At 40.0% G+C, this 144,179-nt stretch overlaps 1 protein-coding gene and 1 pseudogene across 4 annotated transcripts; both read right to left on the reverse strand.

Moving 5' to 3' along the window:
• Positions 1 to 6,089: 6,089 nt before the first annotated feature.
• Positions 6,090 to 83,323, reverse strand: ACSL4 (acyl-CoA synthetase long chain family member 4). 4 transcript variants are annotated; one of them, XM_026014830.2, is made up of 16 exons: positions 82,941 to 83,323; positions 55,622 to 55,672; positions 45,038 to 45,277; positions 44,612 to 44,789; positions 43,328 to 43,437; positions 43,069 to 43,207; positions 37,590 to 37,740; positions 37,312 to 37,435; positions 33,230 to 33,301; positions 30,472 to 30,611; positions 28,825 to 28,997; positions 26,489 to 26,563; positions 23,565 to 23,756; positions 22,217 to 22,331; positions 18,072 to 18,229; positions 6,090 to 9,021 (listed from the first exon to the last, which is right to left on the reverse strand). In XM_026014830.2, the coding sequence occupies exons 3-16, from the start codon at positions 45,263 to 45,265 to the stop codon at positions 8,864 to 8,866; spliced, it is 2,013 nt and encodes a 670-aa protein (XP_025870615.1). In that variant the 5' UTR covers positions 45,266 to 45,277; positions 55,622 to 55,672; positions 82,941 to 83,323; the 3' UTR covers positions 6,090 to 8,863. The 4 variants fall into 4 exon arrangements, with proteins under 4 accessions (XP_025870615.1, XP_025870611.1, XP_025870616.1 ...); XM_026014826.2 differs by having other exon boundaries at positions 45,038 to 45,568; positions 82,941 to 83,270; XM_026014831.2 differs by having other exon boundaries at positions 45,038 to 45,274; positions 82,941 to 83,133.
• Positions 83,324 to 125,664: 42,341 nt separating this feature from the next.
• LOC112932028 (thioredoxin pseudogene) lies at positions 125,665 to 126,104 on the reverse strand (annotated as a pseudogene).
• Between the last annotated feature and the right edge of the window lie 18,075 nt (positions 126,105 to 144,179).

Genomic DNA, 144,179 nt, shown 5'->3' on the forward strand with positions numbered 1-144,179 from the left:
TGGACACAGAAGGGACACTGCTACAGGTGAATACACATTCTTTGTTACTAGCTAAAAGCTGGTAAGAGTCACTCCTGTCTCTTCAGCATTAGGCTCAGACTGGAGGCTCCAAGGAAGCCTTCCTCCCAGAGACAGGTTGCTGAATCCCTACAGCTCTGGGCTAGTTCGGAGTTTTTCTTCTCTGAGCAAAACCAAAGGCCAACCAAAATATCTCACAACCTTGGGAGATGGGGTTGGGAGAGCTCTTGTTTATATCATAAGTACAAGGGAAGAATTAATAAGCAAAGAGAGCCCAAGGGACCTCTTGCTGACAAAGCAGTCTCCTACTGAAATGAAACAGAAGACCCCATGTCCTCTCATTTCCTCGGAGCCCCTGAGGGAGGTTGATTCTCTCACCATCTTGAATCCCAAAGGCTAATGAAATGTAGATGTGGATTAGAAATGATGTGGACCCCCCAGGAAGGCTGGGGATCAAACCAGACCGATTCTAACTCATCTCTTAGTCCCTCAAGTCCTTCATGCCTCCAACAGTTGCTATCTGGGCAGGAAGACTTCCCGGATTTCCCTCTCTGGCGCTTCCCTTCACCCCTCCTGGGGAACTACCTTACTATTCTCCTGTGCTCACATATGCTGTTTGCCATCCCAAATTGAATGTGGGCATTGGAGTGTCCTATCTTAAGGAATGTTGAAGTTACAGCTAAGGTAGGGGATGTTGGCCATGAAGAAGAAATTGTCTTTGGACATGTCTTTAATAGACATGTGTGTATATGTATACCCCATTCTGAGCTTCCTATAACTCCGAGGGCTGACAAAGAGCAAGGGCATGAGAAGAAATACTGGACTTCGAAAGAACTGTTTTCAGATTCCTGCTGCAAAAGTCATTCTGGGGATATACAAGATTTGGGAGTCTCTTGACTTTTTTCTTTGATCTATTTCTTAAGACCCCAAGGCCAAAATATAAACTGGGTAAAGTCAATGTTTAGCACTTCCACGTGGCCTTGCCATAAAGAGCCTGTTTCTGGTTCTTGATACCCTTAGCAATGCCTCCCAAGAAACACCCTGGTTTTAGATCTCATTCTCTCAGAACCTCTTGGGTTTTCAAGCATCAAGATAAGTAAGCTGCCACAGGGAAAGAAAAATCAATCTCATACAAATAAGAGAGGGTTGGGGCACCTGGGTGGCTCAGTGGTTGAGTGTCTGCCTTTGGCTCAGGGCGTAGTGATCCCAGGGTCCTCGGATGAAGTCCCACATCGGGCTCCCTGCAGGGAGCCTGCTTCTCCCTCTGCCTGTGTCTCCGCCTCTCTCTGCCTCTCATGAATAAATAAATAAAATATTTTTTTTAAAAAAGAGAGAGGGTTATGGGAGCCAACAGGTAACCAGCCGGGAACCCCCTTCCTTGATGACCCAGGAAGACCATCCTCTCCTCTATGAATTATTCTGTGCTTTGCTTCTAAAAAGTGGTGCTTTTTGTGTGTTTGGGGTTTTGTTGTCATGTTAATCTTCCAATGTGATCCTTAGGTGCAGCCAGGGTGAAGAAGCCCTTGAAGGGGGATGAGCTTGACATATGGGAGAACACAGAAGTAATAGAGAACGGGAGACTCCTGCTGGAGTAATCCAGTAAGACAGGCAAAGAGAGATCCCTGGGATCCAGGAACTCAATACCCAGCTGACGTTTTGATTTGAATAAGAGTAATATCAACAAGGTGGCATTTTAGCAAGGTTAAGTTTGGCGGGTTTCTCTACCAGCAGTGATGGAAGGAATAGGCTTGGCAAGAAGCTGGTTAGGAGGTCGGTGTGGTAGTTCTAGGTGAAAAGGCCTGAGGGTTCAATCAGTGTGGTACGAGTTGGGAGTGAATAAGACATGAACTATAGGTACACGCAGATGCCACGTCTCTCACAAACAAAGCTCTGCTGAAACTACAAGTGCATGTACACATTGAAATATACTAATCTGCATTTGGGTGGGGTTTTTTTTAAAGATTTTATTTATTTATGGGAGACACAGAAAGAAGGTAGAGACATAGGCAGGGAGAGACGCTGGCTTCCCATGGGGAGCCGGATGTGAAACTTGATCCCAGGACCCCAGGATCACCACCTGAGCCAAAGGCAGACACTCAACCACTGAGCCACCCAGGTGCCCCACTGCCAAACATTTTTAATAAGCTCCAACCATACTCTTGTACTTTCCAATCAGCTTTCTAGTACTTTCTTCTTAAACGAGCCTGCAAAGATGACCAAGCCTTTAAAGAATAGAGACAAAGGCAAGCAGGGAAAAAAAGCCAAATGGAGTAAATTGGCTCTGCGGGGTAAAGAAAGCTTAAAAGAAAAACTTAGAAACAACTGCTCAACCACAGAAAGCTTCAAAAAAGGAACATATAGGAAACAAACAAAACTGCCACCTCTTCAAAACATGATAGCAGGAATAAAACATTCAGGAGTTGAACTAGCCAGTAGAGGAAGTCTCCCAGAAGGTAGAATTTTTTAAACTATGAAAAATAGGAAGAAAAAGACTATTAAAGGATAAGCCCAAGTGATTCATCATTGGGACAACAGAAGAGAGAGAGAGAGAGAGAGAGAGAGAGAGAGAGAGAGAACACAAAGGAAACAGAAAGAAATCAATTAGATAATTCAAAATAATTCCCCAGAAGAGATGTACATGGGTTTCTGGGTTGAAATGGCCTAGTACAACAGATGAAAACATACCCACATGAAAGCACATCGTCATGAGATTTCAGAGAACAGATTTTTATGAGCTTTGGAGAGGAAAATCGAGTCTTATAGAAGGGGTGGGAGAAATCAGAATGGCTTTGAACTGGGGTGCCTGGGTGTCTCAGTGGTCGAGCATCTGCCTTTGGCTCTGGTCATGATCCTGGGGTCCTGGAATCGTGTCCCACATCAGGCTTCCCGCAGGGAGCCTGCTTCTCCCTCTGCCTGTGTCTCTGACTCTCTCCGTGTGTCTCTCATGAATGAATGAATGAATGAATGAATAAATAAATAAATAAATAAATAAATAAATAAAATCTTGAAAAGAATGGCTTTGAACTGCTCAAGCTAACACTGGATGCTTACTAATGTCAATGGAATAATGCTTTCACTGTGGAGGGGGAATTTTCCATCTTAAATGCTACAACTGAGCAAATGACCAATTCAAGATCTCACATGTACCTCCCATATCTCCCTTCTCAGTAAGCTACTGTAGGATGTGTTTCTTCAAAGAGGGAATAATTCAAGCAGCAGAAAGACGTGGGTTAAGGAAACAGGTGGAGGGAACTCTAAGGATGAGAGTGGAGTTAGAGTCTAAGATACTGAAGGGATAATCCTATAGTTAAGGAAGGTGGATGATCTAGCTTGAAATTGTTCAGAAGGTTCTAGAAGACATTTATTCCAGAGATGAAGAACTGCTCAAATTCAAATTCTTACTATCTGCAAATCTCAGGAGGGACGACTAGTGGTGGAGGGTCTGGGGTTAAATCCTTTGACAAGTACACAGAAAAAATCCCAAGCCAATGTGAGAGAGGCTTATTATTGCCATCAGGGGGTTAAAAGTGCAGGAAAGGAGAATTAATCATGGTTTTCCTATACGCCTTCTAGCTTTGAATAGCACAGCTATTATCATTTAAACTTATCAATTTAATTACATGCCTACATTGACAGGATGGGGAGTGTGCCTCTGCAAAGTGAGAGGTCAATAATGACAAGGCTGAAAGGTAGCAACATACCCACACTATTTAGATACAAGAGAGTAAATACCAAAACAAACCACCAAAAGTTGAAAGCGGTTGTCTATGAGGTAGAAAAACTGGGAGGGGTGAGGGCCAGGGGTCGCTCTCTTGCCCAGGCTTCGCAGGGCAGTGGGCTTTAAAACTGTGCTTTCAAGACTGTGGCCTGCAGAGGCTGTGGAGGTGTGCTGTCTAGCAGGAGAACGAAATTACAGATTGGGTTCCTCAATGGCACTGCCTTTCAAATGCTCAACAGCCACGTGGGGCCAGTGGCTCCTAGAAGGGATAGGAGATTCAGGACATTTCCAACTTAACAGAAAGCTCTAGCAGATGGAGCTCTTCGGAGGGGTCCTGAAATCAACTGGGGGAGGGTCACGATCAGCATTTCAATGAATGAACTAGAATAGAAAGTTGGTAAGCATCTCATCTTGTTGGGTCTGGTTTTGTTTTAAAACAGGGTCACAGAATATTATTTTGCATCCATGTCAGCATGTGGACACAGTATTGAGAATCGCAGTTAAAAAAAAAAAAAAGTGGGCACCTGGGTGGTTCAGTGGTTGAGCATCTGCCTTTTGCTCAGGTCGTGATCTCCAGATCTTGGGATCAAGTCCCGCATTGGGCTCCCCACAAGAAGCCTACTTCTCCCGCTGCCTGTGTCTCTGCCTCTCTCTCAGTGTCTCTCATGAATAAATAAATCTTTTTTTTTTAAAGTTGTAAAATGCTTTTTTTAAATTATAGGGGCAGAACTCTATTTTTTTTTAAGAGAGAGCACAAGAGAGTGGCAGACTCCTTATACCCAGAAGAATCCTCACTTCTTGTGATGGTGTCATCCACAGCCTCATATCCTTCTTAGAAACTTTGGGATCTAGGGCATCATTAAAAACCCACCTCAGGAGGCACCTGGGTGGCTCCTGGGTTACGCGTCTGCCTTTGACTCGGGTCATGATCACGGGATCCTGGGATGGAGTCCCACGTTGGGCTCCTTGCTTCGCAGGGAGCCTGCTTCTCCCTCTCTGTCATTCCCTCCCCTACGCTTGTGCTGTCAAATAAACAAATAAAATCTTTAAAAAAAAAAAAGCAAACCTGAGACAGCACAATCACAACTGAAAGCTAGATGTGATGAGCCCCAGGAAACATTACACTCCCTCTTTTGTCTGTCATTCACTTTTCCCTATTTGCAAAGGGTATCTTCCTTTGAAGTTATGTCTTTTTTCTTTAATATAGGAAGAAGAAACTGAGGCTAAGAGGGCATCATGAGATTTGTGCAGGGTTACAAGGCCAGTGATACAATGAGCCAGGCCTCCTCACCTCTGTATCCAGAACTCTCCAGTCTTCAGGGACTGGCAAGCCTTGAAGTCTTAAAGCCCTGAGTGTGCTAATAAGCAAGTATGTGAGACCACCTCACCCGTGAAGGTCATCTGGCTACAATAACGATGATGTCGGCTAACATAAGGTGATCCAAACACTTTACGGGGACTAACGTGTTTTAACCCTCTCGACCACCTGATGGGGTAGAACCTATGATCAACAAACCCCATTTGCTCATATGGAAAAAAGTAGTGGACCAGTGTTCCTGACACTTGCTCAGTCACACTGCTAGAGAGGAGGGGCAAAGCCCGAAAATAGCCTGAGGCCATCCAGTTCCTGGACTCTAACACTGTTTCATATGCACCCTCATAGGTCTCAAATAGATTAAGGAGCCTACAGGTAACAATTACCATTTAGTAGCACTTCCTAATGATCCACACACCAGGACTGTGCTTTGTTTCACAATATCGGTAGTGCAAAGGAGTTCTACTTTATTAACTGTAGCAACGTAAAGGTTTTGGGTTCAGATTCTCCAAACCAATGGATAGGATGTATACAGGCCAGGTTAACTGCTTAATGCAACTCCATAAACCTACAGATGAATGCTTTGCAAATATGTGTTTCAAAGTCTGGGTAAGGGGTGCCTGGATGGCTCAGTCAGTTAAGTGTCTGCCTTCAGTTCAGGTCATAATCCTAGGGTCCTGGGACTGAGCCCCACATCGAGCCCACATCATCATGCCCGCATCATTGGGCTCCCTGCTCAGCAGGGAGTCTGCTTCTCCCTCTCCCCCTGCTCTTGTGTGCCCTCTCTCTCAAATAAATAAAATCTTTTAAAAAGTAAAAAAAATAAGTCTGGCTAATAGGGGTGCCTGGCTGGCTCTGTCGGAGGAGCATGTGCCTCTTGATCACTGGGTCATGAGTTTGAGCCCCATATCGGGTAGAGAGCTTACTTAAATAATCTTTTTTAAAAAATCACCTAATCTAAAATAAATAAAGTCTGGCTAATAGTATTCAAACCTGCAGGTTATGTCTTGGCGCATCATTAGGCACAAATCGCCCTGATAACATGAGTAGATTTATTTCTTAAGATTCGAGTGCAAACTTAAAAACAAGAACAAACCAAGCTTTTCATTAGGAATAAACACAAAAATCGAAGTAACAATCTTGCAATCATGCATTTTAACAGAAAGTACAAAATATGAATACGTTCTAATTTGTAACTACATTTGAAAATTAAAATATTTCTCTGAGTTCCAAATACCACACAATCATTAACCTGCTCTCTCATCTTGTCACCTAAAAGGCATTTGTCATGTGCTATCAGGAAAACACAGGCAAGGATTTTTATTAATCAGTCTTTATGCCAGAAAGAAATATTATTCTCCTCAACTTTTGACTCTTTGAATCATTCACCTGTATCTCAGTTCTGAAAAGCCATACAATTATAACCTCTGTTCTAGGGTAAAAAAAAAAACAGCAGCAGCAGTAATACAAATATCAAGGAGGCAAGATAGTTTCATGTCATTAAAGCAAAAGTCACAAGTGTTCGACTTAGAAATGTACAGAATTGTAGTAAATTTTTAAAGTACAATTTCATTTGATGGCTGACATGTCATAACAACAGTGAACAATTTCAACAGGTATAAAAATGTAGGATTAAAATCTTTAGGCTCAAATACTTGAAAAGTCACTATGAATATGGAGAGATTGGTTTACATAATACCATGTTTTTTTTTTTCAATGAAAAATCAGGGGGTAGAGTAGTGGCATCTCCCTGGTCCCGTAACAATATTTGGAGTTTCACAAAGAATTAGCAGCACCCAACTTTAAGTGTTAGTTCCATGTTTCTAAAGGACCTGTACAACAGATTAGTTGGCAGTGTTCTAGCTTTCAGGAGATGGGAATGGGCGGGGGTGCAAATATTGGAGTATGCATGCAATTCATATAGTTAAAATCACCATTCCGAAAGGGAAAACTATTCACATATTAAAAAAAAAATCTAAGGAAATCATCCTTAAAGGATCAGCAGTGGAGGGCCTGAATAAGAGGAGCTGAATAGTAGTCTACTTGATGACAATGGTTCTTCACCCTTCAAAGGCAAGTTGGAAAGAATAAGAATACTCACACACCTGTCACTTCAGAGAGAGCTTGCCTTGAATTTAACATTGCAGAACACTGAACAGAAATCTTTACAAAAACCTTCATTCTTGCTTATAATAACACCGGATCATTTTTTTTCCTTTTCACCACCATATACATAACATTTAAATATTTTCATTATAAATATCTTAGAGCAAAAAGAATGTATTTTGTTGCACTGGTGGCCCACATCTGTACAAAGCAATGTAAGCAACATATATATGTATATATATATATATGTATATATATATAAAATGATTAAGAAAAAAGTGCAAAGAATAACAGTATTAAGAATTTTTGCTTTTTACAGTAACTATGGTTCAAGTGTGATAATCTGTCAAATACAGAATCCCGGATTTGAATGAAAGATTTAAAAAAAAAGCCCACATGCCAAATTACTGCCCAAGAATCAGTCCCTTATTGAGGACCCTCCCTTGGCCCAAATCGAGCATTTCCAGTTTCTAAACTCCTCCCACAGTCAGGAAAATAGTGGTAATGGTGTGTTCTTCCCCCCTCACTTCCTCAATTTCATCCAAGTGAAGTCATCATTCAGGGATTTGAACAAGAGATGGGGGAAGTCATTCCTCATAACCCGCTTTGCTCAAATTAAAGCTAAATGAAAGGCTTTCTGAAATCAACTATGGATCAAGGATGAAATCAGCAACAGCAAACAGACCTTAAGCTACAAGAGTCACTGAATAAGAGGATATTTTAAAATCAATCCCTGTTACCAAAGGTAAATTCAGAACTAAAATTCATTCCCAGGTTCAGTGCTGTGCAAGGGTTGGAATTCTAAAGACTTAGGATGCCATCACCTTTTTGCATGAAGAAAAGGCTTCCTGTTAACATGGGATTCACTTTTGATCACCTCACTCTTGGTCTCAGCCCTTTGTTTCTTTTGAACAAACATGGCCAATTTCCAATAGTCTTGAAAATGTACTTTGCCCTTAAGTCACTCAAATAATGACAGCCGCTGATTTTAAAACCTCCAAGTTTCAGAAAAGCAGTTCAATTTCCCTTTAAATATATTACTAAGTATTTTTGGTGTGTTTAATGGTTGTTGTATTCAGACTTTGGGCACTGTAATTATTCACAATAGAATGGTTCTTCATCTAACCTACGCCAACAATTATGAATCCTAAAATGGTTTCCAAGGTACTACTAGTTGATTCTGTCTATCATATTACAACTGAATTTTGCCTTCAAGATACATGGTTGGAAAGAGACTTTTAAAGTCCTGCAGCACTTCTGCATTGAGTAGTGTTAAAACATATTTTTTTTTTGTCATGCTTACTATTTTAAGCTTCTTCTGAACTAGGAAGACAACAGACATCAGAAAATGCAAATTGCCGCAAACTACGTTCAACTCTGACTCCAATTTATTTTGTTCCACATTAAATATGTTCCTTGAAGAAAACAGATCTATTTTAGGCTAATTTTCAAAAAAACAGGATTTTTGTTCTAAAATTAATAACACAGCTCAAGGGAAATGACTCTTCACGAGAACTAGGCAAAACTAAGTTAAAGTAGACTCAACGACTATTTTAATCACTTTTGGTTTTGTTTTTTTAATTACCATGTCTTTAGAATGATATACACCTTATATTCTGACAGCTCAACAAGGCTGAAAATTCTAGAGCTGAAAAAAGAAAAACACCAGGCCACCTCCTGTATGGCTGTAAGTGAGCAGCAGCATTCTATTTGCCCCCATACATTCGCTCGATGTCTTTGAGGTAATGGTTCTTCAGCTCCTTCCTCTTGAGTTTGAAAGCATCAGTGACCAAACCAGTTTCCGGCGTCCATGGCTCTGGACTTAAGCGAACCTTGATTGGAATTTCAAATCGCTCCAGTTTCACTGAAATGAGAAATGAGGGGAAGACAGGAGGAGAGGGAGAGACAGGGGAGAAGGGAGAGGCGAGAGGCCAGTTAATTAGTAAGGATCCCAGTACCTTACAATGTCATTGTAGAGTTCTCGAAGTGTACATGAATTGTTTCAGTTGAATGTACTTTTAGCCTGCAGTTTCTCATTTTATTCTGCTATATATGCAAACCCCCTCCTTTCAGAGTCTTCCTATTTGTTGTGTTCTCTGCCTGGGATGCTCTTCCCTGTTGGCAGCTGCGTGGCTCACTTCCTGACTTCACCCAGGTGTCTGCTCAAATGCCACGCCCCGGAAGCGGCTTCCTTGGCCCTTTGGCCCTTGTGTCCTCTTTGCCTCCCTGTCCTCGGGCACTACATCTCCTTCCAGATACTTCTCACCACCCAACAGATTACATGTATCTGCCTCACCCACTAAAACGCAAGGTCCATGAAACAGAGGTTTTGCTTTGTTCACTGCCTTGCACAGGGCCACCGTACGAACCCTCAATAAACACATACCTACGTATTCATTTGTTCTGCAGAAAACTACGCCTCTGGACAACTGTTCTGCATGAGCTTTATTAGACAGTCAAATAAGAATCAAAAGGGGGAATGGGGAGTTTCATACTTTGATGGGATAAGAATTTGAGGCCGCACATACTGTGTCTGCGTTAACCAATTCAGCGCATGTGGAGAAAGATGCAAGAAAATAAGGCCACAGAATCAATCAATAGAGCACTTCGATAATTTAAAATTCAATTATAGTCCCTCAACTACTTATTATTAATACAAGCTCACCCCTAGCATCCTGAAAGCCTTTTAACAGCAGTGTAAATCTGCAGAGGAGCTTTATTTTACATGCAGTTATGTAAAACAGCAATTATGAAGGAATATGCATCTGTGTGTATAAAATCTGCTAAACAACCTAGCGACCTGGTGACTTGAGAGACCACTTGGCATGGCTGACAAGCCAAAACCTCAAATTCATGGAAGGTTTTGACCTAATATTGGTCCTGAGTTTCAGGAAAGCTTGATTCGATTTACTGAATTTCTCATTAAAAAGAGAGAAAAATATAAAGCTGAGTGGGGAAAAATAATCTTTCAAACTATGGAGAACCAAATTCCTAAAAATAATACCTGAACCAGCAGTAAAAGAACATGAAACTTGTTTGAATTCTCCACATCTACTCTGTTGACACATTACGGCTCAGTTATGGGGAGGTGTCTGAAAGCTCATCTGCTGAGATCACACTAGGATCTCAAGGAAACCTATACATTCTCAAGTACAGATCTGGCTCCAGAACCTTTTTATTTCATGACTTTCCTTATTTACATAGGCCCTATTCATAAAAGTCACTGTATTTAATTTTTATTAACTAAATTCTGGTTCAAATCCGGGGAAAAGGCTACATGAGAGGTTTCATTTTGGGAACTCCTAAATATCTAGTGCCACAAGATTTAGAGAACAATGGGCAATTACCCAGTTTCTGATAAACAGGATATGCTGCCAGCAAGTACGAAAGAACACGGGGAAGGAAAAATAAACAGAATTTTACATGTGGCATTTTATCAGAATCACCTACATTATGAAATATAGCCTGCAGGTGGCAGCAAATGTTGGTTTTTCAAGCCACTGGTAGTTATCAATTGATTATAATAATTGATTATCAATTATCAACCAATTTACAATTGGTTGTAAAACTACTACTTTGTATTTTTTTAAATGAGACTTTATTATTATTATTTTATAAAAGAGAGAGCACACTCATGAGTGGGTAAGGGGGAGTGGAGGGGCAAAAAAGGAGAGAGAATCTTAAGCAGGCTCCACGCCCAGCACAGAGCCCAACCAGGGGCTCCATTCATCCCACAACCCTGAGATTAAGACCCTTAAGCCAAAATCAAGAGTCCAATGCTTAAGTGACTGAGCTATCCATGCACCCCTATTACTTTGCATTCTTATGATAGATACTACCTATAACCCATGTCCATAGGGTTAATGAGGTTAAAACAGAAAATTTAAAGCTTATTTTTCAGCCACCTGCTTCTCCCTAATCAGCTACTGTTTCTTTCCAGACCCCCCCACTAATAAATCCACTAGCCCCCTCTGCAGAGGCACACACTGAAGGTCATGGGTAAGGCTCCAGTCTATGAAAAAAATGAGGCTCTGCATTCCTTCCCCGGAGGTAAAGAGCCAAAGGAAGGCCCCATCTAGTTTATACTGGTTCATGGAGCTTACACCTAGCCCCTCACCTTGTCTTTAGGTGACCTCCTGAAAGCAGGGGCCAAATTCTGTCTCATTTTTGTGTTAAGTTTCTACCCCAAAGTGAATATGGGATGTATATTACATATAGGTTTGCTCAATGTGCATGCTCCATCTTAAGAATCATAAGTTTCTGGTGCCTGGGTGGTTGAGTCAGTTAACTGTCCAACTGTTGACTGACCACACAAATTTTTTTTCAAAGATTTCCCTTCATAAACTCTCTATAATTTTTTACATTATGATTTGTTCCTCAGTTTTTTCAAATAACCAGTTTCATTTTAAGACTAAATAATTATCTTGCAACAAAAACAAATTACCACAAATTACCATTCTTCATACCTGTTTTTCTCATTTCCTTGTTTTTATTTTTCAGTTTTATTTTAGTCCCAGGATAGTTAAGCTACAGGATATTAGTTTTATTTTATTTTTTAATATTAGTTTTAATATTAAAAGTACAATGGAATAAGATTGGAATTTGGTTTTTCTCCCTGTTAAGATGACAAAAACCTGTTCTCCTTGTGATAACACTGGAAACACTGACTATATCACTAAGGCTTAGATCAAAATGTCCTATTTGAGGGCAATGTACATCATCAACCCAAATGTGACCAGATAGCTTTCAGGAACGAAGGTCAACTTTAAGGATCCAGTAGAGCCCCTTGGAGATACCAGCCTGATACCCTGCTTCCAGAGTACCCAGAAGCCATTCCAGGTGAGTAAAGGAGGTCACTTCCTGGCAGGTGCAGGAACCTCAGGATATCTCAGGGACCTCAAGAAGGGAGGAATTCACCCAGATCTATAAATATTGCAGGAGAGTCTGATAGCAAATATTTGGCCTGGCTTCTGAGTCTCAAGAGGCTATTAAAAGTTCAGTTCTAAAATTCCTTATGAAAAGTTCCAGCAATAGAGATTTAAAAGAACGTACATGGCCAATCACTACTCTTGCTGCACTCAAGTAAAAAATTAGGCTAAAACTGAATTCATTTTACAAATAAATTAGTTTTAAAGTGGTAATCTTTGTGCATGTTAGATGCTAGTTCTAATGAATTATTTCTAGGTGTTTGTCGTTTCCTATAAAATGAGGCTGAGTACTGAATTCTCCTGGCTTCCCTTGACTTGAAATCATTTAAAGTTAAAACTGCTACAATGACCGATGTTTAGACAATACAATCTTCTTGCATGTTGCCATGTGGGCCACTCGGAGAGAACACCAGGGACTAAACTACAAACCAGGAGATCTGTCAGATGGCCACTGCCTGCCATCACTCTAGCTAAAGATGCTTCAAGCCTGACATCTAGAAATCTTCTCACTGGCAGCTCTCAGGACTTAGACACTGGCTTCATAATTGGCTCCAACCATTAACATGTGTTTTTCTTCTGTTTCCATAGAAATGTCACTTATTAATCACTTGATTGCTTACATAACATAGGCCTAAATTTGAGAGCCCACCTGCAAGACCACCTCCTGAAATGAAATAGCTGCTTAACTGAACTGACCTCAAGACTCAGACTGTGCATGAGATATGTGGTACACTTCTTCCCCAAGGTACAGAACAGAACAGGTCAACTCCAGCTACAATGGAACAACGTTGATCTGTGTGCTGTTTTTCTAAGAAAAGTCTTGGCCAAAAGGGAGATCTCCCCATTACTCCTAACCAGCCCTGAGGGAGCCAGGTCTTGGCAGTTGGAAAATAAGAGAAATCTACTGATTTAAAGATCTGGTTCCCCCCCGCCCTTCTCTACCCCAAGGAAATCATTAAGAAACCAGTCACTGCACTAACCCTCTTAAACCTTTTTATGCTATATGTTGACAAATTGAACTCTAATACTAATATTAAAAAAAAAACCTTATTATCAAACAAAACGGGAATCATCGGAGTTAACGTGCCTGGTTACCAGGAGGACAGAATCTGACGCTTGTTTGAGAGAACATTTTTATCCTGGTAGAGAATCCAGGCTCACGAACATATGATTGAGAATCTTACTATCACCTTAGGTGCGTTCACTGACAAAACTGTTCTTGTCACTGTTGCCCAACAGAAAGAAAATAGATTTGTTAGCCAAGGTAGTGTTTGATAACTGCATTGTTCTGGACTATATTATCCTTGCAAAACAGGCTAGGATATGTGCCATTTCTACACAACTTGCAGTGTATATATAATCCCTCTAAAGTAAGAACTCATTTAGATAAAAATCAGAGAGCATGACACTTGGCTACAGTGAATTTGCCCAGAGGTGTGTTGAGAAATCAATTTTTACTGGACTCTTTCCCTGGATCCTAGAAGAGATGAGGTCAATTCTCCAGGGACTACTAAGATTTGGGTTATCTTTACATTATTGTACTTTACATTAGTTAGATATGTAAAACTCAAATTTGCGTTCCAATATTATTATAAAACAATCAAAAAAGGAACTAATATTCTGGTCACTCCAATGTCCATATTAAGCCAAGTACAAGGAATTTTTCCAACAAAGTACAAAGTTGCTTCATTCCTCCAATCACTAAACTGTGCTCTTTTCCAGCAGGAAGTAGCCAGAGTGGTCACTGTCCCAATTCCTTCAAGATTGAGGGCAGAAGAACTCAAGGGAAAGTGAAACCATGCCCAAGATGTCAGTGAGTTTGAAACTAGCAGGAAATTTAAAACTTGTTTTTCAGGGACCTGTTTCTCCCTAATGAGCTACTGTTTCTTTCCAGACCCCACTAATGAATCCACTGGCCCCCTGTGCAGAGACATACACTGAAGGTCATAGGTAAGCTTCCAGCCTATGAACAAGCAAGGCTCTGCATTCTTTTCCCAGAGATAAGGAACCCCAGACCCCATTCAGTTTATACTGGTTCACAGAGCTTGCACCTAGCTCCTAACTTTGTCCTTAGGTGACCTCCTGAAGGCAGGAGGTCATTTTCGTGTTAAGTTCCCACCCTGAAGTGAATATGGGATGTACATTACATATATGTTTGTTCAATGTGTGTGCTCCATCCTTCCTAAGTCTCATGTTTTCCTGCCATTTTCATCAATATGTGTGTATTCCCAACCACTATGATATTTTTAAAAACCCCAAAACAAAAAGAAAAAAAGAGAGAACCCTGTCCTCTCCCCCTTCGGGGAGTTGGATTTGAGACTTGCCCTCCTGCCTCTTGGCAGCCTTGTTTGGCTGCCTCTAAAATCAACCCTTTCCTTCCTGCATTCTCAATGTCTCAGTGATTGGCTTTGCTGTGTGATGGTACACAAAGTTGGGTCTGGTTAGGTAGCTCATACTTCCTAAAACATGAAGAGGCCCTCTATTAAAAATGTATGCTTACAGGCAGATTTAGCTGAACACAATCAAGACTATTTTATTCTTTTTGCATTAGGTCTCTGAAATAATCATTGGAAGCAAAAGACTGGCAAGGTAAGTGTTTTGTGGCACAGGGCAACTAGGACTTATACGTTGAAGCCCATAATTATTGTATATTATCCAAATCATTGTTTGATTTCGTACCTCAGTCTAAGAAAGTTATGAGGATCCCACAGGTCCTAGAATTTTACTCCAATTTTCACCTGATTGTGATCCAGGTTGACTTTCCCCATTATTGCTTTTACAGTGAAACATACAAGGACAAATTACTCAAGTTGCATTTTACCCATTAGTACATTCGGAGAGTGACTCAGAATAACAGCCTATTGGCTAAAATACTTTTTGGAATAAATACCACATTAAAAAATTAGGATCTCTATCAAAGAATATTCTGGTAGCCTGGTGACAGTAATATAAAAAGTATGGTTTTTCAACGGTACTATAACTGATAAAGCCATATTTAAGAAAAAAAAACATTAAGCCCTTGTCTTTATGGTCATAAAGTAACTTAATTTTGAATCTGGTTATGTTAATAGGCATCTGTTATTTGAACCTTATAGTGTCCAAAGTTAACTATAAGAATGTTCTGTTTTGGGGGGTGCCTGGGTGGCTCAGTCAGTGAAGCATCTACCTTGGGCTCAGGTCATGATCTCAGGATCCTGGGATTGAGCTCTACTTTGGTCTCCCTGCTCAGCGGGGAGTCAGCTTCTCCTTCTCCCTCTGCCTCTGTCCCTGCTCAGACTTGCATGTGCTCTTTCTCTCTCTCTCTCTCTCTCTCTCTCAAATAAATAGAATCTTAAAAAATATTTCTTCTTGGGGAAAAACAGTTTTTTTAACTTCAACCCAGTAACTAATATTAAAAACTAATAAGTGGAACCTAAATAGTTAATTTAAAAGAATAAATTCTAGTAGCCTAGTTAGGGAAATAGGGGTAGGCTTGTGTATCTCTGATAAAAGTATAAACTAGCTTTTCTGGGGGACAAGAAAGTTATGTGTCAACAGAGCAGGGAAAAAAGCCTTTAAAATATACATTTTCCTTGCCTCAAAAATTCCCTTACTAGGGATTCATACTAAAAAAATAAATAAGTAAATAAGTGAATATGCAAGATATGTGTTATATTTGTTTACAGTGGGGCCCAGAGAAAGGAACTCACCTTAAAAGTCCAACAAAGACTCAAGTGGCTACTCCTATACCAGAAAACTATTAAAAATGACAATGCAATTCTGTATCTACAGACTTAGAAACATGTCACTGATGCTGATAGGTTGGGAATGGATACTGGAAAGAGTGTAACATTAACACCCAAAGACTAGTACTATAAAGTGATTTTTTTTACTTCCTCCTTTATTGATTTTCTGCACTGTCTAGTATTTTATGATGAATGTAACATAACATCTCATCAGAAAAGCGAGGTTTTCATTTTTTTAGGAGGGGAAGCAACAAGGTTAAAACTAGGTCGCTAGGGATCCCTGGGTGGCACAGCGGTTTGACGCCTGCGTTTGGCCCAGGGCGCGATCCTGGAGACCCGGGATCGAATCCCACATCAGGCTCCCGGTGCATGGAGCCTGCTTCTCCCTCGGCCTGTGCCTCTGCCTCTCTCTCTCTCTCTCTCTGTGACTATCATAAATAAATAAAAATTAAAAAAAAATTTAAAACTAGGTCGCTAGCTTCCTCTTAAACATGAAGAGCTCACCGTTTCTCTCTGTTCCCTTAGAAAATAATTTACACAGTTTAAGATAACTTTTAAAATTAAAAGAAGGTATTAACAGCAAGGAAATAGCTGAAATGAGAGAGAGGGGACACTGGATGAGAGTTCACAGAAAATTTTGGAATATCCAAAGCAAAGAGAATAGCAGTAACTGATGGAGGGTCGAGGGAGCTAAAAGCTAGCTGCCGATAGACAGACAGACATATAGGCAGGCAGGCAGGTTTAGTTTTTGGGAAGGCTGACCTCGAGAGAGACTCTGGACTCTGACAATACCAGACTCTGAGAATACCAAAAAACAAGGTGGCTGTGGGGTAAGAGCCACCCACCCCACACCCAGTGTCTTTCCAGTCCTCTTTTTGGCTCCTGGAAGGGGCAGGTCAGGCTAAGAGCCTCCAGGCAGGAGACTCAAGAAGTCTTCTTGGCAGAAATGGGTTAAGACACTGAATCACCTGTCAGTGAAGCCCAGTAAGCTTTCCAAACAGGGTTCTAATGGTTCGTTCTGAAGCATGAGTGGCCAGACAAGGGGGCACAGGTATAGGAGAGGCTGTGGCCAAGCACGCAGGAAACAGGACTTGGGGGAACAGACAACAGGGGAAGAATGCTTCAGAACAGGAGCCCCTTGAACACCCTCAGGGGAGTCAGAGACAACACACCGACCGCACTCATGATAGCAACAGGATGTGATCAGAAGAGCACAGAGAAGAAACACCTGGGTGGCTCAATGTTTGAGTATCTGCCTTTGGCTCAGGGCGTGATCCCGGGGTCCTAAGATCCAGTCCCACATTGGGCTCCCCATGGGGGAGCCTGCTTCTCCCTCTGCCTATGTCTCTGCCTCTCTCTCTGTGTCTCTCATAAATAAATAACTAAAATCTTTTTTAAAAAAATTTTTAAAAAGAATATGGAGAAGGTAGGGAAGAGCTTTCAAAATTCTAGAAGTTGGAACTTCAACAAACAGAAGAGATGAGAAACTGGAGGGCCTCTGCCAGAATGTAAACCAAAAAGGATGAAAGAGAAAACAAAAGAAGATAAAAGGTAATAAAACTAGAGCATGAAGGCAGGAGGCTCCCACAGTCAGGTGAAAGGAGTCCCAGATAAAGACACAAACACAAAACCTGGGGGAGAAAAACTATAAAAAGAAGAGCAAGCAAACAAAGATAAATGGATATTTCCCAGAACTGAAGGACAGAGATCTATGGATAGAAAGAGCCCATATCAAGTTGGTATACATAATGACAAGCCATTAGGGCTCTGCACCAGGGCACCTCATTATCAACTAGCAGGACAAAGATAGCCCATTCCAAACACAGGCTGGGTGACCAGTTAGCAGGGATGTTGTAAAATGCAATGAAGAACTGGATAGGCTATTCTACTATACAACATTTAAAGATCTTTCCAACATACAAATATAGAATATAATATATCCTATATATAGAATATAATACATAGAATACATACATAATATATATACATTATATATACATAATATATAGTATATAATATATATGTATATAATATATACATAATATATATACATAATATATAGAATACATAGAATGTGTATATATATAATTTTATACAAGATCATTTTCTACATATATAATTTTTTTTCAAGATGCAGGTTTTAAAAACCCTGTATTTTATTATTAAAATAATTAAATAGATACCTCAAAGAGCCTAATGCACAAAACATCATTAAAAAATGACTTCTAGGGACTTCAACAGACAAGCAATTTCTTACTTACTGGCACTGGCAGCTTCTCTAATTTCTTTCAGTATTTCAGCTTCCATGGCAGGGTTATTGCAGATATCAACCCAAGATCCTTCCACACCTTTCTGCTGTGCCAAAAGTGTCAGTCTTTTCTGATTAGGAACCACAAAACTAATCACATAGGACTGATCGCTAAAAAATAAGAGAAAAACCACAAAATTGAAATTAAAATGTTGAGAACAATTATTTATAAGTTATTGACTGGAACAGTACACATAATTCCAAATACATATTTCTCTTGTGTGTTACAGTTTCATTAAGATGTAATAAAACCCACTGTACTAGCATAAAGACATTTAACCAATGGATAGAACAGAAAGCCCAGAAATAAACCCCTGTATATATGGTCGAATGATCTTCAATAACAGTGCCATCACAACTCAATGGGGGAAAGGACAGTCTCTTCAACAAATGGTGTTCAGAGAATCAGATATCCATATACAAAGGAGTGAAGGGAGACTCAGCCATACCATACACAAAAATTAACTCTAAATGGATCAAGAACCTAAATATGTAAAATTATAAAATGTCTACAAGACAATACAGGGGAAAAGATCCATGACACTGGGTTTGACAGTGCTTCCTTGGATAGGACACCAAAAGCATAGGCAACAAACGAAAAAAACTGATAAATGCGGGTACAACAAAAATGTAAATTTTCAACATATCAAAGTATACAGTCAATAGTGTGAAAAGTCAATCTGTGGAACTGAAGAAAATAGTGGTGAACCACTTCTCTGATAAGAAGTTATTATCTAGAATATATAAAGGATTTCTGTAACTCAATAACAAAAAAGAAACCCCAAGTAACCCAACTAAAATAAACACTTGAAACTGTAAAACTCCTAAAAGAGTATGGGGTAAGCACTTGACATCAATCTTGACAATGTGTACTGTTGGATTTGGCACCAAAAAACAAAAGCAATGAAAGCAAAAATAGACAAGTGGGACTATTTCAAACTAAAATGCTCTGCACAGCAAGGGAAAGCATCAATGAAATGAAAGGGCAACCTGCCCAGGTGCCTGGGTGGCTCTGTCAGCTAAGCATACGACTCTGGATTTTGGCCCAAGTCATGATCCTAGGGTCGTAGACTGAGCTCTGTGTTGGGCCCACACTCAGTCCAGAGTCAGCTTGAGGGTCTCTCTTTCCCTCTCTCTTGCCCCTTCCCACCCTCTCTCACTCAAATAAATAAATAAATCTTTAAAAAAATGAAAAGGCAACCTACAGAATGGGAGAGAAATATTTGAAAATCATTTATCTAATAAGGGGTTGATATCCAACATATATGAAAAAGTCCCACAACTCAAGAGAAAAAAATCCAATTAAAAAATGGGCAGAGAAACTGAGTAGACATTTTTCCAAAGAAGACATATAAATGGCCAGCAGGCCTATGAAAAGGTCCTCAATATCACTCATCATCAGGGAAATAAGTGCAGCTCAAAACCACAATAAGATATCATCTCACATGTGTTAGAATGGCTATCATCAAAACAACAAGAGCTAACAAGTCCTGGCATGGATGTGGAGAAAAGGGAACCCTCGTGCACTGCTGGGTGGAGATGGAAATTGGCTCAGCCATTATAAAAAACAGTGTGGATGTTCCTCAAATATTAAAAACAGAATTAATGTATGATGTAGCAATCCAATTGTTTGGACAAAGAAATATAAATCCACAGGATATGAAAAGACATTGAAGAGATATCTGCATTCCCACTTCACTGCAGCAAGTGTCACAAAAGCCAAGATATATAAACAACCTGTGTTCATCAATGGATGAACGAATAAAGGACATGTGCTATATATACACACACAAAGAAGGATCATTCAGCTATGAGAAAGAAGAAAATCCTGCCATTTGTGACAACATAGATGAATCTTGAGGGTGTTATACTAAGTGAAATAAATCAGAGAAAGATAAATACTGCATCGTATCATTTATATGTGGAATCTTACCGAAAAAAAATAGTGAAACTCAGAGACAGAGTAGAAAAGTGGTTGCCAGGGGCTGGGGGAAATAGGGACAGGTTGATAAAAGGGTACAAACTTTCAGCCAGAAGATAAATAGGGTCTGAAGGTCTAATGTAAAACATGGTGACTACAGTGGATAACACTATATTGTATAACTGGAAAGAAGGGAGAAAAAATCTTTAATGGGCAAAGGACTTGACATTTCTCCAGAGAGGATACAGAAATGGCCAACAAGCATATGAAAAAATATGACAAGCATATGAAAAAAATCATTAAGTGGGGAGATATCCCCTCACGCCCATTATGGTGACTCCTATCAAAAAAATAGGAACAAGTGTTGGTGAGGATGTGGAGAAAATGAATGCTTGTGCAGTACTAGCAGGAATGTAAAAAATAGTGCTGCTGCTGTGGAAAATAGTATGGCGGTTCCTTAAAAAAATAAAAGTAGAACTGCTGTATCCTCTGGCAATCCCATATCTGGCAATCTCCATGTTCAGTGCCCAGGAGACACCACCCATCTGCTCTTCCGGACTTCAAGTGCCTCCCGTTGCCACTTGCCCACGACAAAGCCAACAGTCCATGACCTCCACACTCCAGAAAGTGGGCCTCATCCCCTTCCAGCTCCCAGCAGGCCCTGTTCATCCTCAGTCTCCCACTGCTCCACCAACTGGTCTTAGCCCCCAAAAAGGGCCTTCTCTCTCCCAGAAAGGCTGGTCCTCCTGCCTTCTCCGCCCCCTGAATCCCCAGGGAGCTAAGGCAACATCAAGACCTATGGGCTCCTGTAACACTGTGAGGGGCTCAGAGCAGCCCCAATAAAGTTCTTGAATAGTTAAAAAAAATCCCAAAAGAACTGAAAGTATAACCTTAAAGAATTATTTGTATATCCATGTTCTGAGCTGTAATATTCACAATAGTCAAGAGGTGGAAGCCACCAAAGTTGTCCATCATTGGATGAATGGATATACAAAATATGGTCTATACATGCAATGGAACATTATTCAGCTCAAAAAAGGAAGGGAGGTTCTGACACCTGGTACAATACAGATGAACCCTAAGGACATTATACTGAGTGAAAGAAGCCAGTCACAAAAAGACAAAAACTGTAGGATTCTATTTAGATGAGGCATGTAGACTAGTCAAATTCACAGAAACAGGAAGGAATTGGTGGGAGCCAGGGACTGGGTCCAGGGAAAATGGGGATTTGTTTAGTGGCTAGAGTTTCAGTTTTGCAAGATAACAAGTTCCAGATACTAACTGCACAATTATGTGAACATACATAACACTAGTCAACTGTATACTTAGAAATGGCTGAGATGATGACTTTTAGGGATGCCTGGTAGCTCAGTGGTTGAACGTCTGTCTTTGGCTCAGGTTGTGATCCTAGAGCCCTGGGATCAAGTCCCACATCCGGCTTCCTGCATGGAGCCTGCTTCTCCCTCTGCCTATGTCTCTGCCTCTCTCTCTCTCTCTCTCTCTCTCTCTCTCTCTCTGTGTGTCTCATGAATACATAAATAAAACCTTTTTTTAAAAAAGATGACTTTTATGTTCTGTGGGATTTTTTTACAATTATAGTTTTTTTAAAGGGTGTGATAAAGCCCATAAATATGAATTCTATTAACATATCAAGAAAATGGCCCAATCTCTTAGGTATCTGATTTAGAAAACTTGTACCAGCTATGTTCTTAGGAAAATTACTTATCTCAGTCGTTAAGGATGTTAAGTGAAGTAAGTTTTCTGGCATGGCTAAGTATTTATGGCAAAACACAGTTGGTGTCAAAAAATTAGTGAAGGGCAGCATGCGTGGCTCAGCAGTTTAGCACCTGCCTTCAGCCCAGGGTGTGATCCTAGAGACCCGGGATCGAGTCCCACATCAGGCTCCCTGCATGGAGCCTGCTTCTCCCTCTGCCTGTATATCTGCCTCTCTCTCTGTCTCTCATGAATAAATAAATAAAATCTTAAAAAGAAAAGAATTAGTGAAAATGTCTGAATCATCTCCAATGATCTTCAAGCTGTTGAACTTTCAGAAACATGTTACATTCCCCAACGCTGATTAAATGTTATTTATCTTATGATTATGAGTGATCAAAATGTTTTCCAGTTGTCCTTTTACTCTAAGTATAAGGAAGCACAAATGCAACTTTTAAAATTACCTTTTGGCAAAAGCACAGATGTTGTCTATGAGTGGACAGTTCTTCAGTGCAGCTTCCACCTTCCCGAGAGATACATATTCTCCTGCTTGTAACTTCACCAGATCTTTCTTACGATCTAGACGTCAGTTGTGAAGAATGTTATCCACAGTCTGTTTTCTTAAGGTGTGCACAATTCTGATTTTCTTTCAGTCTCACTGCCTTAATATTTATTCACAAAGATACTTCTCCTAAAATCTTGTTATATATAATGCTTGTCCATACACATCAATTAAAAAGAAAATACCTAGCTGAAGAAGTACTGGCTCAAATGTTCTACCCCATACAGAATGCTTCAATATCTTCTTATAATCTTAAATACCATAATAAACTTAATAGAAGGAACAGGATCTTGGAGCATAAGATTTGGATAACAGCTCTGCCCATTACAAGCTATGTGAGCCTGGGCAGGTCAGCTGACCTCCCCAACCCTCAGTTTTATCAGAGATACTGATACCTACCTCATACAAGCATGTAGCACCATGTCTGGCATACAGAACATGGTAATAAATGTTCATTCTCCATTTTCCATATATGACATGATCTTGTTAAAATGACAGTGCTCCTGGCACAGGATGGCACAGCCTGAATAATCATTGGTTGCCTTACAAGTTTGAGTTGAGGGCCAACTTGCCTATCCGTAGCCTGGGAACCCATTCTACGTGCCAACAGAAACTGCCTTTGATTCCAGTGCAAATAAGGACCCATAAAAAAGGGGGCAGGGGTGGGGGAAGGAAAGGGACTGGTCCTATGGGGATTTCCCCAGCAGATCTAATTTCTAGATGAAGAACCACTTTTCCCAGGAACTAACTATATTCAGGTCAGATATGGGTCCAGAGATAGATTTAAATGGACCACTAGGATAGGACTGAGGAAATTTAATGGCTTAAGAAGGACCTGACTGGCACCTTACAGAATGGTCCTTTCCAGCTAACTAGTCACATTTTTATTTTAGGTTCTGCCTGCTTGAAGTGAATAAACATAGGGCTATCTTGGAGTTAAAAGTCTATTTCCGTAGGCTCAATAAGGGCAGTGCCAAACCAACTGACATTCTCAGAAGAATGAATCGCTGTTAAGGATTTATAATTTTCCAAGGCTCAAGGATCGCTGGAGCCATAAAAATAGCCTCTAGGGAAAGTAACATGTCCACACTGCTTCTTGAGTGGGGAGGTAAATGGTGAGGAATTCTATTCTATGATATACTAGGTAGGGTATGTTAACAGTAGATGGTTATATAGTACACCATGTGTAGCTGACCAAAAAATACCACCTCTGAACACTCTTTGTTTTCTCACAAAAAGAACATACTGACCTATAATCTGTAAACATCCATCAGGATGAAATTCTCCAATATCACCAGTGCAAAACCACCTTTGGCCATTTTCATCCACAGAATAATCCTCTGCTGTCTTCTCTTCATTTTTAAAATATCCCATGGAGATATTTTGTCCACCAATCACGATTTCACCTCTGGGGTTTGGTTTGTCATGAATTGTATAACCGCCTGGAAGCCATGAAATGAAATTAGTTACTGTTGTGACACAAAAAGTACTTGCATTAATTCTCAAAACTCCTATGCTAATAGATTTCTGCGTATCAAATTTTATGTCACTTTATGGGAGAATATTAGTTTATATTTATTCACATTGACATGAGGATCATGGGTAACTGTACTTTCAGAAGTACCAAGGAAGGCTCAATGATGATCACCAACCACCACCTATGCAAACATTCCCAACAACCAAAAAATTTCACACTTAGAATATCATTAGAAGTTGGGCTTCACAGAACTCTGTTAAGACAAAAGTACCCCCAAGAAGGTTAACACTTGAAGCTGTTATAATTACTAATATGCTGATATTAATGCATTTCAGATTTTTTTCCTAAGGAGATTTTATTATTTTTGTTATTAAATTTTATTTAAATTTTTATTGGGGCACGTAGGTGGCTCAGGGGTTGAGCCTCTGCCTTTGGCTCAGGTCATGATCCTGGGGTCCTGGGATCGAGTCCCGTATCAGGCTCCCCACAGGAAGCCTGCTTCTCCCTCTACCTATGTCTCTGCCTCTCTCTGTGTCTCTCATGAATAAAATCTTTTTAAAAATAAGAGAACACTGAAATAATTGACAATAACTCTAAAGTATTTTACCACTATTTGTTTCCTATTCATTACTGAATAAAGCTTACTTTAAGGGAAATATACAAAAAACCTGAATCCACAACCTGAAATGTTGGATTTTATGTCCTAAAAGGATTAAAGCAGAGTTCCTTTCAGCTATTAGCTGCTTTTAAATTTTTACACTAGACAACACTGCAATTGGACAAAACTCACTGTATGTAAAACATTAAGCTCATTCCTATTATAGAAAGCACAGGTTCTGATTGATGGCAAGTGATGTGGAGCATTTTTTCATGTGCTTGATGGCCATGTAGGTCTTCTTTGGAGAAATGTCTGTTCATGTCTTCTGCCCATTTCATGACTAGATTGTTTCACTCATATGTGGAATATAAGAAAGAGTGCAAGGGACCATAAGGGAAGGAGGAGAAACTGAATGGAAAAAAATCAGAGAGGAAGACAAAACATGAAAGACACCCAACTCTGGGAAACAAATGAAGGGTTGCAGAAGGGGAGGAGATATGATGAGAGGAGCACCGAGTATTATACTATATGTTAACAATTGAATTTAAGTAAAATATTACCAAAAAAGGAAGCAAAGTTTCCTTCTTAGCAAGGAAATTTCCAAATACATTTCCAAAAATGGACCCACTCCCCAAAACGGACATTAAAGCACAATTCCATAAAATCAGAAAATGAAGATTAGAGGCAAAATTTGTCTTACCAAGTTGTAATGATATACTGTATTTTCTCTGATTTCACGGCCTCACAAATAACCCATCTAATAAAACAACTGTGATGCTGAGGCTCAATACAGCCACGCCCATAGTGCCTATGTTCTCTGCGGATTTCTATCCTAGAACTGGAACAGCAATGACCATAGGAGGAATCAGGAGGGCTTACGCCCAAGATGTAAAACTCTTGGGAATGCAACTGGATTTCAAATGCCATTTTTAAAAAGAAGTGGCTGTCTGCTCATGGAGCGCTGACAATAACACACATCATAAGAAAGTCACAGAGGAGAAACAATTTTAGGGACTTCGAGTTCATGTCAGATAGAGCCCATTCATTTTCTTGGGTTTGAACAACTTAAGGGAATTGTCCCTAGAAGGTCAATTAAATTTTCTGTCTATGGCTCCATCCCAAGGTAAGTAATTCCCTTTTGAAATGATTAGCTTTTTAATTGCTTTTGCTTTATCTGGCAAGGCCAGGCTGTTAAATTATTTTGTGGTCAATGCACACATTTCGTGTTTTTCACAATTTTCATCAGGAAGACTGATGTATTTTTGTCTTCAGCTGATTTTTAAAAATTTTTTGTACATTTTTTATTGGAGTCAATTTGCCAACATATAGCATAATGACAGATCTTCTAAGCACTATATCTCCAAAGAAACAAGAGCTTTAAATGTCTTTAGCTGATTTGTCAAAAGGTGTATTACCCATGTATATAAAGTGCATGCTTCCCTTTGCAATTACATATACAAATAAAATTATCCAAACAGCAGAATTGAGTCCAAACTGTGAAAATGTTTGCTGGGATCAAGAGCTAAGGGGTTGGGGTGTGTGTGTGTGTGATCAGTCTATCCCCTAAAAACCTGGGGTTTCCAGGCACTTGGGTGGCTTAGTGTTTGAGCGTCTGCCTTTAGCTCAGGGCATGAGCCTGTGGTCCTGCGATCGAGTCCTGCATCAGGCTATCCGCAGGGAGTGCCTGCATCTCCCTCTACCTATGTCTCTGCCTCTCTCCATGTGTCTCTCATAAATAAATAAAATCTTAAAAAAAACACATGGGATTTCATTTCCTGGCCCAACTAGCAAAGTTGAGCTTCAAATGTTAGGATATATCTCCTTCTCCAAACCCAGGGAATGCCCCACTAAGAAAGTTTTTCTTCTTTACCATCAAGTATTCTCAAGTTCACAATTATTGTGCCTAGATTCTAGAGATTTTCTTTTCATCTTCAGAACCTGAAGATGTTACTGAGGAGAAAGAAAGGACAAGGAATAAGCAGAAGGAGAGGCTCACTTGCTACCACAGACAACCTAACACTTTAAAGCCTGGGTATGTTGAGGCTCACAGTGGTTTTCAGCATTTGTCAAAGCAGTAGAGCTTGTCATAAAATTCTTACCTTCCTGCCAGTCTTTCAGCTTAATTTCACAGCAAATAAGAGGAGCTCCAACTCTGCCAGTAGTATAGTCAGTAACTATGAGGGAAAATGTAACAAAGATATTAGCATACCACATTTCAGACTTGTGCCCAAGGGAGACCAGGAATACTGGAGTCAGAGCCGGAGTCTCACAGATGACAAGAAAGAGGCCATTGTGAGTGCAAAGTGTAGTCAACATTTCAATATTTCAACTTCATTTCAACAGTGCAGTCAATTGCAGTGTTACATCATTTTTGCTTCCCAACAGGCTGTCTCTCAGATAATTAAGTACAAAATCCTCTGTTAAAGGAGGGGAGCTGGCTCCACCATTATCCACCTAGGATTCCAGTAAGACAGATTTGGATTGCAATTCCTTCTCTACCACTCACTGATGGACTATATTACTTGGACCAATTACTTAACCCCACACAAAGCCTCCATTTCCTCATCTAATAAATGGAGAAAGTAAGGAAAGTAAGGAAACCTACTTCTTGTAGGGATATGTCATAGGGATTAAATGAGAAGATGCTTGGAAGGTACTTAACACTTGTTGGTTGGCACAAAATAATTTTTTCCATAAACATTAGCTGTTATTACCAAACATGATGATGGTGATGATGATGATGATGATGATGATGATGATGATGATGATACTCTCCTTTTGAAATTTGGATGCCCTGTTATGCATCATCAATTATTATAGATCATCAATATTGTACCTAGCATGAAACTAAGCACTGAAAAGAGAAAACATCTAAAGAAGGAGACTGTGCCCTCAGTGAGCTTACAACCTGGGCCAAAATGCACATGAAACAACTTAGAACACATTTAAATCGTCACTTGCACGGTACTGGCAGTGAGCACAACAGCACCCCAGAGACTAGAAAGATCAATGTAAAATGAAATCATGCCTGGTTGGCTCAGCCAGTTGAGCATTTATTTTCGGCTGGGGTCATGATCCCAGGGTCCTGGGATTGAACCCCACATCAGGCTCCCTGCTCAGCAGAGAGCCTGTCTTTCCCTCTCCCTCTGCTGTTCCCCTGCTTGTGTGGCGCTCTCTCTCGCTCTCTCGCTCTCTCTCTGTCAAATAAATAAAATCTTTGTTTAAAAAAACCATTGGGAAAGACTTAATTGAAGAGTTGGGCATGAAAAGGCAGCTGTGACCAGTTAGCCAAAAGGGCATTCTATGAGAAGGGAAGAGAAAATATAGATAGGTGAGAGCAAGAATGCCCACATGAGAAAGAATGAGGAGACTGGCTTGTCTGGAGAGCAGAGCCATGTATGTGGAGATGTGGGAAATAATGGATGGGGATGATGATGCCAGATCAAAGATGTCTGGAAAGCTAGGTTTGCCAGGGATGAAGCAGGCTTTGAGGTGGAGGTGTATAACACAAGTACACGGGATCAATCAGAAGTGATATCATAAAGGCAGGCACAGCAGTCCAAAGGCTGTTACCTCAGAGCAGTGTGAAGTAATAAAAGGCTCAATGCCAAAGTCAGCATGCAGAGGGGAGGAACAATCCAATGGAGAAGTGGGAGGACCCAACAGAAGTTAAAGACACTGAAAAATAAACAGTTAGATGACTTCAAAGCTAATGCCTTCAATGACCTTAAGGATGGTAATACCACTGTGTGCAAACAATCTGTGAGGTGGAGAGATGGTATGGGATGATGGCAGTGATTCTGGACACAGTAAGTTTAAGTAAAAGTGGGATAATCCCCAAAATATTACTTTACCCAGTATTTCCCAATCCAGGATGATTTTGCCCCTCAGGGGATATTTGGTAATGTTTCCAGTTGTTCTACTGTCACTACTGGGAGGAGTGAGTTACTCTTGGTATCCATCTGGCTGCTAAACATCTTTATGCACAGAAGAGCACAAACAATAAAGAACTATCTGGTTCAAAATTTCAGTAGTGCCAGGGTTGAGAAACCCTGCCAAAGGATGATGAAAATACCAGAAGAGAAAACAAACAAGAAGTCAGGACTGGGATATGCATTCAAGAGGGAGCATAAGAATGATACTTTATTCCAAGATTGTAGTTCTCCCAGGAAGTAATCATTTAGAGAGTAAAGATTAAAGGCCCAGGGTGAAGAATTCTGAGGACTGAGTGGCATCAATATTTACAAGGCTCCAAAATAAAGGGCACAAATGATGGTTCAAATAAAAATTTCAAAAAACTCCAACTATTCAAGGTTTGCCCTGAATCTGATATTACTTATGAGATATAAAAGTGCCATGGCTCCCAAAGCTAGTGCAAATGGGTTTTATTGGTGGCAACTGACATCGAATTATTTGCCATGTTACCAACACTCACCTTCAGTAACTGTTCCAGCGCCACATGATTCTGTCAGTCCATAACCTTGACCCACTGGACAGCAGAAGCAGACATTCATGAATCGGTGTGTCTGTGGAGACAGTGGTGCTCCACCAGACAGCATCATGCGGACATTCCCTCCCAGCAAAGCCTTCACCTTTTTAAATAGTAACCTTGAAAAAAAGAGGAGGGGGGAATAATTTTAATACTGCATACATTGTTCTTGGTGACATCTTAATTTATAAGCTCTGAGTAATATTTCTCAACTTTGGTTGGACACCTAAGTTTGAGAACCATCGTGGTGATTAACAAGAAGTTAACAAAGTGAGATGTTCACAAAACGCTTTGAAAAAAAATGCCAGAAAATGCCAGATGGTAGTCACACCTGTGGTGAGCTTAGCATAATGTACAGAGGGGTCGAATCACTCTGTTTTATGCCTGAAACTAAGGGAATGTTACATGTCAACTATATTTTAATTTTTCAAAATGCCAGAAAAACTCTTAAAAATGCAAAAAAAAAAGAGTGCAGTGTCACGAAATTGCTTTCACATATAGTAAATGAAAGAAAATGATGATGTCAAAGGAAAATAAGTTACAGTTCTCTTTAGAACATTATCGATATTATTTCTCTCTTAATGGAAAATGTTTCCCTGTCTCCACCCCCAGCACTGCATTTTAAATAGCTGTTATATTCATCTACTTATCATACTGTTTTATGAATACAATAAATTAGAATCCTTCATGCATAATAAAATCTTGATCCACTTTTAGTTAGAAATGACCCTTAAGCTCAAATGTCTTGATTCAAAAGTCTAGTTCTTCTTCACAAGGCCAGATTTTAACATTGAATTTTAAATATTTACTCGATTATTAAAATTTGTTAAATTTCCAAGATCAGAGCTCAGGATCCTCTGTGTTGGCTATATAAGCAATGAGGGTTAGAAGCAAATAAAAGAGAAATGCAACCTTATGATGATGGTGGTGATGCTCAAACTAAATTAACTTGCCAGTTACTTATTCAGTTTCCAGATATAAATACACAAGAAGATTTTTTTTAATTAATTTTTATTGGTGTTCAATTTACCAACATACAAAAAAACACCCAGTGCTCATCCCGTCAAGTGTCCACCTCAGTGCCCGTCACCCATTCCCCTCCAACACCCGCCCTCCTCCCCCTCCACCACCCCTAGTTCGTTTCCCCGAGTTAGGAGTCTTTATGTTCTGTCTCCCTTCCTGATATTTCCCAACATTTCTTTTCCCTTCCTTTATATTCCCTTTCACTATTATTCATATTCCCCAAATGAATGAAAACATACACTGTTTGTCTTTCTCCGACTGACTTATTTCACTCAGCATAATACCCTCCAGTTCCATCCACGTTGAAGCAAATGGTGGGTATTTGTCGTTTCTAATGGCTGAGTAATATTCCATTGTATACATAAACCACATCTTCTTTATCCATTCATCTTTCGCAATGAGATACCACCTCACACCAGTGAGAATGGGGAAAATTAACAAGGCAGGAAACCACAAATGTTGGAGAGGATGCGGAGAAAAGGGAACCCTCTTACACTGTTGGTGGGAATGTGAACTGGTACACAAGAAGATTTAAAGGCTTACACTATAGAGTCTATGAAATGTACTTACAGATTGCAAAGTGGCGCATCATATCCTTTTTTGATCTGTTCCAATTTGTAATCATACCCTAACTTGAACAGTGTTTTCTGAATATAATTCATCTCTTGGACTTTGCTCATAACATTCTTATAAATTCTATCCATGATTTCCTAAAAGGTAAGCAAAATATTCAATAATCTGAAAAGAATTACACCAACACTGAAACAGTCTTTAGGTGAAGGTACCTTGTTTACGTCAGCTTAGGTAAAAGTCTTCAGCACAATGGATATATTTATTATATAATCAATTTTACTAAATTTACTTGTTCATGATTTCAAAAAGACTAGGGTTTTTCAGTTCTATACTCTAACTTTATCTAAAAATTTTTTAATGTTAACAGGACTGTAACTCATTCACCTCCCCCATAAAAACCTTTTTTAATTCTTTTCTTTCAAATATATTCACTTATTTTCAAATAGCACCAGAACACCCAACTAGGGTGAATCTAATCCTGATGGCTTTTTTTCACTACTACCTTGTGACTCAGTGCATGGCAGAAAGATTTACAGTATTTCTTTTTTTTTTTTTTTGATTTACAGTATTTCTTTAAAAAGTTTACTTACAGAGTTTTGTATGTATAGGCCTATATGTATGTATAGGCCTTTTTAAAGGCCTATCTACAGAGGAGGAGGAGGAGCTAATGGAACCAACAAAGTTGGGTGAAGCATCAGTGGACCACCAATATGGGAGATGGCTTATTATCACTAGATCGGAAGAGGTAAGTGGAGAGAAGTATTACTGGAACCTGGTTAGGACAACAGCTATGGGCAAGGCCTGGTTACAGCCAAGGGGAAAGAGATTGTCCAATGGGCACCTGACAACTTTCCAAAATCACAGCCCAGAAGGGAAGGAGAAAAGGCACTAAGTGTGCAGAATACCCCCTTTCTCTCCCCCGTCTTGTGATCTCTCCTGAGTGCCAAATAATTGGCTGAACCCAACCAGAAATCAGAAGTCAAGCAATGCCCTGGTAACTCATCCACAGAAGTTAGCCTTCTAAGCACAAAGTAAAGAAGAATGGCCAATGTCCAATTAGAAGATACACAGCCTATCAGCTAACCCCTGTTTATTCTTCAGTCCTAAATTCAGATACTACTTCCTATAGTCTGTGGCCCCTTTCTTTCCCTACGTTCTCTGATACGGTTTACTAGGGACCCCTGCACTTTGGGTAATAAACCCAAAATATTGCTTCCCCAACCAAAAGAATCCTAAGCAGACAGACATAGTCATTAAGACAACTCAGTTCACACTTGAACTCTAGCACCTATGGGCTCTGTGACCTCAGGCAAGTTTTTTCCTTTATGAAACTGGGAAAACAGGACCCACCTAGAAGAGTCTTTTTTTTTTTTTTTTAATTTATGATAGTCACACAAAGAGAGAGAGAGACAGGCAGAGACACAGGCAGAGGGAGAAGCAGGCTCCATGCACCGGGAGCCCAATGTGGGATTTGATCCCGGGTCTCCAGGATCGCGCCCTGGGCCAAAGGCAGGCGCCAAACCGCTGCGCCACCCAGGGATCCCACCTAGAAGAGTCTTAGGGAGGATTAAATGAGAGAATTCATCTAAAGCACTTAGCACAGTGCCTAGAACACAGTAAGCAGGTGTGCTATCATTAGCATCACTTTCTTATGCTTTAATGAGAAGCTTCTTGAAGCTTGTAAACTTGATGAATTCTACAGCACCTCTAAATAAAAAGGCAAAGGTCACTCTGACCTATCTTAATTCTTTGGTCATTTGGTAATTCTGTAGTTAGAAGCTTAAAAAAAAAAAGTAACTTCCATCTCTAATTCTTAGAAAACTTGGGCTGAACACTTCACAATCTAATCTCTGACTTTCCGTGTGCAAAAATAGTTCTGAGAAAGATACTGGGACAAGACTTCAAATCTGATCATAATATAAGCAAGTCATGATACACAGTCCCACTAGAGTTCCCAAGCCTAAAAAAGTGTTAGAATATATTTGATTATGCAAGTATGAAACAGGGTGTTAAGTATTTCAGAATTTATTAGTAAAGGGCCAAAAAATGAAACACCTGGGTGGCTCAGTTGGTTAAGCATCTGCCTTCGGCTCAGTCATGGGGTCCAGGATTGAGCCCTGCATCGGGTTCCCCGCTCAGCAAGGAGCCTGCTTCTCCCCCTCCCTCCTCTCTCTTAAATAAGTAAAATCTTTTTTTTAAAGGCCAACAACCTGTATCATCTTTTTGTAAAAGGCACTATTTCACATAAGGATTTTAAATATCTAGAAGTTATTTTTTCTCTGGAAGCTCTCTTCAGTGCCAGTTTCCTGGTCACTCTAAGGGCTGGGAGGCTCAGATCTGAGACTCAGTTCCATAACCTTGGATATGCTGTGTTGGTTCTCTGGGATGGCCTACGTTTCATGTTTTTTTTTTTTTAATTATCATGAAACAAAAATGATCTTTAGAATCTCTTCTACCTTTAAAACATTTTTTTTTTCCTTTGAAACATTATGACTGATTCTCACAAGAGGTGATCTGAACTCAGGTCACTTTTACCCCTTGATTGTCAAGTATCAGCACCACTTAAGCAGGCATACATTTCAGAAGCTTGCCATCTAATCCTTCCCAATGCTTATGAGAGATTTAGATGAACACATTTGCCATAATTCCCAACAAAGTAAAATCAAAATTTAAAACCATACACAAGTCCCTTAGAGTATTACCCTTTAAAAAGTCTGAGTGGGAGCAGTAAATGATGTTTACAATCTATACTCACTGGAACAGCTGCCATGAGTGTAGGCTTCAGTACAGTACAGTCTCCTTTGCTTCCTTTTTTAATTTTGCTGGACTACATTAAAGAAAAAGGAAATACAATCAGGAAAGCCAACCTTCACAAAAAAAAAAAATGCTGTAATTTGAGGATTAACACTGACAGTGACAAATTCACACATGGAATTTGCTCCTCTACTGCCCTGGGATTTACCGGTTCAAATTTTCATAACCTACAAAAGTCTAGAACGTAAGTGTTTTAGCCTGAGATTAGTTCTTCTAGCCCGATTTCAGCCTTCCTGTGAGTTGAAATGTTGATTCAGAACAAAGGAGAATGAGATATTTTGGTAAACTGAGCATTCTTATTTATGACATATCGACCACAGCACAAACCATCCATTTAAAAAAAAAAAAAAAAGGAAAGAAAAACAGAAACCCTCAACTAAGGTATATTGAGCACTAAAACAAAACTGAATGTTCTTTGATTACCCAAATGGTAAAGCCACCTCTCAAAGTCACTGCTATCAACTAACATCATACAAAAATACTCATTTGATAACATTTTGGTTGACAGAATATTGAAGACACTGCCAGTGACCATGTAGGGATGTGCATATGTATATATATACGTATATATATATGTATATATATGTATATATATATGTATATATATATGTAAATGTGTATGTACTATGTCTTTCTTGTGTTTTATTTCTCTCACAAATACTTTGGGATTTCAAATGTCAGGTCAGCAGGTGGAACCACTGATAAAGGAGCCCACTGAAAAAGGGAGATGAAAATAAGAAACTGGCTGGGGTGCCTGGGTGATTCAGTTGGTTGGGCTTCTGACTCTTGATTTTGGCTTAGGTCATGATCTCAGGTCATGAAATCGAGCCCTATGTCAGGCTCACATAGCTGGTGTGGAGCCTGCTTAAGATTCTCTCTCTGAAAAAAAAAAAAAAAAGATTCTCTCTCTGCCTCCCTCCTCCTCTGCTCCCCCCTCTCTAAAAACAATTTAAATAAATAAAATTTACAAGTTAAAATAAGAATCTGCTGTAATGCAGTTCATTAGTCTATAGTTCAGATGTAGGCTCTGTGAGTCATGTTGACAAAGGCAGGAAGAAAACCAACTCTTAAGAAACAGTGTGATCTGCCAGCAGCACCAGCCTCGTCATTTAGAAGGTTCTGCTGGCAGAACTCAATTGCTTTTATCCTACTTTAAGACGGATAAGGGAAACAAAAAAACTACTTGTTTCATGTATGTGCAAGCGTGTGCACATTTGCAGGTGGAAACCTACATCCCCACATACATACCACACAAGGGAGAGCTGCCCTGTGGAGACATAGATGGACTCTTATGTCCTTCGAGTAAGAGCTGTCTCCCCCCGCCCCGACTGTGGTCCTGACCACTTGTTGCTTTAGAGAGCTGTTCCAGGGAGCAGTAGCCACAAGGAGCCCCTCCTCACTGTCTTTATTACTCTGGGTAGTGGTATCAGTTAGTTCTCTCGTCTCTTTAAAAAAAAAAAAAGTTTATTTATTCATGAGACACACACACACACACACACACACAGAGAGAGAGAGAGAGAGAGAGAGAGAGAGAGAGGGAGGGAGAGAGGCAGAGACACAGGCAGAGGGAGAAGCAGGCTCCATGCAGGGAGCCTGATGTGGGACTCAATCCCGGGACTCCAGGATCACACCCTGGACTGAAGGTGGTGCTAAACCACTGAGCCACCCAGGCATCCCTAGTTCTCTTGTCTTAATCACAACTGCAATAACCCTAGTTATGACAACATCACAATTATCTGCTGGCTTCATATGGGGTGCCTCAAGCCTCCCCCATTTTTCTGATTTCTGATGTGATGTAGATTCCTGGGTTTTAGATTCTTGAGATTGAGACTCTTTATTATAAAGTTCATGAAAAGGGTGGATGGGACATTCAGTCCATCTGCCCACTTCCCTACATCGAGGCAACTGTTTTCAGAAAGGCAGTGAAAACAAGGGTTGCTAGTCCTGGGCTTCCAAACTTTCCTGGGGTGGGGGGGGTGAATCACACTCAAAGCTTACTGAAATTCTTTTCACATTTTCAAAATATATTAAGCATAAGAAAAACCCACTGCAGTGCATTGAAATGTAATCACCACAGATTTTTCTTTTTCTTTACCATTATAAAGTCCCCTACAAATTTTGTTTTACACTTCAAGCCGCAGTTTCATTCACAGGTCTATTTTAAACTCAACTTGAGCAAGTCTGGTTTATTAGTTTACTTGATTACTTATTTTCTCCACCCTGTTCTAACAGATCTTAAATGTGAACTTTCTGTTGAGTGGTTAATCCAGTAGCTTTCCAACTTAAAAACAGGTTGTGTTCTTTAAAGTATCAAGTATGTAGCTGTTTAGAACACAAAACATTTTCTCATGAAAAAGCCACTTAAAAGAGGTGGTTGGGGGATGCCTGGGTGGCTCAGTGGTTGAGCATCTGCCTTCAGCTCAGGGGGAGTCCCACATCGGGATCCCTGCATAGACCCTGCTTCTATTCCCTCTGCTTATGTCTCTGTTTCCCTCTGTGTGTGTCTCCCATGAATAAATAAATAAAATCTTTTTTTTAAGAGGTGGTTGGATTATCCTGGGGGTTGGGGGGAGGTGGTCATAACTAGGAAGGGACACGAGGGATATTCTGGAATCCTAGAAACGTCCTTTTTCTCTTAAGATTCATTTATTTATATTAGAGTGAAGAGAGGAGCAGAGGGAGAGGGAGAGACAGAATCTCAAGCAGATTCCCCACTGAGCATGGAGCCTGATGCAGGGTTCCATCTCACGACCCTGAGATCATGACCTGAGCCGAAATCAAGAGTCAGACCCGACCAACTGAGACACCCAAGTGCCCCAGTGTTTTTTTCTTAATCTAGATATTGATGGCCACAGAAGCCTCTATGTGTATATTAAATCCAATCAAGTGGTGCATGTAAGATTTGTGCACGTTAAGTTATACATCCAAAAACAAATTTTCAAAAAGATGGTTGGAATCTCAAATTCAGACACATCCAATTAACCTTTTTGCCTTAATATTACATAACTAACCTAATCTCTCCTAAAATGGTAATTCTACAAAAAAAAAAGTATTATAATTTCTAATTGTGAGCATCAAGGACCACGTCTTCTTGCCAACTGCATGCCTTACAGACACTCCCAAATAAAAGACAGCACTGCCTAAATCATAGTAGGCCCCTAGGGGCAGAAGTGCCAGAAGCTGCCCCAAGAATCAAGTCATTCCACCTACACTCAGTTTATCCCTCAGCATTTGGGACCTCACAGCAACCCTAGAAACTCTTTTTTGCCCCAATGTCTGGCTGACACTTTTCTGTAGCAACTCATCCAAAGAACAAACTCCATTTAACTGTGGACAGTAGGTACTAGATGTGTGATTTCAAATGGGCTTCCAATACAGGAGTGAGCTCTACCATTGTTGGCCTTCCTACTGTCAACAGCGGGGAGAAGGGAGAACCTGGACTCAGGGCACAAAGCCAAGCGTTGCCTTTGGATATGCAACAGTACTTTCCACGATGATGGAGATGTTTGGTCCATGTGCTGTTCAGTGTGGGAGCTGCTAGTGACACGTAACTATTGAGACCTTGAAATGTGGCTAGGGCAACTGAGTGGTGAAATTCTGCTCATCTAATTGTGATGATCTCTTCTTCAGTATGTGGCTAGTGAATACCACAATGCTAGAGAAACCGCAGAGTCAAACTGGGCCCCAATCCTCCCACCACATCGCCTCCCAAAAAACCTACCACTATTTGCGGATCATGTATCAAAAAGGATCAGTGCATTCATGTTCTCTATCCTAGCTATCCAGAATCAACATCTAATAAAGACAAGATGAATTAGTTTCAAATCATTTAAAAAGATGTATAGTGATGCTAACAAATCCACAAGATTATTTTCTGCAGCTACATATTTGCCCATGGGAGCTATTTCTGATGTCAGGGAGAAGGCTTTCACAGAATTAAAATATCTCCAGTTTCAGTAATACGTTGTCAGTCAAACAATGCCACTTAATATGATCATGCCAGTATAGTGAAAAGCTTGTCACCTGGTCAGAGAGTGTAAGTGGAGAAGAATATCCAATCCTACAGCCATAGGTAAAGCAAGATATCTCTGCTGTCAATTCTAGTACATGAGCCAGAGGCAAATAGCCAATGTATGTGTCCTTTGGTCTAAAACAAAACGAGAAAAACACTTTAGCCATTCTTAAAAAGGTGTGGTAATTAGAAACATCAATAATCTTGCCATTTTAATACAGATCGAGTTTAGAGAATGCCAAACATGAGCTCTGATCTTTAAGAAGAAAGTGGAAGAATTCTCTCTTACCCCAGTCCAGGAATTCTCTCACACTGGCCTGTCATTCCAGCTATCAAATTGCTATGGTGCATCATCACTCCCTTGGGTCGGCCAGTAGAACCACTGGTATACATGACAATAGCCATGTCTGAAGGAGTTGGTCTATTTGGAGGGACGCTCACTAAACAAATGAAAGAGAACCATATTTTCTTCAGTTTAAAAGTTAGATTGCTAAACAAAGATGAAGATTTTTAAGATTTTTTGCATCATGATAAACTACGTAGAATACTCTCTCCTGATAATCACACAAAGTACCGATCAAACTGTGGTTACCTGCTATGAGAATTTCAAACTCAATTTGGCCCATTTTCTGGATGCTCAACCCAATTCCTGTCTACTCCTGCCTTTCCACTGTGTTGAGGAAAGCTATCCAGGACTTTGGAGAATCGGGAGGATAGAGTATTGTGTGCAAACTCCTCAGGCCCTCAGGCCTCAGTCTTCTCATCTTTAAAATGCAATGGCTGGACCTGATTGTGACTCTTAACTACTGGTGGGCATGAGAATCACCCATGGAACTTAAACAAAAACACTCTCTATCTCTGGTCCCTAGCTCTGAAAACTCTGTGTCTGGAATGGGGTGAAGGCTCCACAGGTGACATACACATGCCTGATTGGAAACCACCGGACCTGATCTTTTTTTACCTGGTTATAAAAATAATTGTATTTTATAAAAAACTGAACCATGGACACTGAGTTAGATAATCATTATACATTTAACGGGTTATTTTAAGATTAGCTTCCAAGCAACAAGTAAAATCCAAAGAACACCAAACCAAAATTAACCTTTTCTACTGTTTTTATCATTGCTTCTTGAAATCTCTATAGGAAATCATTTTTGCAAAGTACTGAATGTGCAGTTAGATGAAAAGAATGGTGTAAGAGGTCCTTTCTCTCTGACTCACTCGCTCACTCACGCCTGTAGTTAGAACACTTGTCATGTGTCTGGCTTTGGGACTCTTTTGGGTCTTCCAGATTTAGTGCCTATTGCCCTATTGGGATTGGATTATACTTTGATTCTGTTTAATCAAAATTAGATGGGAATTTTCAGATACTGAGAGAGAAAGGGGGAGAGACCATGTGGAAGGGTTTATAAGCACTTCACTCCTTACCAATGGTAATATCTAGATCGTATCTAAGCTTCATTCTGTCTGAAAGCAGGGGTGTTTAATCATCTTAGAAGTCCTGAGCTCCAGTGCTATCTTTGCTTACTGAATGACTGGAAGTGGAAAATAGAGAGGTCTTTATTAGACACAGCCATCTTGAACAGGGGTCAGCAGACTCTTTTTGCAAAGGACCAGACAGTAAATATTTTAGGCTTTGAGGGCCATACAGACTCTACCAAAACTACCCAGTCATAGACACTTGTTAAATAGTCATGATGGTGTTCCAGTCCAACTTTATTTACAGAAACAGACAGCAGGCTGTAATTTACTGACCTCTATGCTAAAGTTGTGCTTCTCAAACTATGTGTTGTGAGGACCTCCCCCCCAATAATTTATGGATGGATGCTTTTGGAAAATACAATAAAAATGTGTTATTGGGAAAAGGAAATTAAAAAAAGATAACATACGCACTTAAAAAGGTTAGATTAAAAAAACAGACAACACATTACATTTCAATAAATACAATTAGAATAGTCATACACAGAGAAAGTGAATTAGAAAAACTAAATATTGCTTGAAAGTATCTTCTAACCTACCAGTAAAGAGAACTGCTATTATCAACATTACATTTTTGTCATTCTACGATACTAACAGTTGAGTAAAATTGAAACTCCCTGTTTATTAAGTGCCTAGATGCACACTCTAAGCAAATGCTGGATATGTCAGTATTTTAAAACTGTAATGTGACATAAATTTGTTTCTTGCTGTTAATTTATCTACTATGGGTTGACAAGTGTTATGTGGATGAGATAATGTTTATCTAAACTGCTTCTATGTTTTAAAAATAGCTTTATTGAAGTATATTTGATACATAAAGAACTGCACATATTTAACACATACAATTTGGTATCTGGACATATGCAAACACCTGTGCTACCATCGCCATGATCAGGATAACAGACCTCTCCATCCATCACTTCCCTCCATTTCCTTGTGTTCCATTGTTGTTGTTGACTTGATCTGTCAGGTGACTTCAACTCCACAATTCTAACATGCTAATTTTATTTTATTTTTTTTAAATAGTTTTTTTTTAATTTTTATTTATTTATGATAGTCACAGAGAGAGAGAGAGAGGCAGAGACACAGGCAGAGGGAGAAGCAGGCTCCATGCACCGGGAGCCCGACGTGGGATTCGATCCAGGGTATCCAGGATCGCGCCCCGGGCCAAAGGCAAGCGCCAAACCACTGCGCCACCCAGGGATCCCTAACATGCTAATTTTAAACAGCACACTGAGCCTTCCACTTTCAAGGTGGTATATTGTAGTAAGCTTGTAACCTCCTTTCAATTCCAGGATACACCAAAATGGCCGAGAATCCACAGGCACATTATCAAAATTAAATAAACATTTTATAAGATTGGTAGATTTTTAAAAATCAGCTTATAGGGCAGCCTGGGTGGCTCAGTGGTTTAGTGCTGGCCCAGGGCATGATCCTGGAGACCTGGGATAGAGTCCCATGTCGGGCTACTGCATGGAGCCTGCTTCTCTCTCTGCCTGTGTCTCTGTCTCTGTCTGTCTCTTTCTCTTTCTTTCTGTGTGTGTCTCTCATGAATAAATAAATTAAATCTTTAAAAAAATAAAATAAAAATCAGCTTATATTCTTTATGGTACTATAATGGTGATCCTGTAGTGGTGGTGCTAAAATGGTGATACCAAAGATTATACATTTGTCCAAATCCACAGCAAGTACAGTACCAAGAGTAAACTCCAATGTAACCTATGGGCTTTGGATGATAATGATGTGTCAGAGTAGATCCATCAATCGTAACAAATGTACCACTCTGATGAGAGATGCTGGTAAAACGGAGGAACCTATTCATTGTAGAGGCAGGGAATGTATGGGAAACCTCTGTATCTTCTCCCCACTTTTGCCATGAACCTATAACCACTCTACAAAATAAACTCTATTTTTTAAAAATCCGTTAACAAAAATGAATTACATTTTTATGTACCAGTTAACTTTAAAAATTTAAAGTGTAATTTACCACCACAATAACGAAAGATAAAGTTATACTTAAATTGGGTAATGCTAATATCCTTAAAGATACCTACTGTCGGAGCGCCTGGCTGGCTCAGTAGGAAGAGCACATGACTCTTGAGCTCATGAGTTTGAGCCCCATGTTGGGTATAGAGGTGATTTAAATAAATAAAACTTAAAAAAAATATCTCTGTCAGTTTATAAAAATCAAGCAAATAAGAACCGCCGCCTTTCTCTGATGACTAATGGAAGCCATAGCAGTAGATAGGCTTCTCACTCTCAAGACATGTGACACTTCATTTCCTGTTATCATAATAACCTACTAAGGTGAAGTATCACCAAAAAATACATGTGTCTCATTACTAAAGAGAGAAACAGAACTAGGTGGGATATGTGGTCTATCAGGTTATTTCTTACATAAAATTATAAGGACCAATACCCGGGATCCCTGGGTGGCGCAGCGGTTTAGCGCCTCCCTTTGGCCCAGGGCGCGATCCTGGAGACCCGAGATTGAATCCCACGGCGGGCTCCCAGTGCATGGAGCCTGCTTCTCCCTCTGCCTGTGTCTCTGCCTCTCTCTCTCTCTCTCTCTCTCTCTGTGACTATCATAAAAAAAAAGAAGGACCAATACCCCTTACATTTCATACCAAAATCCTTTGGTGAATCAACAGAACTGGCAACAGATCTGTATCAATAAGGACCTCCCAGTTGACTTCAATCTTGCAGGGTCAGTCTGGTGTTGAGAGACAATTCTCTATGGTCTCTTGAGTTTCTGCATATCTTGTGAACAGAGACAGTGACTGGGTGCCAGACTATCTTTTCAAGGATATGTGCACAATAAACAGCTTTGGAAAATGGAGACCGTGTCTCCCTGCAGAGCCAAAGAGTAGATGTGCTTCCTGCCCAGTACAATAAAAATAATCTCTCTCTCTAGGGCAAAGGGCAGTCATACTGCCCTCTATAAAATATTTGGGCTCCCTGATCTCATGGTTGTTCTCCTGTAACACGACTGACTGCGGGTATGGGTATCATCCCACCCTCTTCACACTGCTGTATGAAAACTGGAATGTGGGGAAGCAACACAAATGCTGACAGTCTGGCTACTGCTTTTGCTGTGAATTAAAAAACTGTCCTTCATCTCTGACTCAGGAGTGTTGGACCTCCAAGAAGCTGTGGCTGGCTCACTCGTTTGCTTGCAAAGTAGGGTAGAGCCTCAGCCTCTGTGCTATTCTCCACACTGGGTAAAAAGCTAGAGTCTCTCTCTGTTATTGCAAACATGTTCGGTCCCTAGTGGTCATATACTCAGAAGGTAAAGAGGGGTCAACCAACATTTTTTCCTATCAAAATGAATCTTTTTCTCAGCTAGTAGACTATCGTGATCTTCACATTAAACATAAGGAAAGAAACTATTTAAATGAAGTTTTTAGGGGTGCCTGGGTGGCTCAGTTGGTTAAGTGTCTGCCTTTGGCTCAGGTCATGATCCTGTGGTCCTGGGATCAAGCCCCATGTTGGACTCCCTGCTCAGTGAGAAATCTGATTCTCCTTCTCTCTCTCCCTCTGCTTGTGCTCTCTCTCTCACTCTATCTCAAACAAATAAAATCTTTTAAAAAATAAATAAACGGAGTCTTTAATTTCCTCAACCCTCTGTCCTGATGACCAATTGACATTTTGCCACAAGGCACATCTACTTGTTTCAAATGAAGTATCAAATACCATCTCAGTGGTGGCATAAATCTGAGCATGAGCTTGGCAAACAGCTTTGTGTCCTCTGATACATCATTAAAAAATCACTAGCATTAAGCACTTCAAAAGAAGAAAGGCTATTGGGTGGAAGGCCTGAGATCTTTTCTTTACGTGAGGCCCGAGTTGGAAAGTTAGTGGGTTACTTGGAAAAAAAGAAGTTTGGCAGCAACTGCCATAAAGTCTGAACCACTGAATACATTAACTATCTAGTAAACTTTATTTTATTAAGATTTTATTTATTTGACAGAAAAAGAGCAAGCATGGGCTGGGGGGAGCCAATGCAGGGCTCGATCCCAGGACTCTGGGATCATGGCCTGACCCAAAGGCAGATGCTTACTTAACCAACTAAGCCACCTAGGTACTCCTATTTAGTAAATTTTAAAAGACTGTTTACCTTTGAGGAGAAAAGAAGAGAAAACTTTAATCATATATGGCCTTGATAAACATTTAAGAAAAAATTTTTTAAATCAAAGAAGTTTAGTTTCCACTTCGATTACTTCTTTTCCTAATCTACTGAGATAAACCTCAAGTAGACTAATACATTTTGGTTTCACTGCTTTACTTACAGTTTTCTGGCTTGGATCCCAACTCTTCTACTGATTGCATGCTGTGAATCTCAAATCCTTCAGGGTATTCTGCTTTATTGATAGTCTTATTGTCCACATAAATGATGTGTTTAACACAATTGATATCTAATAATGCTGTCTGTTGAGCAGAAAAAAGATTCAGCTATTAAATTCAGGCCTGTAATAAACTCAATTATTGGGCATTTTCATGTCCTGTCAGAGAACACTACCATGAATTCAAAGAAAAAATTTTATTTACCTTAAGTTTACTTTCTAGAAGTTCAACACTAGTAATCAGGTAGGTAGCCTCAGATTCATTTAACCCATGAACTACAGCTTCTTTGCCAAGTGTGGCATATAAAGTCACAACTACATAACAAAAAATAAAACACATGTTAATTGATAATCATTTATGAGGTACATTATTTAAGTCAGCCTTTTGTGATGGGTACACTCATGGATGCAAAGACATTTTATAATGTCATTAGATTTCATAGTCTCCACTATTACCTTTAAACATTGCCTGAAACTTCCTGGTAGCCCCAATTTCTCCTTACAAATAAATTCTCAGGATTCTAACACCCTAACCCTGAAGAAATGCAGCAATACTGGAAGTGCTACAACTGTTCAAAAATTAGTCAATCAAGATTCTCAAGGCCCATAAGTTTCTGGCTGAACTCTTAACTTAGGTCAGACCAAGCCCACCTAGAACTACCCTGTAACAAGCGCTTTCCTTGGTCATAGCACCAAAGAATGGGTAAGTCCTTGAGAATCTTCAGACTGAGGATCTTAAGTCAGAATCATGTTATCATTCCTTTTAGGGAGTTTTTTTAGTGGGCCCAGTGTCCAAGTTGATTGGTGACCTTCAAGCTGTAAGTGGGTGGGCCTATATTTTGGAGCTACCAGACAAAGGAAACCTAAGCTGAAACCAAGATCAGTTAGAATCAAGGGACATCTGCTAAACTTAGATCAGATTGGAAATTCAGCTCTACCCTTGTCCTGTGGGAGATAGTAATTTCCACTTTGGAGTTGGATAAATGACTTTGCAAACCCAGAAAACTGTAAAAGTAAGTATAGGGATGATAAAAATTTGGCAATCATATCTAATGTCAGTTCAAGCTGTTATGTGCTCATTTCACATGTAAAATGGAATAAGTCAAAGAGGAGGCCTCGAAGTGAAGCAGTGAACTAGAATAATCCTAAGCAATGATTTTTGTTTGTTTTAATCATTATTTTGTGTGTCACTTCCTAAATCATACCCCCAAATCCCAAATCTTTCAGGTATAATTCACTTCCAATTGAAAAGTAAAATTCTAAATTGTGTCCATTAAGCTGCCAATTCCCATACTGGCTTTAAGAAATTAACTTTCTTTAACAGGAATCATCAGAGAGCTTTTCACCACAGCATGTACTGTTTTATGTATAGAACGTATGTAGAAAAATTGCTAAAGACCACCTACCATGAAAACAATAGGATCGCAGGACAATTTCACATGTTACTAAAAACCTCTTTCCTCCCCTTCCAAAAATGTAAGGCACTTACGAGGGAAGTTGTACTTAAAGCAGGTCTGAGCTGCAATCATCCATTCGGCCCTGGTCTCACAGAAAATGGCAATAGTGTTCTTTGGTTTCAGTCCCAGTGCAGTGAGTCCACTACCAAAATTATTCACTCTGCAGTTCACTTCAAGATAGCTCATCCATTTATAACTCCCAAGAATTAACTGTTAAATGGAGACATGCTCTAATATGAGTATATTTATTCAAACAAGCAATTAAAAGGCTATTCAAAGTATAGAACTCTAAAACTGCCTTTAAGTAAATATACAGAAGCTGTGAGCACCTTCTGTGAATTGGTTACACAGCATATTTACATGGAATAGCAGCATATTTAAAAATGCGTTTGATGTATGCTACAGGGAAGCATACCTTCCCCTTCAAAGAAAAATTATAAAGCACAAAGATGCCGTACCTTCTTAAAAACCTTTCCATTTGGCTGCATTTCATTTTCTTCACTTAGGATTTCTCTGGTCCCGAGGCTGTCCTTCTTCCCAAACTTGGACACGGCATGATCAAATAACTTATCCAGAGTGTCAGCTCCGGGGATGTCTATGACAGCTAGTGAGTCGAAGTGCGTGACAGAGCGATATGGACTTCCAGGTTTGTCTGAAGTGGGCTTAGCTTTTATTCTCTTTGCCATAGCGTTTTTCTTCTTGGCATTGGTAAGAAAATACCATGGAATAAATATAAGGGCACTGTATATTGTTATTAACAAGTGGACAGGCAGCAAAATAATGGTGAGCACGTTTAGCCTAAGTTTCATAGTGGCAAGGCTTCTACAGTGGTGTTTATTTCTTGTTATTCTTTGGCTGCAGAAAGCCTTATTTTGCTGAAGAAGGCAATAACGGAAGCAGCAGTAAGAGTAGCAGTATAGCCAAGGCAGTTCAATTTTAATGATACAGATAAAAGTTAGTAATCTTTGGAAGCCGACAATAAAGTACACCTGTAGGTGAAGACAATGAACCAGGCAGAGAGCAGGAAAAAAAAAGACAAAACAAAACAAGAGCATTAACAAGTTGATAGCAACATTGATTTAAATACTCAGGTCTTCAGTAGTTTATATCATTGATCTGATACAGAAAGTTGAAATAACTGGTCTGAAAGACTGGCACTTTCCATTTTTAAACATTGCCATAAACTTCTGAATTTAATTTTGTCTGGGTTTTTAGGGATACTCTACTCTGAACATCTCTCTGCAAGTCACTTGAATGACACTACTTTCATGCTTATACAAACATATGGCAGGGACAGTAAAGTTTGGTTGAACCTTGGGAATGCCGATAATGAGGTTTCTCTTAAATATGTAGATAAACTGAGTAGATTTAAGTAGGGTTAGGTTTTGTACCTGAAATGGGAGAAATACCTCCCCTTTCCCCGATTTAGGCTTATTTCCCAATGATCAACCCAGAAATGCTATTCTGAGCTCTCGTTAAGGTCAATTTCTGAGGTAATGCTGTTCACTAGCTCCTATCCACCCCCAACTGTTAAGCAGTATAATGGCCAAGTCATTTCCTAAGTGTTCGTTTTGTGCTCAGAATTGCACCCAGTGCCTGGGAACAGCAGGAGCATGGGTCCAAACTAGTGTCATCCCCAGCCCTTGCTCATGACCAGTCAGCACTTTATGAGGCAATCAGCACACAAGTCAGATCCAGTGTTTTTCAAACTGTTTTTGGTGGGGCAGGGGCTGAGGGGGGGCAGCTAAACCACTTCTTCAAATAAAAATTCATGCAGACTTCCCACCTAGGTGACAAAAGCAATTCAGCTCTGGCTGAATTGGGGCCTGGGGGTGTCCAGGGCCCCACCCTGGACTGCCAGGAACCCCACTCTCAGAGCAACCACCGCTGAAGCATTTCCAGGAAGAGCCTTGCAGAAAGAGTGAAGTGCTATGGTGTGTGGTACATGCAATAAATACAACAGGCATTCAGAGGGAGAGCAAGCAGGCTCTGTGGAGAGGAGACTTAAACTGGCCCCAGAGAAGGAGGGAAAGAATGGAGAGCATTCCAGGCAGGGAAGCCACATGGAGAGACACAGAGGTAGGAGTGAAAGGGCTTGAGGGGCTGGAGAGTGCCAATAAGGAGGCACTCACTAGCCTGAATGGGGCACAAAGTGCATGCACATTGGCTAAAGAGCCTATGGTAGTACAGGATCGGACAGATCAAAGTAATTTTGATTTGATTGGGCACAAAACCAGGGGCTATTGCAGGTCAGAGAAATAGTGCCAACTGGACTGCAATGGCCTTAGGGGTAATAATAATTCACAGGGGGCTGGGCCTTCCTTCAACTGAGAAAGGTATTTTGGTGAATGGCAGCGTATTTCAACTATAAAAATTAAAATAATAGTTCACTTTGAAGAGACAAATTGAAGCCCATCCTTCCGCAACTCTTGTAGGAATAGACTATTGAACCCAGGGCAGTTGTTTGTTTTTACACCAATTACCATAAAGTGGTAGCTTAATCCTGCCTCAGGTTTTGTGCATGTCCTTAAACTCGGTGAGGGTAAAATGAGCAAGAAACTACTAGTGGAAAGACCTGGGTTTCGATCTCCATCTCTGTCACTAACTTGCTGTGTAAGCTTGAGCCAAACAATCTAATGGAGCTTAATATCAGACTAGATCAGTAGCCCTTTGCTACAGAGGTGATGGACCCTTTTAGAATCCAATGAGGGGATGCCTGGGTGGCTCATTGGTTGGGTGCCTGCCTTCAGTTCAGGTCATGATCCCAGAATTCAGGATCGAGTCCCGCGTCAGGCTCCCTGCGAGGAGCCTGTTTCTCCCTCTGCCTATAACTCTGCCTCTCTGTGTCTCTCGTTAATAAATAAATAAATCTTGGGGCAGCCCCGGTGGCGCAGTGGTTTAGCGCCGCCTGCAGCCCAAGGTGTGATCCTGGAGACCGGGGATCGAGTCCCACATCAGGCTCCTTGCATAGCATGGAGCCTGCTTCTCCCTTTGCCTGTGTCTCTGCATCTCTCTCTCTCTCTCTCTCTCTCTCTCTCTCTCATGAATAAATAAATAAAATCTTCTAAAAAATAAACCTCATATTCTTTAAAAAAAATTAAAAAAAATAAATCTTAAAAAAAAAAAGAATCCAATGAGACCTATATACCCAAGCTATGCAAAATGGTATATATAATTGGGGGGGGGGTCCTGAAAATCCCTCCACAAACCGCAGAGTGTGATACCAACCCTGAAGTAAGAACTGCTGGCTTAGATGATTTCCCGGGGTCCTTCCAACTTTAAATTTTGTGATTTACCCTAGGTAGAAATTGTTTCCTCAGTCTGACAACTTTGGTCATTCATTTCTTCAAGATAAGGTATGTCAATTGTCTATCATGGTGTCCAAGTCCTCAGTGTGCCAGGTCCCCTCTAACCTCTCTCCGTCACCCATTTCATGACAACCCAAATTCACAATAATCCTTCCTTTTTCTAACTTGCTACATCACTTGAAATGTCTACCACTCATTTTGATCCTTGATTATATTACCAAACATCTAAGCACCTAAGTATATGGCAGAGACCAGTAGTTCTCAACCCTATCAAACTCCACACCTTTCTCAGACCATTTATTCTGTAATGCTCTTACAATCGTAAAGGGTAGTCACAGATGATAACCTACTTATGTGTATAATTCTAAAAAATAATTCCCTACTGGTGATAGAAAGGAGTACCAAAAGGAAAATAATTCAAGACAAAATAATGTTTATTTCAATATATAAATTTTCAAAGACAACACCAGAAGATCAAAAAAAAGTCTTGCCTCCAATTGAGAAATTGTCAGACTTGGGCAATTGAGAAATTGTCAGACTTGGGGCTGAAGATATATAAAGAAGACAGTTTTCAAAGGGCTTATAACCTAATTGGATTAACTGTATTATGCATTTTTTTTAGCCATTCATGGTATATACACTTACTCTTTTACACATATTTGCCTTAAGCCTTGGAGGTCAGGAAACATCTTCCACTTAATCCTAATATAGAGATACAGATACAGACACACACACACACACACACACACACACACACACACACGTGCTCTTTTCTCTCCCAAGACTACGCACACGGACCAGTGCCTCTCCCGGCTAGGGCTAACCCCTCCACTGGTGCTCCACGGCCCTGTCATGTCCACTCCTCCCCACTTGGTGATGCTCCTCCATGGACTCTTCCCTCTCACACTCTATTAACTTTCCCTGCTCCACTGAATCATGCCCATTAGCATAATAGGCTATTATTTCTCTCACCTTAAAAACCGCTCCCTCTCTTGTATGTTCTCTGGCCACAGCCCCATTTCTTCTTCTCTTGGGGACTCCTTGAGAATCACCTGTGTTCTTCCTCTCTCAGTTCTCTCCCACTATTTCCCCTTGAACCTACTAGTCAGGCTTTTACACTCCCCTCCACAAATTGCTCTGATCAAGGTGACCTCCATGTCTTCATGTCCCAAGGTCAGTTAAGGTTCCCTGATCTCCCTTGATTCATCATCAGCCTTTGACCCAGCTGACGCTCTGTTCCTGACTGAAACTTCTTCACTTGGCTTCCAGGAGCCTGCACTTCTTCCTGTTTTCTTCTGACTTCTCGAGCTGTTCCTTCTCAGTCTTCTCTGCTGCTTATTCCTTAACTCCCTGACCCCTAAATGCAACAGCCCTCAGTCATTGAACCCCCTCTTGGCTTTCTCTCACTCACTTACATGGTGATCTCATTTAGTTCCATGGCTTTAGATGGCATGTACATGGTGAGGTCTCCCAGATTTCTCCCCCTTACCCTGGAAGTCTTCCTCAAACACCAGATTTGTAGATCCAACTTCTTCCTCAACAGATCCCTCAGTCAAGTACCTCAGACTTAGAATGGTCAAAGCTGAGCCACTGATTGTCCTGCCACACACCTATCCCACCCAGTTTTGTTTGGCTCTGTAATTCCAGCTGCTCTGACCAAAAACCTTAGAGATCCCCTCCTTTGCATCCATTTTCTCACACATTCCACACCCAACTTCATAGCAACAAATCCTACCAGCTCTACTTACAAAACACAGGCCAAATTCAACTGCTTCTCACCACCTCCACTGCTACTATCCTGGTATAAGCCGCTACCATCTCTTACCTAAATAGATGCAATTACCAGTCTGATTTCCCTGCTTTCACTTTTATAACCAATTCAAAACTTGGCAGCCAGACTGCTCCAGTGAAAGGGTAAGGTAGATTATATTAGTTGTCTGCTCAAAACCTTTCAAAGGATCCCTGTACGCCCCACTCAGAAGTTAGTCCTCACTCTGCCCTATGAGACTACGGGATCTTTCCACTCTCTCTGAAATTTCTGATTTCATCTCCCAGGCTTTGCCCTGGTTCATTCTGCTTTAGTTCAACCTGTTCTTTACTGTTTCTGGAAGACACCAGGCAGGATCCTGCCTCAGGGCCTTTGTACATGTTTTCCTCTCCGCCTGGAATGTTCTTCCAAGACACAGGCAGAGCCTATTCCTCCACCTCCTTTTTTGTCTTTATTCAAATATCACCTTCTCCAGCAATCCTAAAATGGCACCCCCAACACCTCCAGGCCCTTTCTTGCTCTGTTTTGCTCCTGAGCACTTATCGCCAATACAACACCTGCTTTCCTTTTCATATTTGTTATCGATGGCCCCATTGGAACATAAGCTCCATGAGGCAGAGTTTACAGTTTGCTGCAGAACACTCAGCAATCACAACAGTCCCTCCACCCATTTGCAGTGCAGTAAACCTGGTGGCTGAAATAAGAACGGATAAAGCATTGCTCTGAACAATAAAGTAAAAATGTATGCAAGTACAACAGCCTGGAAGCCACCAACTAAGGTGGCTTCTTTAAAAAAAAAAAAAAGTCACTTGTCCGTGTCAACATTCTGGAACAGGGTACGGTCTTAAAATCCCTAAAATAAGTTTGAACCTGTTTTTAGTTGCTTAACAGAAAATATAAAACTGGAAAAACTACCTGTTGCCCAGAAGTACAAGACTGCTCTTCTAAAAGCACAAAGGCTATGTAGTTGGTACTACATGCTTTTTCACCCATGCCTCTTGTAAAAGTATGTTGTCCTTTGAATGAAGAGTGATACCTGCTGCCCTACCCATTAGGAGGACATGAACTCTACATTGTGCTTCCTTGAAATCAAGGAAGGAATTTATTTGTAGGGCTGCCAGGAAGGGGCAGGCCATCATCTTTGGTCATAAAACAGTTCTCGGTTCCTGTTGCAGTTTACCCTTCTGTACGGAGATCAGATTAATAACCACCCATTGAAAAAAAAATAACCACCCATTGAGCATTTACTCTGAGCTAGGCACCATGCTCAGTCCTCTAGACACATTATCTCATTGAATCCTTCAGGAAACCCCTTTGAAGTAGTACCCTCATTTCACTGATGATATATAACCAGTCTCAGAGAGGCAATTCCCCCAAGGTGACACAGTGAAGTCAGAATTTTGATCCAAGGCTAATAGACTTTAAACAGACTGTAATAGATTTAAATAGATTTTAAAGCTATGCTTTCTGCTCTGTTGTCTGTGACCCTGGTCATACTGGTATCATCTAAATAGGTGAATAAATAAGTAAATAGGTGACAGTGACAAACTCCATGTATGAAGAAATCCTGGCAGGAATTTCGAGCACTGATCCTTCCTGTGTCCTAAGGCATTTTTATAGGTGGGAAAAAAACCCTTTAGGTATCTAGTAAGTCCTAGCAATCTTAATGGGAAATCAGATAAAATTTTCTTTTACTTTCTGTCTTGAGGTCAAGTTCAATGTGAAGTATTTCATTCCAGTTACTTCAAATGCTCTGAGACAGTTAGGTTAAACACAAAAAGCATTAGTGATACATTTAAGCTCTAGTACACAAAGTAAACAAACACTACATATTGACTAGTCTGAATTTAAAAGAAGGAATCATCTCCCCCAGAAGCACACAGCAACATCAATTTGTCAATGAAAAAGAACTGATAAACTGAAGTCCAAGACTTTTTCTCCCCAACGTCTGAGAAAACAGACTATATCAAGCAAGGATCCATGCACTTGCCAAGTTGAAACACATAAGGACAGATTGATGTCATCTGTCCCTAACAAACAACCTTATGAAAATGTAAAAGGAATCAATTTGAAAATCAATGATTAACTGCGTGATACTTCAAGAAATTGCATTTTCAAGTCACACATCGTTTAAGGGTGATTTATATACCAAATAAAGAGACAATTTGCCTTCTGAAAGGGGTTAGCTGTATCTATTCAACATCAAATCAGAAAACAATTATAAAAGTTCCAAGAGATGAAAGAGATAACATACCTGTGGCACTTTAAAAGATTATATTTCTACATAGATGTTGCATCACTAAGATTTTTGGAAAGGGGTGGAGTGCTTTTTTTAAAATCTTACTTTCTCTCACACACTATTAAAAAATTCCAAATGATTTTAAAATATACAGGAGGAAGCTCAAATATGACCGTAACAGAATGGTTGCATTTGTTTAGTGAAATCAAACTTTGTAGGAGATATATTTATAATATAACATACTTCACATTTTCATATTAAGACTTTAAAAATGTCATTATTTTAAGAAAATAAAAGGCATTAGGAATAGCTAGCAGGATTTTTGTGGTTAGTTTGCAAGACTGAATAATGTGAAATATATTTTCACCTGCCCTTTGTAAGTCTCTGATTCAAACTGACAAACCAATCTAATCAATATGGTACAGTTTGTACAAACTTTAAACCCAAACCACAGTAATTATACTAAATACATTTGAAAACTTAAAAAAGCAAAAAAAAGCAAAAACCTTGGGTGAACACATACAATGCCCTCTCTCCGCACACTGCACCTGTAACGAGCTCATAGCTATTTTGACTAGAAGCGTCTCACAACTACAGCTGATCTTTGGGTGCGTCTCTAACAAGCTTAACCAAGCCTGTCTACTTCATCACCTGGAGAGGTATTAACCCCTGAAGTCGCCATCCTGCCAGTCTCTTCCCAGCTTTTCCCAGCAAAGAAAGCACCTCAGCTGCCATGTTGAAGATGCTCTTTCACACTGTAGCTAGAGTCCCCTCCCATAATGCCTTAAGAACATCCCCCAGCATGCATCAGATAATGTTTTTTCTAGGTCATAGGATCTTATAATTGGGATCCTATCTATATGTGTTGAAATGAGGAGATCTAGGAGCCAATGCTGCTGCCTACACACTTCACATACACTGTGTATAATTAGGTACCTGTTCCTCATTTTAAGTCCTCACAACACACTTGATTTTTACATCTGAAGCTTTCAAATGTTGGGAAACGGGTGTATAGATTTTGGGGACAGACCATGCTAGAAATGGCACCTACTGACAAAGCATATTATGATCCAACTTTAATAGACATCAGGAGGAAGGGAGAAAAAACTAAGTTCTGGGAGGCATGTATTTGGAGAGAAATAAAAAAGGGTTCAGTGCCGTAAAAGGAGAGTAGATAGCACAATGCCAAATTCAACATCCTAGGCTACTGCTGAGGATTAACTGCCGCTGCTCAATGGGAGGGCACATTGTGCCATGGTGTAAACTTTAATTTTGTCTGCAAAGCCTCCTGTTTCCTAAGTATGTTTTCTCTATGGGAACACAGTTATGGTTTTAATATAAGCTAATCAAAACTAATTGGGTTACAGAACTTAACTTTCAAATTAAATTAGTTATAATAAACGTATTTTGTCCGAGAGACTGTATCTCTATCCTGTCATGTTACCTATAAATAACAAAGTAACACAAATTGCAGGCTACCAATCAGGAGTATAGGTCTAAAAAAAAAATCTGTGACCAGCATTAATACTTCCCCAAGTATAACTTCGTGTAACAGGGAGAATTTTGCAACTATACCTTTTTCTGCCACATGACCTACCCTCCACATTTGCTAGAGGAGGAGCCAGTCCAACAGGTTAGTTCTTTGCTAATGTTGTTTCCCAGTACTTTATATTGTTACAAATTATGCAACAATGTAGTCTTATGTCATTTCTTACAAAATGGCCAAATAAGTCACTACAATTCACCCATATGGCCACCATGTGAAACTGAGTTATGGGGTTTTTTTTGTTCGTTTAAAAAAAAAAACCACTCTGCTCTTCAGTATTAAATATACCTTTATAAGTGAGACTAATATAAGAACTCAAAGACTGATAAATCTGTCAAAGATTGACATCCTGTAGCCATACAGTCAACTCTCAAATATTAGCACTAGTAAAGAGAAGGGTACACACATTCAGAAGACTGCAGAAGACTCAAAAAGTTATTTTTTCAATTCTTACTTAGCATTTCATTATAGGCATGCCTGACTTTTTAGAAATTAAAGAGTTCTTCACTAAAGGAGGAAGCCACATGACACTAAATACAAGAAGCCGTGGAAAAGCACTCCTAGAGTTCATGTCCCCATACTAGGGATGAGGATTACTTTCCATTCTGTTCTCTTCACGTTCATTCGTTTCCCTGGCCCACGTAGGCTTCACTAAGGTGAGGGAGGCAGGGAAGGAGGGTAATAAAGAAATTAGGTATTTCTGCTTTGAAGTTTGAATTAGGTATTTCTGCTTTCTACTTCAAAGCAGAAATACCTAGATGCCAATCTAGGAGGACCCTCTGAAGTGTCAAAGGCACTCCAAAGTATCTGTAAACTTTTGAACACAACTGGCCATATGTTTCTGCCAATGCATTTGGCAACTCGGATTCTTTGCCTTGGTTTTTTTTTCTCTTACATATCTAGATGGGTTGTAGGCCAACTGCTATAAATGTTTATATTTGTAGGGTGTGTGTGTGTGTGTGTGTGTGTGTGTGTGTGAGAGAGAGAGAGAGAGAGAGAGAGAGAGAGAGAGAGAGAGAGAAGGGATGCCAAGTGGGAAGCAGGGAGGAAACAGACTCTGTGGATCAATAAATCAACTGTAGAAGTCTGAATACTACTGCCCTCAGGATGGCACCCCGCCTATTTCCCAAAGGAAATACTAACCTCACTGATAGAACCCTTACCTCAGTTATCAATCACGGGATAGTGTGCTAAGCAGCTGAATTCAGGATGGCTAATTTGGGCCTGCTGATGAAAATTTCTGGTTTAAGATTTTTCTAACACAGGCTAATCAGGAGAATTTAGCCCTGAGCTACATAAGAACATTAAGTCTCAAATTTCTTTATGCTTGGAATTCAAAAATAGTTATTAGCTCAAAAGAATTAGATCTTCTGTTTCAAGTTTATAACCTATTATAATTAAGGTGACTCTCAGAAGACCAGAAATACTAGAGAGACAGCATTGTATGCAGGGTTTTGGTCCTAGAACACATAACCTCTTGTCTATTTCCTCATCTGCAAAATGAGAAAAGTAGATTCTTATTTTAAGAGAACACAGGCCAGTAAAAGTTTTAAAAGCAAAGAAGGATAGTGAAGGGATGGACACAGCGGCCTTTGGGGGTGGGGGTGGGGTAAAGGGGTATAGACATTTTAAAAAAACGAAAACCCTACCATTTGCTATCACCATCATCTCATAAGATACAGAAGGTATTTAAGGCCCCCAAATTAGATGGATAAATCTTATAATAACAACTAATCATTTAAATGGGAAGAATTTAGCCTTAAAAACTCATGGCCTGCTGTCCTCACTTCACCCTGGACCACTAAAACCTCCTGACTGACCACCATTGGTCTAAAAAATCAATGTTTGGGAAACACTTTACGAAGTCATTTTGAAGGCCCAAGATGCGAACACTGGGATTCTGATTTTGGTCACTGCTCAAGGAAAAAGATTTTACTTAGATTTCAATGATCACTCCCCCTTTTATTAAATTAGTGGTGATGGTTTAAATTTTATAGGTTGTGCAGAGTAAAAAGTTTTCCCATTTTACTTATCTGGATATTCCCTTTTTAATACAAACATGGAGATTGGCAGGGTTTTCCTACTACAAACAGAATCAGGGTGACTGTTAGTATGGTTAAAACTTCATTTCCTCCGAGAGCTGATAAAATTACAAATTTAGAACTTTCAAAGAATACTTACAGATTCCCTTTTCCTCTTAAGAAGAGCACGTATATCTTTTGTGATTTCAATCTGCAATAAAAGACAACATTTATGGGTATATGGACATGAAAAAATAACCCCTTTAAAAAAAACTCAAATGCTGTTTCACATTACACCTATGCACCTTAGCTCATAATGAGCCAGGTATTACAGGAAAACAAAGATGTGACTAGAGATAACTGGATGGCTAGAAGTAATGCTATTGGGATCACAGAAAAGTAACTCAGCCTAAGAAACAGCAGTCAAAACTGTGCGAAAATGGCAAGATTGGAAAAATGGGCAGAGGAGCTGAATTTCTCTGAAGAAGCTATCGAGATGGCCAACAGGCACATGGAAAGGTGCGCAACATCACTCATCATCAGGGAAATGCAAATCAAAACCACAATGAGATATCGCCTCACACCTGTCAGGATGGCTGTCATCAAAAAGACCAGAGATAAGCGTTGGCGAGAATGTGGAGAAAAGGAAAGCTTTGCACAGTGTTGGTGGGAATGTAAATCAGTGTAGCCACTATGGAAAACAGTATGGGGGTTGTGTAAAAAATTAAAAATACAACTATCATATGATCCAGCAATCCCACTTCTGGAAACATAGTCAAAGGAAATGAAAACAGGTTATCAAAAAGATATCCACACTCCCATGTTTGCTGCAGTATTCACAATAGCCAAGATATGGAAACAACCTAAGTGTCTACTGATGGATGAATGGATAAAGAACATGTGGTATATACATATAGTGGAATATATTCAGCATGAGAAAGGAGGAAAGCCTGCCATTTGCAACAACATGGATGTACCTTGAGGACGCTATGCTTTGTCAGATGAGCCAGGCAGAGAAAGACAAATGTTGCAGGATGTCACTCATATGGGGAATGTAAAAAAGCTAAAACTCATAGGACCAGAGTTGAATGGTGGTTAACAGGAGCTAGAAGGAGGAACCAGGGAGATGTTGTTAAAGGGTACAGACTGCAACTAGAAAATGAGGAAGTTCTGGAGATCAAATACACAGCACGGTGATCACAGTCGAAATACTGTGTCATATACTTCAAAACTGCTAAGAAACTAGATCTTAAATGTTCTTACCACAAAAAAAGAAATGATAATTACGTGATGCAATAGAGGCATTAGCTAAAGCTATGGTGGTAATCATAACAATATATAAATGTATCAAATCAATCTGTTGTACACCTTGCACAATGTTATATGTCAATTATTTCTCAATAAAAATTTTTTAAAGTAAAAATAAAAAGAAAATGGCAAGAAGCAGGGAGTCATGCTCTTACTAGTTTTATCTGTACCTCTTCACCCCCCAAACCCACCAGGACAGGAGCCAAGTTCAGGGACAAAGTCTAACCAGAGGAAACCAGTCAATCTACCCAGACATCCTCACCCCAAGTGCCTGCAGGCGCCTAGTGACTGTCCCATCAAAACCCAAAATGAATAATGTCCTTTAAACACTGCAAGATTCTTTCCAAATTAAAATACAGCACTTCTCTAGGCAAAAACCTAGAGATATTTTCATCTTCCCTCAATGAATACACAGATCAGTTTTGTGATGTTCTTCAAGATAACATATGCTATGAAGGCTTAGGGTCAGTTTACAGCTGAGGATTAACCTATTTTGTACACTGCAGGAGAAAACGACTTAGCATTTGAATGCTCAGAATGGTAAAATAAGGTCCTTCCATAACTTGACATTGCTTACTTACATTTCAACACTGCAGGGATGTCTGGGCACGACTATGATTTTGAAGAAGAAATGAAGTCTTATTTCCATGCAGCAATAGTCAGGTACTACTTGCAAATAACTAGGAGAAAAACCCTTCAAACTGCTTTTTTTTTTAAATCTAGACACCCCAGTGGAAGTTACAATCATCCATATGATTAATGACTACCCTAACTACCTGGTATTAACTAAGTTCATTCTATTTTGCTACTATCAGAATGATGAAGGAAATAATGATTTTTACCCAGACTGATAATTAACAGAGTGTGCCTTTTGTGTTGTTTTTTTAAATTGAACTACTTTTCCACTTCAAATGAATATCCACAATCTACTTTTGGAGACTGGGGTGCCGGGGGCAGTGTCAGTACATGCATGAACACAGGCGGTTAAGAGTTCTTAGAAACAGAAGGCATGCTACTTAACATTTTCTTCTTTTTCTCCCAAAGAGCTAACATTTGATATTAACATAGGCAAAGTAAATCTCTGCATATACATGTTCCAATAAAGTCCAAAGAGCTCAAAAAGCGAATGCTGGGGAAAAAAGACTTCATATTTATATATTTATATCTATCTATCTATCTATCTACCTACCTACCTACACATACATACATACACACACACACACACACACACACACACACACACACACACACACACAGTTTTCCCCACAGTTTATTTCAAGTAACTGATAAGCAACAAAGACCAACTTTCAACAAAGTCATTTGAAGACCTGTGGGTGGCAGGGAGAAACATAAAACTATCCACTAGTTTGCTTAATTTGGAAAATAATTTCATCAGTAGATATTTGTGAAGGATAGTTTACACTTGGGTTGTTGGTACTACAGAGGGAGAAACTGGGGAGGAGAATCCAAAGTGTCAAGAGAATTCTCTCAGCTGGATGAGAGACCCAGCTTCAACCTTCTACTCATTTCCACTCTCACAGCCCTCCATCAATCAGTTAAGACAAAACAACTCTCACAGGTTCTTAAATACAAGAGACAGACATGATTCTTTTTCAGCACCTCTCACTTTAATTGTTTGAAAAACCAAAAACAACAAAAAGCACAGCCCACCAGATAAAAGAACTAAATCACATTTCCTAGCCTAATTTTTTTCCTATACAACAGAATAACTGAACCTTAATTTAACTTCTCCCCTAGCCTCCCCCCTATAAAATAGGCCCTCTTAAGGTCATTCTATTACAATAAATCAAAGAAATAATTTCATATTAAAGAACTAAGCAGATTATCACCATGAAGCTTCAGATTTACAAATGGCTACGACTACGGATGATCTAAGACATAGACATGGCCAACAAGCACATGAGAAAATGCTCCGCATCACTGGCCATCAGGGAAACACAAATGCTGAAATGAGAACCGCAAATTTGGGACACATTTTTCACCCTTTCATGCGTATATGCAAGTTTCTGTTAAAGCAAGGAAGTTGGAAATCCTTCACAAGGCAAATTTTTAATAGACTGAAGCATATGACATAGTTTGTTTCTACTTAATGATCAACTGGTGGCATGGAAAAAAAAAAGAATACAGCATTTAGAGTTTATAATCTTTCCATTAGGGAATTAGCCAGCCCTGAGAAAGCCTCACTCACCGAACACCAGGGAGCAAACCAGTGTCCAGGCAGCTAGCAGGATGGTGATTAAGGACAAGGCAACCAAAAATATGAGGCAGGGCTGTTCAACTTCAGACAACCCTCATGTTCTGAGACCTACTTCAAAACAATGAAGTTTTGCCCTCTTGCAAATAAGTTAGTCTGCTAACTGGTTAGCCACCAGTATTTTGAAAACATTCTTCCGGAAGTAAAGTCAATACTGAACTTGTGATAGCATCTGGTAGAAAGGTTTAAAGCATGATCAATCTTCCTCCTGTAATTAATGTCTCAAGGACCAAGCTTCGTATGTTTAAAAGAGAATGTTTCAAAAAGAGTGGGAAATATTAAAGTCCTGAGCACTTAGTGTGCAAATCTCAAAGTCAGTTCTGGTGAGTCCCTCATAAAACAATCTCCTAAGCAATGATCTTTTTACAGGTCTTGCTTCCGATAAATGTACGTATGTCACATATTGACTAGTAGATGAAAACTGCCACACTATATAATATAGTCCAAAGGTCAAAAAATGTTGAAATCAAGAAACACAGGTACAAAACAGTAGGGATGACTCTATTATATATACATATATTTGAGTGGGTACATATTCATAGAAAAATTAGCAAGATATGCACCAAATATTAATGCTAGCTATTGTTACATGGTAGGATAACACTCATGTGGAAATGAAGAAACAAAACAAGCAAGCAAAGGTGGGGGTAAGGGGAGAGACAAACAAGTCAACACTCTTAACTCTAGAGAACACACTGATGGTTACCAGAGAGAGGGGAGTGGGGGGTTGGGGGAAATAGGTGATGGGGATTCAGGAGGGCACTTGTAATGATGAGCATTGGGTGATGTATGGAATTTTGAATCACTAAATTGTACACCTGAAACTAATACAACTCTGATGTTAACTGGAATTTAAATAAAAAATTGAAGTTACAAAAAGAGACTAAGGAGACATGATAACTAAATGTAATGTAAGAGCCTGCTTATGCTAAATACATAAGGTGTTCTGGCCCAAATTACATACACCATTATGCTACACCCATTGTCTTTACCAAAGCTCGAAGACATAGTCTAGTTTCAGTGCCAACAAAAATAATCCTAACTCTAGAATTATCTTACCACCCATTTTGTTATATAAACTCTCCCCCTGTAATTAATATCTTTATACACATACACATTTAATATTACCATTAGTATAGTTATACACACACACACACACATATATGCAAACAGTGTATGTAAAAATAACAAGCACCTAACCTACGATGTGAGTACTAGGTTTCACTTGGGATGGGAAAATAAACTAGATGTATATAAATTCCACTCTTTACTTATAAAGTCGTACACTTTCAGAGCCAAAAAATAGAGTTTAAAATGGGCGTAGTTAACTCGTTTCTAAAAGGAAACTCTTCTCCCTCTCCTCTCCGAATGACCACAGGAGCTATAATAGGTTCTACTTTCTAGAACATTAGGAAAGCATCTTATGTGCTTCCCTATACGGTAGAATTAAGAATTTCTTCCTAAGACATAGACATGGCCAACAAGCACATGAGAAAATGCTCCACATCACTGGCCATCAAGGAAATACAAATAAAAACCACAATGAAATACCACCTCACACCAGTGAGAATGGTTAACATTAACAAGACAAGAAACAACAAATGCTAAAGAGGTTGTAGAGAAAGGGGAACCCTCTTGCACTGTTGGTGGGAATGTGAACTGGTACAGCCACTCTGGAAAACTGTGTGGAGGTTCCTCAAAGAGTTAAAAATAGATCTGCCCTAAGACCCAGCAATTGCACTGCTGGGGATTTACCCCAAAGATTCAGATGCAGTGAAGTGCCGGAACACCTGTACCCCAATGTTTATAGCAGCAATGTCCACGATAGCCAAACTGTGGAAGGAGCCTTGGTGTCCACTGAAAGATGAATGGATAAAGAAGCTGTGGTCTATGTATACAGTGGAATATTACTCAGCCATTAGAAATGACAAATACCCACCATATGCTTCGACGTGGATGGAACTGGAGGGTATTACGCTGAGTGAAATAAGTCAATCGGAGAAGGACAAACATTATATGGTCTCATTTGGGGAATATAAAAATTAATGGAAGGGAATAAAGGGAAAGGAGAGAAAATGAGTGAAAATATCAGTGAGGGTGACAAAACATGAGAGACACCTAACTCTGGGAAACAAACAAGCGGTAGTGGAAAGGGAGGTGGGTGGGGGGTTGGGGTGACTGGGTGATGGGCATTTGGCGGGATGGGCACTGGGTGTTATGCTAAATGTTGGCAAATTGAACTCCAATAAAAAAAAATAATTTCTTCCTAATCTGTATTGATTAGTTTTACTCTTAAGATGAGTAATTATGAGCATATCAGAAAACAGGGACACCTGGCTGGCTCAGTCAAAAGAGCAACTCCATGCTGGGTGTAGAGATTACTTTTAAAAAAAAAAAAACTTAAAAAAAAAGAATATTAGAAAACAGCAAAAAAGTACACTACTGCTGTTTTTTCTGTTACCCAGGATTAAATTAAAAACAGCATCAAGAGGGAAAAAACACATTTTCTTTTTTTTTAAAAGATTTTATTTATTTATTCATGACAGACACAGAAAGAGGCAAAGGCACAGGCAGAGGGAGAAGCAGGATCCATGCAGGGAGCCCGATGTGGGACTCGATCCTAGGACTCCGGGATCATGCCCTGAGCCAAAGGCAGATGCTCAACCGCTGAGCCACCCAGGCGTCCCCACATTTTCTTTTAAAGTTCTCAAGTCACAAACATCAATATATCCCACTTGTAAGGTCTGCTTAAGGTATAGCTTTGCTATTATGAAACAATCACTGTGTGGAAGAAAGTTTTAACAGATGAATATTGCTGCCACATTGGTAATTCTTGATTTGGGACCAACAATCTTAGGGCACTGATTTTTTTTAAGATTTTATTTATTTATTCATGAGAGACACAGAGAGAGGTATAGACATAAGCAGAGGGAGAAGCAGGCTTCCTGCAGTGAGCCTGACATGGGACTCAATCCTAGGACCCTGGTATATCACAACCTGAGCCAAAGGCAGACACTAACACTGAGCCACACAGGTGCCCATAGGACACTGAGTTTTAAACATTTTGGCCAAATAGTTTACACCATATCAAATACTGGACTTACCGAATTGTCTTCTTTCCAAATTTACTCAAAAAACACATTAATATGTGGATGATTCTGAAATTACAGGGCTTTTATTATAATACTAAAGACCTGAACAAAAATCGAACAAGTGCTTGTTACTTTGAGTAATCCTGACCAGAAAGTACCCTGTGTAACTACCAAAACTTTCCAAAATTCAGGTATTCTTTGCCAAAAGTTAATTTTGTTTTTAAAAACAATAAAAGCATGAGTCTTAATAAATGCACAGAAAGGCCCGAGTCATAAACATTAAGCTCTCATGGAGCAATAATTTTAGGAGAAAAAACAAACTAGTGCTTACCCCTAAAGCTGAGATTAATAAACTGCTCGAGAAAGGAAAAATATATTTTGAGAAGCACAGACTCCTAGAGCTAAGACTGCTTTGATGGTTCTTGAAGTATCCAGGCCCACCAGTTCCCTGCAGTGCTACTGTTAATATTACATTCCCGCTTTCATTTACCAGGAATGTCTTATTTACTACAATGGCAATGCGTGGAAGTTCCATCAAAAGTAGTGCCAATTAAGAATCAAGAAATTAGTGTTGCCAAATATATACAAAAAGGCACTTTATATACTATTGACAGAAGTGTAAATTGGTCCAAGCCTCCTAGAAAGCAATTTGGCAATATGCATCAAGAGTTCTTATGTCATACCTCCCAACCCAGTAATTCCATTTTCTACTTCTAGAATATCCTAAGAAACAAATCAGCGTGCACACACACACACACAAATAGAGATAAGAGTCATCACTGTTACAAAGAGAACAGAAGACATAGAACTAATTTCAAATGCCCAAATGGAGACTGGTAAAATAATGATGCATCCGTATGATCAAATGCTACACCGTCATCAAATGCAGCAATGTCAAAGAATATTCGAGGATGCAAGAAAATGTTCAAGATATGCACAGCTTAATTGTCTGAAGAGGTAACTTAAAGAATATCAACTTCTTCAAATATATGCAGGCTATAAGCTGAAATGGGTAGCCCTTAGGTTGTAGAATTACTGGTAATTTTTAATTTTATCCTTCTATTTTTCTTATGCTTCCTAAGCTGATGCAGTGACCATCAATTAATAATTAAGTAGAAAATACAGCACTAGGCTTTCAGTTCATTCTAGTGTGTGTTTGTGTGTGTTGATAAGTGACAATGAACATCACCCCTAAGGCTTTCAACACTAAAGTGACAAAGTGACACTGTAAAAGAATCCAAAAGTTGACTTTGCTTGCACTATGTAAAGATCAGACACTTCTATTTCTAAATTAGACTCAAAGTAAAAGAAACTTCTTTTGCTAATGCAATATAATCTCCAAACAAAATAAAACAGTTTTTTTCTTGCTATAACTTCAATGTTAAAGGTTTCCTAAAACTAACAATTGTCTTTGCTGTCCCCTCTGCCAAAATGTGACTAAGAAAAATTGACTACTATTGGAAATTGAATAGACGATATCAAAAAGCTGGACAATCATGAGGGGTTCTACACAGATTAAAATACAAATAATTTATTTAAAGCCTGGAGTTCCACTCACCCGATTACAACAAACAGGAACTCAAATGCCAGATGATATCTGCCTAAGATTTAATAGGCACCTCATCGGTCATACTCATCAACACTTCTGTTCCACAAGGAAAAAGGTTTTCATCTGACCAGAATCAGCAACCCGGGGCGGGGGGTGGGAATCAAGGCCTTCCTTCAGAAAGAGTATCACAAGCAAAAGCCACCTAATGGGTATCATCTCTCTGCCTTCCACCCAGGTGGTAAGAAGGATTTTAAAGGGAGTGCATTTCAGAAGTAAATTCTCCATCAATATCCACTTGCTTACAACCTCAACTTTGGGACCAATGACTCTGAACTTCAGAGCATATCATCTTACCTAAGACTAAGAGTGTCTTGCTTCAGACATTCCAATCAACTGTGATATCACATTACAAATGTGTACTAACTTCAGAAAGGAGTGGGCAGGAAAGGCTGATTCATTTCTTTCCCTCCAAGTTTTCATTTCAAAATGCTTCGGGTAACAGTAAAGTATCATTAAGTAATCTACTTCCTGTAAATTCCAGACAGCTATGAGCGTGTCCTGTAATAACCCTGAAAGGGCCCAGCAGCACAGAGTTCACAGTACTAAAAATTACTGAAAGAATACAGCTGATTTCATGCGATTCCACTGCAACATACAATAATACACCCACTTGAAAATCAATTTTTTAACTCCAAAGTGAAGGGAAATCCATCTGTGGGTGCTGGTTAATTCAACTGGGTTGAGCCAGTGCTTCAGAAGCTAAGCTCACAAATTTGATTCCTGTATGAACTGGTTAAAATGACAGTGATTACACTTGCAGTTAGACAAAGTCTGTCCCCTGGTTTACCTTTTGGCCTGGTGTAATTATTGTCAAAGTCTCCAACCCTTTTTTGGCAAAACATCCCTAGTGAGGACTCCAGTAATAACCCTAAGTCTAGTCCCACAAGAGAACAAGGCACGAACGTATGGCTACATTAGCAAATCCAACCTTCACCCTGGTGAGAAACATTAACTCTTGACTGAATCCACGGTCATATACAAATGGGCAAGTAAATGAAAGTACCAGCTTTGTGTCATTAAACATACATACACATACACACACACACAATTCTTTATTCCAAGTGTTTCAACAATGCAAAATATGACAATTTTAGTTTACGTACAACTGAGTCTTCATAATCCAACTTCTAAAATCTAGATTAAAACCATAATTGAGGGGTGTCTGGGTGGCTCAGTAGATTAAACATCAGACTCTTGGTTTTGGCTCAGGTCATGATCTCACCAGTTGTGAGATGCAGCCCAGTGTTGGGCTCCGCACCTAACAGTGAGTCTGCTTAAAGATTTTCTCCCTCTATCCCTACCCCCACTCACACACACACTCTCTCTAAAATAAATAAACTTTAAAAAGCCTTAACTGATAAATTCAAGTTGAGGTCAATTCCTCATCTTACAAAACACATTTATACATTTTAAGTACATAAAAGGATAAATCAGATCCACTGTAAGAAAAGATCTCCATTTACAGGCTCTCAATTTATAAAACTTTCAAAGACTTTTATTCTGTTTAAAAAGTTATATTTACTGGATGCCTCAATGGCTCAGGAGTTGAGCGTCTACCTTTGGCTCAGGGCGTGACCCTGGAGTCCTGGGATCGAGTCCCACATCGGGCTCCCTGCATGGAGCCCGCTTCTCCCTCTGCCTATATCTCTGCCTGCCTGCCTGCCTGTCTCTCTCTCTCTGTCTCTCATGAACAAATGAATAAAAATCTTTTTAAAAAAATTTAAAAAAATGAAAAGTTGTGTTTACCCAGGGTGCCTGGAGTGCCTCAGTTGTTAAGCAACCAATTCTTGATTTCAGCTCAGGTCATGAGACTGAGCCCCAAGTGAGGCTCCATACTTAGTGAAGAGTCTGCTTGAGATTCTCTCTCCCCCTCTCTCTCTGCCTCCTCTTACCCCCTCCACTTGCATGCACGCACCCTCTCTAAATAAATAAATATTTTTTAAAAAGTTGTGTTTACCTTTTAACTAATTTAAAAGTCAGAGAAGGGATCCCTGGGTGGCGCAGCGGTTTGGCGCCTGCCTTTGGCCCAGGGCGCGATCCTGGAGACCCGGGATCGAATCCCACATCGGGCTCCCGGTGCATGGAGCCTGCTTCTCCCTCTGCCTATGTCTCTGCCCGCCCCCCTCTCTCTCTGTGACTATCATAAAAAAAAAAAAGTCAGAGAAACAGATAATTGCCAAATTAACTTTAGCAATCAGGGAAAAACTCCAGTTTTGCAGGGAATACATATTACTCATTTTTTAACAAAAAAAAATATACAACTATAACTTCCCATCTATGATTTTTCTGGAAAATATGGGTTAGCAACCTTAGAGTTGCAGATCAAATGAAGCATTTGATTTCCAATCAATGACAAAAGACCAAAGGAAACTGCAGAGTTTCTGGGCTACCCCAGATGCTGTAAGCTTAAGGAGTTTTTTTTACATATTTATTAGCTTTAGCTCTTGGAATATGTGCCTAGGACAGCCTAACATTCAGTTTACTAAGAAAAACTGTTTAACTTGGCCAATCTGAAGGAAAGACCACAGATTAACCAGATAAGGCTAAAGAAACAGACAATGAAGCTCCAATATAACACAGTGCCCTGCTGAGAGGCAGTTGACCGTAGTAGTTAGGAGCCAAAATGCTGGAGCCAGATGGCCTGGGTCCAGCTCTTGGCTATGCCCCTTACTAGCATTGGGTGACCTAAGGCAAGTTATTTACCCTCTTTACCTCATTTGCCACAATTCTAAAATGGAGTAATAACTCCTGTTGTGAGGACTTTTGTGAAGCTTCAGTGGAGCTGATCTCCTGGCTCTAGCCATTATAAACTTCTTTTAGTTTCTCAAAAGCACCAAGCTTAATCTCTCACTTCTGGGTCTAGCACATGCTATTCCTTCTGCCAAGAACATTCTCTTCTCCCTTTCCCTGGCTTCCTTTAGGTCTTAAAGTTAAAATGACACTTCTAAAGAGCCTTCCTTGACCTCCCCCACATTAGAGCAGGTGCCTCCACTTTTTGCTCTGTGAGCACCCATGTAGCACAGCACTTAAACTTGTTCAGGTTCCTGCTCCCTTGCTGGGCCAGTGGGCTCCTTAAAGGCAGAGGCCATGTCTATCTGGGTTCCTGCTCTACTCCCCAGAACCTAGCACAGTACAGAGACACTGTAGGTGGTTACCCAACAGGTTTGGAGTGAATTAACCAGTCATACTAAGCAGAAAGGAAGCCAAAGAGTGATTTCCAAGTTAAATCTTTCACTCTTAGGTAGACGTGTATGCCTCCTCCCATCTGAGCTATATAAACATGTTTCCCTCTCACACAGTGGAGAAACTTGAAATTAAACATGACAAGTGCCATATTCTGACAGAATACAAACTCGATGCCCTTTTTGGATAGGAACCACGACTTCATAAACAGAGCAAATAACTGTTTGGTGTGTTACTTATTATTTCATGTCTCGTATTCCAAAGCCTTTATTTAAATAAGGATTATCACAGCAAATTACATGGCTAGTGTAGCTCCCTGAGTATTATCAGCTGGGGTAAATGAAACCCGTAAGTGCCCTGGCATAGGTGGAGGGAAGAAAAGGAGAGACCATGAACATAGAAATTCATAAAAGAGGGGAAAAAATGAAAGAATTTGATATGTTGAAGAGTGGCAAAGCATCATTAGCTGCTCCTCTATAAGGTACCACTGGGTGGCACCAGTGTCCCTGGCTATCCAATACAGATATGGAACTAGGAGACCAAGCCATCAGGTGATCTTACATATAGCTTGAGTTAAAAGTTCAGAAGTCTATTTTCCTTATACAGATGGGCAGATGCAATTCACTGGAGTGCAAGTTTTCGGCATATGTTATCAACACGGGCATAGGTCTTAAGGATCCTGTTTATCAGCAACACCTGGAAGGGGAGTTTGTCAACATTTTTGCCTGACAAAATGTTTGTGTTAGCTAACCATTCTAAATGCCAAGATATGCAGTACAGTGAGAGGCCAGGGATTCTCAACGGAATGAGAATGGTGAGGAAAGGGATCATAATAATCTAGAAGGCTTTTTCAAACTATTAGGATGACCTATACAAAATTGCCAATAGTCAAAATCCTGTTACATGCCAGAAAACAGCAATTTCAAATGGTCCAACCTAATATACAGGTATTTGGAATCACAGGCTTAATGAGCCACTGTTACTGAGAAGAATTCTTCTCAGGTTTATGGGGGGGGGCAGTTTGAGAACACATGCATAGTTTGGCTTAAGTTATGAAGAATTAACTAAGTTCAGGAATGGAAACAAAATGTCTTAAGGGAACAGATTAATCTATATTAAAAATATCAGACAACGGAAGATGTACATGTAAAAAATGCTCTATTAAGTGTATAAAAAAAGCAAATTATAAAATAGTATATAAAACACATTTTGTGACCTGTCTTTTAGGGAAATCCAAAGGTTTTTTTGGAGGGGGAATGGACTTCTATTCTCTACAGAAAAAAAAATGTGGAAGGATATGTATTAAAAATATCAGTAGCTGGCTCTGTTTAGGGGATTATCCATACTTTGTGTTTTTTTATCTTTTTGTCTTTTCTGAAATAAACACGTATAGGGGCACCTGGGTGTTTCAGTTGATTAAGCATCTGCCTTTGGCTCAAGTCATGATCTCACGGTCCTGGGATCAATCCCCAAGTCGGGCTCTTTGCTGGGCGGGGAGCCTGCTTCTCCCTCTCCCTCTGCCTGCCACTCCCCCTGCTTGTGCTTGCTCTCTTGCTTGCTCGCTCTGTCTCTGTGTCAAATAAATAAGTAAGTAAGTAAAAAAAAGAAAGAAACATGTATAACAATTTTGCATTCTGGAACAGAAAAAAAAGACTGGTAGAAAACCTTGAGAAATCAAAATAAATTTTATGGTTTAAACTATAGTTTTAGTACTATACTGTTACATAAAATGTTAACATTAAAGGGGAGCTGGGAAAAGATGTACAGGATGTAAGAGCTATCTTTACAAATTTGCTGCAAATCTAAAATTATTACAAAATGAAGCATTTATTTTGCAAAATAAGCCATATTAAGATCACATCTGAAAACTCTAGAACAAGAAATCTATTTGGTTAAAAAGAGCCCTACATATAAATGAGAACATGCTGAAATAAAACAACTTTGACAGGAAGTTCCTGTGCCCTGTAGCATGACAACAGAAAGGTGTAAAGACTGTCATATAATATGGCCTCCCCTAAATGTAAAAGTGATGTCACCCTATTGGGCATAGAAGCAGGAAACAAATGGTTAAGTCTCTCTTCTTTTTGGTTTTATATCACCATTGCTGGGGTAGCCCTGGTGGCTCAGCGGTTTAGCGCCGCCTTCAGCCCAGGGCGTGATCCTGGAGACCCGGGATCGAGTCCCACATCGGGCTCCCTGCATGGAGCCTGCCTCTCCCTCTGCCTGCGTCTCTGCTTCTCTCTCCTCTCGGTGTATTCTCATGAATAAATAAAATCTTTAAAAAAAAATATATCATCATTGCTGAAGACTCACCACCATACTAACATTTCTATTTGAAGAAAGGAATTAAAAATAAGTACAGCCCGTAACAACTCATTTCCTTTGTCATATATTTTAAAACCTAGCCTCCAAAATCCTGGGCCATTACAGGTGTGTGTGCATGCATTTGTTCAAAAAATATTCAGTGAGCACATACTATGCCCTGTCTTTGTGGAGCTTACTATTCAGTAAATAATATTTAAGTGGACTAACACAAAGAATAGACATATAGGTAGAATAGGAAAGGAGGGTCACCCATGAGGCAGCCCTCAACCCTATAATAACAGCCCAACCAGACAAGTATGTACTTTTTTAAAAGCTACAAACAACAGCTACCCTCTGAGATTACCCATTTATATACCTGTTACTGCTTAGGTCTTAGTTGGCTTGTCTAAAATGTACTTTTTAAAAACTTCCTTCAAATACTTAGGCAAAGTCTCCAAAGCCAAAGAATGAAAGTGAGTCTCTAAAAAACAATAAAGTACTAGTGCAGAGCTGGAAGACAAACCCAGAGCGAAAATATCACAATGAATTTCACCTGCAGACCACTAGCCAGGTATTACAAATAGCATTGCCTTTGGGTTACACCACTACCATGGCAAGCATAAAATTTGGAATATGCTAGTTCCATTGCGGAACATATCCAACAGAGGTGGGTTTTTTAAGATGTATCTATTCATGAGAGACACATAGAGAGAGGGGGAGGCAGAAGGAGAAGCAGGCTCCTCGCGCAGGGAGCCGGATGCAGGACTTGATCCCCGATCCTGGGATCACACCCTGAGCCAAAGGCAGACGCTCAACCCCTGAGCCACCCAGGTGTCTCTCCAACAGAGCTTTTATTAATTGGAGGTTTTGTTACTTAAGTATTTAAAATGCCTCAACATAAGACAGTTTTGCACAGGATGAGACCCACAAAAAGAATTTCAAAAAATTGATTCAAAGAAAAGCACCAGAGCACTAGAAACTTCCAAGCAGAGCTGGAGTCTTCTTCCCATAGCCATGAACCACTGCTGTTTAAGGGAGGAGGAGTATGCACCATACAAAGGTCAGCCAAGAAACTTGCTACAATGTCAACACTGTGCTATTTACTACTAGCAGATATTGCCCATGTATCCCCGAAGCACTAAACTTCTGCAGCGTCCGCAATGTAATTTGCCTAGAAGATGCCCCTTTGCAATTATTTCTGTCAACGTTCAATCTAAAATATATCACCTTTAAAGTAGGTTACAATTCAATCCTCCTTGAAGCATCTGCAACCAAGGTGAGGAGCAGTAAAAGGTTAAGAAGGCGCTTTGATTTTAGAGGTATATGGGATAATCTGCTGCTTACTCTTCCGCAAAAGCAAAACCAAGGCGAATCCAGTGGTAGGTTTTAAAACCAAAGTTCTCTGTTTACTTACTATACATCTTCAGGACTGATGGTTATGGGGCAGTAGCTTACCGGCCAGATTTTTAAAGAATTAGAAAAGGTATTATCAAAACATTTCCAACATCTCCATCCTAGGGTTCCCAGGACTGCTGTGCCAGCAAGTAGAAGAGAGGGGCACTGAGGGTCAGTGCCTGGTACCAAGCCCAGGCAACACCCTAATCTTTCAGCAGCAATTGGGCAGCACCGGCAAAGGCAAGAGAAAAAAAATGATTTTAAAGGTCTAGCAATAGCAGGACACAGCCCCAGACTTGGCCAAGTACCAAACTCAACACAAATTCCCACAGTTTAGATGACCATCCCACAGAACAATTTTATGCAAGCCAAATATGTAACTGTGCTACTTTGAAACATCACCGCTTTTTTTTTTTCACACCAGAGGTGGAGGTCAGCATCAGAGGCAACAAATCTAAGAAGCAATTTTGCATCCTAAGCAAATTTTGAATTGCTCTATGCAATGCAAAAACTTTTTCTCATGATCTCATGACAAAATGTTGTAACATATAGAAGAGAAGGGACACAGAAAGTTACTGCAGTGTTACATTAGCTTGGAGGGGTACAAAGTTAGAGAAATTAACTCTAGGTTGAAAAACAGTTCTTTCAACCAAAATTACCTGCTTCAGAAAGAGTTGCCTATGCATGGTGACAGATGGTGACTAGACATTGTGGTGATCATTTTGCAATGTATATAAATGTTGAATCACTATGTTGTACACTTGAAACTAATATAATGTCAGCTATACTTCAATAGAAAAACAAAAGCAACAAAATAAAGGATAAGTCTTTGATTAATTACCCATTCAATAAAAATGAGTTGCTTCCATCTCCTTAAGATCAATAAAGTAACACATGTTATGTAACAATCCTACCTTTGAAAAAGATAAGAGTTTTGACTCAGTTTTGCAGATTTCCACTGGAGACTGTGGATATCACCGAATTAAACATGGCAGGGCTTCTCTCTCTCTCTCTCTCTCTCTCTCTCTCTCTCTATATATATATATATATATATATATATATATAAAATCACACACACACACACACATATATATTCTAAGCTTAAGGAACCTCATAGGCTACATCCTGTTGTTAAAATATGTCTTTATAGCACAAACTGGAGGTGAGATTCCAGGTTTTCAAACTTTAAGGTATGTTCTGGGTACAGATGGTACAGATCATATATTCACTGCCACCTCCTACTCCTTTGGTAATGCCCCAGTATAGCATCCACTTCCTCTTTACTGCCTGTTGTGCCTTAAGCAACACATCCCTTCAATCAAAGGCAGAGAGGGAGGTGATCAGTCTTCCTCATTTGAGAACAAGATGGTATGCAAGCACTTTCTCCCTAAGAGATTTGAAAACCTGCCATCTTTAGGGTTAGAGGCTTTCTGAGAACAAGATCAACTGAGAGTTGTGTGAGAGACAGGTCTCTCATTTCACCAAATGTTATCACTGCAACAACTGTAGGTCAATCTCACTCCACACAAAAGTTTCAGGTTAGCAAAGAACCAGGATGTAAATGCAGGCCACCGGTGAGAGGCAACAGGGACTGGGGAGCTATCTGGGCACTGATCCATGTTCTTTCCACCGTGGCGCCCTGGCCACGCACTTAGGCTTATGGCAGATCCAGGGCAGGCCCCACCCAGCTAGGATTCCAGACAGCGAGCAGGACTGGTGCAAGTGTCATTCTAAATCCACTGAATATTCTGTACGCCTGGGGTCAAGAATCAGTCCCCATTCACTTCTACTCATGTGGTCCCAAAATACATGCCGTGAGAGTGAGGTGGGAGAACTCCATTTCAAAACAGGAATAAAAACAACAGCAGGGGGTTCGAGAGGGTTTCCATTTTGCAGCTGTCTCTTCTCCAACTACTTTTGGGGGGGGGGCGGGGGGAAGAAGTCTTCTCCAACTACTTTAAGGGATACCACCTGTAAAGAATAAATTCTCTAGTAGTTCCCAAAGAAAACAACTAACCTACAAACATTTTAATACTCAACAATCTCAGTGGTCAAGCGAACATTAAAATTAATGTAAATGTGTATATAAATTAAAAATCTGCTTCCACATAAAACTCCTGGCCTTTATACTTGACACTAATGACAAAACCTAGGAATCCAAAAATTTCTGGGGGAGAATTTGAGTTGAGCAGACATCTGCCTTCAGCTCAGGGCGTGATCCCAGGGTCCTGGGATCGAGTTCCCCATTGGGCTCGCCGTGGGGAGCCTGCTTCTCCTTCTGCCTATGTCTCTGCCTCTCTCATGAATAAATAAATAAAATATTTTAAAAATGTGTAATTTAACTGTATTTGAATGAATATGTTAATGACTACATTTCTATTTGGGGAAATAAACACCACAGCTTCCCTTCTGTGGATTGCTATAATTCACCAACAATGAGTCTAAACCCTACTCCTTTTCTAGTTTCCTGATTATGGAAATGACTTACATCACAGAAACTCTAACCTACTCCTATAAGGCACTGCCTAGCCACCAAGGGAATCCCAAATATTTTACCAAAGATTTTAAGCCAAACTAGACCAATCTTTCAATTGGCCAAATCCTAAAGGCTTCTGTGGTTCTAGGTATAAGAATGCCATTTTCCCGGGCCTGCTTTTCTCTTTCCTGCTCTATTTTGCCTGAAACACATTCATCTGACCATTGTTTATAGCTAGCTCTGTCCAGTTTGACCCCTCAGTCAAGTTATGATTTTTCAACTATTGTTTTAAGCAACTTCTCGGTATCTTCAGTGGTCATGTGGAACATAGTGTCTTTTACTTGGCTTTATCCCATGAGATATTACTGCTGCTTCTGTCTTCTTTGGTTTTCAAAGCCACAACTGAATTTTAAGTTCATTCACCAAGTTCCTGTTTCCTGTCTGAGGGAAATGCTCAGCTTTCAGTTCATCTGCGAAGCAGAAACTAACATATCGTGAACAGAGTGAATGAACACCATCTCACGGTAGCAGCTCTGTTCATTTCTCCAGATTTTCTTTGACGACTCATCACTCAGGTACCTCCAGGGGAGAGGTCCTTCGAAAACCCTATCATTTTACTGTATTAAAATCCTTTAACCACATATGGAAAGCAATAAACAGAATCCCTAAAAGAAAACAGGTGTTTCACCAAGCATTCCAATGCATTAACTTCACAACCACTAGAATCTACCAGTAATTTTTTCAATGCCTCCTCAGTAAATCTCACATGCCCTTCTCACTAATCAAGTGGGAAATACAGAACCTCTGACTCCTCTGTAAAATCTGCTGCCTTGACAGCACCCATGAGAGAAAAATCCTCATGCTGCAAAATCAGTTCCCAATAACCTAAGGTCCACAGCTTTGGAGAACACGAATGATGTTTCAATTACCGTAGCAAAAAACACAAGCAGCTACAATGGGTCTTCACATTCACACCATTGTCTGCAAGGTAGACTCTTCTTTTGGTACTCTACTGAATTTATTAAAAATGGTTACAGCATCAAAATGTATTCAGTGTAACATAAAGTAAGGTAAAATTTTCACCTCCAAGTTCACAGCATAAACCCAGAAGAGGTTATAATGAACCTTCAGTGGATGTGCTTAATAAATGCTTTGTAGACAGGATCGTGACTGGCTCAGTTGGAAGAGCATGCAACTCTTGATATCTCCAGGTTGTGAGTTCAAACCCCATGTTGGGTGTAGAGATTACTTAAATAAATTTTTTAAAATGCTTCTAGAAGACATGAGAGAGCAGAATGCATACATACTTGCCCAAATCAAATTTGATCCTCCAACACAGTTCTAATATTCAATTTTATATACTACAGATGAAGATACCATAGACAAAGATCCATGTGGCTATAACCTAGATTTTCTTCACTTTTAGAACTTGTAAGATACAATTATGCTCACACCTTTACCAAAAATTAGAACAGTTGGTTGTTCTCTGAATCAAAGCAACTGTTCAAGTTCAGTTTTAAAACCATTATTAAAACCAAACTCCTTGGGGCGCCTGGGTGGTCCAGTCAGTTAAGCATCCAACTCTTGATTTTGGCTCAGGCCATGAACTCAGGGTTGGGAGATTGAACCCTGTTTTGGGCTTCGGGCTCCGTGCTGGGTATAGAGCCTGCTTAAGAGTCAGTCTCTCCCCCTATCTCTGCGCCTGCCCCTCATCCCTCAGTCCTCCTCTAAAAGAAACAAACACAAAAAACCTAATTCGAAACAGACTGCTAATGACATTTTGATATATTGCACTTATACATCATTACTAGTAACTACAATTTAAAGAACGTGCTCATTGTTAAATTCAAAACAGACCTGAACTGGTTCACCATTGAGAATTTTTAAATTCCTTCGTTATTTACTTTTGGTGGCCATGACTTTTCTTTTTTGTAAGATTACAGTTTGCCCTAGAAACCAGTTATTTTAACTAGAACACTGTATTTACATGGCAGTGTGTTTCCTTTCCCACCAGAAGGTCTTTTTCACTTATTCAGTTAAGTAATGCTCCCAATATAATGCCAAGTTGAAGGAAGCAAATTACAAATCGATATAAACAAAAAGAACCCATTTTTGTAGAATGATACATGTTTGCACTTGTGCATATGTGTATATGCAAATGCTCATACATGTGTAAACAAACATATATACCCAAAAGTTGGCAACAGATCTCTCTGGGTATGGAATTACAATGCCCTTATACTTCTTTATACTTATATTTTTAGTGTAGAAAATCTAAGAACTACAAATAATACTTTGACAAAGAGAGAAATTACCAAAAAAAAAAAAATACCCAAGTACTCACTAAACGAAGGCACTACATTTCTAGCAGTGTGTCATCATGTAATTCATAATATCGGGATCGTATTATAAATATCCTCCAGTGTGTTAATGTTTCATACTATTAATCTGTATAATTACTGTCAAAATAGCAATCACATATTTAGAAACTCACCATGGAACTGTACTGGGTAAAACAAGACTCCCTTTCCTCCCAGAGATAACTACACGTGGTGTGTATCAATTAGACGTTTTTGTATTATCCATACATACAGTAAGGTTCTGCCGCTGTTTTTAGGTAAGTGGAATCATGGGATGTGGTCGGTGTTGATTCCCTCCTCTCTCTCTTTTAACAGTGTACTTTAGAACTCCTATGTCAGTTTGTCTAGGTCAATCTGAGGGTTTCTTTAATAGCCCTATGGTATGCCATAGAACAGCATATTATTATTTAAATCATTCCCGTATTGATGGACATTCAGGTTGCTGTGAAGTTTTCACTGTTATGACCAGTTTCACTTCAGTGAAGCCTTATAGGTATCTTTATACACGCACAGATATTTCCCTAGTTTCTGAATAGTATTGCTGGGTCAAAATATATGTACATTTTAAAATGAGAGGATTTGAGTATTTTTTTATCAAGAAGCTATACAATCTGCATTCACAGTAACAGGGTATGATAGTACCCATTTCTTTGCTAAAAGTGGATATTATATTTAGTGTAGCCAATTATTTGGTGAAAAATGGTTTTCATTTCCCAGATTACTAGAGGGAACTTGAGCATCTCTTATTCATCATTTTTCTTTTCTGGGAAATGCCAATTCACAACCCTCTGCTACTTTCTCTAATGTGTGCCTTTTTCTTATTGATCTGTAGCAGCTCTTTATATATCATGGATATTATATATAGAAGCCTTTTTCATAAAAAGCATAAGATTTATGCAATCTGAAGAAAAAAACAGAGTATATAGTAGATAATGTTATTTGGAACAGTTGATTAATTGAAAAGGTCAATTAAGGTAAACAATCATAAAAAGCATTCACATGACAAACGTTTCATTTTACCTTTATTTCATCAGTAGACAATGTGCACATGTTCTTCAAACTTCTGATAGAGGACCAAGAGACCAAGACCTTTAACTCCAGGCCCACTGTTTGTGAAGAAATTTGAGCTGAACTCTTAGAAGATGTAGGACTTCAAAGAACTTAAAAGACACTAAGCACTATAAGTGAAGAAAACTTTAGATTTTTATTCTTATTTGTACAAATCTTTTATCATCTTACCCACACCTACCTGGACAGTAGTCACTTGCTTTAATCAACTCCAAGACACTCGATTTATTTTAATGACTTGAATGTAACTATCACCCAGGTTCAACAATTATTCACATGTGCTAATTTTAAAGTTTTATATCTCTATGCACTCCGCAACTCCTCCCTGTCCCCATAAAATTTGAAGTAAATCCCAGACAATGTGTCATTTCATCTGAAAATTTTTATAGGTTAAGTACCAAAAGCATCTATTCTAATGGTGGGTCCCCAATCATACTGGCATACTGGAGACCAACCTACTAATAGCAAATGTTTAGTGCAGTTTATTTCACAAAGGAAACAAAGAACATCATGTAATATAGTGAGCCAGTTACGAGGAAGTCAATTAAAGTTTCTACTGCATAGGTAAATGGTATTTTCCCCTAGTCTGTCACTTCCATTTTAACTCTGCTATGGTAGTCTTATGCCTCCTAGAAGTTCTTTAAACATATACCTAAATATTTAAAATACATCCTTAATTTCTTTTTGTATATGATGGGAGGCAGGGTCTATTTTTTCCCCATTGTAGAGCCAACTGTCCTAATTCAATTTCCATTTTTTTAATATTTTATTTATTTATTCAGGAGATAGAGAGAGGGGGGGGGGCAGAGACACAGGCAGAGGGAGAAGCAGGCTCCATGCAGGAAGCCCAATGTAGGACTCAATTCCAGGACTCCAGAATCATGCCCTGAGCCAAAGGCAAACGCTCAACCACTGAGCCACCTAGGCGTCCCCTCAATTTCCATTTTCAACATCACCCATAGGACATTTAAGAAAACTGAAGTGTCAACTTTGAACTAACAAAACAAAGCTATGCAAACAAAACAGTAAACCAACAGTCTAAGTGCGGCTTGATAAGGCTTAGACTACTATGTATTTAGAGTTTGGAGAGCAGTGTTGGGAGCAGGAGCAATAACACTGCCGTATCTGGCTCTATCATTAGCACTCTGGCTTACAATTAGGATCTCCGAAGGACATCACAAATGCATAGACCACTTTCTGAATCTCACCAGTTGCCATACCTAAAAATTTACATCATGCTGAAATAGCCCACACTTAACAAAATCAACTTTCCAACCCTCCGTCCATTCCTTAATGCTGTTCCTAGACCACAGCACCTTGCAGACTTAGTAAACAAAATGAATATTCTCTTCTGAACCACAATTTCCCATGGAAATATAACTAAAAGGTCCTAAAAGTCAAGGTAAAGTTTGTTAAATTTCCTTTATAACACAGAGACTCAATAATTTATGAGGTTGCTTTATCTCTGGGTAAACTCTCTCTGTCAAGAATCAAGAGTAAAGAGGCTTTTGGAGCCATACATTCTCTGTTTTAACTCTAATAATGTATTTTGAATGCAGCCACACAAAAACAGGTGGTGGGCAGTTTAGAAACCAGCAGTATTTTGCCAGCTCTTGCCTTATACCGATGATTGATCTTCATCAAACAGGAATCCACTACCCTAGCTGTACACTTATTTGAGCAAATGTGGTGACACTGAAGGGACAGGTAATCATTTCAGTACCATCTTACAGAAATGAATATTCTCAAAATTAATCACTAACGTTTTCCTATAAGTTCTTCTCATAAAAGGAACACATCCATTTTTCAAAATATAAAATTTTAAGTCCCCTCAAAGCTAATGCTTATTTTTAAAGAAAATGAACACTAAGTACTATAAAAGGAAAACATACAGTTTAGATGTACAAATTCAAGTCTTTTATTCATTATTCTGGTAACCGACACTGAGTGTAAAAAGCCTAGTAAATTAAATACAGTCATGATTCATGAGCTCACTACTCAAAACAGAGAAGGAACTTTTAAAGTACATTTAAAATGAGAACACAAATTTGTTCTCTGGATCACTTACCAAAAACGTGATTTAAAAAAACTATACAGTTTTGCGAAAATACTTTAAATTTAGAAAGTGAAACCAAAAATCTCCTTGGCACATCGTATCTAATTAATTTTAAAATATTAACATTTCACAGCCTGGTAAGGCAGAAATTATATTTTTAAGGCACAAAAGATGGCAGCCATTTTAATATAGTGAGAGCACATGTGAGTATGTATTCACACTCAGCCATCAAGGCCATTTGTTCACAGAATACATTTGAGCTCCAGGATTGTTGAAAAAACTGTTCAACTGCTTACAGAAATATTGAATTTTATACAGAATAGCAAGGAACAAAATTAAATAACAAAGGCACATAAGACCTCTTGAGAGCAAAAAGACTTTTTGTTCTTTGAAACTCCCCATGAAGAAGATGAAGACAAGCTACAGACTAGGAGAACATATTTGCAAACCACATACCTAACAAAGGACTAGTATTTAGAATATATAAAGAAGTCTCAGAACAGTAAAAAAAAAATCTAACTAGAAAATGGACAAAATACATGAACTTACATGTCACTTAAGGAGACATAGAGATGACAAGTCATTGATATCAATAGACTCCAATCAGAATGGTTAAAACAGAAAATAGTAACAACAGCAAATGCTGGCAAGGGTGAAGAGCATTCATACAACCCTGGTGGAATGTAAAATGGTACCAGCGCTCTGGAAAACAGTTTGGCAGTTGCTTTTATTTTTTTTTTTAATTTTTATTTATTTATGATAGTCACACAGAGAGAGAGAGAGAGAGGCAGAGACACAGGCAGAGGGAGAAGCAGGCTCCATGCACCGGGAGCCTGATGTGGGATTCGATCCCGGGTCTCCAGGATCGCGCCCTGGGCCAAAGGCAGGCGCTAAACCGCTGCGCCACCCAGGGATCCCGGCAGTTGCTTTTAAAATGAAACATGCAACTACCTTACAACCAGTATATCATCCCAGAGAAATGGAAATTTATGTTCACACAAAAATCAGTACACAATCGTTCATAGGAGCTTTATTTATAATTGGTTCAGAACAAAAAACAGGAAACGACAGATGTCCTTCAATCAGTAAATGCTGAAACAAACTGGGGTAGGTCCACACTATGAAATAGGATTCAGCAATGAAAAGGAACTAACTGGATACAAGATACTCTCCCCACAAGAATTTCCAGGGACCTCCCCTGAGTGAAAAAAAAAAAAGCCCATATAAAAAAGTTACATAATGTAGGGTTCCATTTATATAGCTTTCTTGAAATGATGAAATTATAGACTTGGAAAACAGATTAGCAGCTGCCTGGGGTCAGCAAGGGAGGGAGACAGCTGTGGCTATAAAAGGGCAACACCAGGGATCTTCGTGGTGATGCAACTGTATCTTCACCCTGGAGGTGGTTACATGAATTTATGCATGTGATAACACTGCACAGAACTAAATACACAAACGCAAATGAGTGCATGTAAAATTGGTGATCTCTGAATCAGGTGGATGGATTGTATCTATTTCCATTTCTTTATTGTGATATTATACTACAGCTATGCAGATGTCACCACTGGGGAAAATTAGATAAAGGGTATTGTTTCTTAGAAGTGGATGAGAATCTATAGCTACCTCAAGGGCAGCCCCAGTGGCGCAGCAGTTTGGCGCCGCCTGCAGCCTGGGGCATGATCCTGGAGACCCGGGATCGAATCCCACATCGGGCTCCCTGCATGGAGCCTGCTGCTCCCTCTGCCTGTGTCTCTGCCTCTTTCTCTCTGTCTCTCATGAATAATAAAATAAAAAAATATATATATATAGCTACCTCAAAATGAAGAGTTAAAAGACAAATAGAGTATAGAACACCAGCCAGTGATAAGAATGGAAAAATAAAGCTTTTATTTTTGCTACCATCTCAGGGATTGAGAGTCAAGGAAGGGGGAGAAAAAGTAATGCCAGGAAAAGAAGCTATAGGCTACAATTAATATAATCATATAATTAATTAATACAAAATATATTTTATATATATATATATATATATATATATATATATATATATATATATATCTTCACAACTCCCCCCATAACCATCCCAGACTATAAAGTCATAAGATGGTTTTCTTAACTATCATATCCTGGTGGCCTGGCACAAAATAAGTGACAGCTGAAGGAATGAGATAAATTCAATGAGTGATACAATGAATGAATGAGATGTCAGCATATTCTTTAAAATTCCTAGTCAATTACAGTTACAAGGCAGTAGGCGGTATGTACACAATCACTTTCCAACTTCTAAAAGCCATGAACGTTAAGGAAAAAAAAGTGTGGTATGCACACATTTCACTTGCAAGCAGAAGCTAACAATACCTGACTTTGTTAAATGCTTCCCGATTTACAGACTTCCACATATCATCTTCACTCATTGGATAAGGATGAATTAAGAATTATGCACACATATGTTAGAATAAGTATATGCAGATCTTTGAGAAAAACATTCTAAACAAGCAGTAAAACTAAGAACTTATGGCAGAGCGTTAATGCAATTTATATCATATAATCACATATACAGATTCATTATGTCATTTTTTTCAGTATAAGAACAAAGAATTCAAATTAGGGGGCTTATGGCTCAGTCTGCCAATCATCACAATGCTTTGACAGATGCAAAAATGAAGAGAGGTTAAGTGACTTGTTCAGGGTTATACAATTCACTACAGCTGGATCCAGAGCCTCTCCAGGGTCCCATTTCTCCTCTTACTGAATTGGGCAAGATTCTCCTTTCTCCTCCACCCATCCCACCCAAACAAAAATGTTCACCTGAATCATTATTTTAATAGGGTTTTCAGGGAGGGGGAAAGCTTTTAATTGTTGCATTACACCTTCCCATGAACTTTTAGGTGTCAAATTTCTTCCCACATCAGAACAAAATGGTACTTTATTCTATGGTGCAAGTATACTAACGGTCTGATGTTTCGTCCTCCACCTAAATGGTGGAGACGGTGTTAATTCCAACAGGAGACTTATATGTCTTGCACTTTAATGGCTCCAATTGAAAAAGCTATTTTACAATTCAAGGAAGAAGGTATTATGCCATAAAAAGCTTGACCCATACGTTTGATGATGGTCCTGTAATTGAATCTCCACTTGCACGCAGCCTATGTATGAAGGATAGTAAAAACTATTAAGAGGCAAAATCCAAGGAAAACTAAAGTGACCAGCAACTACCAGGAAATGGGGCTTTAATTAGGTTAAACCTCCATTATGCAGTAATATGGGACTGAGCATGAATTTGTCAAGTCCTGGAATCAAAACACTATAGAAACCTTATTGTGCTCCAGTCTAACATCCTCATTTTAGTAGATGAACTGAGGCTTCGGTTAAGCCATTTACCAATAAAGCAGACTGCTTGCTCTTTCAAAGAGATTCATTTTTCAAATGCCATTTTGCCCTCATTCTGCATCTCACCGTCGTTTCTGGGAGCGGTGGCTGATTATTTTTAAGGTGAGACGCTAGAGCAAAACCCACTTCAAGAGGGTGGAAAAATGCCTTTGAAGGAGGAGATGCTGGAGTGCGGAGGAGAAATGACGTCCTATTTAAAATATGTAACCCCTTAATGGGGGTTAGGCAATGAATCATATTCTCCTCGATTTTTCTCTGTGCTATAGACATCGGCCGCAATTCTTTCTGTAGGGTACTCAAAGGAGAGGAAGAGGAAGTGATTAAAGCTAATGCTAAATATACAGCGTTCATGAGGACAGGGATGTAGATAGAAAAAACAGGAAAAAATATGAGCGTGCTTCTGCTAGAATTCAGCCGTGTTCCAACATACCTAAAGATACGGAAGCTAAAAGGAGATCAGAAGCTAGGGCATCCCTCAAATCCGGAGGGCGGATGCTGCTAAGGCCAGATAGGTCCCCTAGCCCTCGGAGCGAGAGCAACGCAGAGGTGACAAGATGGTGTTGAAGTGTAGGGGCGCCCTAAAGGTCGTTTGGAGGTCTGGCAAGTACTTGAGGTGCCTGAAAGGATCAGGGCAAAGCACCGGAGCCCTGTCGGGAGGATGCTTCTGGCCCTCGCGGGGTGGGGAGCGGTGGGCGGCAGGAAGAGAGGCAGGCCGGGTTTTCAAGGCCCCTGGACCTCTGCGGAGAAGATGCAGAGACCCTATGAAATCTTTCCGGGCCCCGTGACTGGGGTTGGGGCGGGGAGGAGGCGGGCGGATAGCTCGGCCTGGCTCCAGAAGAAAGCGAGCGTATTCCGGGAACTGGGACATCCCCTCCACCTCAGCGGCAGGGCTCAGGTGTGGGACAGTGGGGCGGCCAGAGCTCGGGTGCTAATTACGACCGGGGGTCAGTAGCTGGGGCTACTCACCCGAGACGCGGCCCGCGGTGTCTTCGCAGCCGGCCGGCGCCTGGCACTCGGGAAGCCCACGGAAGAGCCGCGTGCCCGCTAGCGCTGGCTGGGACGAGAGGGGCGCGCCGCGGAGGCCGGAGAAAAAGCCGCAGCGGCGCGCGCGTACCCGGACAGCCGGCGGAGGCAGGACGAGGCGCCGCGGCGCGAGCCCGGAAAAGACGCGCCCGGAGGGGCGGGCGGAGCGGGGGCGCGCGGTGGTGTGGCTGAGCCGGCCGAATCGCGGGCGGCCGACGTCTCGGCCCACCCACGCTCCCGCCTCCGCTCGCTCCGGACGTCAGCCGCGGAGGCGGGGCCCAGCGGGCTTCCCAAGGCGAGGGGAGGGGCGCTGCCGGCTCCCCGAGTCGGCTAACGGCTCCTTGCTGGCTCGCCGCAGCCTCTCGCTCAGGCTTCCGAGCCGCTGGGCGGCCGGGCCAGCCGCGTTATCTGCTGCGTTTTCGGAAGGGCCCAGCAACTATCTGATTACAGCGAGGCTTGCAGCGCGCCCACGCCCGCACCTGTGCTCGCTTCCTAGGACTCAGCCCCGGGAGGAAAGTTCCCCTCGGGTCATCTTCCAGCTGCCCTTTAGAGATACTCATCTCTGGACTGCTGCTCTTTCTGCAGACGAAGATCCTGTTCTTTGATTAAAGGCATCCTGCTCCTCCAAGCCGGAGCTACTGCCTCCTTTCCTTTAACCTCGCCTCTCGCCGCGTTAAAAGACCCCCCGCCCCACCCGCTCCCTCCCGCTTGTGTTTCACTGGCTGCCTTTTCTTTCCACCGCGGTGACATGGCCAAAGACCCACAATTGATAAGGAGAAGTCACTGCAGCACGGTGATATTTTCCTGGCCATGATCGTAGCCTAGGGGCCAGTCCTACAAAGACCGTTCCCAAGAGATTAGAGAAATTGCTGTTAAAAGTTAAGCTTCTGGTGAGCTGTCTCTGGACTGCAAAAGGGATAGACCACAATTGTAAATGAGCCGCGACAAACTGCCAAGAATTTATTACCAGAAGAAGTAAAACACCGCCGTTCTTCCAAGTCCCCTGATGCATAATGGAGGACTAACTTCCTCTTCCTGCTGGTGGTGGACATTTCATTTCTCTTGCTGTTTTCCATCTTCCCATAAAAGTACACCTGTCTGTCACCCCCTCCAGATTATAGACGAGAGTCATTCTTAAGCTTTATTATGCATCCAGAGCATCTGGGGTGCTTGTTAAAATATAGGTGACTGGAAGATTCCAAACAGCCTCCAGATACCAGGATTAGGATCTGAGTGGGGCTGAAAAATTTGATTTTTAAATAAACATCCCAGGTGACACTATGCGTGGTCGGGGGCCCACAATTAGCATAGTGCTACATACAGCTCTTGGGTGTTACTCTGAACTGGGATTACTTAGCCAATTTACAACAGGCTCACCCACTTACATATAATATATCTACAAATGTTACTATAGCACTCATGAACTTCCTTTTTCAAGATTGACCTAGAAAGTTCGGGACTTCAAACAACAAGTTTGTCATGTTTATTTTATGAGATCTTGTTGTAATACTAGAAATAAGTAATCATTTGTCAGCTATATAATTCACTGGGTACCTGCAGGGTACAGAACACTGTCATCCACGGCAGTGTTAACACAAATAAAATTGAAGGAATGATCATCCCGGCCCTCAACAAATTTACTGTTTAGTCAGGGAATTAAAACACAGACTCGGGACAGACCCCGTGTAGCATGTAAGTCAATCTGTTGGACCAGGAAGCACTTGTCATTAGAGAGTACTTTTGTCAGGGGGCCCCCCTCCCTGGGGTGGCTCAGCCTGTTAAGCCTCCCACTCGATTTCAGATCAGGTCCTGACATAGAGCCTGTTGATGGCCCCTCATTGGGCTTGGAGTCTACTTGAGGATTCTCTCTCAGTCCCCTCTCCCTCTCTAAATGAATGGATGAATAAATAAATGGTACTTTTGTCCATCTCTACCAAATCTGTCAGTTAGCCCAGACCTCTTCAACTACGTAATCTCCTTAGCTTAGTGAAGTTGTTCCAACTTTACAAGGTATAAAGAGCCCAAAGCTTTCGGCTTTTATTGGTCTGTATGACTCTGTATACATACATACCTATGCACATACATATATATGTACTAATGACATAGATTGAGTTATCAGACCCAGAAACTACTTCAGTTGTTTAAAATCTTTATCACTTAAGCTATTCATTAACACAGATGGTCCTGGCTACCTTAATCAAATACTCCATCTCCCCTTTGCTCTATAGTTAACCACACCCAGGACGAAGATGGAAGAAGAGCTACATTTCCAAAAAGGAAACCAAATGGATCCATACAATTTCTAACTTTGCTTTCTCATCTTTTCAAGGCCAAAACAAACCTTGTCAAACTTCTTGTCATCAGAAACCCTCCAGCACTCCTACCCAGTAACAAAACATTCCCCCAGCCAGCTGCCTGACATTTTAAGGAGAACACTTCCACAATTGTTTACTAATTAGGAAGACAAGGGATTAATATCCCTATTTTACAGGTGGAGAAGTAGATTCAGGTGAAATGACTTTTCCGTGTCCCACAACTAACTAGAGCTTGGATCGCCTACCACAGTTCTCGTGACTCCTGGACTACAGCATTTGCCACGACATCAGGCGTCCTTGGTCCTAAGTCCTACCCAGGACTGCCAACCCAATTAGAAACAGAATAGATAAACATATGGAAATGGAAAACGGAAACATATACAGTGCGGTTGACAGATTCAAATTACGACATAAAAAGCACTAAAAGCATGAAAATGAAGCTGTCTGAAACCAAGTAGCATTGAACAGAGTGACAGCTCTGTTTGCAGGTACTGATACTTAGGCCTTGCTCATTTTATTCTCCTGTAACAAGAAGCTGAAACAGATAGCCAAGCTTCTCCTGGCATTAGTTATTTATGGAAGGGCAGAAAACAACTGTTCTTCATTGACCGTGTAACGAGCTTTTGCGTGTTAAACATACTTCACAGGTTTGTGAAATAATAACTTCCTCCTGTGGTCCAACTATAAGCAGCAGGACTTTACAACAATATTTGCACAGACAAGCTATGTTATGTTTTGCCATTAGCAAGGCCTTATTTTTTTTTCAGGCCCGATCACCAGGCCAAATACTGTCTTTGATGGCGTGTCTGAAACAACTAGTGAAATCAGAAACCTAGACAGGAGATGATCTTACTCTGAACATAAATAATAACCCAAACTACCCCATTCAAAACTGTTCAGAGGCATAGTATCTAGATCTAAATGTCATTTGAGAAATGATCCTTTATCATTTCAAACAACTATTTCTTTACAGTCCAGCACATTTGCCAGGTTTTTATATTAATCTAAAGACCAAAATAAAGGGAAAGTCCCCCAACATGTCTGAATGGAAGGGGATAGTGTTGTAAAGACTCAATTCTTCCTGGATGAATCGATAAAGCTGGTACAGTCCAAATCAGAATCCCAGCAGGGTTTTTTTTAATGGAACTTGACTTCAGTATCTCTTACTAATTCTTTCTTGGGTCTTTTCAAAGTGAACTCTTGTCCCCTCTAAATAAAATCCTTCACAGTGTCCTTGCAAATTGCTTTAGCAAGCTTCCCAAAAGGGACAGAAAGAACAAAGTATTCAGATTATCTGTAATGCCAAAGGCAAATGAAATGGGCTGTGGGTGTCATCAGATCTGCGTGGACATTACCTTTAGTGTATTTTTGCACACTTTCTGCAGTGATTCTAGCCCAAAAATGTCAGGGGAAAAGAAAGGTCATTAGTATCATAACTCATATTTGACCTCTCTTCATTTTCCTTGCCCTTTCACATACAAGAATATTTAATTCATCTCCCATTCTTTTTTTTAAAGACTTTATTTGCTTATTTGAGAGAGAGAGAAAGGGGGGGGGGCAGGGGGACTGAAAAACAGCCTCCCTGCTGAGCAGGGAGCCTCATGTGGGGCTCAATGCCAGGACCCTGAGATCTTGACCTGAGCCAAAGCAGATGACCAACTGAGCCACCCAGGCACTCCTCATCTCCCATTCTTTTTTTTTTTTTTTTTCATCTCCCATTCTTAAAAGACAAAGCAAATAGAGACAACATTTTCAAATGTCCCTTATTAGGAATCTCTGACTACTAGAGCCGGGAGGCCCCTCAGAGCGCAGACTAGCATCATGGAAACCATGTGGACTTTGGACACAGACCATCCTACACAAAGTTACATAATCTCTTCGAAGCCTCAGCCTCCTCATCTGTAAATTGGAGCTAATAATGGTCCCTCCTTCACAGGGCTTTTCTGAGGGAGGATTATATGAAACCATGCTTGTAAAAAGCCTGGTTTGTGATAAGTGTGGAGAAAACAGTGGCCGTTAATTACCAACTTCGACCTCCTCATTTTACAGATGAGAAAAAAAGGAAGCCGGTACCAAAATTCACATCCTTCCATTTGCACCACATCAACCTTTTTTCAGATTCTCCTGTTTATGGAATGACTTTCTTTAAAGCCAATGGCTAAATTCCTTAAGTGGTCTACAACCACCACATTCACTTTCATTTACTAAATCACTCTGACCTGCCCGCTTACCTCCATTCCCTTCAATCCTCTAAATATGCCCTTTGCTAATGCCTTCTGTGAAATGGACAAACCCCTTCATTATACCTACATATTCACTCTGCTTAAGCCTGGAACATTTATTCAAAGCAATCCTTCTCCCAACTAAAATGCTGTAATAAAACTGTCTACTTCACTTGGATGTATGTGGCACCGGGTCCAGGCCAATTTATTGTCATTCAAATGGAAAGTCTTTAGCAATGTGCTTAAATAACAATAACCACCAGGTATTAAATACTCACTCTGTGCCAGACACTGCCCCAAACACTTTACCTGCATTATTTCATTTTACCCACACAGTAAGCTTACAAGGTAGATACTATTATTATTTCAGAGGAAAACGTGTGTATGGCTGAACAAGTAATATTTCACATATCAATCTCATTATCACATAAGCCCATCTAAAATAGAAACAGATTCTCATTTTGGAATATCCTACTTCTATGTTAGACACAGAGGGAACCCTTCCTATAAAAAGACATTTAAAGCGAATACCTGGAAGGTGAACTCACAGATTTTGAGTCACTTTTAGCTAGATTATGTATCTAATCCAGACCATCTATATGGGTAGCTTTCAGAATCAGAGTCTAACCTCAATTGTTTTTAAAGATTTTATTTATTTATTTATTTATTTATTTATTTATTTATTTATTTATTTAAGAGAGAGAGAGAAAGAGCACAAGCTGGGAGAGGGGCAGAGGGAGAGGGAGAAGTAGACTCCCGGGTAAGCAGGGAGCCCTATGTGGGACACGATCCCAGGACCCTGAGATCATGACCTGAGCTGAAAGCCAACACTTAACTGACTGAGCCACCCAGGTACCCCTAACCTCAACTTTCTACTAGCTCATGCAAGTATTTATGAAAGAGTTCAACAACTTGGATTTTGTTGCCTCTGGGCAAAACATTACATATGGTGATCCAGATCAGTTTATGAAACAGTTTTCTCTCTTAATTGAGCCATGATGCAAATTAGGCCTTATATAAAATTGTCCAAACTCTTTGTAACTATGCATCACTGTCCATGGATTAATACGTTCCTGGAAGACTATTTTTAAGCAAATTTTCATATGGTAAGCTTGTCTCTATTATTATTTTTCTTACGAAAGAAGCACATGTTCACTTATTTTGTTCAAATAGAAGTATATGAAGTAAAAGAGTCTCTGATTCTGCTCTACACAGATAATGACAGCTGTAGACAATGATACACATCTTCCCAAATGTTTGCCATGCACATATATGGTCACTATACTTATTTTTCTTTTTTTAAAGATTTTATTTATTTATTTGACAGAGAGCACAAGCCTGGGGTGTAGAAGGCAGAGGGAGAGAGAGAAGCAGGTTCCCTGCTGAGCAAGGAGGACCCCAGGATCATGACCTGAGCCAAAGGCAGATGCTTAACTGACTGAGCCACCCAAGTGCTCCATATGTACTTATTTTTCAAAATGAGAATATATTATACATATTGCTCTAAAATCACTTTTATCCACTTAATAATATATCACAAACTTCATTCCTTGGTATTATGTTTGTATGTAGATAGCTAAGTAATTAAGCTCCATCCTTTCTTTTTTACTGCTACCCTATATTCCATAGCATGGATGTATCATGATGTATTCATCATATCCCTATTAATGAACATTCAGGATTTTCCCCTAATTCTTCACAATACTCCAATTAATATCCCTCTGCATGTATCTTTGCATATTTACTCTAGCATCTCTATATAGCTAAGCCCTGTAAGTGGAAATGATGCTGGGTCAAAGGCTATGTGCATTTGAAATTTTAAAAGACACTGTCAAGTTGTCTTTTAAAAGGACTAAACCAATGTATACTCCTACTTAGAATATGTAAGAATGCCATTTTCCTCATATCCTTGAAAACATTGAATATTATCAATATTTAAAAATCTTGCCAATCCAATAGGTAAACAATACTCTCATTATTTTTTCATTTCCTTTCGTTAAAATGTTTGATAATTTTACATTTTTTTCTAAAAGTAATAACTATTCAGTATAGAAAACATAGAAAGCACCAAAAATATATAAAGAATGCTCATTTTTTTTTAAGTTTAAGTAGACTCCCCACCCAACATGGGGCTTGAACTCACGACCCTGAGATTGAGCCATGTGCTCAAAAAAAAAAAAAAAAAGTCATGTGCTCCACCGATTTAGCCAGCCAGGCACCCCTGAAGAGTGCTCTTTCAATCCACAATTCTACTGCCTTGAGTGAGGTACTATGAATATTTTGATGTATTTCTTACCAGTTCTTTCTTATGCATATATTTTCCAAAATTGGAACCATTCTATACATCTAGTTGACCCTTGAGCAGTATGGGGGGGGGGGGTAGGAGGGCTGATGCCCCATGCAGTCAAAAATCCACAAATAGCTTTTCATGCCCCAGAAACTTAACTACTAACAAATAGCCTGTTGCTGACCAGAAGCTTTGCAGATAACACAGTCAATTGGCACATATTTTGTATGTTACATGTGTTACATCTATATTTTTACAATAAAGCTAGAGAAAATTAAGCATTATTAAGAAAATCACAGAAGAGAAAATACATTTATAGTGCTCTGCCATATTGATCGAAAAAATTCCATTTATAAGTGGACCCACACAGTTCAAACCCATGTTGTTCAGGGCTCAATAGTATAGTATTGTGTGCTTCTCTTCACTTGACATTTAAAGTGGGCTCTCCCCTATGTTATTAAAAATCATTTTATTTTTTTAAAGATTTTTATTTATTTATTCATGAGAGACACACGGAGAGAGAGGCAGAGACACAGGCAGAGGGAGAAGCAGGCTCCATGCAGGAAGCCCAATATGGGACTCTATCCCAGGACTCCAGGACCACACCCTGGGCGGAAGGCAGGCACTTAACTGCTGAGCCATTCAGGTGTCCCTAAAAATTATTTTAAAACCATGTTTAGAGCTGCATAATATTCCAGCATATAAATAGTACATAATTTATGTAACCAGTGCCCTATTGTTTGTGGGGCATTTAGGTTGGTTTCTAAATTTTTCTAGTACTATAAATGATGCTGTTATGAATATAAATTTGCATGTCTCTCTAATTAGTTTCTTAAATAGCTCTTAGATGTTGACTTGCTGAATCAAATGATCCATTTAAAGGTAATTGTCTCATATGGCCAAAACAGTTTTCCTCTGATTTTTGATAGACATTGAGAAGAATAATTTGTAGTGATAGTCCCATTGATAAATAGACCCCAGTAAGAAAACAAATGCATGTACTGATATGCTGTAAAATTGTAAAAGTAATTTTGAATCAAATTAAATATAATGATTTTTGAAATATGTCACCAACACAAAATAGTGTTTTATTCAGGGTAGAGGGGTTATTTCTTTTGTTTAGGATTCAAGTTTGGGGAGTTTTTTGGCAGGAGTACAATATTCTGACCTCCTACTGGAGAAAAAAATGTCGGAGACGGAGCGTTTAATTGAAGAGAACACACCAACCTAAGATAAGGGTCTCTTCAGCTGCAATGACATCTCCCTTGCTCAGACCCCCTGTTGCCAGCCTTTTGCAGAAGCGGCTGCTTTTTTGGAAATAAACAAGCTGACCCAGGGCTGAGAGAAAGACACAAAACACAGAAACCCCAGGAAAGCACAAAAAGAAAGTATGCCTGTAAATTAACAGAAAAGAAATAGCCAAAAGGTAATACAAATATCAAAAGCAGGTCTTCAGATAATGCAGATCAGATAAGTTCCCTGATTGAGTTCTGTGATCATAAATTTTAATAGGACCTTTATCTTACCAACTACTGTTTTTAACCTGAAAAACCTCTAGCATTGGAGATAAATATTAATGCAAAGACCATGCCTTCATTGTTTCCACTGGCTTTGTATGTATGTATTTTACTTTTTATTTTTTTAAGATTTTTATTTATTTATTCATGAGAGACACAGAGAGAAAGAGGCAAAGACACAGGCAGAGGGAGAAGCAAGCTCAATGCAGGGAGCCCTATGTGGGACTCGATCCTGGACTCCAAGATCACGCCCTGAGCCAAAGGCAGATGCTCAACCGCTGAGCCACCCAGGCGTCCGTATTTTACTTTTAAAAAAAAAAAAATTCATTTATTTAAATTCCAGTTAACAGTGTAATATTAGTTTCAGGTATACAATATGGTGATTCAATAGTTCCATGCAATGCCTGGTGCTCATCACAACAAGTGCACTGCCTCTGCCTCTGCCTCTGGATTTTAATCCGAAGACTATGAACCAGCTCATGCTGTGTGGTACCTAAATGTAACATAATCCTTCTCAGATAGATCTTAAATTCTTGACTCCCCATCAGGGACTGAAGTAGTGAATTGTACTCTCCTGACAATGAGATGACCCAGAGCTCCCTCGGAACCTGTGTTAGACAGGCTGGAGGGAGGCCCCTGTGCTGGCAGGACAGAATCACCTTAACCATTTACAACAATATTCCCGACAAGTAAAGAGTGGGGAAAGTTTCAAAACCCAGTATCCTCTGGCAGAAAATAAAATGCACCATCAGACTAAGTGAAAGTCAAGGTACCCTCATGTGAAGTCACAAAAGTTACAGAACCAAAGACTGGAAAAGTTCTGATGAGAAATGTTTGGGCCATTGACTAGGAAACAGTGCAATGCCCTGTCTGAGTCAGTTACACAGTTTGATAAACAAACATCTACGACACACATTGCAAAACGGAGATTAAGAAACCTCAGGGCAGAGGGCAGATCATCACACATACGAGTGTACGGAGGCACTCAGCCAATACACAAAGAGAAGCCTGGCTTCAGAACTTAGAAGCCTGTGTCCCTGGGCCTTTTTTTCTTTGTTCCTTTTTAAACTTGTTCTGTTGATACAGGTTTGAACTGAGGCAACAGTTTTCATTTCTATACGCACAAACAAAGTAAGGGTACGCATCTGCCTTTGAAATTTAAAGTACATAACACATGAACTTCTCAAATAGAAGTTCAGAGCTGTAAAGGACTGGGAAGATCATTGAGAATCCAATCATTCACGTATTTACAAATGAGGACACTGTGGTCTCCAAGAGGTTAAGTCATTTATTCAAGGTTACAAAACTAGTCATTTCATTGCAAGAGGGTTGGGTCACCAATCTCCTGACTATCAGCTCAGAGCTCATCCTACTTTGCCACATTGTCTACCTCATATCCGTTTCCCAGCGGTTTGACAATCTAACTGTAGCACAGTTACCCAAACCACACCTATTAAAGGGCTCTGAGTTGCTTGGATTAAAAAAAAGTCAGGAATAACTAAAGAAAACAGGAAAATATGATCTGTTTAATTTTTGTGGAACATATCTGAGAAAGCAAGCAGAAATTTTGATGAGAAAGGTGGGTTTTTTTTTCTCCTTTACTTATTTTGTTAAAGAAAAAAAAACCCACAAACTTTTCTAATATATTTGTTAATTACCTGCGTGTGTTCAGCCCACTCTAGAAATGTCCCTTCCGGGTTGGAATGTCCTCCTTACCTAGTGGACATATGAAGTTGATAGTCAACTTGTCCTGTCTATGATTGCTTTCCTTATTTCCTGTCCACTACTTTTATGACATTCCCACTCTTTTATTTAACTGTATCAGCAAATATTCAAGGTCTGTGAGACTTGCTATCAGAAAGGAACTTTCCGTTGTTGTGGAAAATGTGACATTCTCAGGGGTGGGGGCCAGGAAGGCATTTGGGGCATCTGCCAAATAGAATCTTGTGACGCTAGCTCTCTCATTCCTGTCTGCTTCTGATCTTTCTATCTGTCCACACTGTCTAAAAGAAACCATAAAAGTTCAGAAATATTCTGAAGTCGGAAATAGTCTACATTGAAAATGACTAATAAATACATGAAAAGATGCTCAGCATCATTAGTCTTTGGGGTAACGTAAATCAAAACCACAATGAAGTACCATTTCCCATCCACTAGAAAAGCTCTTTAAAAAAAAGAAAAATCCCAAGTGTTGACAAGGATATGGGAAAAAATGGGAATCTTTCACACTGCCAGCTGGGATGCAAAATGGTACAGGTGCTGTGGAAAACAGTTCAGCTGTTCCTCAAAAAATGAACCATGGAGTTACCATATAATTCAGCAATTCCACTCCAAAGGTGTAGATCTAGAATAACTGAAGACAGGTACTCAAACAAACACATGTACACCCATGTTCATAACAACATTATTTATAATAGCTTAAAAAACTGAAAATAACCCAAATGCCCATCCATTTATGAATGGACAAACAAAATGTGGCACGCCCATACAATGGAATGTTATCTGGCCATAAAAATAATGAAACACTGGTACACGTCAAAAAGGCCAGACACAAAAGGCCACATATGAGATGATTCCATTTGTACAAAACATCCAGAATAGATAAATCCATAAAGGCAGAATGCAGAATACTGGATGCCAGAGGCTGAGTGAGAGGACACTGCTTAACGGGTACAGGATTTTACTTCAAAGTCATGGAAATGTTTTGAACCTAGACAGAGGTGATGGCTGCACAATATTGTGAACATACTAAGTGCCTCCTGAATCATATACTTTAAAATGGTTCATTCTATGTAAATTTCACCTCCATAAATCATGGAAAATGTGTATTGAAAGAACCAAGCCAAAGACTATGAGCTTTCTGTTTTTAAAAGTTCATGAAATGAAGCATTGGAGAAGACACTGCTGATAGTAATATCTCTGGAAATAAAACTGAGTACACAAAGCTCCCTGGGGGTAAAATTTATGTTCAGTGAGTTGCAGGGTGTTTTTCTTGTTCATCCCATTTTGGCTTGTTTCCTAAGACTTAATGTTTTCTATATCTGCCTGAAAGCCTAAGTCCTAAAACCTAACAGCTTTAGCAGTGGTGTTTTCACCTGTCCTCATGAGTTTTTCTGGTTCTCTTAAATAGGAAAGAAATCTAGGAAGAAAATTTAAATTAGGTTTTACTGCAATACCACATTCAGAACTACTTGAATAAAATCTTCATTGACATGCAATATAGCAAGTTATAACCATTTTATGATTTGATGACATTAATATACTATGTAGTGCGTTCCTAATTAAGGGAGCATTCAAACTACAAATGGTTCTTTTTTAAAGATTTTATTTATTTATTCATGAGAGACACACACAGAGAGAGGCAGAGACACAGGCAGAGGGAGAAGAAGGCTCCACACAGGGAGCCCGATGCGGGACTCGATCCCGGGACTCCAGGATCATGCCCCAGGCCGAAGGCAGGCGCTCAACCACTGAACCACCCAGGGATCCCCTACAAATGGCTCTTTTAAAACATTCTGTGTTCTGGGTGGCTCAGTGGTTGAGCAGACTTCCTTCGGATCAGGTCATGATCCTGGGGTCCTGTAATCGAGTCCCACATCAGGCTCCTTTCTCCCTCTGCCTCTGTCTCTGCCTCTCTGTGAGTCTCACATGAATAAATAAATAAAATCTTTTTAAAAATTCTGCATTTTGAAGTTTTACTCCCCGATTTCCATTTTATATTACGAGATTAATGGGATGCAAAACATTCCCTATAAATTCAGAATTTCCAGAAATTTTAAATATTTATTCCCCACTCTTGCCTTCATCCATTCAGTCATTCAACAAATATTTATTTAGTCGGATTCTGTGCCAGACTGGGTGTGGGCGCGCAGATTCAAGCTGAGCTAAAGAGACAAAGTCCCTGCCCCTAGGAAGCTTACATGGTAATATAGAAGACAAACAAGATAATTTCAGGAAGTGTTAAGTGCTATGGGCAACATAAAACTATGACATCAAGAGTAGGTGTGTGTGTGGTGGGGGAAGGGACTGTACTTTAGATTTAGGTGATAAGCTTTGCTGAGAAGATGATGTTTGAGCTGAGATAAGAATGATGAAAAAGAGCCAGCCTTGCCCACCCAGCTGGAGGATGAGTAGTCCAGACAGAGATCATCACATGCAAAGGACACAAAACCAATCTGGCCTTGGGCCTCGGGCAGCTGGATCGGTCAAGAGAATCAAGGGCAGAGGGGCATGGGAAGAAGATGGAAAGGTAGGGAAGGCCTGATTTTTCAGAGTTTTATAGGCTAGGGTAAAAAGTTTAATTTCACTCAGGTACACCTATGATAAGAAATGTCTTTCATCACCAATAGTAACTTGGCCAAAACAGTAGCTAAAAGGGGTTGTTGAAACACACACACACACACACACACACACACACACACACACACACACACACCTTAAACGGGGATATACCAAGACAACTATGCCTCTCTCTGGTTGTAAGAAATTAATGCGATCAACCTGGAAGACTGTTTTCTTCCCATCTGGTCCAGGGTTTTCTCAACCTTGGCACTATTGGCATTTGGGGCTGGAGAATTCTTTATTTGAGGAGCTGTCCTGTGTATTATAGCATCTTTAACAGCATAGCTGGTCTTTACCCATTAGATGCCAGTAACACCCCTCTCTTCCCCAAGGTGGTGACTGCTCCTAAACATCTTCAGATGTTGATAAGTGTCTAGGGTGTGTGTGTGTGTGTGTGTGTGTGTGTGTGTGTGTGTGTGAAATAGTGACATTGGTGTTGGTTGAGTACCATTGTTCTAGTACAGGACAAGGAGGTGAAAAGGTACCATGTACAGAGAAGGCAGATTTTGAAGAAAATGGCACTTTCTTTTTTATTTCACATTTCCCACTACCTCAAGACTCATTCCAAAGCCTCTCTTGATTCCCTGAACTCATGCACTGGCACTAAGTAAATATTCAGTGAATTCTTTCAATGCAGACTACCAATACGTACACATTGAACAAATTGTTTTCTTCGACGGCACAGTGGTAAGGAGAGGATACCACTGCATTTGAATAATCTGGGTCACTGCCTCAACTTTCAGCTCATTTTGTTTATATGGAGCCTCAGAGGGTCTAAATCTTTTGCTTTATGTTTATATGACACCAAAAGAATTACTCCTTTTATGCATTCCAATAAAGTTTTCTGAAAACACAACTTTTATTCACTGACTTCAATTATAAACTTAGAATTGTATTTCCATATGCAACATCTAACAGAGTAGAACATCAGAGGCTCTAGAGCAGGGTTTCTCAACCTTGGTGCCATTGACATTTGGGGTCAGATGATCTATCCGGCAGATTATGGGACTAGTATCCCTGGTCTCTGCCAACTAGATGCCATAATCACCCTCCCCAGACCCGATTATAAAAATTAAAATGGGGGTGGGAGGGTGCCTGGCTGGCTCAGTCAGTGGAGCATATGACTCTTGATCTCGAGGTTATAAGTTCAAGCTCCACACTGGGTGTAGAGATCATTTAAAAAAATAAAACCTTAAACAAATTAAAAGATCTGCAATAAATATTTAGGCATTCATATTAGTGTAAATGAATGCTAAATACAGTTTTTTTAAAAAAAAAGATGAATAAATCAGTATGGGAGAAGAGACAAATCTTCCGCATAGAATTCCAAATAATTTATGTAGATATCCCCCCCTCGATGAGATGGAGCATAACTACTCACCCTGCAAATAAAGGCTGCGTGTGGTGGCTTGCTTCCAAAGAGGAGAGTATGGAATGGGGGAAAAATAACTTTAGAGCCAAGAAACATCATAAACACTCTCTTGGACAGGTGGTCAAGATTAACACCATCAGTGATAAGTCATGTTGATAGCACTAGATATGATGTGATGAGGACAGCACTTGACCTCTATTATCCTTCCCCTTAATAACCCATAGCCACATTCTAATCATGAGAATAGAGAATAACATCAGACAAATCCCAATTCAGGAGCATTCTACAAAAGTTCGGACCTATATTCCTGCAAACTGTCAAGGTAATCAAAAGCAAGGAAAGTCTGAGAAACTGGCACAGCCAAGAGAAGCCTCGGGAGTCAGGCTGGCTAAATACAATATGGTTTCTTTGATGAGATCTCGAAACAGAAAAGGATCCTAGGTAATGACTAAGGAAATTTGAATAAAGCATAAACTTCAGTTAGTAATAATGTGTCAATGTTGTTTCTTTGGTTATAACAATATATGGTGCTGATGTGAGATGTTAACAATAGAGAGAATAGAGGTCAGGTATTTGGAAGTCTCTGTACTGAGTTTGCAACTTTTTATAGTTCTAAAACCATAAAAATTAAAAAGATTATTGTTAAGAATGCTTGCGGATATTGCCATATGTCCCCTAGGTGGCAAAATCTCCCCCCAGTTGAGAGCCACTGTTCTAAGTCAATGAAACCCGTTTGCTTTCTCAGTACAGCACTTTCCAGCCTTTATATTTTACCAACTCCAGGTTCTTCGCCATGGTGTCAGCAACTCTTGAGGGTCAAGGAATTTTCTTATGATGTCAAGATCTCCTGAGTTGCCACCCACAGCCTCCAAAAATTTCCTCATCTCTAATTTTGTCTGGCAATTCATGACACACCAATTGAAGTCGGGTTCGTTTTAATTTCCCTCATGGGTGACAGTATCTAATAAATCAGGTCTATAAATTCTTCTCCTTCAATAGTTGGCCTATTTGGTTATTTTTTAATGGTTTTCACTGTTTGAAAATCTTCATTGTGAAATGACTAATTAAAAAGGGTGACTTGCACGTCTTCGCCATTGCCATAACTGTAGTTTGGAAGTGATATTGTGTTCTTTTTAAGGTTGCTTCACCTGGTGAGATATCCCACTGATTTATGGAACAAAAGGCTTCAGCTTTGGCAAGAAATAGTATTAATTTAAGATAAAGGGTTCTGCCAAACTTAACATCATCAATCACTTTTCATAGTATTTGGTGATGAGAACTCACCTTAGTGTTTATTCTGCCATGAAGACTAATTAATTGCTGTCCTCTTTTGGATCTAAAGATGAAGGAGCAAAAGACTTGGGCTCAATATTGAAATTAAGCCTGAGAAAATGAAAAAGAGCAGTAAGAAAGGATGACAAAGAAAGTCAGTGACTCTTCCAAGGTTTAATTCTCTTTCCAAAATGGTGGATCCTTTTTAAAAAAAAATGTTTATATTTATTCATCTGAGACACACAGAGAGAGGCAGAGACATAGGCAGAGGGAGAAGCAGACTCCCTGCTGAGAGCCCGATGCAGGACTCGGTCCCAGGACCCCGGGATCATAACCTGAGCGGAAAGCAGACACTCAACCACTGAGCCATCCAGGTGCCCTGGTGGATCCTTTAATATCACTGTTTCCTTCCTCCAATATGCTCTTCCCCTTCCCACTCAGGCCATGATGGAAATATAGCCTATGTTTTTATTATATGCGTAAAAGAGTATCTTGGCTGGGCTCAAGCTGGTGCTAGAACTTCATCTGAAAGAGACTAGGTGATTGTTTCCCCTCTCCTTTCCTTTTTTTTTTTAAGATTTTATATAGTTATTCATGAGAGACACAGAGGGCAGAATGAGAAAGAGAGAGAGAGGCAGAGGGAGAAGCAGGTTCCATGCAGGGAGCCTGACGAGGGACTCGATCCCGGGTCCCCAAGATCACATCCTGGGATGAAGGGGCGCTAAACCACTGAGCCACCCGGGCTGCCTCCCCCCTTTCCTTTACCTATTGGCATAAGTCTGTATGCATGGGGACTTAATTTTTTTAATGATTTTATTTATTTATTTATGAAAGACACAGAGAGAGGCAGAGACATAGGCAGAGGAAGGAGCAGGCTCCATGCAGGGAACCTGACGTGGGACTTGATCCCAGGACCCCGGGATCACGACTTAAGCCAAGGCAGACACTCAACCACTGGGCCACCCAGGTGCTCCAATGCATGGAGACTTTAGAATTTGGGTTGAAGGAAGAGTAGTAAGTTGGATTTTTTTTCTTTTTTTCTGGGGCACACAGAAAAGAGAAAGATATGGAAAGAATAGAGGGAAAGTAGATTGTGGATGCTTTGGCTAGCCCTTTGGGTTCAAGGCCCAGTCGGAAAGGGAGAGCCAAAAGCTGAAGGCACCATTTTCATGAAGGCCCCTCTGTGAGTCTGGGCTCAAATTCTGCTGTTTCGAGCCAAAGTGACAAAATTTATATAAAGTTGGGTGAAGGGCCCAGATCTCAATACCTTGAGAACTAGAAGTTCTGTGCTATTTGCACAAAGGGCATTAGCAATGACGGCAATGATGAGGTGCCTTGACTAGTAGTCCTGACTATAACAATGTGAGGGAGATTTTTACAGGCACATGTGGTAACCCCTCCTACTCCCTGCCACCCTGCTGAGAATGGTCAGAAATAACTGGACAGTCTTTGGAATGGGGTTAAATTCCTCTGCGAGCAGGTGGAGCCTTGCAGCTGATGAAGTTTGGATAGTAGAGTTCATGTGATCTCATTTCACCAGCTGGAAAAGTCTGCCATATGAATGTTACATAATTCCTATTTTCTAGAGCTCTCTTCTAATAAGAACTGGGACTTCTTAAGCCTACCTCCATTATAGAAGAACACTGCTCCATGCCTCAGCTATCAGTCTTCTCCCAGATCTAAAGGAATTCTACTGAGGTTTCTACTGAGTCCTTAAAGCTGTCTTATCTAACATCATAGTAACTGGCTATAGCTCTCACCCTCTGTAAATTCCCTGGAGTTAGTCTTCCTGAGATTGTCTCTTAAGTCAGTATGGACACTCCTCCTTCAGAAGAGTCATTTAGCTTTATCCACCTTGGTAAGCTCTAAATATCCCTTTATAAACACTTCCCACAGGGAGCCACTTGCTTCTTTCAATGACCAGTGATCCTTTCTATGAAACTGTGTCTCATCAAACCACTACTTTACTAAAAATCTAAACTTTTGTAACTCTTGGGATCCCTGTGTGGTGCAGCAACCGATTTGGCGCCTGCCTTTGGCCCACGGCGCGATCCTGGGGACCCGGGATCGAGTCTCACGTTGGGCTCCCTGCATGGAGCCTGCTTCTCCCTCTGCCTATGTCTCTGCCTCTCTCTCTCTCTCTCTCTCTCTCTCTCTCTCTGTGACTATCATAAATAAATAAAATTTTAAAAAAAGACTTATAAAAAAACTTTTGTAACTCTTGGATAACTATGACATTATTTGCTCTTCATATAATTTTTTAAAAATATTTTATTTACTTATTCATTCATGAAACACACACACACACAGAGGCAGAGGCAGAGGGAGAAGGAGAAGCAGGCTCCCTGCAAGGAGCCTTATGCAGGACTTGATCCCCCTGGGATCACAACCTGAGCTAAATGCAGACGCTCAACCACTGAGCCACGCAGGTTTCCCTCTTTGTTTCATTTTTGAAAACGGTTTGTTGACATGGAATAGAAGTATTCATGCTCTTTGCATTGTGGCAGATACAGAAAAAATTTAAGTGAACATCAAGATTTCTAGACTATGTTATTCACTGACCAAAGATTTAGCACAAATTTCCTGGACCCTAGCCACATATCTTGTTGCTGATTCATGTAAGATCCATTTAAGGTTTCAAAATACTATGGTCGGTTATATTGTAGATTTTGGTATCCTGACAATTTTCCTCTATCACTAAGGATATGAAAGGCTGTGTAGTGGGTTCACATTTATTTTTTTGCAACCAGGACTAACAACCCAATGAGGAATTTCAAAACATGTCTTTGGAATAACTTTTTAATCTGTTTCTCAATTAACGTGTAATTCATCCAAAATCCACGTCTGTGGGTGCAAACTGGAAAATATTCACAAGACGACATGCAAAGCATGAAGAAAATAGGAACAGTACTGAGGTCATATACCAGACTTTATCACAGACATGTTACAAAACATCCTAAGACATCTGTGGTGATAGACAAGCAAAAACTAATGACAAATTCTGCTATCTAGAGAAAGCAGAAAATGAAGATTTTAAAATTGATATCTTGGGAGATTATGTAAGCCGAAATGGTGGTAAAGAAACATCAGTCTTTAGATGAGTCCAGGGTCTACGCTTTCTTTAATAAACTATAGCACAGTTGTCTTTATTTTATTTTATTTATTTATTTGACAGAGAGAGAGAGAGAGCACAACCAGGGAGAGCAGCAGGCAGAGTGAGAGGGAGAAGCAGACTTCCTGCTGAGCAGGGAGCTTGATGCTGGGCTCCATCCCAGGTCCCTGGGATCATGACCTGAGCGGAGGGCAAACACTTAACCAACTGAGTCACGCAGACGCCTTAACATCATTGTCCTTAAGTCAGATGAAACACCAAGGTCACGAAAAAAAGAGGTCATAGAATGAAAGTAAGTGGAATTATACTAAACCCAATGCACATTCCAACAGTTTCCACATAGCAAGTGCAAGTTGCAGGCAGCCCCTCTCCCCAAGAAAATGCCATAAAGTCAAAATAAAACGGAGCTCTCAGGACCTTCCCATTACTATAGAATTTCAGATATCCACAGCACTAGGCACGCCAATGTGGAAAATGCCAAGCAAGTCATCAATGAGCAGAAGCTGCTATGTGCCTTTCACAGTACTAGGTGCTATGGAGGGTGCGAAAGAGATAGGATATCTGATCCCTTATTGTGGAGACAAGACTTGCATACATAAAGCAGAGGAAACTATAAAAGAACAAACAGTGTATGTTCTCATTCATTTGGGGAATATAAATAATAGTGAAAGGGAATATAAAGGAAGGGAAAAGAAATGTGTGGGAAATATCAGGAAGGGAGACAGAACATAAAGACTCCTAACTCTGGGAAACGAACTAGGGGTGGTAGAAGGGGAGGAGGGCGTGGGGTGGGGGGGAATGGGTGACGGGCACTGAGGGGGACACTAGATGGGATGAGCACTGGGTGTTTTTCTGTATGTTGATAAATTGAACACCAATAAAATTAATTTATAATAAAAAAAAAAAAGATGGGCTAAATGCAGTGGTGTCAGAACAAGTCCAGAAAGGCCAGCATAGTGGAGACTTTTAAGAAGTCTGGATTTGAGTAAGAAAGACACTAAAGGAGGGCAGAGAGTATAACAGAGTGCCTCCTTGGAAGTAGAGTCAATATGAGTGCCCGCAGAAACTGAAAATGAACATGGTATGTCAAGGAGAGTCTGGAGACTGGCCTGATGGGAGCAGAAGATTCATGTTGGAGAAGAGTTTGTAAGGAAGTTTTGGAAGGATGGATGCAAAGTGGGATAGACTTTTAGAGCTATGAGCTGTGGATGGCCCCAGAAATGGCAGATAGATTTCCTGACACATATGAATGTAGAGAGGACTGCATCACGTATGAGACTCTTTGGTCACCCTTCCACACATGGAAGACTCTGCCAACAGTGTCATCTCTTAACAGTATACAAGGAGGTGATGATGATGCAGACATGGAGCAAAGTAAACATAAAAAGGAATGGCTTGGGGTGTTGTTTCTGTCTTCTACAAGTGAACCATTATTTTTGTACCAAATAAAGTTGAAGTCATTTTTGTACAGAAAACTTAACCTTTGCCTGGGGAGAATGATAGCTACTTGATCAATTGTACAGTTAATACCAGTGAAATGCCTATCTCTTTACCCTGCCCATATTTCAGTAAGCAATTCACTCTTTAATGCAAATCAGATTACTTTCATTTGTCTTTAAAATTTTATCTACACATTGCAGAGATAATACCTACACTGAAAGGTGGCATTAAAACCACAACAGGCACTTCTGGTTTCCAGTCCAGCATGTAAGAGCTCAGAAGTCACCACTCCATTCTAACAAAAAGTAAAAAGCTGAACAAACTGAAAAATCCACAATTCTTAGATCCACAAAAGAAGTGAGATCTCAAGGCAAAATGCTGCCCTCCAAATTGGAGAGACAGGCAGATACAGAGAATCATGATTTACCTAACAGATATGCAAAGCAGAAACCTCCACAGGAACCAGTGTTGGGGTAGAAAGACCTGAATTGCAATTAATGAATAACCGGAGGCTTAGTGTATGGACAAGTCTGAGAGTTAAAAATCCCAGAGGGGACCCTACACTTTTATGAGTTTTACCTCCTGGAGATCTACTCAGTTCCCTCTCTCTCTCCTCTCTCTCTCTCTCTCTCTCTCTCTCTCTCTTTTAGATTTTATTTATTTTTTCATGAAAGACACAGAGACATTGGCAGAGATAGAAGCAGGCTCCCTGCAGGGAACTCGATGCTGGAGATCTCAGGACTCCAGGATGACACCCTGAGACGAAGGCAGACACCCAACCACTGAGCCACCCAGGCGTCCTGCTCTACCCAGTTCTTAAAGTGAAGACAAGAGGAAAAGCCCTTTAGGCTTCCAGTAGGGGGAAGGGAAATGTAACCATTTCTAAATAGGCCAGAACATTCTGTTCCTCTTAACAATGCCTGCCTTCTAAGAATCTATTTTACTAGAGCCTAGCCCATTAGGGTTTTATCAGATCCTGACTGACTTGGGAGAAAGAAAATATTCCATTTCAGTTTGTTCTTGCCTTCCACGTAGGGGAAGGGAAGTACCCAACACCAGCACCCCCTCCCAACCCTAGCCATCTTGTTATAGCTAAGATGAGGGAAAAGGACTGAGAAACACTGGTAAAGTTTATGGTTCATGGGCACAGGCTCATTAAAAGACTGAAACTTAATAATCAGACTATGAATCATAAATTATCAGACTTTCTCTGCCCCACACCTTACCAGCATATCACTAAAGTTCTATTTACTGGAAATCTTTTCATTTGGTACATCATGTTTGGCTTTCAACAAAAAATCATAAGACAGGCTAAATTGCAGAAATACAGTTTGAAGAGACAAAGTAAACGTCAGAATCAGACTCAGATATGGCAGGAATATTGGGATTATACTATTTATTTTTTAAGATTTTATTTATTTATTAATGAGAGACACACAGAGAGGCAGAGACATAGGCAGAGGGAGAAGCAGAGTCCCCATGGGGAGCCTGATGTGGGACTCCATCTCAGGACCCCGGGTTCACAACCTGAGTCAAAGGCAGACGCTCAACCACTGAGCCTCCCAGGTGCCCCCCCAGACTATTGATTTAAAACAACTATAATTAATATGCTAAAGGCTCTAATGAAAAAGTCAACAACATGTCAGAACAGACAGATAATGTTGAGCAAGGAGATGGAGATTCCAAAAAAGCATAAAAGATAAACTCTAGACATCAAAAACACTGTAACAGAAATGAAGCATGGTATTGATGGGCTCAATAGTAGACTGGACATGGCTGAGGAAAGAATCTCTGAGCTTGATGACATGACAATAGAAACCTACAAAACCAAAAAGCAAAATAAACCCAAAGCAAGCATAAGGAGGAAAACAATAAAAATTAGAACAGAAAGCAATGAAATTGAAAACACGATATCAACAAAGAAAATAAAAAGTTCTTTGAAAAGACCAATAAAATCACTAAGCCTCTTGCTAGGCTAAGAAAAAAAGAAAGATGCCATACATTACTAATATTAAAAATGAAATAAGGAAAAAATGAAATAAAGGACATCAATACAGATCCTATGGATATTAAGAGGATAATAAGGGAATAATATGAACAACACTATGCACATAAATTTCATAACATAGAATAAATGGACCAATCCTTGAAAGATGCAGACTACCAAAACTGACACAAGGAAAATTGCCAATCTGAATAGGCCCACATCTATTTTAAAAATTGATGCAATAATTAATAACCTTCTGAAACAGAAAGTGTTGGGGCCAGATAGATTCACTGATGACTTCTACCAAGCATTTAAGGAAAAAAATTACATTAATTCTCTACAGTCTCAGAAGATAGAAACAAAGAGAATATTCCCTAATTCATTCCATGAGGCCAGCATTACTGTAATATCAAGGCTAGGCAGAGATATTATTAGAAAAGACAACTACAGGTCAATATCTTTCAGGAACATCTAAGCAAAAGTCCTTAACAAAACACTGGCAAATTGAATCTAACAATGTATAAAAAAAATTCTACACCATGACCAGGTGATATTTATCCCAGTCATGCAAGGCTGGTTCAACACTTGAAAATAAATTAATGGAATCTATCACATTAATAGACTAAAGAAGAAAAATAACATGATCATATCAATAGATACCCAAAAAAAGCATAAGACAAAATCCAAAGTAAATTCATGGTAAAAACTCTCAGCAAACTAAGACTAGAGAAGAACTTCCTCAACTTGATAAAGAACATCTGCAAAAATCTTACATCTACTATCATACTTAATGGTAAGAAACTAGAAGCTTTCCCACTAACATCAGAAGTAAGGCAAGGATGTCCACTCTCACCACTCCTTTTCAGCATCATATTAGAATCCTAATTAATGCACTAAGACAATAAAAGTAAATAAAATGTATACACGTTGGGAAAAAGAAACAAAACTGTCTTTGTTTGAAGATGACATGATTGTCTATGTAGAAAATCTGAGTTGACAAAAAGAGAACCCTCCTGGAACTTACAAGCAATTATCCTACAACTAATAAGATTGCAGGATACTAGGATAATATACAGAAGTCAATGACTTTCCTATATGTCAACAATGAACAAGTGGAAAGTAAAATTTATTTTTTATTTATTTTTTGGAAAGTAAAATTTAAAACATAATACCAGGGCAGGACACTTGGGTGGCTCAGTGGTTGAGTGCCTGCCTTTGGCTCAGGTCGTGATCCCAGGGTCCTAGGATCTAGTCCCACATCGGGCTCACTGCAGGGAGCCTGCTTCCCCCTCTGCCTATGTCTGTGCTTCTCTCTGTGTGTCTCTCATGAATAAATAGATGATATCTTAAAAAAAAAACAAAATTAATGCATGAGGGGTGTCTGGGTGGTTCAGTCTGTTAAGCATCTGCCTTTGGTTCAGGTCATGATCCCAGAATCCTGGGATAGAGCCCCACATAAGGCTCCCTGCTCAGTGGGGAGTATGCTTCTCCCTCTGTCCCTGCTCGTGCTCTTTCTCTCTCAAATAAATAAATAAAATCTTAAAAAATAACCCAACATAATACCATTTACATTATAACCTAAAAAAATGAAATACTTAAGTTTAAATCTAATCCAATATGTATAAAATCTCTTTCAGGAAGACTATAAAACTGATAAAAGAAATCAAGGAAGAACTAAATAAATGGAGATATTCCATATTCAGAAAGACTCGATAGATAGAAAGACTTGATATTGTCAAAATGTCAGTTCTTTCCAAATTGATCTATAGATTCAACACACTACCAATCAAAATCAAGTGAGCTATTTTGTGCCTATCAACAAATAGATTCTAAAGTTTATAAAGAAAGGCAAAAGACCCAGAATAGCCAACAAAATATTAAGGAAGAACAAAGTTGGAGAACTGATACTACCAGACTTTAAAGCTACGGGCATCTAGGCAGTATAGTATTGGCAAAAGAAGAGACAAATCAATCAATAAAACAGAATAAAGAATCCAGAAATAGACCCACAAAAATATTGTCAACTGATCTTTGACATATAAGGCAAGGCAATAAAATGGAGCAAAGATAATCCTTTTAACAAATGGCACTGGGTCTATTGGACATCTATATACAAAAAACAAAAAAAATTAATCTAGTTACAATCTCCACAAAAATTAACTAAAAATGGATAACAAACCTAAATGTAAAATGCAAAATTGTAAAAATCCTAGAAGATAACATACAAGAAAACCTAGAGGATGTTGGGTATAGTGATGATTTTTTTAAGATAAAATACCAAAGTCAACATCCAGAAAAGAAATAATTGATAGGCTTGCCTTCATTAAAATGAAAAGCTTCAGGGGCACCTGGGTGGCTCAGTGGTTGAGCAGCTGCCTTCGGCTCAGATCGTGATCCCAGGGTCCTGGGATCAAGCCCTGCATCGGGCTCCCTTCAGGGAGCCTGCTTTTCCCTCTGCCTATATCTCTGCCTCTCTCTTTGTGTCTTTCATGAATAAATATAGTCTTTAAAAAATGAAAAGCTTCAGTCTGTGAAAGACAATGTCAAGAAAATAAGAAGACATGCTACAGATTGGGAGAAAGTATTTGTTCAAAAAAAAACCCTATTTAATAGGATTAAACTATTAGGTTAAACTATTATTAATAGGGATAAACTTTGTATATTTTGTATATATATACAAAGAACTCTTAAAATTCAATAACATGAAAATGAACTACTCAATTAAAAAAAAGGACAAAAGATCTGAACAGACACCTCACCAAACAAGATACACAGATGGCAAATAAGCATATGAAAAGATGCTCCAGAGGCACCTAGCTGGCCCAGTTGGAAGAGAATGCAGCTCTTGATCTCAGAGTCATGAGTTTGAGACCCACATTGGGTGTAGAGATTATGAAAGAAAGAAAGAAGAAAGAAAGAAAGAAAGAAAGAAAGAAAGAAAGAAAGACTTTTTTAAAAAGAAAAGATACTCCACATCATGTATTATATTATTATTTTTTTTAAGATTTATTTATTGGGACGCCTGGGTGGCTCAGCATTTGGGCCTCTGCCTTCAATTCAGGGTGTAATCCTGCAGTCCCAGGATCAAGTCCCACATTGGGCTCCCCCCAAGGAGCCTACTTCTTCCTCTGTCTGTATCTCTAACCTCTCTCTTGTGTGTTTCTCATGAATAAATAAAATCTCCTTAAAAATAAATAAAGATTTATTCATTTATTTGTGAGAGAGAGTGAGCGAGAGAGAGAGAAAGAGAGAGAGAGTGCACACAAGCACGGAGTGGGGCAGAGGGAGAGGGAAAAGCAGGTTCCCAGATGAGCAGGGGGCCCAGATGCCAGCTGGATCCCAGGATCCTGGGATCATGACCTGAGCAAAAGGTAGACGCTTAACCAACTGAGCCACCCAGGTGCCACAACACCATGTATTAAGGAAATAAAAGTTAAAACAACAATGAGATACCACATACACCTAATAGAATGACTAAAATTCAGAGCCCTGATTATACCAAATGCTAGTGAGGATGTGGAGCAATAGGAGTTATTTATTGCTGGTGGGAATGCAAAATGATATGGCCACTTTGCAAGATAGCTTGGCAGTTTCTTGCAAAACTAAACTTATTCTTAACATAAGATGGAGCATTTGCCCTCCTTGATATATATCCAGATGAGTTGAAAACTTGCGTCCACACAAGAACTTCACATGGATGTTTATAGCAGCTATATTCATGATTGCCAAAACCTGGAAACAATCAAGATGTCCTTCAGTAGGGGCACCTGGGTGGCTCAATGGTTGAGCATCTGCCTTCAGCTCAGGTTGTGATCCTGGGGTCCTGGGATCGAGTTCTACATTGGGCTCCCCAAATGGTGCCTGCTTCTCCCTCTGCCAACATCTCTGCCTCTTTGTGTCTCTCATGAATGAATAAATAAAATATTTTTTAAATAATGTTCTTTAGTAGATGAATGGGTACATAAACTATGGTACATCCAGGCAATGGAATTATTATTCAATGCTAAAAAGAAAGGAGCTATCAAGCCATGAAAATATGTGGATGAAACTTAAATGCATATTGCTAAGTGCAAGAAGCCCATCTGAAAAGCCTGCATACTGTATGATTTCAGCTCTATGATGGTCGGGAAAGGGCAAAACTGTAGACAGTAGAAATGCCAGGGATTGCCAGGAGTGGCAGAGGAGGGAGGGATGAATAAGCAGAACACAGAGGCTTTTCAGGGCAGTGAAAATACTCTGCATGGTACCGCAATGGCAGATATTTGTCACCATACATTTGTTAAAACCCAAAAAATGTACAATGCCAAGAGTGAACCCTAATGTAACCTATGGGCTTTGGGTGATTATAGTGTGACAATGTAGGTTCATCAATAGTATCCAATGTACCACTCTGGTTCAGGAGGATGATAGTGGGGGAGGCAGTGCATGCATGGGGGCGGGGAGTATATGGGAACTAAATTTTGCTATGAACCTAAAATTGCTCTAAAAAAATCGTCTATTTCAAAGGGGAGAAAACCATAATGGACAAAATGTTAAAAGGGAATTAATTATTCTAGTAGCACTAATAAGGTGGCATTCTTTTCAATGGTTAACATCAGAAATTCTAGGTGCAAGACTCGATCCCTTTTATCTCACTGGCATGTATCTTCTTAAGGGCCATAACTAGTTCTATTCTTTGCCACCCTTGAATGTACTGTTAACAAAACATAAGTGACCTCTGAACTTGGCATGGCTACAGAATCTCATCAGTAGTTCAAAGAATGTAAAAAACTGAGAAGGTCCGGTGTGTTTTCTCCAGGGAAAAGAAGTATCACCCAATGTGCTTAAACATACTTATTCATTCAACACGTATTTATTAAGTGTCTGCTATGTGCCAGGCACACAGCGCATTCTAGGTGCCAAGAGTACTATGGTAAGCTCTCACTCTCAAGGAACTAATAATCTAGTGGAGAGATAGACAAGTAACCATGCTAACAAATGTCAAAAGGAACCATGAGAAGTATGGTAAAGACAAGTGCCCAGTGCTGTGACACCTTATAGCAGCTGGAGTTGACCTAGTCAGGGCAATCGAGGAAGGCTACTCCCAGGGACTTATTCCAAATGAAATCTGAAGGATAAATAAGAGGTGAGAAAGGAAGGAACAATAAATAAATCAAATAAACAAAACAAAATATGCAGAGGCCCCACCACAGGAGGGAGCAGGGTGACATGGAGAGTGTAGACAAATGTGGTTATAGAGTGGAGAGAGAGAGGGGTTGAGATAAGCCTGGAGAGATAACTATGGGCCACACAGGGCCTTGTAGGCTACATTAAGAAGTTTTGTGTGTATCCTAAGAACGATAGGAAGCGATAAAAGCTTTTAAGCATGGGGGTGATATGGCATTCCTTATGCTAAGACCATTCTCTGCAACCAAAAGAACAAATTAGGGGGCACCTGGGTGGCGCAGTCAGCAGTCCAGCTCTTGGTTGTGCTCAGGTCATGATTTCAGGGTCATGAGATCGAGCCTAGCGTCAAGCTCTGCAGTCAGCATGGAGTCTGCTTGTGACTCTCCTTCTCCCTCTGCTCCTCCCTCCCTCTAAAATAAATAAATAAATCTCTTAAAAAAATTAGAAGGGACCCAGAGTATATGTGGGTAGATTAGGAGCTATCACAATAGTCTAGGAAAGAGGAGATAGACAGAAAGATGGTGCTAATGAAGCCAGAAAGAAGTGGATGGATTCTGGAGATTTTTAGGGGGTAAAATAAACAAAATTTGACCAAAACAAACAAACAAAAAACCCAAAACAAACCAGATTTCAAAGTCAAGAAGGAACAGGGAGGTATCAAAAGATTTCTAAGTACAACTGGACAGAATTGGGGGCCGCAATCCACAGAGATAGGGAAGGCTAGAAGCAGACCAGGTATGGGGAGCAAGCTGAGTTTTGAGGGGGCCTATGCGACACCCTAGAGGAGAGATCCAGTGAATATTTGGATATACTGGTCTGAAAGTCAGATGAGAGGCCTGGGCTGGACATTGAAATTGGGGAGCACATGATAGCTGTGGATGTGGGTGAGCTTGCACACAGAGAGGAAAGAGTGAGATGGAAGGCAGCTGAGCGCTGAGCCTCAGCAAAAGTCAACATTTGTAATGAAAAAGTAGCTGTGAAATACATGAGTTATCTATTTCCAGAATTCCGAAATCCCAGTTTCTTCCTTTGGCTTTGCCACTTCATTACTTGATAACTCCAAAAAAATAACTCCTCTCCCCTTTGAATCAGTATTCCATCCGCTGAAGGGGATTAGACCAATTTTGTGAGGGAACATTTTTACTTTTTAACAAATACCATTAGGACGATGTTGGTAAATTTATTGTTCAACTGAGAATATGATGGCAGATGGGATGCCTGGATGGCTCAGCGGTTGGACGTCTGCCTTCAGCTCAGGGCGTGATCCCCTGATCACATTGTCCCCGGATTGAGTCCCACATTGGGCTCCCTGCATGGAGCCTGCTTCTCCCTCTGCCTCTGTCTCTGCCTCTCTTCTCTCTGTGTCTCTCATGAATAAATGAATGAAATCTTTTTTAAAAAAGAGAACATGATGGCAGAAGTTGAACTTGGTAGAGTACTGAGCCCTATTCCTGTCTGTACTATTATGATCTTCAAGGTGGTCAGGTCCTACATGCATAGCCATTTTCTGAGAGTAGAGCTAGACCTTCAAAGTGCATGGCCTTCTTGTCAAAGACCCTGCTCCGAGAGAAACAGAGGCACAGAGAGAGATTGAAAGAGAGAAAAAAACAAAGACTGCCCCCCCCAGACCTTGCTCAGTTCTGTAGTATGTATTTTTATGCCCCTGGGAACTGGGAGGGAAGAACAAGCTAATAACTTGGTTGATTTAACATTCTGCCCTCTGAGTCAAGAAGTTACTCAATAATTCTTACCCTCCTCAAAAAATAATAATCCTTACAGTGGGCGGTGAGGGGGGTGTATTCAGGGTCAGGAGTCTGTGGCTCTGATACTGACTCATATGCTGGATGATTGTGGGGTAAACCATATCAGTTCCCTCCGTTTCCATATCAGTAATACCACCTGCTCCTCCTATCTCTTGGGGTTGTTATTAGAGTCTGATGAAATCACAGATCTGAAAGCATTTTGAAAATGTCAGACATTATCATGCCAAAAAGTAAGCCATCAACCCCAAAAGCTAGTCCTTGCGTAAGATACAACTTTGTTACACCATCCATATATCAATTTCTGTTCTAACTGTCTTATGTCCAAATCATGTTTCCTTTGAAAAGAAGGGCTTCTGAGCTATTGAGATATATGCTAGCTGCTTCTACTGCCACAACAAAATATCAAAATAACCTAAATGAAACATGGTTGTGTTCATCAAAATTCTAGTTTACAAATTAAAACTCTAAAACAAAAAAAAAATGCAAAAGGAAGGTTAGTTTTTATCATAATACGAGTTGAAAGTCCTTGACTTAGCCTACCAGACCTTACATTATCTAGCTCCTACCTATCTCTGTGACTTCATCTTATACCACTTCCACCTTCCCTCACTCTGGTTTAGCCCTTTAGCAAAGGCCTCCTTGCCATTTCTTGAATAATCCGAGCACTATCTTGCCCCAAGGACTTTGCAGTGCTGTGACTCAGAAAGCAATTCCCTGTGACATCCCTCATTTCATTCAGGTCTCAGTGGATGGGGAGGCCTTCCCCACAACCCTATTTAACTGGCTAAAGCACCCTACCTAAAGTAGCACATAGCCCTATCACATATCACCCACGTCTCTCTTTCTCCTTCTTCTCAACTTGCTTTATTATGCTTCACATCACTTACAATGACCTGACATCCTATATTTGCTTTTCTGTTTTCCTCCCAACAAAAATGTAAGCTCCATGAGAGTAGGGAATTCTTGTCTGGTTTGATCCACTGCTGTATCCTTAGTGCTTGGAACATAGCCTGACACATAGAAGGCACACGATAGAGAGCTGTTGAATTGAAGGAATGAAAAAAACCATGTATCTACTGCTCCTCTGGCTGGCAAAATCCTTTGTAATGTAGTACCTCACCACCATGGACTCAAGGAATTAGAATGGGATGTAAAGCAGCAGGATACTTCTGTGTGCATGACCATTTGGCTGATTGTGAAAAATATAGAAAGAAACATCAATATCTCCCATGTTATATTATTTGGACCTAACAGAAGCCCGTGATGGCATCAAAAGTACTGAGCTATGGCAGCTTTTGAATAACCCGGTTACCTTGAAAATTCCTGTGGGTTCAGAAGTTCCCCATCACTGAAACAGTGTGGGGGCCCACAGAATTGTCCCCTCAATTTGTTACCTTATCAAATGAAGTGTGTTGGGGTCAGCTATGAACCATAATTAGCATTAATGGTCAGGATAGAACCACCAATAACCAAGTCCTGGAATACAATCAGACTACTGGCATTGAAACAGTCTTAGTTCATCGTTAACACAAACCAGAGAAGATATGTACTGCTGCCAATGCTCACTCCAAATTGTGCATTTATCACAGAAGGCAGAGGCAAACTTTGTGCGTGAACTGAAGCACGAGATGGTCTATCAGTTGATGGAATGAATCTCAATTTTGTTGGAACTTGGGCATCTGTTCTTTAAATGATCCCATGTCTGGGATCATATGAGCACTTTACAAGAGGAGGGGATAGTTTGCCAGAGTATATCACAGAACTAACCAGCAATCATCAGAACAATGAACAAGATTTAGAAAGAAAAAAATAAGAGCTATGCATTGCGGAGGTGGTCATGACAGAACTATTTTGAGAAAGTCTGTTAAATCATGTCAGAAAACTGAATGAGGGGCACCTGGGTGACTCAGTGGTTGAGCAGCTGCCTTCAGCTCAGGTTGTGATCCCAGGGTCCTGAGATCGAGTCCCGCACCGGGCTCCCTGTGTGGAGCCTGCTTCTCCCTCTGCCTATGTCTCTGCCTCTCTCTCTGTGTCTCTCATGAATAAATAAATAAAATCTTTTAAAAAAGAAAACTGAACAAAATCGGTGAGAATTTGCTGTCACATTTAATTTAGTCAAGTGTGTTCTTTCTTTTTAATTGAGGTGTAATTAACATATAACATTGTATTAGTTTCAGATCTATAACAGAATGATTCGATGTTTGTATATATTGCAAAATGAGCACCATAATGTTTAGTTAATATCTGTTACCATACACAGCTACAAAATCTTTTCCTTCTGATGAGAACTTGTAAGGTTCACTCTCAGCAACTTTCAAATATGCAATACAGTACTATTTGCTATAGTCATCATGCTATATATTATACCCTCATGACTTATTTATAACTGAAAGTATGTAACTTTTGATGCCTTCACCCATTTCTTCTACCTCCCCAGTTCCTCTGGGAACCACCAATCTGTTCTCTGTATCTATGTTCTCTTTATTTTTAAATTTTATAGAGTATGACTTAATGACTCAGTACTATGATTACTGTTTGCTTCTGTTTTCCATTTTGTCGACAATAAAGAGCTAATATTTCTACTTCCTCTTACATGCTCTGAGGTAGCCAGATCCCTAAGCAGTGACTCCAGTACCTAAAACTATATCTTCACCCATTGACCATGACCTAGGATGGAGTGAAACTCCTAGTAGAAAATTCTTTGTCTTCATCCTTTTCCTCTTCAACATTGTCTCATGCTCAACAAAAATAGAGACATTTATTGATTGAATTTTATGTGTCTAGTACTCTGCCAAGCACTGGAATTTTTTTTCAATTTTATTTTTAAGTTTTTTTTAAATTGGAGTTCAATTTGCCAACATATAGCATAAGACCCAGTGCTCATCCCGCCAAGCAAGCACTGGAATTTTAAAAGCCTTTCCATGTCTTGCCTTCCAACCTCAAAATTATAAGTGGAAACAAAAGCACATAAACTGTCTTCATATTTAGAAATCAGAAACTATGGCTCTTTGGAGTGAAAGATCCAGACAGGCAGGATGGCAGAGTAGTTAAAAGCACAGGTCCTGTCTGGAGTCAGAGTCCTCCAAATCCAAATCTTGCTCAGGTACTTCCATAAGCTGTGTGACGTAGGCATGTTGTATGAATTCCCTGGGCTTTACTGTCCTCATCTGTAAAGCAGGAACAATAATAATCTGTCCATAATAGAGTTGTTGAGAGGAATAAATGAGATAACCCCGTGTAAGGTGCTTAGAACTGAGTCTGGTTCATCGAAAGCACTCAATAAATGTTAACTGTTATTATGCAAAAATCTCAAAATGTAGAGAGTCTAGAAGGGGCAACTCTGGCTACAAATCAATGAGTATCTTCTTTTGTGAAGATTAGTAAAACTATCAGTTGCCTGAAATCCATGTGTCAAGCCTCATACACAGTGGTCATTATAAATGTGTAATTAGGGGGCACCTGGGTAGCTCAGTGGTTGAGCATTTGCCTTTGTCTTGGGGCGTGATCCTGGGGTCTTAGGATCGAGTTCCTTCCACATTAGGCTCCCTGCAGGGAGCCTGCTTCTCCCTCTGCCTATGTCTCTGCCTCTGTGTGTGTGTGTGTCTCTCATGGATAAATAAATCTTTAAAAAAGTGAATTTGTAAATGAGATTGCTTGTATATTTGGAAAGGAGAAAAGAACTAATTGAACACCGACAACACACTGGTTATTTTAAGTTCATTATCTCTGTGTCTCTCATGAATAGACAGACAAAATCTTTAAAAAAATGTATAAGTAGGAAATCCAGCAATAAGTAAGTTAAACTCATTACTGAACTTTAAAAAAAGCCCATGCATTGCTGTAAAAAAGGGGGTTGGCAAAAATTTCTCTATAAAGGGGCAGATGGAAGGTATTTGAGGCTTCACAGGACAGACAGTTTTTGTTGCAACTATTCAACTCTGCTGTTGTGAGACATTTATATATTTCAGGCAATATGTAAATAAATGGGCATAGCTGTGTTCCAATAAAAATTTATTTACAAAAACAACCTGTGAGGTGTGTCAAGGTGGCCCAAGAGTTGGTTGGTCATCTGACTCCTGGTTTTGGCTCAGGTTGTGATATTATGGTCAGGGGATCAAATCCCACATTGGGTTCTGTGCTGGATGTGGAACCTGCTTAATATTCTCTCTCTCCTTCTGCTCCTCCCCACCCACCAGTTTAGTGCAGTGTACTTGGGACTCTCTCCGTCTCTTCTTCTGCCTCTCCCCCTGCCTCGCCCCCTGTACTCTTTTTTTCTCTCTCTCTCTAAAATAAATAAATAGATCTTAAAAAAAAAAAAAACAACCTGGGGAATCTCTGGGTGGCTCAGTGGTTTAGTGCCTGCCTTGGGCTCAGGGTGTGATCCTGGAGTCCCGGGATCGAATCCTGGGATCGAGTCCCACATCTGGCTCCCTGCATGGAGCCTGCTTCTCCCTCTGCCTATGTCTCTGCCTCTCTCTCTCTGTGTGTGGGTCTTGAATAAATTTAAAAAATCTTAAAAAATTAATTAAAAATAAAATAAATTAAAAAACAACCTGTGGGCCAGATTTGGCTCATGCATCATAGATTGCCCACCCCTGCTCTAAAAAATTATCCTAGCTTATCAGGATTCTAATGGCCACTTCAGCTGAGTAACCACATAAACTGGAGGTAGGAGTGAGAAGAATTGAAGAAATGGAAGGATGATCAATGTCTTCTCAAAAGTCCCTCCACATCTTAAATGGTATTAGACACCTTACATGATCAGGAAACAACAGCATGCTCCATTTATTATTTCCTTCATTTAACACATAATGGTGAAGCACTTATCGTGCCCCCCTGCACTATGTTGTGATATATAATGCTGAATGAAGAGACATCTGGTCCCTGCTTTCATATAGCTTAAAATCTAGTCAGGTAAGAATAGGGAGCAACATCAAATAAACACACACAAAAATGGAAACCCACATCTTGGCTAGATCATGACAAAGCTTAGAAGAGAAGGGTTGCTCTAGTTGTGGAGCTCAAGGTAGGGTTTCCTGAGGAACCTAAACCTAAAACTCAGGCTGATATCTGACAAATGAGTAGTCATCAGGGAATGGGGTGGAAGACCATTCCAAGCAAAGGGACTAACAGAGGCTCTATGATGGTAGAAAGTATGGTGCATTCAAGGGATGAAAATAAGGTCACCATGATTTGAGTCCAGAGAGCCAGATGAACCATGGTAGGACACATGGGGCTGAGAGGCAAGTTGAGGTCAGACTATGCAGGATCATGCGTAGCAATCAGTTATTCATTTATTCAGCAAATATTTACTTAATACTACTTTTTGTCAGACTCCATAGATACTGTGGTAAATAAGAAAGGCAGATGTTAAACAAATATGCAGATAAATTTCTAATTATGAAGTTCTGCCTCTGGAAGCTCTAGGCTCTGAAATCCTGTTTAGTGGCCTGATATATTTTTAAAAACTACCTGGCCTGTTCCCAGGATACAGTCTCAATTTAACGAAGTGCCCTGCTTAGAGTTACATGCAAATATACTACTCTACCTATTTCTTTTTGGAATCGTAGAGGAGTTTGATATATCATCCCTGAAGGTTCAGCCAGTGAAACACCATGCTTCACAGGACTTTCAGGTTAATAAGGAACCACTAATGACCTCTTTTTCTGGGTAGTGAACTTCCAGACAGATGTGCCCCTTGTGATATTCATATGGACAAGTCTTTATGACTTGCCATTAAGGATGGTATCATGAGCAGGACTGTGAAAATAGATTTTTTTAAAAGATTTTATTTAGATATTTTTTCATGAAAGATGGAGAGAGAGGAAGAGACATAGGCAGAGGCAGGTTCCCATGGGGAGCCTGATGCAGGACCCAATCCCAGGACCCCAGGATCATGACCTGAGTTGAAGGCAGACGCTCAACCATTGAGCCACCCAGGCGTCCTTGTGACAAAGATTCTTTTTTTTTTTTTTAAGATTTTATTTATTTATTCATGAGAATACACAGAAAGGAGAGAGAGAGAGGCATAGACACAGGCAGAGGGAGAAGCAGCCTCCATGTAGGGAGCCTGACATGGGACTCAATCCTGGGTCTCCAGGATCACGCCCTGGGCTGAAGGCAGCACTAAACCGCTGAGGGACCCGGGCTGCCTGTGACAAAGATTCTATATGTGTATTTGACATATGAATTCAATTGTTTCCATCTGAGCTTTTTTTTTAATTTGTTGCCTGCTTCTCTTACATATTTATTCCCATGGTCTACTCTGTTAATGTAATCTAACCTATATTTTGAAACCCTTGGAAGAAACAGGGATCTGTTCTAGGGAACTACAAGCTTAACAAATGTTTTTTAATGTTGATGACTATGAAAACCTAACGAGATTTTTAAACAGTTTCAAAGGGATTTCATGACAATGATACTGTTTCTCTCTTAACTCCTTGGCCTAGTTTTCTATCAAAGAAATAAATTAAAATGTCACAATGACTTGCTTTATATAAAGCTGGGCTGATTGTTATCCAGGACTTGGTGGTAGTCCAGATGGGCAGAAAAAAAAACTGTTTGGTTCTCAAAGTACATAGACCGCAATGCTTAGGGTTCCCATGACCCTTTTGGGGGTATCAGAGATGTCAATATTACATTTATTTATTTATTTATTTATTTATTTATTTATTTATTTATTTATTTATTTATTCATGAGAGACACAGAGAGAGGCAGAGACATAGACAAAGAGAGAAGCAGGCTCCTTGCAGGGAGCCAGATGCGGGACTCCATCCCAGGACCCCAGGATCACACCCTGAGCCGAAGGCAGATGCTCAACCACTGAGCCACCCAGGCATCCCTACTTTCATAATAATACTAAAGTATTTGCTTTGGCCAGGATGTTGGCATTTGTGCTAATTGTCAAAAAGCAGTGGTGGGTAAAACTGCTGATGCCTTAGCATGGATCAGGGCACAGGTGTGAAACTCTACTACTCATCATTGGATTCTTTACTCCTGTGCATGGACAAATAAAGAAATGCCATTTGCTTAAGAATGTCCTTGATAAGGCAGAAGATCTAATTGTTTTTCATTAAAATATTATTTTTGTTAACATGCAATGTATCATAATATTTTCAATGAACTAATAAAAAATAAATTAAGCTAATACATTATTTTAAATTCCTTGGTTTTAATAGCTAATATAATAAATATAGGTAGTTGTACCTCACATCAACAAAAGATATTTGGGGCCCTTGATGATTTTTAAGAGTGTAAGGGGCTCTTTAGACCAAAATAGTTGAGAACTTACTGCTCCCTTAACTTTCCAAACATCACTCTTATCAAGACAAGTTTCTTCTTTTTAATTATAGGTCATACACAGACTTTTGATATCTTCAGATCTATCTCTTCTTCATGATTTCTCAAAAATAATGACTAAGGGCTCTAAAATAACCTTCTAGAATTCCTTAAACAGTCTCCTGTATGTTCAAATAGTTTCTTCTCACTCTCTTCCAATGTGGTGTTTTTGAGAATGTGAACTGAATTCTCCAGAATTTTGGTGTACTGGGCAGCAGCAGTTGTGGTTTTAGTTTACCTGCTCAAACTTTCCTGTTCTTCTTGGCCTATAAACATCATCCCCTTCCCGTTAGAGCACTATCTCCCTTTCCTTGTCTTCCTGATGAAGCTGTCAATCACAATGCTCCACCATCACCCCAAAAGTGGAGACTACAAGAGTGGGCAAATAGTCATTGGTCTGAGGGAGAGGGCACATGACTTAAGTGAATTGGAAGCCTTACCAAAATGGTCTGAAGTAAGAAGGTAATCCTCACTTTGTTTTTTTTTAAGATTTTATTTATTTATTTGAGAGTGGGAAAGAAGGAGAGATGAGCAAAGGGCGCGGCAGAGGGACAAGTAGACTCTCTGCTGAGCAGGGTGCCCAATGTGGGACTCAATCCCAGGACGCTGGAATCATAACCTGAGCCAAAATCAGATGCTTAACTGACTGAATCAGCCAGGTGCTCCATAATCGTCCCTTTGATCATGAATTGTAAGGGTATATGATCTAGGCTTCTGCCCACCATGTTTCCCACCGTATAAAAAGAGTTTGTCTACAGAGCAAATCCAATCAGAGATGAAACGAAAAAAAGATGAGTCGAGATAAAATTCTGTCAATGTTGTGTCATTTCCGCAAACTCTGAGACCCTGGTTCCTGGCAGCTTTTTCTCCCTTCATCTTCAAGGTTATGTGAAAAAATAAGTCCCTTTTTGTGCTAAAGCAACTCTTCTAGTTGAAAGAATTTGGAATAGTGCATTTGAGGAAGTTACCTAGCCTTCAGACTTTAGTGTCCTTGTGGGAATATCTATTCCTTCACTTCCCAGACTGAAGAATTTAATGAGGTATTTAGAACGCATTGAAAAAAGCATCATACAAGTGTTCAGTATAATAAATATTTTCTCTCTACACCTCAGTAGCAAGGTGACTAGTCTTGCTGCCCCCAGACTATTTTTAGACCACTAAGTATACTCATATCAAGTCCTTGCATCTAAGAATGGCTTGTGAGGGCTTTGAATTTCCTCTGGAAGTCAAATAAGGCTTAGAAACCCTTTCTACAGTTACTCTACCAAGAGGGTTTACCCTGCACTTCAGCCACTTCAAGAATCATGACACCAGGAAAGCAGTGACTGTTCAAGGATCTGGTTGGAGGGGTAGGGGTCAAGGGCAGCTCCACAATGGGCTACTTAGGAATGAACATGGTTTTGAATTAAAAGCAATCAAAATAAAAAGCTTCTGCACAGGGCAGTCTGGGTGGCTCAGTGGTCTAGCGTTGTCTTCAGCCCAGGGTGTGGTCCTGGAGACCCAGGATCGAGTCCCACATCAGACTCCCTGCATGGAATGGAGCCTGCTTCTCCCTCTGCCTATGTCTGTGCCTTTCTCTGTGTGTGTGTGTGTCTCTCATGAATAAATAAATTAAATCTTTAAAAAAAAGCTTCTGCATAGTGTAGGAGACCATCAATGAAACTAAAAGGCAACCTACAGAATGGAAGAAGATATTTGCAAATGACGTATCTGATAAACTGTTAGTATCCAAAATGTATAAAATCTTATAAAACTCAACACCCAAAAAACCAAATAATCCAGTTAGGAAATGGGCAGGAGACATGAACAGATGTTTTTTCCAAAGAAGACATACAGACGACCAACAGACGCATGAAAAGATGCTCAATGTCACTCATTGTCAGGGAAATACAGATCAAAGCTACAATGAGATATCACCTCACACATGTCAGAATGGCTAAAATGAACAACACAGGAAACAACAGGTGTTGGGGAGGATGCAGAGAAAGGAGAACCCTTTTACACTGTTCGTGGGAATGCAAACTGGTACAGCCACTCTGGGAAGCAGTATGGAAGTTCCCCAAAAAGTTAAAAATAGGGGTGCCTGGGTGGCTCAGTCGGTTAAATGTCTGGCTTTGGCTCAGGTCATGATCCCAGGGTCCTCGGATTGAGCCCTGAGTGAGGCTCCCTGCTTAGCAGCGAGTCTGCTTCTCCCTCTGCCTCTGCCACTCCCCTTACCCCATTCATTCTCACTCTTTCTCCCAAATAAATGAATAAAATCCTTTTTAAAATGTTAAAAATAGAACTACCTTACCATCCAGAAATTGCACTACTAGATATTTACCCAAAAGATACAGAAATATCAGAGAGGGTGACAGAACATGAGAGACTCTTAACTCTGGGAAACAAACAAGGGGTAGTGGAAGGGGAGGTGGGCAGGGGTTTGGGGTGACTGGGTGACGGGCACTGAATGGGACACTTGACGGAATGAGCACTGCGTGTTATACTATATGTTGGCAAATCGAGCTCCAATAAAAAAACTACAAAAAAAGAAAAGAAAATGATACAAAAACACTGATTCAAAGGGATACATGCACCCTGATGTTTATAGCAGCATTATCTATATAGCCAAATTATGGAAAGATTCCTAGTGTACAATGACTGATGAATGGATTTTTATATATAACAGAATATTACTTAGCCATAAAAAGTGAAATCCTTCCATTTGCAATGATGTGGAAGGAGCTGGAAAGAATAATGCTAAGGGAGATAAGCCAGTCAGAAAAAGATAAATACCATATGCTTTCACTCATGTGGAATTTAAGAAACAAAACAAATGAACATAGCAGAGAATAAAAAGAGAGGCAAACCACGAAACAGATTCTGAACTACACAGAACAAACTAAGGGTTCCTGGAAGGGAGGTGGGGGGTAATGGGTTAAGCAGGTGTGGGTATTAAGGAAGACACTTATGATGAGCACTGGGTATTGTATGTAAGTGATAAATCACTAAATTCGACCCCCGAAACTAGTCCTGCACTGTATGTTAACTAGCTGGAATTTAAATAAAAACTTGGAGAAAATACAAAGTTAAATATTGGAGAAAAAAATAAAATAAATGAAAACAATGCAAACCCAGCAGATTCAGAAGAAGCCCTTTACCTCCCTCTCATCTGCCTGCTTGTACCAGGAAGAGGGCTCTTCACAGACATTCCTCTTTACCTAAGAAATGTATGTACATATTAGGGCAAGATTTGCTTCCCACACATCTCCATTCACCCTCCCACTAAACATCTTTCTCCTTCTTGTATCCTCAGACCTCTACCCCTCTCCTTAGCTCACATAAGCATCGTGTTGCCTCAGTCTTTGAAATGTCCGTGTCTGGGTGGATCCCCAGTACATAAGCTATTAAATTTGATTTCCACCTGTTAATCTGTCTCACATCAATTTGATTCTTAGTCCAACTAGAAAGACTTTGAAGAGTGGACTAAATTCTTCCTCCCTAACAGAAGTATGGATCAGCTTTCAGAGCACTTCAGTAGGTCCAGACCAAAAAGAGGCATAGGAGAGAGAAATATTAAAACCATTGACTCTTGGGACACCTGGATGGCTCAGTGGTTGTGTGTCTGCCTTTGGCTCAGGTCGTGATATCAGGGTCCCGGGATCGAGTCCCGCATCAGGCCCCCGTGGGGAGCTTGCTTCTCCCTCTGCCTATGTCTCTGCCCCTCTCTCTGCATCTCTCGTAAATAAATAAATAAATAAAATCTTAAAAAAAGTAAAACTATTGACTCTTCCTTGCTGAGAAGTTTCACTCAGCCAAAAATAAAGACTAGAAACCCTTCAGAGGATTGTCACATGATAACCAGAGAGGACTACCACACAACTAAATGCCACTTAATATGAAGCAAAAAAATGAATGAACCCCCCCCCCCCAAAAAAAAGGCTCGAATGGTGGGAAGAACACAGTCAGGTGAATCATCTGTGGCATATGGAATTTGGGGTATAAGGTGGGGGCTAAATGCCATGGGAACATTCACAGCTTTGACAGCATGCTTGGTATTTTTAGGTTACAAGGATATTCTAGCCATGTATTTTCTCACTGTGGCCCAAGGTATCCAAGGATTACATTGGATCAGAACCAAGGTGTTCTCATTCACTAGTGGCTGCTCTATACTGTGCCTTTTTAGAAAAATGGCAGAGGAACAGAATTGTGAGGCCTCCTAGGGAACAGTCTTTCCTTCTGTCTTATTAAAAGACTGACTTCCCCTTAAATGACTCTTCTAGAATTTCTTATTGTCTCTTTAATTGAATTTGAATACTGTACTGTAGCCACGTATTGAAATTCAGTTAAAGAGACAATGCTAAGCATTACAAACCACCCAGCAAGAGGGTGAGAGCAACAGGAGAGTGATTTTATTTCAATTTTTAAAATAGCAATTCTCCCCATTCATCTTAAAACAAAACAAAACAAAACAAAACAAACAAACAAACAAACAAAAAAACCAAGGACAGTAAGACAGGTGTTTGCAGCTTCTATTCCAGGTAAAAATGCACCATTTTTACTCACTAGATGAAGAGCAAGAATGGCTTTTAATTTTGAACAAGGATTTGATAATGAACATTCTTTCATTTATGATTCTGCCAAGGACCTGCCAGATGACCTTTTTTTTCTGAGCGGAGAATGTCTTACTCATCACTGAGCTTTCTTTTTAATATAACGCTAACAAGTCTCCTTCCGTTCTGGTAGTCCTTAGGCCCTCGTCCCTGTTATCAGTGACAAATTATGGGGCCTCATAATTGGTTAAATTCAGAGATGAGGGGCACCTGAGTGGCTCAGTGGTTAAGCATCTGCCTTTGGTTCATGTGGTGATCCCAGAGTCCTGGGATCGAGTCCCACTTTGGACTGCTGGAATCCTGCTTCTCCCTCTGCCTGTGTCTCTGCCTCTCTGTCTCTCATGAATAAATAAATAATAAAAATAAAAATAAAATAAATTCAGAGATGAACATAATACAACCTATCAAGGCCTGAATTTATACCACCACCACCACCACCACTGGCCCATCCCACCATGCCATGGGCCTTTTTCCTCTGTTAAAACAAATTTAGTCTTTGAGCATTTTGGTTCGCCTGTCTTGGTAGATAGTATGCCCCTTAAAACCACACAGGAATCCACTATGCAGTACCTTGAAGGAAAGGTGTCACATGATACTTGTAGCTTTATCAGACCAAAGTGGAAAAAATAAAGGTGATTCCGTTCACCACAGGACAGGAAGCTCCGTGGCCGGGTCGAGCCAGGAGGTGTGCTGCAAACAGGCCCCATGATCTGAACCACCCCAGCTGTGGCCCTACTGACTGCATGGACCGGCCTGGTAAGAGCAAATCAGACTTCCCTCCATTAGCTCTGTCTTGCTGAGAAGGATGTTTGTTTGCCCGATGTGCGGGAGACAATCAGTTCATGTTTTATGCCATTCAGGTGTAACTCTGTTGTTGCTTTTTTTCATAATGGAGTGGACTTGGGCCAGTACTGGCAAACTACAGTGTAGGAAATGCCAAGGGGAAGGGGCCTGTGGAACAGTCGGTTGCTTCTCTCACAAGGAGAGATCTCGGTGTGACCCTGTTACAAGGCCATTTGGCACACTTTGCTGACCCAGCTCAGTTAGGTACATTAGAGGCTCCAGGGCACCCCCAACTCGCCCCTCCCAACTCCAGATGGTTCCAGTTCTTTGAATGCCTTCCAGGTCTGCTTTTCTTATAGGAAATGAACCAGTATTTTAGGATACACTATCAGGCAACAGTAACAAGCATTGCGAATATCCCTAGAGACTGACGCAGTGATCCAGCTGAGGCTAGACCTTTGACTGACTTATTTATGGCTGTTTATGATTATGATGTTGACTAGACCCTTTATCTAGAACTTAGCCATGAGAGTCACATTTATATCTCAAGAGTGAACCAATGCAGCCTTGAGAGCCAGTCTTCATGCCCCTTGACTCACTGGCATGGATTCTGTCAGCCTCTGGGCAAAAGAAAACATGAAGACCCAGCTACCCCAATTATTACAAGATAATAGAATCTGACTCATTCCTTTGAAGAATGAGTTGTGGGGCATATTTATTTATCCCCATTGAGGCATCTTCCAAAACATTAAGCAGACACTACCACCCAAAATGGACATTGGTCCAGAATAATAATAACATTTATCGGACACTTGTAAGGGCTTGGCACAGTCAAGTGCTTTAAGCCTATTCCCATCTAATCCTCATAACAACCGTAGGAAGGAGGTGTTCATGTTGATTCTACCACTCATTCATTGGGAATTGGAGCCCTGTTACCAGACCCTGCAGTCTTCACCACTATACTATTTTGTGTCCCATTTTTATAGGAGATGATGAGGATTCTGTGATCCCAAGTAGACCAGATAGATCAACACTACTTAAGAGCGTGGGCTGCAGACCAGTGTTAGCCTGCAAACTGTTTATTACTGGTCTGCAATGATAGAAGCTGGAAATTCAGAGTTGGCTTTATTTTTTTTAAAGGGTAGAATTAATATTTTATTGTCACTTATAATCAGATGGTGGTTGAGTATATAGTCTTCATACTTGATCTTTCCTTTTTGTAGATAAAAAAATTGCAAGGTTTCAACAGCCATGGGCTGGTTATGTTTTCAGAAAATGTAATTAGATTAATTCATTTATGGTGGCTTCAAGTTTTTCCTTATTAGCTCTGGAAAATTCACCCACCTTTTGTCCCTTCTTAAAAAACTGGAAGGTTGGCATGCATTTGACTTCACACTCTGAAGCAACATCCTGACAGTCATCCACGTCTACTTCAAGGAACACCACATTGGAATACTTCTCAGAGAGGGAATGAAAGAAAGGCTTGATCATTTTGCAAGGTCCACACCACGTGGCTGAGAAGTCAACTACTACAAGTTTATCCCCAGCACTGTTCAAGGCTTCCTGAAAAGCATACTTGCTCTTGATCTACTTCACCATTTTGGCGGCTGGGGTCTGACAAGCAATGCGAGAGGGAGGAAAGTGGATGTAAAACGCCAGCCAGAGCTTAGCTTTAAAGAAAAAACATTTATAGCAATGTAGCAGAGTATGCTTTTATGTCTGTCTCACCTAATTATTTAAAAATTGTTTTTTGTGTGTCACTGGTTTTTACTTAATATCATTTTATAGTAAGTTGTTTTTATTATAATATTTTTAAAAAGCATCAGCCTAGGGTCGCCTGAGTGGCTCAATCAGTTAAGCATCTGACTTTTGATTTCAGTTCAGGTCATGATCTCAGGGTTGTGAGATCAAGGCTGAAGTCCAGTTCCATGCTTAGCATGGAAACTGCTTAACATTCTCTCTCTCTCTCTCTCTCTCTCTCTCTCTCTCTCTCCATCTGCCCCCACCTCTCTCCCTATTTAAAATAACAATAATAATAATAATAATAATAATAATAATAATAATAATAAATTTAAAAACAAAAGCATCAACCCATGATGGTTTGGCATCTAAAAAACAGAAATAAAAACTAGTCTTTCACTGGACTAAATAGCATAATGTTCACAATGACCACTGCAGAAAAGAAATTGGAAGATAGTGAAATTTGAACTTCTTCATGAGGTTTGTGGGAGTTTTTTCTCTCTTTCTTATCAGCTCTCCCCACTTCTCCCTGATAAATTTACCCATTGGTCTGGTGGGTTTTAGGAGAACAATGTATAACACCACTTTTCCTCTTCCTCATTTGAAAGCAACTGAGCCCTGAGCACCAGAGTCAGAGAGAAGATCAAAGCATCGATTGCAAAACTTGACTGGGGGATGTAGCTGAGATGTGAGACCCTCAACTGTCTTTCTAATCCCTCTCCTACCCTGGAATTAGGGAGCCTCACCCACCTACCACTGGCTCAGAGGGCAAGCCCAGGCCTTCTCCCACATCTGTCCTTAGTAGATCGCAATGAAGAAGCCATTGAAATGGCAGAGCAGAGCATTCTCAGTTTCTTCTCAAAAACTCATGACTCACATTAAGTTTCTCTTCGCTTGGTAGGGCCCAAGGGAGGGTCAAGGAGAGAGATCATGGGTGTCCTTACAAGTATGTTGTACAGTGTACAGCTCCCTCAAGGAAATGTGAGATTAAGGGAAGGGAGGTTCCCCTAACGCATGTGATTACTCCATTCATTTCATTCCCACCTATGAATATCCTACTAAAACATACCAGATCCCATTCTATGAGCTTCCTTGTTCCCCATCACTGAATCAGCTCTCAAAAGTCTATCTCCACCAGACAAATCTGGAGAGAGAGGTAGTAATTCCTCATGCAGGCTTCCTTGCTCAGATCCCTGGTAAATGACCTTCCCTTCTTATTTGCCCTCTGTGAAAAATGTGTAATTGATTAAATTATTGTAAGTTAGGGACACTTGAGTGGTTCAGTGGTTGAGTATCTGCCTTTGGCTCAGGTCGTGATCCAGGGGTCCTGTGATCAAGTCCGGCATCAGGGTCCCTGCAGGGAGCCTGCTTCTCCCTCTGCATATGTCTCTGTCTTTCTCTGTGTGTCTCTCATGAATGAAATCTTTTTAAAAAAATAAATTATTGTAAGTCATCAATTTTTTCAAGTTCTGATGTTGTTGACTGTAATCTTACCATGGAATGGTGCACATCTTTATACAGCCTTCAAGGGCAGGGGATCATGTATGTGCTTACTCACTTGCTACAGCTCAGTGGAACAATAGGCATTTAATGACAGCTTTGATCTTCAGGTTGGTGAGGATGCAGACGGTGGTAAAGATGTCTCTCTGGGCTGTTTGCATTTAAGTCCTTGATCTTGGATGAGAAACCAGTTTCCCCACTTTTACTCTGGTTTTCTGGTCATACCTGATCTGAAACTTCTCTCCCAGAATATGGGTTCTCAGTCAAATACTATGGTTCTCTCTCTCTCTCTCTCTCTCTCTTTAAATTTATTTTTTTATATATTTTTTATTGGAGTTCGATTTGCCAACATTTAGCATAACACCCAGTGCTCATCCTGTCAAGTGCCCCCCTCAGTGCCCGTCATCCAGTCCAAATACTCTTCAGCAACATGTTCACATTAGGGAAATTAGATCCCTCTCATATAATATGTGACTTGACTTTTTGAAATTACATTCTTCTATGGAGCAGTTTTGTGTTGTATTTTTTTTTTTTACAGAGTGATTCTTAATGCATTTCTATCCTGGGATACTCCTACGTGGCCATCACAATTCTGATGTAGTCAGTTTTGTCTTCCTTTCCTGCTATCCTTGTCACTGATCCTCCCTCTAGGTGCCTAGAGCACATCCTGGGGCACTTTCCAGAGCTGCCCTCCTGACATCCTTCTCAGGCCTGCCCTCTCTGCCTACATTCTGGGCCTTTCCATCCCACTTTTTTGTTAGTCCTCTTTACCAGGTCATGTGCCTTTGGAACTCTTTTTCCAAAGAAATAACATTAACGGTGGAAATGTAAATGAAGGCAGACCACTAGGGGTACATCTGGGAAGCAGAGAGGCTTTTAATTATCCTTCTGATCACAGCGTGTAGATGGCTGCCTACATGTATGGCCTGGTCTATATATTAATATAAGTACATATTACATTTTAAGAGATGAGCTATATACTTGCATATATGAATATTATGCAAACATAAGTACATGTTTGTGCAAACCCTTCATTGGGACATCAATAAAACATCTTGCTCTCCTGGTACCTCTAGTTTCTGGCAGTAAGGAAAGTGTATCTATTCGATCTCATAAAATTAATTACTACTTTCTTTAAAAAAAATAAGGTGGATATAAACTTAATTAAATGATTAACTGAATCTCTGAATCTGGGTGCTATAAAATTGACCAGCCTGGACCATACTCACCACCATCTACCACTTAAACAACTTGGAAAGCCCACCTTCAAGCATCTGTTGAACTCGAAGCTGATTGGTTTTAGAGCAGACTTCTCTAAATGACTCCTCAACACAACATGGCTTCCTTCATCCTTAATTAGGTTCCTGGTCCTAAGACCAGCTTGGCACCTCAAGATATGGGGTCAGGTGTCCCCAACCCACATCTCCAGCCCTGGATGGATGCGGCCTTGTAACATTTGCTATTACTTCCTTTGTATTCTGTTTATGTCTATAACTCATAGAACATAGAGAAACTTGTAATAAGCAAAAGAGACTCCTGGGTGCCTCCAGTGGAAACTAGCCATTGTTTGGAGCAGATTCTTTGAGTTATTTGCGTTCAATCTTTCATTTTCTTTGAGCTATTTAAAAACTCTGCAAGCTGTAGATAACTGGTAGCAATGAAAAATAGTTCTTGTTCATAGACGTGCAAATAAATTCTGTCCGGTGGCAGTTCAATTGACTTCCTTTTTCCTCCCTCCATGGAAAAAAAAAGCCAGCTTGTCATCTATTTTTAAATGCAACATTTCCTTAATCCATATAAATGTGTGCATTTTTTACTCCTCCTTTGGACTGGTTGTTAGCATTGACCAGTTCTTTTGTTGATAATGAGTTAAATAAAATAATTCATGAGAAACAAGGAGAGAGAGCCAGAGATATAGGCAGAGGGAGAAGCAGGCTCCCCGCAGGGAGCCTGGTGTGGGACTCGATCCCAGGACCGACCCCAGGATCACGACCTGAGCCAAAGGCAGACACTCAACCACTGAGCCACCCAGGTGCCCTGAGTTAAATAAAATCTTTACACATATTCATTTTATATCTATAGGAGAGTCACGATTAACAGGTATAAACTCCTTGCAGGCAGAGGCTCTGCTGGAGCTGGAGTAGCAAGTAGTTAAGTGTGTTCCACTTACTGGCTCTAGACCTTGGGCAAGTTACATACCACTGTGCATCAGGATATACCTATGTGCTGGAATATGAATGCCTTCTCTGTCTACCCTAGGGGCTTGCCACAAGGACAAAATGAGTCTATACGTGGAAAAGATTTGTAGAAACTAGAAAGTGTTAGAGGTTGAGTCTTCACCTTTTTCCCTTTCTGCCAGAGTAAATGTCCACACTTTAAATATTTTTTTAAATTTTTATTTATTTATGATAGTCACACACAGACAGAGCGAGAGGCAGAGACACAGGCAGAGGGAGAAGCAGGCTCCATGCACCGGGAGCCCAACGTGGGATTCGATCCCGGGTCTCCAGGATCGCGCCCTGGGCCAAAGGCAGGCGCTAAACCGCTGCGCCACCCAGGGATCCCAAAAGTCCACACTTTAAGACTCAGAATGGCGCAGCCCAGGTGGCTCAGCGGTTTAGTGCCGCCTTCAGCCCGGGGCAATCCTGGGGACCCGGAGTCAAGTCCCACGCCAGGCTCCCTGCATGTAGCCTGCTTCTTCTTCTGCCTGTGTCTCTGCCTCTCTCTCTTTCTGTGTCTCTCATGAATAAGTAAATAAAATCTTAAAAAAAAAAGACTCAGAATGATTCTGGGGCACCTGGGTGGCTCAGTCAGTTAAGCGTCTGCCTCTTGCTCAGATCCTGGAATCAAGCCCAGCTTTGGGCTCCCTGCTCAGCGGGGAGCCTGCTTCTCCTTCTCCCCCACCCCCAACTCATACTCTCTCTTGCCATCTCTCCCTCTCAAATAAATAAGATCTTTTTTAAAAAAGACTCAGCATGATTCCTACTTCTACCATATGAAGGCTTCTTTGCCTGCTTTAGCCACTCTGTTAGCTTTCTCTAAATTCATAATGTAGTTATATGAGCACTATCATATCAATCATTATTTATTCCCCCTCTATGATTTCACGTGTGTTAATTTCATCGCCTTAGATACATTGCCAGTTTCTTTAGGGCTAGGGCAGTGTCCAATGTCTTCAACTTGCTTTGCATTCCCTATTGCATCTAACAGTGTTAGGTCCCTGATAGGATAGATTCTTTGGTTGAAATGGAATATCATTTTGATGTAGACATAGTACCTACTTGCAAATGGTATGCACTCAAGTGGAGATTATGATGAGGTTGAAGATGATTAGTATAATCACCATCAGTCTAAAATTTGTATGGTAGAAAAGATGATTCAGGAATATACTGTTTTCAAAAAAGAAGGCAGAATGAGAAGAATAGTGCATTTCAATTGAACTGCATTATTGCAAACCTTTTACATAATAACCCACTTGAGACTTACAACAACCCTACTCGATCGGTACTGTTATTATCTCTTATTTTACAAATGAGGAAATTAAGACAAAGAGAGATTAAATAACTTGCCCCAAGTCAACCCAGCTGGTGAGTAAAGACTGGCTCCAGAGTCTGGGATATTCACTATCCTAAGAAGAAAATTGAAATACGAAAGAGTTTTCTGGGGGAGTGAGTTTCACATTATTTTTATATGATAGCCTTTTTGATGGTCAAAACAAAGAATTACAACAAGAAGGCAAAAAAAATAAGGGGTATAGAAGGATGTTAGCAAGGAAGAGACAACAGTAATGATAATTGTCAGGACACCTTGAGAATATGTGAACTTGGGTGGGCAAGTCATTGGACTTCTTAGTAAGGTTATTGTGGATATCACATAAGATAATTTATATCAAGTACATAGAGCAGTGCCTAGCACATTGGAAGCCCTCAATAAATGGTTTTGTTACTAGTTTTTAATTAATATTATCTATTATTATTATTAACCACAGTAGATAGAAGAAGCTTATCTTATTATTGTCAGGTCTGGCATCTTACCCTACTTGTAAGTTAACGAATCAACTTTGCATATGTTCATGGATGCTGGCAAAAGACATGAGACTACAGATTGAGGGATAAAAGAGTTTTACTCAGGTTGCCTGGGTGGCTCATCTGCCTTTGGCTCAGGTCATGATCCTGGAGAATAGAGATTGAACCACACATCAGGCTACTTGCACATCAGGCTCCCCACTCTGTGGAGAGCCTGCTTCTCCCTTTCCATCTGCTCCTCCCCCTCACACGTGCTCTCTCTCACTCTCACTCCCAAACAAATGAATAAAATATTTTAAAAAAGAGTTTTATTCACAGCACAGAAAACAATGTGAGCATCTGCATATTTGCATTGGTTCCCTTTGCCCTCAATCCCCACAGGGATGACATGTGGAAGCCCAGTTAGATGCTGAGCACTCGGTTGGATTGCATCCTTGTTGAGGAACATTGAGCCTTGGGAATTCATAGCTTTTTTTAAAGGATTTTTAAGATTTATTTAATTCTTTGAGAGAGAGGGCAAGGGGAGAGGCAGAGAGAGAGAAAGAAAATCTCCAGCAGACTCCCTGCTGAGTGCAGAATCTGAGGAGGGGCTCAGTCCCAGGACCCTAAGATTATGACCTAAGCCAAAATCAAGAGTTGGATGCTCAACTGACTAAGCCACCCGGGGACCCCAATTCATAGCTTTTATAGTAAGCAGTAAGCATCTTGCTCTTTGTCCAAGAAGAGATGTTGCCTCATCTCTCAGGGGTGGGTACTGGAAACACAACTCTGAGAAACAGTCCAGGTAAAGAGTGGTCAGGGCTTTGCAGTATTGGCCTATCCAGTGAGAGCATGCAGGGAACACTCGACGACCATGGCAGTTGCTTCTTGCAACAATCATCATCATCATCACCATCATCTGCTTCATTATCATCATTAATTGCTATTATGAATCAGGGTGAGGGAAGATGACTTCTTATTTATTCCCCGTTTATATCAGCATGTGTTTCATATCAGACCTGCTCACTCAGGATGCTGAATCTGGTCTTTTGAGAGATCAAACAATGACTCAAATAAAAAAAAAAAATCTGTCCTTCTCTTAGTACTTTCAATTTCCTTTCCATGACTGCATACTTAGGCTCCTCTCTCATGAATAAATAAATAAAATCTTAAAAAACAACAACAAACCTCTCTTGTTGCATTTATATTCTGAAAATATCAACTACATAAAAAGAGAAGGAAAGACCTACGGTTGATAATTAGCTGAATTATAATGGTTCAGAGAAAAAAAACAACATAGTGCTTTTAAGATCCAAGGAAATCTTTATTTTTTAAGTTTTTATTTTATTTTTATTTTTAAAGATGTTATTTATTCATGAGAGTCACAGAAAGAGAGGCAGAGACACAGGCAGAGGAAGAAGCAGGCTCCTCACAGGGAACCCAATATGGGACTCGACCCCGGACCCTGGGATCACGCCCTGAGCCGAAAGCAGATGCTCAACCACTGAGCCACCTAGGCTTCCCTAAATTTTTTTTTATCTTAAGTAGGTTCTGTAACCAGCCAGTGTGGAGCCCAACATGGGGCTTTAACTCATGACCCTGGGATCTACACCTGAGCTAAGATCAAGATCTGGTTGCTTAACTGACTGAGCCATCCAGGCACACCACCACCACCACCACCTCCCACCCAAGGGAACGTATTTTAAAAAGTGGACATCCATAGCATTCAGGTTTGCTTCCTAGACTTCTTCAAATTTCAGAACTGGGCATTTCCAAAAGGGACAACTGGTAGGGTTACTTGGGTAGTTCCTGCCTATTGGAATAAATTGATAGAGTTGGTCCCCTGGTTCTCCTACCCATCATTTTGGGTTAAAAAGAAAAACAGTTTGGTTTTCCTTTAATATCCAGATTGAGCCTGTTGTAAGCAGAGGCCAACCCCATTCAAAAGGAAATATGTTACTAATGCTGGTTGCCAGGGGCTGGGGGGGAGGCAGAAAAAGGCGAGTTGCTATTTAATAAGTATATAGTTGCAGTTTTGCAACATGAAAAAGTTCTGAAGATCCATTGCATAACACTGTGAATATACTTAACACTACTAAATCGTACACTTAAAAATGGTTAAGATGGTAAATTTTGTCATGGGTCCTCTTACCACTGTTAAAAATAAAAGTAATTAATTAAAAAATACATAGACTTGGGGCGCCTGGGTGGCTCAGTCTGTTGAGCATCTGATTCTTGATTTCAGCTCAAGTCATGATCTCAGGGTCCTAAGATTGAGCCCCACATGGGGCTCTGAGCTCAGCAGAGTCTGCTTGAGATTCTCTCTTTCCCTCTCCCTCTGCCCCTCCTCCATTCACATGTGTACTCTCTCCCCCCCCCAAATAAATAAATAAATCTTAAAAAAAATACATAGTCTAATGTGAATGATTAGGAGCCCCAAAGTCTCAGGCACCAAAAGCCTCTTCCTAATTGCTAACTTTCTTACCTAACAACACACCTATCCTCCAATTAGAGTTCCTCTTTCAAGTGAAAACATTTTCTTTTTTTTAAAGATTCATTTATTTATTTATTTATTTATTTATTTATTTATTTATTTATGATAGACATAGAGAGAGAGAGGCAGAGACACAGGAGGAGGGAGAAGCAGGCTCCATGCCAGGAGCCCGACGTGGGACTCGATCCTGGGACTCCAGGATCATGCCCTGGGCCAAAGGCAGGCGCCAAACCACTGAGCCACCCAGGGATCCCCCGTGAAAACATTTTCTAGATAAGGTAACCATGTAAAGTGCATAAAGATTTGCAGGGGGTAAATGGGATTGTCAAATAACTATTAATGTGAATTAGCTTATTAAAAATATATAGGTAAGAAATTATGACATAATGCTAGATAGTATTTGTGGGAGAGGATGAACCTAGCAAATTTGGAAGCATGAGGTTACCTAAGAGTACAGACACAGGGAAGGGTGAATGAGGTGGGAGTCTCAAATAGGAGGCAAGGCCATCAGTATGAATGCGGAAAGAAGGTAGGTGCATGCTTACCATGCAATTTTCCTACTGCACAATGCAAGCCAGAGTGGTCCTATATCAGGACTAAGAACATGGATGCTGACAATATCAAGGACCAAGACAAAAGTCATAGATTAGAGAACAGGAGCCAAGTCTATATGCTCAAGAAAGCTAGATACATAAGTCATGTCTGGGTCATGTCTGGCGAATATCCCAGTAACAGATGGTTATGGGAAAGTTGGAAGTCTAGAACCAGGTCAAGATATGAAAGGTTTGCAGAGCCAGACTCTGGTTGCCAAAATGAGATACTCAGAGAAGAATGCAGGCTTAGGAAAGTATAAAATTAGAATAGAGAGCAGTTCAGAACATCACTGGCCAGAATGGACGTGGAACTCAGGCAAAAGTATGCCACAAGGGATAGAAACCAGTTTAGAAGTTTAGGTGTCAAATATTAGAACAGAGGCAAAAAGTCCTGGCAACAGATAAAAGGGGTGAATGAGGGTTTGACGCCAATCCAGTTTGTCTGAGACTAGGAACTTAATATCATTCCTGTTAAGGCAACGATATTAAGTTCTGGAAAACTTCAATTTCCAATTCTGGAAAACTTCATCAAGGCCCTATAGGTGAGAGTTGCTATTTGGGTTTCCCTGGATGAGATATTGGTGTACAGGCAAGACAAAGCAGTTTTTGGCAGGAAGCTTCTGGCACTTTGGTGCACAAGGAACTTGGAACGGAAGATGATTCTAAGAACATATGCTTTTCTTTGTATATTTTTTTATTGGAGTTCGATTTGCCAACATATAGCATAACACCCAGTACTCATTCCGTCAAGTGCCCCCCTCAGTGCCCGTCACCCAGTCACCCCAACCCCCTGCCCACCTCCCCTTCCACTATTCTTTGTTCATTTCCCAGAGTTAGGAGTCTCTCATGTTCTGTCGCCCTCTCTGATATTTCCCACTCATTTTCTCTCCTTTCCCCTTTATTCCCTTTCACTGTTTTTTATATTCCCCAAATGAATGAGGCCATATAATGTTTGTCCTTCTCCAATTGACTTACTTCCCTCAGCATAATACCCTCCAGTTCCATCCACGTTGAAGCAAATGGTGGGTAATTGCCATTTCTAATTGCTGAGTAATATTCCATTGTATACATAAACCACATCTTCTTTACCCATTCATCTTTCGATGGACACCGAGTCTCCTTCCACAGTTTGGCTATTGTGGACATTGCTGCTATAAACATTGGGGTGCAGGTGTCCTGCTGTTTCACTGCATCTGTATCTTTGGGGTAAATCCCCAGAATATATGCTTTTAATTATTTACCTTTCACTGATTCTTAGACCAAGATGTTTTTACTTGGTGCTCTTAGTAAACACGTATCCCTCCTTTTTTGCTGTCTTTCCTCCACTTATTCAGCATTTCCCATCAGTGCCTGGATATTCCAAAACAAGAGCCCAAATGCAGTCCTATGTCTGTCTTGGGCATTCTATGAGAAATGTTTTTATAACTGCATTAATAAGCTGATAATTGTTGTATAAAACTTTTCTACTCAGTGTAGAGTGCTGTCAAAAATGTACAAGAGAGAGGTGCTTGTGCCTTGGTGGCACAAGTGGTTAAGCGTCTGACTCTTGGTTTTGGCTCAGGTCATGATCTCAGGGTCTTGAGATCCAGCCACACGTCAGGCTCCATGCTGAGTGGGAAGTCTGCTAGAGAGTCTCTCCCTCTCCCTCTGCCCCTCCTACTTGTGTTTTCTCTCCCTCAAGTAAATATATCCATTAAAAAAAGTCCAAAAGTGATTTAGGAACAATTATTACTTCCAAGTAGTGTGTATTTAAAATTTATATTGAGCTTTAAAGATAGTAGGAGGCAATGAGATGACCTGCTTGACTGGATCATTTAGATCCCAACTGAAGACACAGCTTCATCTCAGTTTCAGAGATCAATGATGTTGGTCAAAGAGACTTAAGGAGCCCTAGGCCAGTAGCTCTGGTGTCTTAGCAATAAGCTAACAGTGGTGTTAGTCTGTATAGGATCCCCTTCTCCTGTGAGATGGGGGCTGGACAAGGTATAGGACCAATTAGGTTACTTTGATGGAACCAAAGCACAGCACAATGTCTCTGTACTTATACTACAGTTTGAAAATCCTGACAACACAGCCAGGCTTTTCAGGTGTCCTGGAGGGGTGCCATGAACCAAAGGCGGGGCAGTATATATAGCAACATTCCAGTAAATTCAAGAAAGTATGAGCACTCATGTCTGGAATCAGACTAAGGCAAAGCAAAACAAAATAAATGCAAACAAACAATGACAATAAACTAAGAAGGAAAGGATAGTTGAGTCAATGAAGTCAAACACAAAGAGAAATCCTAGAGACAAGGGGAGTGCAGAGGCCTCCTACCTTTTTAGATCCAATCACAGCACAGGCTTAAGGAGATTGGTATATAAGGTTTATGCGATGTGGCTTGAGTAGAAGGAAGAGTCTGACTTCCTTGTACTCAGATTTTGATAATTAGACTCTCACCTTGTTTCTTTTAATTTGGTTTTCATCTTGTTCCCTTATTTCTACATACCTTATTTAGTCATCTCAGAATCCTAACTCCTCTAGAACTGTGCTCCTATTCATCTCTGTCTGTGTCATCTCTGGTTGAACTTCAATCACCTCTGTTTCTGAGTACTCACATACATCCTGGTGTTTTGGTAATAGCCAAATGCTTCTATCAGTGAGCTCTTCCAGAATACTTGGGCATATACCTATAGTCTCTCCTATTGAGATCCTCGTGATGCCATTGACCTGTTTACCTATGGCCTACTGTTAGACTTGGCCGGTATGCTTTTACACTGGTCGGGATGTCCTCTTGTTGCACAATAAATGCTTATTGAATTTAACTTCCTGGAAACTTCTCAGATTACCTGCCCTGCTCCAGTAGGTCTGGCCCTCCCTGGTGAGGTTGTGAAGTTGCCAGGTGTTTGATTTTGACAAAGTTGGTCTTGTTTTTGAGCTTGTTGTCTGGTAAAAAAAATATCAGACATAGGACTATCCTTTTGTTTCAGTTAAATAAATTGTATCGTTATGTTACAGCAGAACTTGTATACACCTAATACAAGGTAGAAATTGTTATAGGCACAAGTAATACATCATGTTCTTTCAAAATTAGGGCCTTGGAGATTTATTCATCTAGTATTTTTTGCAGGTACCATTTGGCAACCCTATCTAGGTTATTATTCCTCCCACCACAATGTACAGTGTGAGATAATGTAGAAGAAAAATATTACTCAGCTTGTACTTAGAAAATAAGTTTAATGATAGGAACATCATGAACATCAACAAAGATGTATAGAGTACCTACTTTAATGATTCAAGCACACCTTTAAAGTAACTGCAATGATTGCTGGTATCTCTACTTTTTAAAGGAAGGAAAAATGATTCTATCTATAGCTTCATTAGACGGCTTTCTTTAGAGATATAGATTAATGATGATGATAGATAGGTAGATAGATAGATAATAGATAAATAGCATCAAAATAAGCACAGAGTGGGGCAACTCACTGCCTTTGTGGGTGAGCATGCAACTCTTGATCTCAGGGTTGTGAGTTCAAGCCTCACATTGGGTGTGGAGCCTACTTAAAAATAAAATAAAAAAAAAATAAGCACAGACATGGTTACCAAAATAAAATAGGAGACTTCTGCTTCCTGGAAGATAGAATAGATTTAGTTTTCCCAATTTCTCTGGCTAAGTACAACTAAACTCCCTGGATATTAGATGTAAATCAAACATTAGAGGACTCTGAAAGGTCCAGAGATGAAAACAGACCAGATGGAAACTTTAATTCCCAAGGGATGACACAGTGGTGATGGTGATTTTCCTTTTGCCTCATATATTCTCGCCTTGGGCTAAAGAAGTCGGCAACCCAGAAACACCAACTAGTATAGAAGAAAAATGTCCAAGCAGTTAAGTCTGTCTCTTTAGCCAAAGGATCAGGAAAGGAGCAGCCTAGATAGACAGAAAATTTGTAGACAATACCATGCTATTTCAGCCAAACACCACAGAAAAAAAACTGTGACCCTCATCCCCAGTGATGACAGCAAAGTTTGACTATTAGCCCTAGACTTACCTCCTCACCAGGTTGTAATGAGGAACCTCAACATCCCAGCCTAGGTCATGTCATAGAATGCCAAGTAGGGAGCCCAAACTTTCATCACAGTTGACAAGTACTGGCCCCTCCTCCAAACTCCATTGTATCAGTGGAGACTCTTGTGGGGATCCAGAACTTCCACCCTTATATGGCAGTAACAAGGAGCCCCCACTGCAGATGTCAACAGAAGACAAATGGAGAAACTGGACATCTACTTCTACCTGAAAGTAATGAAGTAGCCATACCCCTTGGTCCACTAGACAGATGTCAGAGAAAACCAACAAAAAAAGAAGGTCTAAAGAAGGTGTGAGTATACCTGGCTGGCTCAGTTAGTGAAGCATACGGCTCTTAATCTCGGGGTCATGAGTTTAAGCCCCAAGTTGTTTGCAGAGATCACTTAAAAAATAAAATCTTAAAAAAAAGGCAAATGAATATTTTCTAAACAGAAAGGTAAAGATAAAAGAAGGAATTTTAGAATGTCAAAGGAAGAACACAGTAAGCACAAATAATATGGATGAATACAATAGGTTTTATTTTTCCTTTTGAGTTTTCTGAATTATACATAATAGTTAAAACAAATTACTATATTGTCTGACATAATTCTAAATGTATATACAGGAAGTCTTTAAGACAATTATATTATAAATGTTGGAAGATAAAGAAAAATAAAAGGTAAAATTTCTATATTACACTCAGACTAGTAAAATAACAACCCTAGTAGACCGTGATAAGTTGTGTATATGTAAGACCTAGACCAACTGCTAAAATATATATACAAAGATATATACTACAAAACACTACAGGTAATCAAAATGGAATTATTTTTTTCTTTAAAGATTTTATTTATTTATTTATTTGAGAGAGAGAGAGAAAGAGAGAGAGAACATGAGCAGGGGGGAGGGACAAAGGGAGAGGAAGAAGCAGGTTCTCTGTGGAGCAGGACCCCGCTGCAGGGCTCAATCTCAGGAGCCTGGGATCATGACCCAAGCCAAAGGCAGACACTTAACCAACTGAGCCACCCAGGTGCCCCTCAAAATGGAATTCTAATAAACATTCAAGTAATCCACAAGAAGAAAAGAAAACAGAAAAATTGAAAGTAAAGAGAATAAAGAAAACAATACAAACAAACTAAAATAGTTTACTTAAGCCATATTGTATCAATAATTAAATGTAAGGTGTCTGAAAACACCAATTAAGGCATAGATAAGCAGAGTGAATGAAAAATATGACAATATACTATCTAAAAAGAAACTTACCTCAAATATTCTTACATGGGCAAATTGAAAGTAAAGGATGGAAAAAGTACATTATTCAAACATTAATCAGCAGAAAATAAAGATTACCATATTACTATCAAATAAAGTAGACTTTATTTTTTTAACACTTTATATTTATGTAATCTCCATATCAATGTTGGGCTCGAACTTACAATCCTGAGATCAAGAGTCACATGTTCTATGAACGGAGCCAGCCAGGAGCCCCAGATAAAGCAGACTTCAGAGCAAGAAAAATGATCAGAGATATAGAGGAATATTATATAATGATAATAGGGTCAGCCACCAAGAAGTGTAACAATCCTAAATGTACACACACTAAAGAAAGTTCGAAAATATGTGAAGCAAACACTGAAAGAACTTGGAGAAATAAACAAAGGCACAATTATAGTTGGAGACTTCCACACCTCTACCTCAACACTTGATAGAACCACTAGACAGAAAATCAGCAAGCAAATAGAAAATTTCAACACCATCAACCATCAGGATCTAGTTGACATTTATAGAACATTCCACACCAGAACAACAGAATGCACATTCTTTTCAAGCACCCACAGAACACATAGCAAGATATGCAAGAAATAGTATATCTTGAGCCACAAAACAAACACCAACAAATCTAAAAATACAGCATATGAAATATAGTTATAATACTGTAATAATTTTGTATGGTGACAGATGGTAACTACACTGTGCATGGTAAGCATTTTGTAATATATAGAATTGTTAAATCACTATGTTGTACACCTGAAACTAAAATAATGTTGTATGTCAACTATAATTTAATTTTAAAAAATTGAAATCACAAAAGAAGTATTCTCTAATCACAATCAAACAAAATAGAAATCAATAACAGGAAAATTTTCAAATACTTGGAAACAAAACACACCTCTAAGCAATCTGTTAGTTAAAAAGGAAGTCTCAAAAGAAATTTTAAAATACATGAAACTGATTGAAAATGAAAACACAATCTATCAAAATCTGTAGAACACAGACTAAGCAGTCTGGAGATAGTTACTTATAGCACTAAATGCTTACCTTTGAAAATATGGAAAGTCTCAAACTAATAATCTGAGCTCCCATCTTAAGAATCTTGAAAAATAAAAGCAAAATAAATACTAAGCAATCAGAAAGAAATAATAAACTTAAAAGTCAAAAACAATGAGATTTAAAAAAAAACAATCAAGAAAAATCAATGAGACAAAGACCTGGTTCTTTGAAAGGATCGATAAAATTGACAAAATTCTAAGAACACTGACAAAGCAAAAAGAGAAAATACAAAAATTAACAGTATCAGGAATGAAACAGGATATTACCACAGATCTTGCAGGCATCAAAGGATAATAAGGCAGAACTACAAACAATTCTACACACGTAAATTTGGCAACTTAGATGAAATGAGCAATCCCTCAAAAACACAATATACTCATACATATTAGAAATGAATAGCTACAACTGCTAATATATGTAGATGGCATGATTGTCTATGTAGAAAATCCTGAAGAATATACAAAATCTCCTAGAAATAATAAACGAATTCAGCAAGGTCATAACATACCAGATGAACATCCAAAATTCAATTGTATTTTGATATACTAGCAATGAACACATGGACCCCAAAATTAAAAATACAATGCCATTTATTATTGCTCACAAGGAAAAGAAAACTCAAGTGTGAATCTAATAAAATATGTACAAAACATGTAAAACTACACAGGACATATATGCTGATAAAAGAAAATTTTTAAAAAGACTTATTTATTGATTTGATAGAGAGTGTGAGTGGAGGGCAGGCCAGAAGGAGAGGAAGAGAATCCTCAAGCAGACTCCCTTCTGAGTGTGGAGTCCAATGCAGGGCTCAATCTCCAGATCCCGAGATCATGACCTGAGCCAAAATCAAAAGGCAGCTGCTCAACCAACTGAGCCATCCAGGTGCCTCAAAACAATTTTTTAAATTAATTAATTAATTTTTGTAAAAAAAGATTTTATTTATTTATTCATGAGAGACACAGAGAGAGAGAGGCAGAGACACAGGCAGAGGGAGAACAGGCTCCATTCAAGGAGCCCGATGCAGGACTCAATCCCAGGAATGTGGGACCAGGCCCTGAGCCAAAGGCAGATGCTCAACCACTGAGCCACCCAGGCGTCCCCAAAATTTTTTTTTTTAATCTGAATAAATGGAGAGACATACTGTATTCCCAGATTGGAAGACTCAAAACTGTAAAGCTACCAGTTCTTTCCAATGGATATACAGTACAGGTTTAATGAAATGTTTCTCAAAATCCCAGGAAGACTGGTTTTTAGATACAGACAAGATTAATCTGGGCAGCCCGGGTGGCTCAACAGTTTAGCGCCGCCTTCGGCCCAGGGTGTGATCCTGGAGACCAGGGATTGAGTCCCACCTTGGGCTTCCTGCATGGAGCCTGCTTCTCCCTCTGCCTGTGTCTCTGCCTCTCTCTCTCTGTGTGTCTCATGAATAAATAAATAAAATCTTTTAAAAAATTAATCTAAAAATTAATCTGAAATTTATATGATGAGCCAAAGAACTAGAATAGGTAAAACAATTTCGGAAACCAAGAATAAACTGGGTGGAATCAGTCTATTAAAATTTCAAGACTTATTGTACTAGTTTCCTATTGCTGTTGGAACAAATTACCTTAACTTTAGAGGTTTTAGGGATCCCTGGGTGGCGCAGCGGTTTGGCGCCTGCCTTTGGCCCAGGGCGCGATCCTGGAGACTCCGGATCGAATCCCACGTCGGGCTGCCGGTGCATGGAGCCCGCTTCTCCCTCTGCCTGTGTCTCTGCCTCTCTCTCTCTCTCTCTGTGACTATCATAAATAAATAAAAAAAATTTAAAAAAAAAAAAAAAAAAAAAAAAGAAGTGGGTTAGAGACAGGAAGAAAGTGAGTATAGTGATAACATGGCAACGTGAGGGTAATGGATATGTTCTGATGTTAACTGTATCAATGTTAATATCCTTGTTGAGATAGTGTGCTATAGTTTTGCAAGATGTTACCATGGGGTAAAATGGATAAAGGGTGCAAGGGATCTTTCTGTATTATTTCTTAGAATTGCATGTAAATATAAAAGTATCTCCACATTAAAAGTTTTATGTAAACAATAAATAAAAGTACAAGATTAGTACCCACAGGTAAAATAGGAATCCCTGAATCTATACTGATATAAACAAATCTAAACAATAAAAGAGTATTCAAGGGGGTCCCTGGGTGGCTCAGCGGTTTAGTGCCTGTCTTTGGCCCAGGGCGTGATGCTGGAGTCCCAGGATCGAGTCCCATGTCGGGCTCCTTGCATGGAGCCTGCTTCTCCCTCTGCCTGTGTCTCTGCCTCTCTCTCTGTGTGTGTCTCTGATGAATAAATAAATAAAACCTTTTAAATAAAAGAGTACTCAAAGACTTAAAATGAAAAGTAATCTCTTTCCCTTCCTCATCCTCCAGTCACTTCTCAGGAGCAGCCCCTCTCAATATGTTTAACTGGGCTCTTCTAATATTTACCTACACATTCTGTATGTCACCTGTAAGCTTATACTACTATTTCTTTTTTTTTTTTATGTCGATAAACTTTTATTTAAGGGATGTTACATGTGATTCTATTCACTGACAATTACTGTAGTTCTGCTAATCTTAATCTTCAAAATAGGCATTTTTTTATTTTTTTAAGAGTCTATTTACTTATTCATGAGAGACACAGAGAGAGAAGAGACATAGGCAGAGGAAAGAGCAGGTTCCCTGCTCTATATATCTACCAAAATACTTCAGCAGATCAGTCCAACAGGGGCCAAAATTTTTTTTCTAATTCCTTACGTGTATCAGATATTATAACAATTCCCTTTCATTTGTTGCAAACTTTCTTCTTAGAGCTGCCTCTCCTCATTTGCCTGCTCTCAACTAAAGGGATTAATCTCAAAAAAAAAAAAAAATGAAGGGATTAATCTCTAGGCCTGCTCCACGGCTGTCATTTCATGACATCCCTTCACTTCCTTACAATGTTATCTCCATT

Source organism: Vulpes vulpes, chromosome X (genome assembly GCF_048418805.1).
Source record: "Vulpes vulpes isolate BD-2025 chromosome X, VulVul3, whole genome shotgun sequence".
In the NCBI taxonomy this organism is placed as follows: Eukaryota; Metazoa; Chordata; class Mammalia; order Carnivora; family Canidae; genus Vulpes; species Vulpes vulpes.

Coding starts and splice junctions, on each gene's coding strand:
- ACSL4 (XM_026014826.2), bottom strand. CDS start 45,388: ATGAAACTTAGGCTAAACGTGCTCACCATTATTTTGCTGCCTGTCCAC. Junction 37,741..43,068: donor GGGATCCAAGCCAGAAAACT/GTAAGTAAAGCA, acceptor TCATTTGTTTAG/TGAGCGTCCCTCCAAATAGA. Junction 33,302..37,311: donor CACTTACACTCTCTGACCAG/GTGACAAGCTTT, acceptor TCTTTAATGTAG/TCCAGCAAAATTAAAAAAGG.